The following is a 144,179-nucleotide window of genomic DNA, read 5'->3' as shown; positions in this document are numbered from 1 at the left end:
AGCAAAAATATATATAAACATCTCACGAGAAAAGAAGCTTACTTATCTATAATTTTATATTTATTTCAACGAATTAATTTGTATGTGTGACTTACTTGTGATTTAAAGAAATGTTAAAGAAATATAATATTTTAGTGAGCGATAACATAACCATAAGTTATGTTATTTATTTATTTTATTTAAACTTAAACTACTATATTGCAGAACATAGGACAAAAACACAGTAAACTTAAATATATTAAAGTGCAAAAGGCGGCCTTATCAATAAAAGGGATCTCTTAAAGGCTACCTAAACTAACGGAGTAAGGCAATGAGAGACGGAAAATCGGAATTCAATAAAATAATTACACAGATTACAGACTAACAAATGCATAAATAATTAATTCGCCCGTTCACATGTGCCGCCTTTATAATGATTTAGTATCAAGTAATCGTAATATTGACATTTTTAACAAAAAGATAAATATTTTTAAAAATCAAATTATTAAGCACTATACCACATAATCTTTTCCACATCAATAAATAAATAAATAAACAAATAGGATAACAAAATGTATTTATAGTATTAAAAATAAAAAATAGTAAGTAATTAAGGATACTTTTTACCATGGGATAAACTGAACCGATGTCAAACTATTTACTCATGTCATATCGTTCGTTGATTTTTTGCCCTGGGCGAGTTTATAAAGGCCAGTCGGTTTATAATACGCTATGGTAGAAACCGTCTTAGTTTAGGTACGTTACGTAAGTTGGGTTTAATTAATTGTCACAATATCAGTTTATTTACCGCACGTAGATTTGAGAAGGAGAAGAATAAGAAGAAAAACTTTATTGCACTATAACATACAGGAGAGTAACAGTAAGGAGTATACAGTACACAATGTAGACATACAAAGGCGGCCTTATTGCTGCAAGCAATCTCTTCCATTCTACCTTTGTAGACAGGACTTGTTGCTCTAAGCAAGAGAACGGGATAGTGACAAGAGTGTTGATAGAGACGTACATAAATACCAAAATGTATAGATACAAATACATAGATCATTTAAATAAATATACGTAATATATACATATAAAATATACATAATTTATATAAATATATAACATAAATGTAATGTATAAAATTCTCGTAGTATATGTAAGTAGATTTTAATACATAATTTAAAACAATAATAAAGAATCTACTTCAAATGCCATCGCACAAAGAGAGGTAAAGAGTAGGCCTTCGGACGACTTTTAAATATCGGAAGGGAAAACTTCCACGGATTCAAGTTATGTGCCTAAATAAATAGATTTTCCCGGAGCAACGGATTGACGTAATTATGTGTAATTTTAGTTTTTCTGTGGACTAGAGCCTATTTTTTTTTTGCATTATTAATTGACGGATCAATGGGAGGGCTTGGATAATGATAAATGGAAAACGAGGCCTGTAAACAGAGGAAGGGCACAGGGCATGTAAGGATCATGGCCTACAACATGCCGCCCCATGCCCATCAATTTAAAGTGTAGGTGTTAAGCCTCATGTGCCAGTAATTTCACCGACAACCATGCTCGTCAGACCGGAACACAGCGATGCTGCTTGGCGTCAGAAATAGGCAAGGTGGTTCTTCCCCGTACGAGCTCTGAATTGGCTATAAATATGAGGGTTAGCATATTAAATCAATGATTTCAAGCTTTTTTTTTAATCCAGTACAAGTTAGCACTGACTGCAATCTGCATCTGGTGGTAAGTTATGATGCAGTCTCAGATGGTAGTGGCCTAACCTGTTAGGAAGTATGGTAGTCGTACCCCTAATCGGTTCTATGGGCATCGCACTGAAACACTAAATTCCTAAGCGGCAGGTCTGCATCGGTAGGGTGGTAACTAGCCAAGGCCAAAGCCTCCCACCAGACCAGACCAGAGATTCAGAAATTTTAAATTCCCAAATTGCCCTGCCGAGAATCGAACCTGGGACATCCTACTTAAATTCACAGCGCTCACCGTTGCTCAAGGGAGGTCGTAAAATGTCATGTCATGTCATTGATAAGCATGGTGATAGTACTACAGCATCAGCTCTGAATGGCTTATTAATGTCAGGATTTAGTAACATATTAAATCAATATTTTCAGGAATATATCTTGATATTATCATTAGTTTAGATGACGACAATGATGACATTTGATCTATATAGTCCCTTTACATAAGATTATTTCAAATGGAAATTCACGGACTTTGTTTACAAAATATAATGCTTTGCGTCATACAGATAGTATTATAGATAATCATTGAGAAATTACTAGTTACATTATTGACATGTAGGCTATTTTCTTTGTTTGCGTCATCATTTTCTTTGTTGCAGCCAATTTGTAAAATGCGTCGTACACATTTTCTTATGCCCGTTCATCTTTGTGATTTCTCGCCAAGGTCATGCACCAAGTATAATAATAATAATAATTATTTATTCACAAGAATGTAGGTACAAACAGTTTTTAAAATGTAAAGTAATTATTATAATATTTATACAAACAAATGCGTGCCTCACAAATTATATTGGTGTGTCTGTAATAAATGTATGTAATGGTGCCATTTAAAATCTACTGTCCCTGATTTAGGTAAAAACCTGTATTACAGGCGACAGTACTCTCCTTAAATTGTTGTTTCGATGATTGAGTGTATGATTGTGTGTGTGTGAGTTTGCGTCGCGTAGGTAATTGTACTCGCGTATATGTTTGCTTATACAAGATAATTATTATATTAAATTATATATACATATATAAATTTGTTTTGCAGGTGTATGTATAAAAAAATTGCAGTGAAAAATGCCTTTATCATTAATGGCATCATTGATCATTATCATATCAAACTATTAACGGTCCACTATAGGGGACGGGTCTCCTCCCACAATGAGAAGGGGTTACGACTATGACTCCTTACACATTTAAGATTATTAACATACATGCCTGAGATTTCTCCATAAACTCTCAGGCATGCATGTTCGCCGTCACCGTTGAAGCAAGTGATATTTTTATTTCTTAAAACGAACATGACTTAGAAAAATTAGAGGTTCAAAATCAGCCCACAGAAAGCAGAAACGAAGTAAACTATAGGGTTCTCACCGCTATAATACGTGAAGAAAACATCTTTCATATAAATATTTTTGTCCTGTGATCATTTTTGATCGAACTTTTTTTTCAATTTTGGTTCCTTTACCCGAGTTGTTGTGTCAGGTATTCTTTTGGTTTGCCGTACCTAATACTTAATGATAAATAATTAATTAGGTTACCTTGGGGAATTAAATACTAAGATATGAGTTGCAAAAAGTTAACGTCTTTTATTAACATATAATTTTAATAATTAATTACATTCCTATCTTAGTATCCATTTACGGTGGCTACTAAAATAATTAAAATTTGTAGTTCAAATTTGGTTAAGGATGTCAATAATTATTAGGATATCTTGTATTCTGGAATAAAAAACAGCACGTATAATTACAACAGGATATGGTAAGTAAGTTATGTTATAATAATACTTACACCGTAATATTTGTGTTTTAATTATTCTTCGGAATGCTCGTTAAGAATATGATAGAATGAAATACCTATACCTACCTATCTATAACCTATATACCTATTGAATTTTGCTTGAAGTATGCAGTTTCCACTCTACGTTCTTGTACTGCTTTTCTTCCAGCGAGAGATCGCCTGTCCCAGACCCACCAATGGTTCTACCGACGGCATTGCGGTAAGGTGATTGATTAACATGTGTTAATTCGAGAATCATGGGGTTGCTAACAAATATGGATATTAATTATGGATACCCATCCCCGTGTGATCAGGAGGTGTAGAGGTTATGTCAAATTCTTACGGAGTAAAATCCCATGCTTTTCCTACTCAACGCTTGACCACGAAGCCAGAGGAAGGTTTTCGCACACCACCGCGACTCCGCCAGCGGTTGTTTGCCAAGACAGATCCGCCTCTGGCATTACCAGCCGAGTTTCACCAATAAGAGGCGTGTTGGAATAGCAGCATGCCAGCCCACTACAGAACCGTACTGTGGGTGATGGAGAGCCGCGCTTCCATCACCCGCAAGTCTCTCTCTATCTCAGAAGGCACTAGGGGCAAGAGAGGTGGAGGAGAAACACTCTCCAGCTATGGGAGTGCCCAATCCCATTGCCAATTTAGTTTCATTAACCCAATAAGCATCCCACAGCAGGGCGCATCATGTGACATAATTTAATAATTTGTGACTTGCGCCTTAACAAGCCTTAAAGACACACACAAGACATAAAATAGGAGTACAAAAATCAACCTTACCTGCCTGCCTCATCCGTCCATCCTCATGCCTGACATAGTAGAAAGAGTGGTATACCTACAGATTAAAATGCGGGTTGTTGGGTTTAGGTAATGTTGCAAGAAGCAAGGCGTTTTTAGGATTTTTCCAGCTAGAATTAAAAAAATGCCTTAGTTTGAGTTATACCAGGCCATCCTTTTAGACGGACATACGGTATAACTCAATTAAAGGCATTTTTTTGGCAGTTTGCCTTATTAGTTAGGCAAAGTGTGAAAAACCATTTCTCAATTCAGGAATCCGTTAGCAAAATATTTTTAATTTACTTTTACATATATATCATGTGGTTAGGACTTCGACTTCACTTTCAGTATGCCGAGTTCGAATCCCAGCACGCACCTCAAACTTTTCTTAGTTACGAGTATGTGCGTTATAAGCAATTAAAATATTAGTAGTGGGTTGATATGATTACTTTTACATACATTTTAATGCATAATGCTTACATTGAAATTCATTTTTAGGATTTTATTCTTTAGATCACAAATAAATAAAAATATGGTTACGGATAATATATAAATTTATATTAATTAGCTACATAAAAAATAAGTTACACTACACTACTTCAAATAATATACATGTATAAATTATCTACAAAAAAGAGGCAAGTAATAAAACATCAAAATTAATGAAATGAAATTTATAACGATAATTTTAAAGTTAATTCGTTTAACAAAAAATCCTACAAGTTTAACTTGAGTCGTATCCAATTGTTCTCGCTACTCGGTTCTGCTGCTACTAATGTCAAAGATTAGTATCATGACGCAGCGCGTACTAATTCCGTTACATTGGTTCCTATGACGCCGCCCTAAATACTTATTATCATGCATAAAGATATATTAGGAGATTTGAATACCATAAAAGCAATCGCCTCCTCAATACTTATTACCATGTATATTATATAAGGAGATTTGACTCCTGTAAAACCATTTTTACAAGCGTGTTTGTTTGTATGCTCAACTACTGAGCTGTTATAATTGTGAATTTTATGAGACAGCATATAGGTTTATTTATCTGTTGTCAATTTTAATACAAGAGAATGCGACAAAAATTGCGGTTTTCTATTTCAAACTAAATAGTACCTATATTTTTGGAGGAAATCATACTTTTCTTTAAGAAGATAAGTAGACTGTTTTGTATGAGGTTTTTAGTTTTGTTTTTTAATTACTAATAATCGTGTTTGATCTGCGACAAGAACTGATTGAGGATTTTAAAAATGACATATTTTAATTCCTTAGCATAAATTTGCCACCATTTCAAAAAATTCGCTATAAAGGGCTTTTCAAAGGACCGGAAGTAGTCCTTTGAAAACCCCTTTTTTAACGATTTCGTATTATCATTCGTGTGCATTCGTTTTGTGCGACCGGCCACCCGTTCTCTTGACTCTATTCTCAATTACATCAGGGGTAACAGATCTGAGATCGTAGGCCCAACCAATTTTGGCCATCACATCAATAAAAAGCGTTGTAAGATTGAATGTGTAATTTCCCAACTCTGCTGTCTTATAGTCCCATGGGAAAGTGTGATGATAGTTATGAAAACCTTCTCCCAGACATATTATACTGACTAATAGGTTCTCCGCGGGGTTAATGGTTTTGTCATATGGCCTCATACCCCATATATGAGCCGCAGAGTTTACCAGCCACGTTCCATGTAAAGAATAAACATATCTTAGGATTCCAACGACAAAAAAAGCGTTCTCAAGTTTCTCACCCCAGAGTGTGGGTATATATGACGGTATTGCTATGCCAAACAAAGCGCCCAGGAAGGCAAAGTACCTAAAACAGAAATTACAATATATGGTTGCGTGAAGTCTCCCCTTCTATTAACGAGCAGTCAAAAAATGGCACTGGAGTATATAAGTACGCTCGTGGGAATGTCGTACGCTCGTCGTAATTTAAAACCAGCCAAGATACCCAAGAAAATCATGTTTTCAAATCAAAAATGCATTCCTTCCAATAATCTGTAGATCTTCGATTAAGCAATATCAAAAGTGATATGTCAAAAAAAAATCCTCAATACCACTGTTGCTAAACGCAACAAAGCTAAACTCAGTAAAGGTGCAGTTTATAAACCGCGCGCTTCAGACATCATCTTTTAAGACAAGAAGGTTCTCAAGACGGCTAAAGCAGTGCTTTATTTTATAGCGGTGATTTTCGGGACACCGAGTTCGAATCCGAGCACGCCTGTAACTTTTTGTTTTAAGCAAATAAAGTATCACTTGCTCCAACGGTGAAGGAAAACATCGTGTGGAAACCTGCATGCCTGAGAGTTCTTCATAAAGTTCTGAATAGTGTGTGAAGTTCACCAATCCGCACTAGGCCTGCGTGGGGGACTACGACCTCAACCCTTCTCATAGTGGGAGGAGACCCGTGCCCTGTAGCGGTTCGGTAAATGGTTGATATAATGAAATAAAAAGGTTGAAAATCAGACTTACTTGTATTGGAATCGTAATAGCGGATCCGACCACAGGTCGTTCATATCAAGAGTGTGTCTTTTGGCTTTGATTTCAGGATGCTTCCTTACTGCCAGCCATCCCATATGAGAGAAGAAGAAACCTCGCTTTGAATTGTGTGGATCAGCATCGGTCTCACTGTATTTATGATGCATCCTGTGATCTCGTACCCAAACAATCGCAGAATTCTATGAAGAAAGATTTATTTTTATTTTTGAAGTTATACGTTAGGAATCAAATGATGAGTGTAAATTTTTACGATGCGCGCGCACACCGTCACAAAAAACCGAGCAAGCTATAGTCAACATTTTAGTTTTTCAAAAAAAGCTTTGACGGTGTACACTTTTAATTGTCAAAGTGTGCGGGCTCATTCCGGTGATTTAATTGATTCAACTGTACAAAAATCTCTAATTTTAATGATGATTAAAACTTTGAGGTCCGATAATAAAACAACTAGATAATGCGTTATAATATAAAGTAAAATAAAATTTTTATCTTGTAGTAGTTTCAAGTATAACTCCTAACGCGTTTACATAAGTATACACACGTTTCTTTTTAGAAACAAGAAACATAATGCTTACCTAGCTTTTTTGTTAATTTCATTATCTTGGCAGCATGCACGTTACCGCTAAAGAAGAGGCAATGCCTCTATATATAGGAATTGCCTCTTCAACGCGTAATCTAAGAAGATTTCTAGGCATACATCAACCGTTCATCACTAGTTTATCACTAAGAGTTGATAAAACGTTTATTTCCTGTAGATATCGCCTAAATTATTAGGCATTCAATTAAGGCGATGCCTACCCTAGGTTTAGTTACTCAGGTAAGGTAAATCCTGCCTATTCCAATTCTTCCTATTAACCTAAAAAGATTGGATGATAGCATTTATTATCTTCATCAACATCGTTAGCATATAAGTCTGCGCCAGAGAAGTCTGGTGCTATGCTGTCTAAATATTATTTAGCATAGGCGGACAAGAAATTCGTGATTGAATTGACAAAGCATATAGGTCAAGATTATAGAATAGGTATAAGGGCTTAAATACCGCCGGTACTAAAATTTTGATACGTACTGCAAAAATTATCATTTGATATATCCATAAAAAAACAAAGTTAATGCAAAACCAACCAAATAAAAGAAACTTGATAGCTCACACTATGGGGAAGCGAAGAGGTTATGACGGACTTCCGTCATAGCCTTTAAGTTGTTCAATCTCATTGCCTGGTGACTGAGTCACGAGCAAGCTAGCATTCATGCCCTGAGTGGCAAGTGTGAGATTTTTTACCTAAGTTTACTTAAACTACCTTGTGAAGGTTAAATACGATTTATATAGGTTTGCGACAGGCGTTATTGCGAAAATTGCTGTCAAATGTCACTTCTGCATACAAAAAGTGTCGTTTGACGGCAAGTATTGCAAGATTTACGTCTGTCGCAAGCCTATCATGACACACGTAATCGCCATGCGGTTTCTCAGTATTGTAACTAGATGGAGCTCCTAAACGTGTTAAGTGTAGGGATAAAAAATATTTAACGAACCTGCATCGCCGTGCTATTCATAATCACCAACAATAGCCTCAACGGAAACTTTGCTTTGTACGACTTATGAGCCCAGAGGCGATGCGCTCCTGCTGTTATGCCCAATCCAGCAAAAATAACGTTAAATAGACCTACAAACAATTTAGTCATCTATAGTTTATATGTTTAGTATAGTTACTTGACTTCAGATCTGTATCAAGAAAGAAATTCAAAATCGGATTCAAATTGTTTTATTTATATTACTTAATAAAAAAATCTCCCATTTTTGTAACTACTCAAAAGCACCTAAATTTTGGAACTTATCGCTTTGTTACAATTTACAAAACGTTTTATTTATCTGACTGAGTACTAAGTAATATACTAATAATAGACTATATGATGTTTTTACATTAATCTGACGTCAAAAGAATCAGCGATATCCCATCGATTAGAATACTCACGAAATACTACGGACTATAAATGTTCTACGTCGTGTTTTTGACACAAGAATTGGATTCCTGGTTGCTTTTGGGGATAAAAAGTATCATTTTTCTTCTTCAGGATGCACGCTATATTTTTGCTAAGTTTTTCAAGATCGATGACATAGTTGAGCCAAAAAACGTATAAAATATAAACAAATACTCTTTCGTATTTATAATAATAGAGCGACACCTCTAACCACATAGTATGGAATATCTATAGTTAGAGCTTCGGCCTCCCATTCGGACTAACCCTGTTCGCTACCCCCACGCACCTCTAACTTTTCGGAGTTGCGTTTAATTTAAGATATTTAAAATATCACTGGCTTTAGCGGTGAAGAAAACATCGTGAGGAAACCTGCATGCCTGAGAGCTCTCCAAAACGTTTTCAAAGGTGTGTGAGTTTACCAATCAATACTTGGCCAGCGTACGGCCTAAGCCCTCCTTATTCTGTAAGGGGACTTGTGCCCTGTACTGAGCCGATAATGGGCTGGTCATGATGATGATGGAATACTCACCAAAAAAAAAAGTAGTCCACATGACTTGTGCCACGCATAGATATAACCCATGCATTGCTCCTATATGAAGCACGGTAAGTAAGATTACATTTCTCCATACGATCTTCATTTCCGATTTTTTATTAGTATCTGCGTGGTCCGACAAGAGGTATTTATAAAAACCGGATTCATATGTATCTAATTGAATCTCGTGAGGTGCCATTTTATCTTTAAATAAATAAAACCTTGCTGAAAAAAATTAAATGTTAGGTTAAGATTTATAAACGGACGGTTTAATAAATGCGACACTATTAGTGAACATTAATTTTTCATTAATTCCATTTGTTCTATATTCTTAGAAACGCCCCTTGCACTTCTCAATTCACACCCGCGAAATGTTGCCAGCTCACGAACTTTTTCCACTTTCCACATTTTATGGTAAACGTTTAGAAAATTACAGGTAAAATAATTACTGTCAATTACTAAAAGCTTTTTTTTGATGCTTCAATATTAGTCTTGTACACGGTTTCTGTATTTTATCAATTCTGTGTACGTAGAGATTCCTACTTCAAATACGTGCTACAAAAATAAATATTGACAATAATTTCGGAGGAATCAGTTAGCAGTTAACCTGTTGAAGGGCTGTATTCACTGTTCACCACGGGATGGGGGTGTGCGCAAAAGCTCGCCAGGAGCTCCCTAGGAACCCTAGGGACTCGACGACATCGGAGGGAATGAGGGGCCTGGACTTAAGGGTGCCTCATGTGAGGGCTCGAGTGTGGCTTATTGCCCAAGAGTTTAGTCCATATACCCATAACGTGGATAGGACCCATTTTCGGATAACGTTAACGATAACGTCAGAAATCGTAGCCGTCGTCTTTGCTTAAGGCGCTGTACAGGTTTTGCATTTGTGTTACCTAATAAGCACACAGATCGTAATTCGATCATCTGTATCTTAAAGGACTTGTTTGGGGCGTCATAAAATGAGAGCGCCATTCGGGTCGGGTGTGTAAGTGAAAACCCACGGAATGCACGTGGCCATGCACTTGGACTTTTTGACGCGTTTTCTTGCGCAGTTGTGAGTACTATGGTCTTATATGTGTGAGGTCCCGGGATAAATCCCCGGCAGGAGCAATGTGAAATATATAATTTCAGAATTTTCTTTGATCTTCTCACAGCTTCAGCCGTGGCAAGTTACACAAAAAAATTGCAGTATAATGAACGGTTTGATCTAAAAGTTTATGTTTGCTTTCTAGTTTCAGATAATACAAATAAGATTTCAGATATTTGACCGCCGATTGGCGCAGTTGGCAGCGACCCGATTCCCACGACTGGCAAATGTTTGTGAAATGAACATGAATGTTTTTCAGTGTCTGAATATAAATATATTATAAATATTTATGTAGATATATTATTCATAAAAATATTCATCACTCATCTTAGTACCCATAACACAAGCTACGCTTACTTTGGGGCTAGATGGCGATGTATGTATTGTCGAATTGTAAAAAATTTATAAATATTAAAAATTAAATTGTTACTTATATTTTTCACGTATATAAATATTGCGCTTTTCTCTTTTTAAATTGACCTTAAATGATCGGCCTCTTCTCCACTACACATAAAATTAGTAATTCAAATAATCCTAATTTCACTGTTGAAACTAAATGTGATTTAGCGAGCTAAACTCAGTTTACGCGCTTAACTGTACAGTTTGAAAATTTTAACGTGATTTAATTAAGCTTGGTTTCCAAAGTGAACCGTGAAAACGGGGCTTAACCTAAGTTAACGTAACTAATATCGAGGAAGCATATCAAGTTCAAGAGCTTTAAACGTAAACATAAAAAAAAACTTATAAAGGTTTTTTAATCCTATTGAAACGAAAAAATGCGCTTCTTATTTATTTAATATCAACAAAAACAAAGGGCGTGTTAAAATCTTTATATCTCAAAGCTCTAATCAACTTATCACTTACCACACTTTTATATATACTCGTACTAAGAAATTGTGAGATATTGTGTTTGTATAATGTGGATAAAATAAAATATACAATACTAGTTATTGGCCGTCACCATGCCAGCTTTACTTATTGAAGCTCGTCAGGCGATACGATCTTGAGAATCTGAACGAGTTTTGGATGTTCTTTCGGGTACACTTACAAATTATTATTTATAGCATTATTAACATATTGGAATAAAGAGTTATGAGTTGAGTTAATAAGTTTTGAGTTGAGTTATTGTATTAATATTGATTGAAAACGATATAAAACAATAATGTTAGCTCGAGTTACAAAAAAAATGTTTATTTTATTTAAAGAGTTGTAACCTCCATCGTTGAAACCTATAAAACCTTCGTCATAGAATAATTAAACCCGATAAAAGTTTTAACCACGTGGTTGTTTCCAGGACAGCCGACAAACCTATATACAAATACAATGGAGGGACCTTTTGAAATCGGTTAAATATCTAATACTTCCAGAAACTCATGTTATTTTAAAGCTCTAGTACTTATTTTTAAGATGGTCCAATTATTTCCTACCTACTGTCTTATTTATCTTAGGTTACACTAAGTGTTAGTTTCCGATCACATCAAACCAAAACTGAAACCATCGCTTATATAAAACACACACACGTACCTATTAATATTTATTTTAAAATACAAACTTTGACTAAATTTCACTTAAAAATTCTATGACTAAGGTTATTTATTGCAATATTCTTGCGCAGTCTCTGTTTCATTGAATTTGGTCTTACTCGTTGTACATGTAAAATAAATATGCTCACCCTATAATTATATTCAGACTTATATTCAAGGAAATTAAACGTAGAACGGTTTTTATTTATGTGCTCTTATAGTATAGGTATAACAAACCAGAAGGTTCGATATTTAAAATATTTTTTCCCGGGATATCGCTGTAACTTACCTGTAAAGTATGAGTGATATTCCATAATCAGTATTTTTTAAAGCATTTGAGGCTCATCTCGTTTTTGGAACCTTCCACGTTTTAGTTCTTATATATAAGTGTATTATCTATAAAGTGTCGGGTTTTTTATATTTTGATATCTTTGATAATATATAGTTAATATATACTTCTATAATATCTATACGAATAATATAAAGAGGTGAAGTTTGTAGTTTGTGATATTGTCGAGGGTAATCTCTGGATCAACTGAACCGATTTTGAAAAGCCACATTATAACTTTTATATTTAAGTAACAATTGTTTTTTATATTAAATAATTATATTAAATCTTTAAGTCATGTTTATCAAAACTTGTGAATTCCAATCAACTACGAAGGATTGCTCCCGTTTTCTTTTTGTATCAGTTAACGTTGCTGATAATAATTCATTTGAATGTTACTTAATATTTCCGATTTCCAAAATTTACAAGTTTAATGCTATCTGAAACAAAAACTAAAAAGTCCTACTAAAACACCTAAAAGCTAAAAAAAAAATTATACAACTGAATAGGCTGTATGGTCAATGATCTTTACCTGTCCTGAAGCCGGGGAACAGGAAGAAGGGGGCAGGTCTAAAAACAACAAAGACTAATTGTATGAAATGGCGCGATGAAAAAAAAGTGAAATCTTTTCTGTATCTTCATCTCATTTATTTTGTCATCACCATTGATATGAAAAGAATTCTCACCCTCAAACTATGTACGCCCTCGCTACGAATAGCAGTTTGTGAGAATGGGGTGTTTTTCTTCTCGTTTAACAATCTGCTGTAAATGCAAGCTCGCAACAGAGGTATTATTTAAATAGAAAACAAAGTACCAATAAATCCAAAAAGATTAACCTTTTTCTAGCTAAATTATTATACGCCTGCAAGAGAACAATTTTATCAGAATTATAATGGAATAAAACCCGGCTTCGGCTTTGCCCGGGTGAATTACTGGACCCAGCGTAAGTTCTATACCAAACGTAAAGTTTTTTTAATCGTACTGGAAGTGTCAAATATGTACTTAATATCATAAGTATACCTATGATATTAAGTACTGATATTTAAAGAAACGCCTGTGGCGAATAATATATCTGCTCTTGCTCTTGGAGCTTTAACCTACTAATTTGAAACCTTCAATCCAAAAAAAAAGGTTAACAAGTCACAGTGTTTTTTTTTAGTTCAACGTTAAGGCTGACTGGCTTATAATGTAACTAGAAGTTACTAACAATGAAACCTTTAATAAATACTTGAGAAAAAACAAAACAGATAAATATCTAAGGTTCTGCGCCAATAGACGTGTTTTGATATCTTCTGTGCAAACTACCTAACTACCTTAAAATATTTGATCAATCATTAAGAAAGAACTGTGGAATGCACTCCCAATAATCATACGACAGTCAAGGTCACGAGACATATTCAAACATGCTGTTAAAGCCTTTATTATCTTGAGCAATAAAGACGACAGTGATTAACTATTACTCATATTTAAGTACCTTCGTATCGTTTATATATTATATTTATTATTATTAGTATTTTATCTGTGTAATCTGTTAGTATGTATCTGTGTAATCTGTAAGTACAATCGGTTTCCCTTAGTTTTCCTAATCCTAAGGTTGCCTGGAAAAGATCGCTACTAAGCGATACGGCCCCCTTTTATATATTAAGTGTATAAAAAAAAAAGACACGTCTGGTAACCAGCCACGACCGAAATCTCCCACCAGACCAGCTAATGAGGTGAGGCCTAGACACAAACAGGCACCGCCCCTGTAATCCTCCAGTGTCCAGAAGTTGCAATCGGTGACTGTATCCAGTTGCCGTTGCTGGCAAAGAAACAACAATGTTCTGTGATAATATGCCATGTCGGTGACTAGTGCATGTTTGCGGAGAGCCTAAAACAAAAAAGGTAAGCATTACTTTATAATTGAGGTGTCACGTATGTATTTAAACTTAATGATATCAACATGCATGTCGTGTATCGCAATATAATAGCTTATAAAAAATGAGTGCTTTAAATCAACGTCATCTAAATAAGGTCCAAAATATATATAATGGCTTATTTAAGAAACAGGCACCATTACGTTCTTACTTGCAGAAATATAAGTGCATCTTAAAATGTTGGTAAGTAACTTAGTTGGTGGTAGCTATACTAAGATGATATCCTAATTTAGCAGTTAGCACTAATAATCTCGGATAAGTGCTCGTAGTGCTCGTAAGGCAAGGAAGTCAATAAATGCAATCCAATGCAATTGACTGATAAGTTGATACCATTGGATCATTTTGTTAGAAGACTAACATGGAACTTTAATGGTTTGGTTTGAAAATTGTACTATTCTACCGTGTACTTCGAAGATCAGGTGCATTTGTTAAGCATTAATTAAATTTCCGAGCAGTGGTAAACTGTTTAATTATTTAAATAAAGTTTTTCTTCCTTAAAAATCTGCGTCACAGTTTTTAAGGCCAAATTACTTTGAACTTAAACTCTGTAGTTAGACAAAGTTAAGAGGTTTCAACCTCTTTAGTTTTTAAAGTTAGCGCAATCAACTACAGATTATGAGATCCGTGGTTCGATCGTAGGTCGGTCCATAAAATGGTTGGGCGTAGGATTCAGAAGGTAGATAATATTTAAGTATGTGGTTGTTTCGTAATATCTACCTATTTTAATAAATTTAATCATTTTAATGTCAGTTTTCTGAATTTCGGTATTCCAGATATTATTTATTTACATTATCTAATTTTTTAAACTGAACAACCTGAACAATTAAACTTCTAGTAGGCGCAGCAAAAAAATATATTTTTAATAGTTTAGTCTGTCTGTCAGTAACTCACACATTTGTTGCTATTTCTAAAATAATTATCATATAGTACAGAAATATTTATCAAGTTGTGAATATTAAAAAAAAATGTTCTTTCAATTTGAGATAAAAACTCATTTTGTGTTTATCTCAAATTGAAAGAACATTTTTTTTTCTGCCTGACCAGTGGTCTCTTTTACCTTCCTTCTCCGTTAAATGTTTTTATCTGTTCTGCTTCTTTGGGTTAACAGGTATTTGTCATGCTTGCACGGCACAATTTACTTTGCCAATGTCACGTAGGTTGCTTGAAGAAATCACAAAGGAGGTCGACGGGTTTTTCTTGGGGCATTTTTAGATTCGTAGCACAAAAGCAGGGTTATATTTTAGTAATTGACAAACAACACAAGTTTTTTTAGTTTTTTGCCGCCAAGGAAGTTGCTCTTCAAAAACCTCACCAAATATTTTTGTTTTCAGTTTAAACTTCTCCTTTTATTCCTTGCTGTTATTTCCGCCATGGGCTCAGAGTACAGCATCATCCAAAAACGTTCACCAGGTAACTTCTTGCTGTCAAACATTAAATTCTATAATAAATATTTTATACAACATTTTTAAGTATGTGTCAAATAAAATTTAAAAATTATTTAGTCATTATTTAGAATATCATTCGATTTTATATAAAGCAGCAAAGAAGGTACTACTACTACTACTACCTAGTAATTTTCTACATTTTACATGGCACCGACTTAAAAATGTTGAAGAATATATTTATTTCTTGCTTTTTATTGTACAATAAAGTTGTTTTTTCTTGGCAAAAACTTTTTTTACGCATTTTAGTGGCAAGGTTTGCAATTATCTAAGTTATAATAGCCCAATGTCAACTGCTCAGACATTTAAAAAAATATTTGTTTTCCCAAAACTTTAAATGATTCGGAACTTCTCTCCGCACTTCACCATCAGCTCTTTTATTGGGACGAGTATGAATTGCTTACAAACTATGCACCATAATCGATTCACAACCCTTGCAATACTTATCATCGTGTACGTAGGTGGCCATCTATTGTCTGCATCGCTTTTCGAAAGAAAATTCACAAGTTACTCATTACTCAAAAAATACTCGAATCACTATGGGTGTTGCTCTAACATTTTTTGAGTTCCCTGGATTTTTCTGGGACCCTCGAATAGATCTTAACCTGATGATAAAGTGAAGTACCTAGAAAAGTTTCCAAATTAGTTGATAAAAAATAACAAACATAAAAAGTTAAAAAAAAACGGAATTGAGAACCTCCTATTTTGAAGCCATTGATTGCATACTCGCACCTATTTCTTATTACTAACACTTTTATTTATTAATTTTATCGCATAAACTTAAGGATTTTGCAACAAATAGTATCCGCACAACGGGCCACTTTGTGTGGAGATCAAGGAAATTAAATAAAGACTGTACATTATTTAAAGACCCTGCTTTCGGGGTCTTAAGCCGTCGGTTCGATTCCCACAACTTGAAAATGTTTGTGTGATGAACATGAATTTTTTCAGTAGAGGTATTTATGAATATTATTCATAAAAATATTCATCAGTTATCTTAGTCCCATAACACAAACTAAGCTAACTTTAGGGCTAGATGGCGATGTATGTATTGTCGTAGTATATTTATTTTATTATTTATTTTATTACAATAAAGTTTTGTTATTTTTTCTGTGTACACTTTAGTGTCTCTGGTGTTACACTGGTGTTTTAGGTGGGAACGGGCCTAAGCCAAGTGCACACCCATTATCTTTAACAAGAAAATTAAGTCAATTATTTAATTAAATTAAGTGAAGCTTGCGGGTTTGTATGTGTATAGGGTTGTGTTTGTGTGGATTGTTCTGTCTGTGTAGAAGGTTTTGTACGGGCATTATGGCGATTGTGGGTGGGTTTACCAGTTGTTCGATGTGTATGCTCTTTACTGACCTGTAAGAATTAGCGGTCTATTCTGCAAGTATTCAGGATTACAGCTCTTTGAAGAGACATGGAGGTAAATTCCGTTAAATTGAGTAAGCCGAGTGACTGGTAGAGTTTGGAAATAACACTATGTTAACTTCATTAAACCGCAACATGCGTTTGTCGTCTTTAAGGTCTGTATCTATATTTAAAAAGTTTTTCGAATATTTCTTTTTGTAAACTACGTGTGGCTTATGAGAATTGCAGTGCGGTTATTTTTATCTTGAAGTGTAATGTGAGGTCTATTGTAATGGATTGTTCGACATCAGAAAGAATAGCACCTTCAAAACACAGTCTGTATTCTATGTTATCGAGAACAGATTCTGGGACATATTTATAATACGGTGTCAGACTTTGTGAAATTAAATTATAAGTATTTTTTTAATTATTATTGTAGTACCCAGCGGTTGGCAGGGCAGTGGTGGTTACGGGTCATCGTCGGTTGGATTAGCTCGATCTGGCGGAGGCTGGGGCAATGGTGGCTCTACGTTCGGCCGCTCAAGCGGCTGGGGAGGATCGGCCGGGTCCGGTGGAAATACTAGAAGTTACAGTGGGTACAACTCAAATGGATGTGCGAATAGCAACGGATGGGATGACGCAAGCATTGGCTTACGCTCAAACCCAGGATCGACCGTCTGGTAAACTAAAGGGATTACATTTTTTTACGTAGATATTTTTTTTTCGGAATAAAATATGCTCATGTTTATGGTTTTGTAAAATAAAGAATTGACAGCAAATTTAATACGTGTATTTTAATAAAAACAATCGTTAACCACCCTTATTTTCAAAAAGTCCACACAAGGAGTACAAAAAGGTTGGTTAGAAAAACCTACCTTTTTTATTCCTCTACAATCTCATGTGCTGGTGGGTAATAACGCTTTCCAAGATGGTAAGGTGCTGTTAGGGGTATGCATTAAACTAACACCCCTTATCAAAGAAGATTCCTAGGCATACTTTACTCCAATCGATTTTACCAGGCAACTCATACAGTGGCGTCCATAGAGGGTATGTATAGGGTATGCAGATGATATAAAATGAAGAAAATCTCCAGTACGTATGTATAAATATCCTTAAGTTTTTAATTATATTTTTTAGAGCTTTTCTTTGTTTTATATCATCTGCATACCTTGTGCATACCCTCTATGCACACCACTGAACTCATATAACCTAACTTGTCTATGGTTCTTGTCACTAAAGGCAGTATTTTTTGTTTTTATTATCATACTTGCTGTTGCCCACGACTTCGTCCGGGATTTCTTTTGTTATTAAATCATGTTTTTAAGTTGTGTATTCTTGTAAAAATCGGGTGTAGTTTTTAATAGAAAAAGTTTTTTAGGTGTCCTTAATTTTTTTATATCATCATAAAATATTTTTTCCAAAATAAACGTAGCCTTAGTTACCCCTTATTACATCAGCTATCTGCCAATAAAAGTCTCGTCAAAATCGGTTCAGCCATTTCTGAGATTAGCTGGAACGAACAGACAGACTCAAATTGTAGAAATTGTTATTACACATAGACACAAATTGTAAAAACGGTTATTTCAATATTACAAATAGACACTCCAATTTTATTATATGTATAGATTTTGCATTTTTCGTGCGGAATTAAAGTTATTAAAAAAGAAACAATTTATATTTCTTATTACGCCTTTGGTTGCCTGGAAGAGATCGCTATGAAGCGATAAGACCGACAAATTGTACCTTCCTTCTGTATTTGCATTTTTAATATAGTTTTAATTAATCATCTTTAATAGCATTTAAGTTTTAATTTTAATTTTAAATGTTTTAATTTAAATTATGCTTTTAGTGAACCTACTAGAATCACAGCAACCTCAGCATCATGTTTAGATAATATTTTTATCAACTGTGATATCTTAGGTAAATCGATAATAACCAACTTAAGATCAGATCATTGTGGCCAACAAATTACTGTTTTGAGTAATATAAACAAAGATGAACATATTGTCAAGTGTAGGCCGATAACTAAGAGCAAATTGACGCGATTCAAAGGTGAAATATCATCCAAAATTCCTGCCCTTGTCTTTAAGAACGGTCATCCTGACAGCATTTATGGTACGCTCTTTAATATTAAAGAAAATGAATTTAACAAAATATTCAATTTCAAACATATAGATTTCAATAAAAAAATAAAGTTTAGCGATTGGGCAACTATTGGCATATACAAAAGTAGAGATAATTTGTATGAGCTCTATAGTGAAAAACAATATAACCATACTCCAGCTTTCCTACAACACGTAAAAATGTACTCTAAAACGTTTAAGAACGTTTGCTTTCATGCTAAGTCGCTATACTTTAAGGGTCAAATAATAAAATCGGATAACAAAGTACAAACAACCTGGAAAATTGTTAATAATGAAACTGGGAAAGCTAAATCTCGCAACGTAAACTTTGAATTAATTATTAATGATAATAAAGTTACCGCTGACAGTGAGGTTGCAAGTACCTTTGAAAACTTTTTTCAGAGTTTTCCTATTTTGTTGACTGATTCACTTAATTCTTCACCTACTGCAGCTCAGAGTTTATTGAGGAACAACGTTAATGAGTGCAACGTTTTATTTAATTTTAAACATATATCTGTATATGATATAATAAAGAATTTTAAGTTGTTGAAACAGAAAAAAACCGGTGATTTATGGGGTATGTCTGTAATGGTAATATCTAACATTATAGACGTTATTGCCCCTTACTTAGCCATACTTTTTAATGAATGTGTTGATAGAGGTACTTTTCCAAATTTAATGAAACATAGTAAACTTATACCTCTATTTAAATCTGGCAATAAAAATGACATTAACAATTACAGACCCATTTCATATTACCAGCTCTTAGTAAGGTCTTTGAAAAAATTATATTAAATCCGCTTTTGAATCACTTCAATGTAAATAACTTACTACATCCGGAGCAGTACGGTTTTACTAAAGGTCGTAGCACTACGGATGCAGGCGCTAAACTTTTAAAACATGTGTACGATGCCTGGGAACGTTCGCAGAATGCCATTGGTGTTTTTTGTGATCTATCCAAAGCATTCGATTGTGTTGATCATAAAACCTTGCTTCTTAAACTAGCCCATTATGGTATCAAAAACGTTGCACTAAATTTGGTTGCCTCTTATCTCAGTGACAGAACCCAAAGGGTTTGCATAAAATACATTAAGTCGCAGGGGTCGGCTACGTCAATGGGTGTCCCACAGGGTTCAATCTTGGGTCCCTTTCTATTTTTGGTGTATATAAATGATCTACCACACCATGTCAGTGAAACCTGTGACATTGTACTGTTTGCAGATGATACATCTCTAATTTTTAAAACTGATAGAGGTAGAGACAACTCTGACGATGTAAGCCGTGCTATGTCGCATGTGTCGCACTGGTTTACTGTCAATAATTTACTTTTAAATGCAAAAAAAACTAAGTGTGTGGAATTTATTTTACCAAATGTAAAGAAAGTTAATAAAAATATAATAATAAATGGAGAATCACTAAAAATGGAAGATTCCACAGTTTTTCTGGGCATGACCTTGGATTGTAAGCTTCAGTGGGGTACCCATATAGATACACTAGCAGGTAAACTAAGCTCGGCTGCCTACGCCGTCAGGAAAATTAGACAGATTACTGACGTAGAAACAGCAAGACTTGTTTACTTCGCGTACTTTCATAGTCTGATTTCTTACGGGATCTTATTATGGGGCAAAGCTGCTGATATTGAAACTATATTCATATTGCAGAAAAGAGCTGTACGGTCAATATATAAACTTAAATCACGTGAATCCCTCCGTGAAAAATTTAAAGAAATTGGTATACTTACGGTAGCCTCACAATATATTTATTACAATATAGTATTTGTAAGACAACATATTAGTCTTTATAAACAAAAAGTGGATATAAACAGTCGACTTACAAGAAATGGTCATAAATTAGTGACATCTGCATATCGTCTGCGAAAGGTGCAGAAGTCATTTGTGGGATTGACTATATGCTTTTATAATATGATTCCTAAGGTAATTTTGGACCTACCAATGCATAAGTTTAAAGAATGTGTTAAAACACATTTATTACAGCGAGGTTATTATACAATTGATGAGTTTCTTAATGACAAGGTTGCTTGGAAGCATCCGCCTCCGCTTTTATCTCTCACAAGATAGAAAAATGAATGTTAAAATGTAAAATGTAAATTTTTGATGTTGGAAAAGAGCAACTGCTGAGTTTCTTGCCGGCTTCTTCTCCGTAGAATCTGCCTTCCGAACCGGTGGTAGAGTCACTACACACGGACAGACTTGACGTTTCAAAAGTGCTTGTATTAGGCCTACTTGAAATAAATGAATTTAGAATTTTTTGAATTTTGAATAATTTATTTTTGTTTCCCGTGTGGTCTGAAACAAAAATATATTCATTCATTCATATTTTTTTCATCTGTCAAGTGTCAGTTTACGAATTCCCTAATGGCGCCAAACTTCGTCATCATCTAGGAGTTGGTGTAACATTTTTTCTGTACGCATCACCCAAATCATTAGGCATTCGATTTAAGCGTGTTCTTGATTTGATTAATAATCAATGTTCATGACATTGAATTGGTGGGTATTTTGATATAAATACGACTGCATTATCGATATACTGCAGTCCTACAAGGATTCGAACGATGCAAAGATACCTCCCGGTGTCTTAGTCGTTTATCACTATTCATACCTAGTTCATAGTTAGTTGGTAGTGCTCAAATTGTGATAACAACGCTAAGAGGTGGATAGGTAAACTCAGAGGCGTCCTTACCTATAATGCTAGGTATGACGAGCCACTTTCGACAAGCTTTTGTTTTTAAATAAATATTTTCATTTTTTAACATTGACATAAACGTTTATAAGTTTTTATTTCCACAGTTCATAATTATTTTGCTAGTAGATAACAATTTACTTATTAAGCTATGCTAGTAAAGTTTGTGAGTTAGTTATAATTAGGACTTATTCTATGTTAGCCTTATTAGGTATCTACTACAGAGTCTAGGCCACCCGTCTTTGCGATATGCCCTTCTGCCGATGTGTGTGATGACCATTCCAGCTTTAGGGCTGTCCAGTTTGGCAGCCATTGTGCTGAGAATGGTGTTGGGACTACTCAATAGGATACCTATTATTGACGCTTCACGTTAGCGCATTATTGCGTTGTAAGTCATCCACACACTATTTATTTATTTATTTAAACATCTTTATTGCGTAGTAAATCAGAAATTACAATCATACTCAAAAAAAAATTAAAAGCAAAAGGCGACCTTAACACTAAAAGTGATCTCTGTCAGGTAACCTTAACGATAGTACACGATAATACATGAGAGACGGGAAATCGCAATTACAATAGACAATACATAAATTATTATCAAAATTAAGCTTAATTTGCTATACTCCGCAAAAAGCAGGAGAATCTGTGTGGTGTAATTTCTTATTTCTTTAGTCCTTATACTCCACACCAAACAGATCTTCAGCAATGTACCCTCTACGCACGTTTCGCTCCGAAACCTTAGCATCCTCAGGAGATGTTGACTTTACAATGAATTGAATTGTTAAAGCTTAAAAAAGCTAAAAGGACTAAAACTAAAACTAACTAAAGCTAAAAGGAAGAAGGAAATAAAGGACAGTACAGTTAAATGCACCACCTACCTCTCTTCTTGAGCTGTTTTTAACGCCTTTGGTTGCCTGGAAGAGATCGCTATGTAGCGATAAGGCCGCCAAATTGTAAATTTTTACTTTTAATTTGTTATGTTTATGTGGTGTACAATAAAAGTGTATTCATTCATTCATTCATTCAAGGACTTAACAATTCAATTCATTGTAAAGTCAACGTTAAGCTTGTCAACGTTAAGCTTAATTTTGATAATATATCATGGATTTCCGCAAAGTAACGCCTGCTTCTATCCAATAATACATAAATTTACACACTTAAGTACATACTACTAATAACTAATATAATAAATTATTAAAAGAGATAAATTAAATAAGATATATATTACACAATTTATATAGACATGTTAAAATTTACTAGAGGGCGCTAGGCTAATAATTGCACACGGGCTCTACATGGGCTAGAGAAGCCTCTGGGTGAACTCTAGCTCATTGCTTTTTAACCAGCAATATGTGTTTATATTACCTTGTGTTTTTCTTCAGGCGATTATAAGCTACTTAAAAAATACATACTTTTGTTACATATTATAATACCTATGAAGCGGAGATAGCCTAATAGGAAGGACTTCGACTTCACTTTCGGGGGGTCGAGTTCGAATCCCAGCACGCACCTCTAACTTTTCTAAGTTATGTGCGTTTTAAACAATTAAAATATCACTTGCTTCAAAGGTGAAGGAAAACATCTCGAGGAAACCAGCATACCTTGAAGTTCTTCATACTGTTTTCAAATGTGTGTGGAATCCACCAAGCCGCACTGGGCCAGCGTGGTGGATAACGTCCTTAAACCTTCCTGATTGTGGGAGGAGACCCGTGCCCTGTAGAGGGCCGGTAAAGGTTTGATATGATGATGATGATACCTATAGGAATAAAACTGATATAAGTATATTTCGTGCTGGATTTGGGTCCCAACTGTGCATTCTCCTGTCGCAAATAAGGACTGATACTGAGAATAAGAAAATGAATATTCCATAAATCGATTGCACATAGATAAATTACTTCTCCTTCCATAAACGTGTGGAATAAAATAAAATTTAAGTCGGTACTTACCCACCTATTTGATGTCAAATGAAATAGTCATTGAAACTAAATTGCTCCAACTATAAAACAATTTGCATAGTTTTGAACATGAAAAGGGTTGGGTCGGGAGCATAACACTTTGAAATTATTATGAAGGAACTGCACTCTGCGTTTCTGCGATAATAACTGGGGAACAGCTGTTGCAGCTAATATTGTGATACTGACAAAATCAGCTTATGTCCAATAGGTCCTTAGCCAATATATAACTTTAACCTTAGTTATTTAACTTTATGTAAGTAATTAAGTGTCCTAATTAAAGAACAAGTTTTTTTACAAACTTTCGATGAATTTTTATTGTTTGAGTTTGGGTTACTTAATTTAATGATTTTCGATGCTCCAAACAAGACATCCTTATAGGTGCCTACCCATGCTTCTAGTTCTATGCTCCTACTATTTTTTTTTCTAAAATAAGTATTATCTATCGGTGCGACTTTAAAATAACTGTTTTAAAATTGTGGAAAGCGCAAAACCTCACCAAATCTCATCTTAGTTAAGTAGTCTACTGTCCAGGTAACGGTATCAAGTGTTTATTAGTTATAGGTATAATATCTACAAAGCTGAGTACTCGAACCGCGGGAGAAGAAACATTCTGCGTGGTAATGAAGCGGCCCATCAACAGTTTAGAATAAACTGAGATACCTACTCATACTTCCTTAAGTTGTTATTCTTGGACTACTTTGCCCAAGAAAAGTTCAAGAAAGCTGAAAAGTTATCAGTATAACAAAAATATACCGGCAATTTGTCCAAATTCTAATACAAAAGTTTTACTGCAACATTGACAAGAATCGTTATGTTAATTAAGTATTCTAATTTGAAGAATTCTCATTATTTACTTTTTGAAAAGATCCTTTTCTAGTTTTATCCACTAACCAACGTTACGTCTAACGAGCTGGATTATATTTGGATCCATCAAACTATGACTTTGTTAACTAAAGTACATATTTCAGTTATTTAATATAATAAATTTATTTCCTTTTTTACTTTGCTCGGCTCCTAAGCATCCGAGCGTGATGTTAAATAGCAGATTTATAACTTCTATACTTACTACCTAGCTTTGCAATTATGAAGTCGTGCATCTCTGGATGTTGCTATCGGAGAAAAACTTGCACATCTTAGGGATTCCGTGTCTGGAGATGACCCTATTACTAAACCTTACTACAACCTTAACCTCTGCTATCCGTCGGTCTGTAAGAGGGCTGTATCTACTTAATAGTTAGAGAGTTGAAATTTTCAAGTGATGTGTATAATTGCCACTCTAAAAATTTTAAAATTAAAGGGCATACAAGCAACGTACTCTGTTGCTCAATCAAAATAATGTTAATACTATGCAGTATTTCCTATTGCATCTTGGTTCGGACCCCTTCGAGCGCAGGTTCATTTCGTATCTAAATGATTTTTAAGTAAGATCTGTGCAGTGCTGTGCATAAATGACGAGGAATTTAATCATTAAGAAATTATTAACTACACCGTATCTTCAGATTTATCTAGTTGTCACGGAGTAATTAAGCTTTATGTTCAATGTAAAATTTAATTTTGTTTTAGATCAAAAAAGTAATTTGTATCTGCGAAATGGATAAAGGATCATTTCGTAAGATGAATTTAAAATCCATTATTCGACAGCGCATGCGTAACGCTGGCATCTGGAATGACTCCAGCACTTATGGCATTCATTGGGCAGCCAAAATGTCAATTTTGGCCTTCTTTTTGACACTCATAACACAAGCATTAGCATTATTTATGACTAGAGGAGATTCAAAAGAACTGCTTTCTTGCTTCAGCGTACTTTCCTTCTGTTTCATGGGATTCTTGAAACTTATCTCTCTGGTTACTGGACACACACGTTGGCGACTTCTTATCAGCTTGGCGAGTTCTTTGGAACAAGAACAAATTAATGAACGCGATTATAAGTATGACTATGAGTCAGATGGTGAAGAGGATGACAGCTTTTCTGAACATATAAGGTCATATACAAAAAAGTTTTCTACGATTTCAATATATTTGTCGAGAGTCTATTGCTTTACTGCAGTAGTTTTCATGGCATCACCATTTATCGAGTACGGACTGCATTTGTATCAGGGCACGTATGTTGAGCGATACCCTCATATATTACCTAGTTGGAACCCACTGGATTTCAGTACAACTGGCTATGTGGTGACTATTTTGGCTGAAATTCTATCCGCTGTATACTGCGTAAGAGTACATACAGCTTTCGACTTGACCGCTATCGGTTTGATGATATTTATACGGGGACAATTCAATTTACTTCATCGATATAGCGAACGTATCGGAGGACATGGGAATAACTGCTATTTGTCAAATAGAAGAGATGCCCGAGCACATTTAAGGATCAAAAAATGCCATCACATTCATGTTACTTTATTAAAGTAAGTTTACAACATGTCAATGATAGGTAACTTTTGCTCGCGTTGATCGTCCGCTTTTATTACGGTTATTTACAAATCCTTTGGGAACCGTTAGGTTTCCTGAGATCAAAAGTAACCTATGTAACAGTCCGTCCCTTTAACTAACTCTGTGCCAAAAATCAAGATTGGCTACTTAAAACACAAATTTACTTACACAAATTTACAAAATTACTTAAAACAACTGGTATAATTTGAAAAATAATAAGTGAATTAACTAAAAGTTACTAGTAAAAAGAAAGATACCTTCACCGTTGAAGCAATTCATATTTTAATTACTTAAAACGCACATAACTTGGAAAAGTTAGACTTGTGTGCTGGGATCCGAACTCAGCCCCCTGAAAGGTAAGTCGAGCACCTACCTTCTGAGCTATGTGAGGAAACCTGCATGCCTGAAAGTTCTGCATAATGTTCTCAAAGGTGTGTGGAGTCCACCAATCCTCACTGGGCCAGCGTGTTGGACTACGGCCTTATACCCTTCTCATTTTGGGAAGAGACCCGTGCCCTGTAGTAGGCCGGTAATGGGTTGATATGATGTAGATTGTGTGACCTATAGTACGAGGATAAACAGTTTCGAGGATATGTTCTGCGGATAATTGGAAAAAAGAGATGTGTATGTTTGTTACCAAAATATGTGGGTTGGATTATGGATATTATGTATCATAAAACTGTTCTCAAGTAATTAATATCTACCTCTCATTATTTATGTTCGCTAATGCAATACAATCTTAGTTCCCATTAATTGCTCCTTTGCAATCATCCTTTTTTGTTAAAACTAAAATTTGATTTTTGCTATTATCCTCCGACAGTTTCTGTCTGTACGGTTTTTGCTTATTTATTTACTACTACCTATATTACCAAGATTATTAACTTCAAGGATCTCTTTGGCTATCTCTGGATATTCAACAATATTCAAACATAACTCTCAACTTTTTTACCGAGTTTTATTAAGTATATTATATTGTTCTTTTATTGTTGAATAATATTTCAATAATAAAATTTGGATTACATGTGAGGAAATGCCCTTGCAAAGAAGTGAGGCATGCATAGGCTGATGATGATGTACCTAGTTAAGAACTTAGTTGAATTATTTTGTTTTAGATCGGTAAATCAGCTCGTCAAGTTAATTAAAAATATTCTTGGAATATATTTTTTTTTGGCAACCTTGACACTATGCTCAGTCGCAGTACAATTAAAATCGGTGAGCTCAATAATTATTAAGCTAGTCTTAAGTAAGTATTTACTTTGTTATTATATATTATCTAAGCATCTACATTGGTAGGTACTACCTACCTGTACATTACACACGTAGGTGGTGGAATCCGGTAAAGAGCGAGCCAAACGTGCGTTGAGAGGCTTTCCGTGGGGATGCAGAGATAATTAAAAAAATAATAGGTAAATAAAATAAATTATAGAGATCAGCAAGACTATTGCAATAATCAAATATTTGCATTAAATAGCGCCAATATTGAAAATTATCTCTCTATTTTACAACGATTTTTAAAACGAGTTTTTTTTATCTACTTTATAAAGCAGTATACTGAACCCTCGATTTAAGTGTAGGTAGGTTTAGATACCTAACTTAGTTTATCTTATTTTAATAATTTTGAAGACACCATAATGTCTTATTATATTTTTATCATCATTAAGGTATTCTAAAGAATGATATGCTCTCCCCGCGATAAAGAAGCAAGCACCTAATACCTTCTACAAGTAGAAGTAAATTTCGCTATCGTTATCTTTACTTTATTTCTTGTATTCATAATCATTAGACTATTAGCGTTCCACTGTGGGACACTGACCTTCTCTCCGATAGAATGTGTTTTGAGAGCAAAGATTCACCATGCTACTCCAATGCGGGCTGGTGGGCTTAATCGATTATAAACGTTAGTGGTAATACTAGGGATAAATGCAGACGGCTTTACGAACCCGAGGGTAGACACCGTCGAATTCCTAACTCAGAGCTGGTAGTCGTACCTACAGTAAACTCACAGCAGAAAAAATCCAATACCTAACCACTTTTGGCCCCACCCAAAACCTCTTGATCCGGAGTTTTACATGCGAACCGCTACACAGACAAGTCAGTAATGTACATCGAAATATTCTGCGAAATCCATCTAATATTTAAAGAGACAGTAATGTACATCGAAATATTTTTTTTACAGGAACAATTGAGTGCTGCGCAAGTAATATCGCTACTGCAGTACATGGGGGCGACGTTAATGCAACTTTTCCTGTTCTGTCAGTATGGGGACGCAGTATTTGCAGAAGTAAGAATTAAATTGACCTTTTATGTGCAGCGTTTGGTATAACTGGGGTGTACCAGTCACTTGGACGTCTAGTTTTCGAATTTAATAAGTACTTACCTAATAAATCTAATCCAATACCTTCAGGTGGCGGTTTGAATTAGATTGAACTTTTCCAACTCTTCGTTGTAGGTTAGGATGGCATAACTAACAATCTGGCATCTAACTTTAAATTAGATTGATTATTTATTAGTGTGCTTTTATATTAAGTAAGCCTACTTAGTTGTTATCAATGAATATTGTATTAAATCAATCAAAGTACCTACCCACGTCTATAATAGTGGTACAAAATAGAATGAAAGGTAAATTAATTTCCAAATTCAAGATATAAGTAATTATTATTATACTACCTGTTACTGACGTCCGCGTTTTGTTGCGGTTTTCTACAAATCCCGTGGGAACCGCTTGTTTGACCGTTCGACGATTAACATACAGGATGCGTACGTCTTATAATACGTCAATATGTCTGTACGTATCTAATAACAAATAAATAAAACATTTTTTTGTAGAGTTCCGTCGGTTTAGGAGAAGGGCCACTCTGTTCCGCATGCTGGTGCTTGAGCTCGCGGATACGCCGTGAAATTGCGATTCTTTCGGTTGGTATGGCTCGACCATGTAGGATGCTTGCTGGACCATTCAATTCACTGGATTTGCCCTCGTTCATACAGGTATCAGCTTTAGTGTTTTACCTTCACTGAGCAGTGGCGTGCACTTCATACATGCACAAAAGCACTGCCTACCCTAAAATTTATTTGTAACTCTTATAAGAGGAAGATATTTGCCGTCTAATACGCATTTTTCCGGCTGTATGCATACCCTAGTAAGAAACCCAGTGCAAGCCACTGCTTATGAGGAGATGTAAATATTCTCCTAAAATATTGAATACCTACAATAGCTATTTATCAAAATATGTAGCGATTAGGCCACCAAAATGTATCCCAGGTAGGTAGGTAGTATGGAAATACCTACATGAGGTATGTCAAGTCATATCAGTACCTAGAGGACCACTGGCTTAAAAGTTAAACGTTATCGAATTAATAATTATTCATTGCTGTTAAATAGATATTACGAGAGAGACTGAGAGCCTAATGTACTTTTTAACCAAGTACTATACACTGTTACCTTACTTCTTTAAGTCCTCGATATCCAAGAAGTAAACGGACTATTCTTAACTATTTATTTTGGTTTTCCAGATCGTACGAGCGGCTTACAGTTACTACGCAGTGTTGAGACAGACACCGAAATAATTTTTGCTTCATGCTAGTACTTTGGGCAGGAAACCTTCATGTGTAGATTACGGGTAGACTACGCAGTGTTGAGACAGACACCGAAATAATTTTTGCTTCATGCTAGTACTTTGGGCAGGAAACCCTCATGTGTAGATTACGGGTAGACTACGCAGTGTTGAGACAGACACCGAAATAATTTTTGCTTCATGCTAGTACTTTGGGCAGGAAACCCTCATGTGTAGATTACGGGTAGACCCACGTCTAAATGTTTATTTCATAGGATTGTCATTACTTAGGTAAATAAATAAATACTTTGATAAAAGTTCTCATACTCATTGTTTTATGTTTGCTACTTTATATTACTTTTGACGATTGGCGCAGCAGTCAGTGACCCTGCTTTCTGACTTCAAGGCTGTGGGTTCGATTCGAAAAATTTATGTGTCATGAATATGAAACTTTTTTAGTGTCTAGATGCTTATATGTATCTATGTTATAAGTATTTATGTATATTATTCATAAAAATATGCATCAGTTATCTTAGTATCTTATCTTATATCTTTAAACGAGCAATTCTTGTATATATATATAATTGGAATCTCTGAATCGGCTCCAAATTGAGTATACAGGGCTGAAATTTAGTATACAGGGGGTTTCGGGGGCGATAAGTCGATCTAGTTAGGATTCATTTTTAGAAAATGTCATTTTATTTGTTTTCCGGTAACAACCGATTTGGTGTAACGAAGTTGCACGGGTCAGCTAGTATGCCATAACTTAAGCTACGCTTACTGTGGTACTAGCTAGCGATGTGTGTATTGTTGTAGTCAAGTCGTAGTATATTTTACTTAGTATTTCTCTAAATAGGTACCTATTTAATGAAGTTGCTGACGAACATAGGATTAATCCTTTCAACATTCAAAAAAATTCAAAATTCTTTTTTCAAGTATGCATAAGCACTTTTGAAATGTCAAGTATGACTGTTTGTAGTGTCTACCATCGGTTCGGTAGCCAGATTCAACTGAGAAGAAACTCAGCAATGCTCTTTTGAGTGAGATAAAAGCAGAGTATTTTGCTTCCAAGAATTTAGAATTTAATTCAAAATTCAAAAAAAATCTAAATAAATGAATTTTAATGACAGGGTTGCTTGGACTTCGCTGCATTAAATGTGTTTTTTATGCATTCTTTAAACTCTAAACTTAATAACTTTATGTAAAGTTAAATCTAATATAACCTTCTATATTCTAATGTATCATCAGCCCCTCAAAGGTTTTCTGCACTTTTCTAAGACGATAAGCGTTAATCCATATTAGGACAAATATTATTAATGCGAAAGAATGTAGTCAACTATCATCTTCGAAGTGAATCAGTATTTTAATGAAATATTTTCCAAATAATTAATAAATTACGTGACAGGAATACAATGACCGAAATTTCAATGGTTGACATTACGATGCAAAGGAAATAAACAATCCATTTGTTAAGACTGATCATATTTTTTACTTTATAAGTTAACAGTAACAAAACTGGACACAATATGAGGCATTTTTCAGTGCCATCTTGTAGAAGTTGAACATTATAAAACTACAGATGAGAACATCTTTCAATGCGTGGAAATGCTATAGGTATAATTTCAACCGAATTTATAAGTTACAACATTCGATAAATTAATTACAGTTAAAATAAAAAAAATCACCAAAAAGTTGGTAATTCAAAATAATTTCAATGAAATTTGGGTAATTACCGTCAAGTCGAGGAAGTTTGCTTTTCAATGCTATCATGAAATTATAATGAATGCTATCATGACATACTTTAAATACTTTATATTCAGTACTATGCTGAATCATATTGTTTGACGGTTTTTGGAAATGGAATTATTTATTTATATTAATAATTAGTTTTCTATGATAAATTAAAAAAAAAATGTTTCGTTGTCTTCCAAAGTTACGCAAAGATATGCAGACTAAGGAGATATTATGTAGATACATTGCACAAAGTTAGTTAAGAAAAAATAATACAAAAATATGTATTAAACTCTAGATGATAAAAGTTCTGGTAACTGGGTCTGCGAAACTAAACTCAAACTTGTATAAAAAGTTAGTCAATAACTTGTACCCCTATGTAGAATTTTAATTTTCCACAAACGCTATTCGATTTTGATTCCTACACCGATGTAACTGATCCGAATCATATTGACTTATAAATAGTTTTATCAAGGTTATACCCCACGTTCAACCTTGATCAAATTGTAACGTTATAACGGAGAGCGTGCAGCAGCGTCCTCCGTGTTACTATTACCATCTACTGCGATCACCTCTCCACTCCAGTCGAGAGAGGCCTTTAGTCCATCAGTGGACTTTATTAGGCTGTTGATGATGACGATGATGAACCCCGCGTTGTAAGGAGAATGTGTCCGGAACAAACAAAAAGGCGCCAACTTCTGATTAACTTTATGATTAAAATGTGTGGGTATCTGGCACAGTATCCTGACTTGTCTTGCTCTGAGGCAGAATGATATTTGTTATGTAGCACAAGAAATACAATGTTAACTGTTTTCGTATATGAAAAGATTGGACTAACTTTCGTTACATCAAGTAAAGTACAAAATACATATACCTAATGTTAAATGTTTTCGTATAGGAAAAGATTGCGCTAACTTTCATATATCAAGTAAAGTACCAAATACATTTATAATCCTACTAATATTATAAATGTGAAAGTGTGGATATTTTGATGTTTGTTACTCAATCACGCAAAAACGGCTGAACAGATTTGGATGAAATTTGGCATGCATGCAGCCATTGACATGGAAAAGAACATACCTACCTTTTATCCCAATTCCATAAGTAGTTCCCGAGGAAAAATTGAAAATTGTTTACGGGCTAAGCTGCGGGCAGACAGCTTTGACATTTGGTATTTATGCCACCTATGCTATTGAAAAGGACATACACTCTTTATACCGATCTCTCAAATAGTTTCCGTGGTATGATTAAATTTTTAACGAGCGAAGCTTTAGACCCAATTCTTAAGTCCACGCAGTCGCGGGCAAAAGCCGTTCTAAAATAAATTAAAGTCTAAAAGATTTTTAATTGCGTGGAATCCTGACGTTACTCGGTTATACCAGAAATAAAAAAGAAACCGCAAAAGATGAAATATGTGTTTAAATAAAATTTAAAAAAAAGTTTATGAGGTTTAAGGTTTATAAATGCGTAAGTTTGCATTATACATAGAAAAGTAGCAAATCGATTTATAATCAAAAATAAATATGTTCGATCAATAAAAATCAGCATAACAAAAAGGATATCAAGACGTTAAAACTCAAACTAGGTTTATCACAAAATGTGAAACACTCCTCCTTTTGCATTTAAAGCCTGGCGGACATATTTATTTAACGACTTAGCGTTTCTTGTATAATATTTTTTTGTATTAAAGTTTTTACTAAAGTGTTTTTATGTACACTTGGAGAATATATAAAAATATATAAACTTAAGATGCATATATAATTTCGGCATCACCAAAATTTGAGCATGTGGCTCTGGTTTTCCCAGCCTTTGAGAGATCAAAGTGAAACCAACTAAGCTATGTTTCTCATAAGTCATACCATTGATGCCGAAATATATATATATGTCTTTTATCAGTCCTATAGCCACTGTACCATCAAAATAAATCGTCGTGTAAATAATCCTTTCGTTACTTTTTAGTGTAAAGTATGATTTAAATATATAAAAAAGCAAGTGCGGTGAAATAGATAGAAACATAAGCAAATAATGAGATAATCTTTATGTGGGTATGTTTTTATTATTTTCTCAACAATCTGAAAATAGACGCAACGCTAAACAAGAAGTTTTTACATTACAAGACTAGTAAGAAAAAATAGACTTTATTAGGAAACATTTTTGTTCAAATCCTATCATGTTCATAATCGTAAAATTTTAAATTTTAAGTTTATATGCATTTTAAATTTATAAATCTTGACATATGTTTTTAGATTATGCCTTTTGAGGATTGACAGCTTCCTCTAACCATGCAGATACGACATCCTGGTGGGTGGCCGCCCATTTAATGTTGTTGCGAACGGTCTCAAGAGCGCGTAAACGGGATGACTCACCCGCTCCCGCCTCTGGGTATTGGGCGAACAACTGTTCCATCTGAAAGCATATTTCAATATAAATCGTCGAATTTCCATTAACACAAGCGTTTTTACATTACTTTAACTATATAGTAATAAATAGTTGTTGGGCGCGTTCTTATTCCGCGTTAACAGGCGTTTTTGCAGATCCCGTAGGAACAGTTTGTTAAGCTGGTAAAGACTAAAACTCTCCGTCCTTTCAACTAACTCTCTGCCAAAAATCAAGTGGATTGGTTGCTGTTCAGGGCGTAAAGGACGAACAAAAAAATCAGGTCGATTGGTGGCTTAGTTAGGGTGTAAAGTCAAGACAAACGAAAAAAACAACTGACTCTGTGGCATCAATTAGGTCGATGGGTTGCTAGTTAGGGTGTAAAGTAAAGACAAATAAAAAACACAACTAACTCTGTGGCAACAATTAGGTCGATGGGTTGCTAGTTAGGGCGTAAAGTAAAGACAAACAAAAAAAACAAGTAACTCTGTGGCAACAATTAGGTCGATGGGTTTTACACATATACATTTGTAACTTTGACAGAGTCATTGCGACACGTGCTACGAACTGCCGCCCTGTGTCCATCTCCCTCAGGTGTAGGTGCAACCAAACCTTTCTAACCAGAACACAGGTGGCAGTAGTAAACATGGCTGCAGTAATTCCCAGGACGAGCTGACACAAAAAAGCACTACTACTACTAAATAATCCAAATACTAACTAATACAATAAATGCGAAAATGTGTTTTTTGGTAGTCCTTCCTTTACATCCAACTGGACCCGATTTTTTTAGTTGAAAAAACGGAGAGTAACATAGGCTACATTTGATCCTGGAAAAAACATCGAATTCGCAATTTAGTCTGTACCACACGTATTTTTTTTTTTTATTTATAGCAGTTTCGTGTACAGATATATTTATCACGGGTTATACCGCAGGCCCAGCTAGTATTACTATACAACGTGTAACGGAATTACGAAATACTGTTGAAGGGTGCATAAGTATATTTCATAAGAAATCACCCTGTAAAAATATTAATTCAAAAGAAGCATATTTATTTTTCCATACAAACTAACTCAAAACATTCTAAGTGTTTACTTATGACAACCCTATTGAAGATAAAAGACCGACACGCGCGTAGTACCTACGCTACGCGATAATAATTTTGCATGTGATGTTAGGGCTGTATCTGATCTTTTTAAGTAAAAAGTATGGCAGTAAATCACTGCACTCTCAAAACCTATTAGCGTTTCGGTTTCACAGATAAGTCTCAGAGACAGTTAATAATGTTAGAAGTACATTATTTACGCCTACAGACGCATTACTTAAGCCTCTGAAGTATTATTTCGATTTTCATTTACGTCGTATACTACTACGATAGCTTATTTAGCCTGTTTCAATATAAAAGTATGCTATACAATTTAAAATGGATCTACCTCTTTCAACCTTTGATCCGTGTTGAAGGAATCAGTGATGCTCGGTATTAAGCTACCCAAGTATCTGCTGTTCAAAGTAAAGCGTTCAACTAGTTTGGGCCAATTCTCCCGTACGTTGTTCCACACTAGTTCGGTACCGTTTGGATTTGAACTAATGGATGACAGTACGTTTAGGTAATCCTGACTTCGGATGTTGTTCTCATCCCACGCTAGTTCCAAATACCTGTAACAAAGATCAAAACTAATGATTAGGTACATGTAATAGTTTTCGATATCAGTGACAGTATGAATGAATGAATGAATACACTTTTATTGTACACCACAAATACAACAGCACAATAAGGTATAACGTACAATTTGGTACAGTACAGTAACAGTATTTAAAAAAAATAACTAAGTCTGTGGCAAAAATCTACTCGAATGACGGCCGGTTGACGCAGTTTGCAGCTACTCTGCTTTCTGAAGGCCGTGGTTTCGATTCCCACTACTGGAAAATGTTAGTGTTATGAGCGTGAATATTTTTCAGTGTCTGGGTGTTTATATGTATATTCTAAGTATTTATGTATATTACTCGTAAAAATATTCATCAGTCATCTTAGTTCCCATAACACAAGCTAAGCTCACTTTGCGGTTAGATGGCGTTGTGTGTATTGTCGTAGTATATTTATTTATTTATTTATTTTTATTTATTATATAGGGGTTAAGCCTATCATGTGCTTAGGGCGTAAAGGAAAGGAAGAAACATTATGTAGTATGGATTGATAGATCAAGCATGTAGCCCACAAACAGTACCTAAGTGTAATACCATTTCCTTACAAGAGTACATTTTGCAGGGTATGCAAAATATGCTATAAAGAATATGTCATAGTTTTCGATATCGGTGCCAATGTTCAAAAGATTTGTTATACTGACGTATAGATTTCTGAAAATACCCACTTTTTTCTGAAAAATACAGTAAAGCAAAGGGGCTATTTTAATATTCTAATGTTAGTGCTGATAACAAAAAAAAAACCCTGCTAACTTTATTGTGGGCTCTTAGACCAGGGCGCGTTTGGAACCCTCGTAGCTTTAGGCTTAAGTTGGCGAACGAAGTTATCACAGTCCCTTTACAATTATGTAAACTATATGTATGAACGCTTCATAAGTGCCTGTAATAGGCCTACATGAATAAAGAATTTTTAAATTTGAATTTGAATAAAACTGTTCATGATGGCGGCGTTCGAATGTTACAATGTGTAAGAGGCGATGTTAATTATCATATGAAAGTCGAATTAAACGCTCCTTTTTACAATTCCTGTCATTTCAATTATTTGGGTAAACTAATGCTTGGGTAAGTCCGAAATTAACTTAGAATTTATACCATAATAGGATAAACATAAAAATAAAATTGTAAAGTTATATTTAAGCATAATTATTAATATAAAACACATACTGAAAAGTGGTCAGATTCCTTATTGTAACAATAGTAACGAGCGATCGCTACTCACACCCTGCACGGCTAGCATGGGCAGGAGACAATTATTTATTTATTTATTTATTAGTAATCTAACAGCGTTCCAAACAATTTTTGTTAAGGGTTTATCTTATTAGTAAAATAAGGCCAAATCTAGATTACATATATAAAGCAATAGGTACAAGTACAAAATATACAAAATAATCAGTTACGATATTCACAACAGCATGAATGAGTGTGAACTGTGAAGTGAAATTATATCCCCGGGGAAAGGATAAAAATGTATCTTCTTCCACAGCTTTATCAACTCTCAGAGCACTGGCGCACACTTGTGCGCCATTTCCACTTTCCATTTCCACTTGGAAATAATATTCAAATAATATATGTGTAATAATAAACGGCGATTAACTTCTCTTATTCCATGTTCCCGTGCTTTAGCAGGTGGTCACGTTCATTATATCCCTTGTCAGGGGATATAACCGGGGGATATCATTTTGTCCCCTGCCCGTGCTCGCCCTGCTGAGCCCACCAATCACTTCCAACTGGCACGGTTACGTTATTGCATTATATATCTCCAATCATCCTCTAAGTTATGTACGTTTAAAGTGATTCTTCTAAAAATATAACATGCTTCAACGGTGAAGGTAAACATCGTGAGGAAACCTGCATGCCTGAGAGTTCTACATAATGTTCTCAACGGTGTGTGGAGTCCACCAATCCGTACGGGGCCAGCGTGGTGGACTACGGCCTAAATCCCTTCTCATTATGGTAGGAGACCCGTGCCCTGTAGGGGGCCGGTAATGGTTTGATATGATGATGATGATGATGATGATGATGATGATGAATATTATATTATTCTAAATAGGTATAAAAAAAATACCAGTAATATTATTGTGGTTTTACAGCTAAGTATATTAAACAAAATTTACCTTCTTAAAATGTTCACATCACGGGGCGCACATAAGGCACTTCGTATTTTGGACTGTTCTTGGACATCTTCCTCTTTTAAATAATTTTGCCATAACTTATCCCATTCGTCTTGCGTCGCTGATTTCATACCTATATACATATAAATAAATAGAAAATAAACCGTGTCAATTAAATTTAATCTAATAAAGCTGAGTGCTTGTTTCATATGTATATTTAAATGTATTTTGTGTGGGTATACCAAAGAAAAAGGTTCTTAAGTTTATATATAAAGGTGTATTTCCTGAAAAAACGAGAATAACGCCCAGTGGCCTGCATATAGGGTATGCACAGGGTATGCAGATAATATAAAATGAAGAAAATCTCAAATACGAGTTATAAATACTTAAGGGTAGGCTTTTTATAACTCTTACAATGCCTATCCTTAAGTTTTTTATAACTCTTACTGGAGTTTTTCTTTATTTTATATCACCTGCATACCCTGTGCATACCCTCTATGCACACCACTGATTACGCCTAAAATAAGCTTTGAGATAGTAACTTGCATTTTTACGATTGAATGTAAATATTACAATGTTTCTTGCGAATAATTTCATTTCATTTTGCATTTAATTTCATTTTATTTCACAATTTTTTTGAGATGGCATTTAAACATCCAAATACAAAACTTAAAAAGGCTCAAAGGATTGGATTGGCTTTTCAAGTTTATCTAAATAAGTAAATCTCCCAAAATCTCGATAAATAAAAAATAAGAAACAAAGATCCTCTGATCGAAGCTCTCTCTACGCATTTGTCGCTCGGATATCGGAGAATCCACAGAAAAGGTTGACTTTACATCGAAAATTTTATTACCTGTAGCCATAACTATGTTGAGTGGCGACCATTTTGTTACTGTGGCAACTTTTAACTTTTCTCTTTTGTATTACTTGTACTGGAAGAAATCGCTATGTAGCGATAAGGCCACCAAATTGTACTCTCTTGATTGTATTTATATCTTTATAACTACTTTTTGTTTCTTTGGTGTACAATAAAAGTGTATTCATTCATTCATACTTGTGTTTAATGTTGCAAGGCAAATAAACGTGTTTTATTTCTTTTTCTCATCATAATTTTTTTTTCTTACCATAATAATATACAAAATCGCGCAAATCCGTCTCAATTACTGTTTGATTCGAGCGCTCGTTGAGCCATGCCAGGAAAAGACTGCGGACCTTTGTTTCTGCATCGGGTAGACCGTAACTTGTTGACAGTGACAGTACCCGTGCCCGAAGCAAACTGAATAAGCAAAACGTATCGTAACTAATAAGCAAAACAAAGTGTATAGTTGTATAATCTAAAAGTACTAGAGCTTTTTGACAGCTCGTCCGGAGCAGTATACCGCCACACTTATTTCTGCTGCCAAGCGGCATTACTGTATACCGTGCTGAGGGTAATTGGAAATGCCACTGGCAATGGCATTGAATGGCAATGAATATGGCACGTAGATTTGGTAAATGTAGCAAGGAAGTCAAAATAACTTTTATTAAACGCCTACTCTCAGTGCTTCTACACGTGCCAGCTCTGGACAACTCTTTTCAAAAAGTCATTTTATGCCATAACAGTGCAATACAACGATTTTCCGTATACTCATGGGCCTAACGAGGTATTGCAGTGGCTGACTTTTATTGTATTGTTAGAGTTCGTGTAGCATCCTTTTGGGAAAGGATTAGGAACTCTAACAATAGAATACTTAGGGTCGTCTGTGAGGGTATGCCGAGTCCTAATTCAGACTATTGGCTGTCTGTTCATCGAGACTGGACCAGAAAATAAACTAAGAACCTATGACATCTGAAATAAGTTTGATGTAAGTTTTAATGTATTCATTTAATTATAGATTTCTTTGTATATAAAAGCTAATATATGGATTTAATAAATTATAAAAATAAATAAATATACTACGACAATACACACATCGCCATCTAGCCCCAAAGTAAGCGCAGCTTGTTTTATGGGTACTAAGATAGCTGATGATATTTTTTTTTAAGAATATACTACACATAAATACTTGTTATATACAGATAAACACCCAGACACTTAAAAATATTCATGTTCATCACAAACATTTTTTTCCAGTTGTGGGAATCGAACCCACTGCCTTGGACGCAGAAAGCAGGGTCGCTGCCAACTATGCCAACCGGCTGTTCATATGTATGACTCAAACAACTAGTAGTTCAAGTGCAAACTACTAACTCAGTTATAACTATAAAACTAATCTTTGGAACAGCCTGTCGTATTTGAGAAAATCTTTTTATGCTTTAGATTGCCCAATTCTTGAGGAAGGTTATAAGAAATTGACCACGCTAATAACTACGACCCTTATTTCTTATTTCCAGTCTTTTATTTGCTTGATCTTATCCCACGTTTTGTGGGTTCGGCACAATATTTTTTTGACGAACTTGAAAACGTACACCACATAGAACAAGTATTTGGTTTCGCATATTTTTTACGGCTGTCCATTTTTTTTTTTTTTTTCACTACAAGTTCGCCCTTGACTGCAATCTCACCTGGTGGTAAGTGATGATGCAGTCTAAGATGGTAGCGGGCTAACCTGTTAGGGAGTATGGTAGTCATATACCTAATCGGTTTCTACGCGACATCGCAACGGAACACTAAAGCGCTTAGCGACATGTCTTTGTCGGTAGGGTGGTAATTAGCCACGGCCGAGAATAAAAAAAAATAATAAAAAAATAAAAAAAAATAATAATAATAATAAAATCCGAAAAGGCCGTTTTCAAAAATCGAACTACTACTACCCGTACCCGTAAATTTCGTAAAGAATCGGTTAAATTAAACAGGTTGCAATCAGAAATATAAAGCTAAAACTTCCTCTTACCCATTAATCACGCTCATACTGGTTTTCTCCCAAGATTGCTTTTTGTATAGAGGTTCCACTAGACTTTGAACGTATTTCTAAAACAAGCAAGATTCACCGTCAATAACATAGTTGATGATTTTCCAAGTAACAAGTTTAACAAGAATAAAAATTATAAAATAGTAGGAAACTAAAAAGAAACAAAAGGTTGTGTACATTATAAGACAAGTAAGAAAAAATAGATTTTACGTACCTCCAAATAACCATGCGCTGGTGTGTTGGTCAGTCTTTCGGAAAGCGTTGAGAATACAGACGTAGCGGCCTCCCAGGGCACAAAGTCGGATTCTACGTTAAGATACGTAGAAAGGTCCAAAGCAACCGCGTAAGGTACAATTTCAGACTCGGCCAGGGCAAATATATCGTTTAGCAGATGTGCTCTGTCCGATATTGTTAGCTGTGGGAAGAATTATGAATAGTTAATACCCCATCTCTTATTTTTTAGCGAAAATTAATAATAGTAATAAAAATACGTTTATTTTTAATAATCCATATCATATTTTGTTAGTATGTTTTACGACCTATGTGCTCGAACCAAAGACCTTAACGTTGCCCATATCTAACGTGAACACCGCTCCAGAAAGGGCTATCTAGCTTATTGGCCTTATGATTATTGAGAAATGTTGTACCTAGGCTTTTACGTCACAGCTTGGAAGAGGTCTCCTTTATAATAGGATTTAGAGCTTACAGAATGTTACTGGTTGGCTTTGTATGGGGAGATCAACGTCACCTCAGATTAAGATATTTCTCTAACTTGCTTCTGTGAATTTTTGGCATAAAAATCCAAAAAATAACCATTTTTTGCAGAATTAAACTCCGGATTCATGATCAAAAATATTGTCAAGCATTTGGTCGGGCCTTGCTTCGGAGTCGGCTGGCTTTGTTATTCAACAAATATTGACGAATCGAAGTGCCGACTTGGCTAAGTATTTAACACGCAAGTCACTAACCTGTTCGGAACGGCTTTTCAACTCCTGTATAAGGTTTTGCCACATATCAGCTGTGTAGTCAACTCTATAGTAACCAACTTGGTTATTGTTTATCTTCAACCATTTTTCTCCTTCGCCAAGTGTTAATGTAACTGTCAAGCAAGTGTGATAAGTTGATAGGCAAGAGTATAACACAAATAAACCTGAGTTTTATTTAAACTCTTTTGAATAAACAAATGGTTTACTTTGAACTTATTGAGAGACATCCCGAAAATGACATGCGGTTTATAAATTTTATTTTATGAAGCCTAGTATATAATACTTACCACTTTCTTGATTGTTTGGAAACCAGGTAACTCCATTCTTTGGTCCTTTATTAGTTTTGTATGTGATTGGAATATACCAACGATACCTGCGAGATGCGGATAGCAAATAAAGTTTATTTTGTATTTACTTTTACCTTTTGAAAGAAACATTAGTAATAAAACAAATTAAAATCGGTGTCAAAAGTCTAGGGACTATAAAACACAATTTTGCAAAACATATACATAAATATAATATACAAAATTTAACGGAATTACGATACTGTTGGACGGTGCATTAGTATATTTCATAAGGAATCACCCTGTAAAAATATTAAATTAAAAGAAGCATATTTATTTTTCCATACAAACTAACTTAAAATATTCTAAGTGTTTACTTATGACAACCTTATTTAACATAAAAGACCGACCTACGGTACGCGACGCGTGCCTGATAAAGTGACAGGAGTCTCATGATTTTAATATTGCATGTGGTGTTAGGGATGTATCTGATTTATTTCAGTAAGAAAGAAAGAATGAAAATATTTATTAGAAAAACTCAGTACAATAAATCTTTGGAATCGTGACCCCTAAACTAGGAAATCCCGTATCTTAGTGGCCAGTGCCTTCCCAATCATCAATTCAATCATTGAGACGATATCTAGTGCACTTTAACAAAGGTGTGTTTAGTAAAAAACTATGGCAGTGGTTTACTCAAAAACTATTAGGTTTTCGGTTCCTCAGATAAGTCTCAGAGACAGTACATAAATGCACCTCTAAAGCCTGTGAAGTATTACTTGATGGACAGTGTTTAATGTAATAATTCACTTACTTGAATTCTGAAGTTTGGTTGACCACTGCTTTTGGGTTGATTAGGAACCTGTTTTGAGTCACAATATACGTGTTAGCTTGATCTCCACGCTTTACACTCAGTAATGGATAGCCCATCTGCCTGGTCCACGTGTCCATTATATAGCTGCAAATAAACACTTCAAATTAAATTACGTGTGGGTTGGATACATGTGTGATTATTCTAAATAGAATTCCAAGTGACGACACACAAAAAATATAACTAAGTATAGCTTGTACCATTGAATTAAAAGAAGTGATGAAAGCATTCGATACAGATTCACTAACCTTAAACTTAGGTCAGGGTAATCCTTCTTAAAGTAGGGCTCCATTGACGATAACAGATCTTGCGTGATAGTGTTACCGAATTCATACTTTTTTAGGTAATCTGACACACCCCGACGGAAATTCTCTTCGCCAATGAAACCTTCTAGCATTCTCAAAACCGAGGCACCCTGAAAAATTATATAGATGAGCAAAACTGCAACTATAGTATAGCCTAACTCGATGTGGAATTTACGTAAACAAACCAAAAATCACGATGTAAAGGTTTGTCACACTTTTAATAAAAAAAAAATTGTAATTTTATCACCACTGTCAAAACCGTTTATGGTGACATCGTTTAGAACAACATACCGGTTAAATTGACCAATCAAATCAAAGGTCCTGGCTGAATGCTATATGACCGCCTTATCGGAAAACATTGGTTTTTACGACATTGTTTATTACGACATACCGCATTAAGCGACCACATTTGGTTAATGTTTTCATGGAATTATATCTGTAGAACGACCGTTTCAGCTGTATTGTAAACAATTTGTATCCACATCTGGCACAGTATAATGATCAATGGCTATTATCGTAGAAGTGAAAAAAGTTTAGGGTCTTTTATAATTTTTAGAAACAATGTGCATGTGCATGTGCTATGCATGCCGTAGCCTCAAGGCCCGCTTCGTCATATCTCTTAAGTCAGTTTGTTACTTATCTTTACACAAGACGCACCAAAACATATTGTCAATTGAGTTAACTGTGTAACATGTCGCAAAAAAGAAAACAAATCAATATCGAAGAAAAATCGCGTATTATTTCAAAGCTAGAGAAAGGAATTCCAAACAAAGACCTGGCAATGAATATGGTGTATCACACTCGACAATTTCACCCATTTGGAAAGAAAGGGAGAAAATTCAAATGCTTTACGACAAGAATTTTTTGAAAATGAAACGAGCCAGAACAATATCAAGATTGAGGAAGCTTTGTTAAAGTGGTTTAAATATCAAAGGACAAATAATGTGCCAATAAATGGACCAATTCTTCAACAAAAAGCCAACGATTTTGCTCAACGTTTTGGTGAAGATTTTGTTTGCTCGTCTAGTTGGATTCAACGTTTCCGGGCTCGACATGGCATTGTAGGCGGGAAAATGAGTGGTGAAGCTGCCAGTGTGGATAAAGTGCTGTAGACGAATGGATTACGCAAAAGTGGCCTACATTATGCGAAGGGTACAGTTCAGAAGACATTTATAATGCAGACGAAACCAGACTTTTTCACAATATGACACCAGACAGGACTTTAAAATTCAAAAGAATTATTCGGGAGGAAAAATGTCCAAGACGAGAATAACGATCATGGTTGCAGCAAATATGACAGGATCCTGTAAAAGGAAGCTTTTAGTTATTGGGAAATCTAAGAAACCAAGATGCTTTAAAAACATACGCTCACTGCCGGTAACGTATGAAAACAATGTGAAGTCATGGATGACATCGGAAATTTTTGAAAGATGGTTACGAAACTGGGACGCTGAATTAAAAGCAAACAATAAGAAAATTCTTCTTTTAGTTGATAATTGTCCTACTCATCCGGCTGTTACTTATCTGAAGTGTATTAAACTCGTGTTCTTACCACCAAATGTTACATCTGTACTGCAACATATGGCCAAGGTATAATAAGATGTTTAAAATCTCATTATAGAATACTGCAAGTGTTAAAGTTAATACAAAGCACAGACAGTAATAATCAGAACAGTTTTACGGTTCTTGATGCCATCCTGATGATATCAGAAGCATGGGAAAAAGTTTCACAAAAAACTATAGCTAACTGCTTTGGGCATGCAGGTTTTAAAGATCTTACAAGTCTTATAACGAGAACCTCAGATGATGTGATTGACGATGATGAAGAGGACAATATTTCTTTGGTTCAATTAGCCCAAAATTTACGACCGGCTTTTTCTACTACTGAAGCAGACGAGTTCATTGATGTAGATAAGTCTATTGCAATTTGTGCACCAGCTACGGAGCATGATATTGTACGTGAAGTTCAAGAGGAAAATGAAAATGAACAGGAAGACTCGGAAGAACAATTTACAGTGCCAACTTTGATTGACGGTCTCAATGCTGTTAGTGTATTACGAAAGATTGTTCTTTTTAATGAAGAGTTCCACATGCAGGGAAATTGTGACGATACGCTGATTAAAATCCAGCGTGAATTACAAAATGTGTATGCACGACAGAAGTATTGAACAAACTAAAATTACAGATTTTATGCATACCAAAATGATGGAAAAATTATATTGTTCTTTTATATTATACGTTAGTATTGAACTAAACAAAATGCGGTTTAATTTCCTACATGAATATACCGGTTGTTACAACTATCGGTTTTTACGACTAAATATGAGTAGGCCCTTCGATGTCGTTATAACAGATTTTGACTGCATTTCAAAGTTAAAATTAAAATCTTAGTTAACACTGTTTTCTGACTCAGGTAACTTAACCGCTCAGTGCGTAATACGTAAGAAAAATAGCGTAACACAAAACCTTATAACCCTTATAACCCCGCGAAATTATATGATGAGTTAGGTACGATAAGTACCTAACTCATCATATAATTTCGCGGATTAGTAACATTTGGTGATTTTTGATCAATTGATCGATCGTATGAAATGTTGATTATGTCTTTTCGTTTAACGCACTTGGTTACGCTGAGTAATCTTGATTTACCCAACTCGAGTTGAGTTGGACTCGGAAGCGTAGTGAATTTTTTTTGAATAAAGATTTTTGAGTTTAAATTTGATTTTATAGACGATGGTTTTTCACTTATCATCAGGTGGGATATCTAGGACTTCTATCTAGGACAGTCGTCACTATAAAAATTTAAAAGAAAAAACAATACCACATAATTAATATGCGCATAAAAAACCCATATAAAAAAAATATTTTTATTAATCACGCGTTGCGTGCGTCGTGTCGTGTTTTCAAAACGCTCATACAAAGTTTACATGTTTTAAATACATTTACCTACCTTATTGTAGGAGATGGAGTCAAAAATGGCGGTAATCTGATCCGGCGTCTCAACGGTTTGTACTATAGGGTGGCTTGACAGTTTGGCATCAGTCACTAAAACTGAATGTAAAGTCCGAGTCAAAAATTGATCCAGCTAAAAAATACGAATATTTTAACAATCAACTTTAATCAGATACTATTAAAAATTTAGTCAATCAAACTACAACACTAATAATACAAAATGTATTTGTAATAAGTGACACAGTTACATTAAGCCCATACCCTTAATTGGTAATCTGACACGCTACGGGACACCGTACCGGAACGCTCAATAGCTAAGCAGCGTCTCTTTATCGATAGGGTGATAGCTAGCCACAGTCGAAGCCTCTTACCAGACGAGACCAGAGAAATTCCAGAAATTATGAATACCCAAATAGCCCCTGCCGGGGAAACGAACCTGGGACCCCCGGGGTTAAAACCACATAAAGCTACTAGGATAAAAAAAAAATCTATTACCATTGTCCAAGAAGGTTCTATCGCATTAAGCGATTTCACTTGCATATATGAAGCAAATCCCTCATTGAGCCAAACTTCGTCCCACCATTTCATTGTCACTAATAAAACAAAAATAATAAAATTTTAAATATGGTTATGTCTTCGAACAAGCTAACCACTAGACCAATAAGTTTGCAGGGACCCTGCTTTCTCAGTCAAAGTCCGTGGGTTCGATTCCCAATACTGGAAAATGTTTGTGTCATGAGCATGAATGTTTTTCAGTGTCTGGGTGTTTATATGTATACTCTAAGTATTTATGTATATTATTAATATAAAATAAAAATTCAGTCACCTTGGTACCCATTACACAAGGTACGCTTACTTTGGGGCTAAGTGGCGATGAGTGTATTGTCTTAGTATATTACTTTATTTATTATATAAAAATTCAAATATGCCTAAAAAATAAAAAAGGTAAAACATACCTAAATTACCAAACCACATATGAGCCAGTTCATGTGCTACAGTGTTAGCAACACTGATCTTATTTCTAGAGGAAGCCGTTTCTTCATCAATTAAGAATGAAGTTTCTCTATAAGTTATCAAACCCCAATGCTCTGTTGCACCTGACACGTAATCGGGGATGGCAATCATGTCTGAAACAATTAAATATTGTTATTCTGGAACGAAAATAGTAAAGAAGATAGAAAATAGTAAATAAGTTCAATTTCAAACTTTGACAAAACCAAAATTTAAGAGTAACTATATTCCTACTCTGTATATAAGGATCATCATATTAACCCATTACTGGTTCACATGGGGCACGGGTCTCCTCCCACAATCAGAACGGTTCACACAAGGCAGTAGTCCACCATGCTTGCCCAATCCGCACTTGGGGATTGGTGAACTCTACACACCTTTATAAATAATAAATAATATAATAGAACCTTTGAGATCATTATATAGAACTCTCTGGCATGCTGGTCTCCTCACGATGTTTTACTTCACCGTTAAAGCGGGTGATATTTTAATCGCTTAAATTGCTTTAACTAGCTGCAAGAATCTCACCAATCAGAAATGTGATTTAATTAGGATTACTTACCTAATTTTGGCAATGGGAATGGAACTTCATAATACTTAATGTAAAACTCGGTGGCCCTCTTTCCAATGTCTTGAGCAAAATCAATCTTATGCAATTGGTCTTTTTGAGCAAAAGATCTTAATGTAAAATTGCTTCCAATGCCGTTTGCCATGATTTCATTTTCTTTTGCTTCAAAATTGCATATTACAAAGCAGGCTAAGTATGTTGACATTGGTACACTGGTGGCAAAGGTAACTGTTTCTGTATTGGATGATGGATCCAATGTTTTAGATATTTCCTAAAAAGCCAAATGACAGTGGTATAAGCTTATAAGTTTGATAAGTTAGTGTGTTAGTGTCAACATCTGATATGAAAAGCCAACAAGCACTGTAAATTATCATGACATTATCAAAATAAGGGACTTTAGAAGGAATTTAGTAATATTCAAATGATGCATTAAGAGCCCATGCTCCCACCAATTTGGTACCCATTCCTTCCTAATATTTATTGACAAAATTAAGAACTTTTGAGACTATAATATAATTGGAAATTGTTGGAACTTTGGCAATGTTTTAATGTTTTAGTTATAAACTAGTTTGCAATAAAAGCGATCACTCAAGCAGTTATGCTTTTGAACTCGCTGAACGCTTCACAAGTCCCTGTCATAAGTCTACATAAATAAACCTTTTTGAATTTGAAAAACTCTTGTAATACGTATTTCTTTTCTACTATGTTGAGAACATAGTTAGCTCAGTTAAAAAAAAGTCAGTTTAATAATATTTAAAAATGTGTAAAACCAAAAAAAAATTAACTGCTAACTATAAAAAGACGAAAATTTAAACTACAATGCTAACTATTTTGCTTTCTAGGATATTTGCTTATATGCCAGTTACATTTACCAAATCATAGTAACTTTAAAATTAGGAGTTTTTTAATCTTACTTTAAGGTGATAGGTTTTATTGCAAAATAGTTCATTTTGATTACCTTTAAAAACTTAGCTTACATTCATATTGGATAGAGCTACATAGTTGAGGGGTTTAACAAGTGTTATGTCATATGTTGCTTTAAAGTCTGGCTCATCAAAACAGGGGAATGCTTGCCGAGCATAAGTTGGTTGGAATTTGCTGGCAACCATTGTGCTGAAATTAAACATTGTTCATATAAGATTAAATGGTTGAATGTAATTTTGTATTTTGTTAACACAGATGTATGAAATACCTGTGGATATAACATTTGTCTGCAAGGAACCAAGCATTTGTATCACTGGACAGAATACTTTGCAGAATTCCATGAAATACTACAAACATTAAAATCAATTTGCTATATGTCGCAAAAAGTTGGAGAATCGTTATGGTGAAATTTATAATTTCTTTAAAGTCAACTTTTCCTGTGGAAGCTCCAGTGTTGGAGATAAACATGATTAAAGAGTACATTGTGGAACATCTGTTTGGTATGAGCACAAATATTTAAGAAATTATAAATTACACCATACAAATTCTCCTGCTTCTCTGAGGTAATATAATATATATATATATATAGCAAACTGTAAACTGAGCTTACATTTCATTGTGCTTACAGCATAAATCTGTTATTAAATTTACATTTAAACCAATACATTTTCTTTAAAAGTAAAGTACTTTTATAGAAAATGTAAATTAAAAGATAAATCAATCATAATATTTAAAATTACAGATACAATAAAAAAGCTTGGGTATGGATAATATTTATAACCATTGCACAGCCATGCAATGGTTATCTTTTTAGAACCCTCCTAGCTTTAATTTAAAGTTAACATCAACCCACAATAGTGGAATAAATGATGTATGAATGTTTCCATAAGTGTCTGATAGGCATACATGAATAATGAATTTTTGAATTCAACTGCTTTATAGATATTTTTCTTCTTTTCTCAAAAAAGAACAATATTGAGCATTGACCTGTTATGCTGATACAAAAATAACTTACTTACTGCATCTCTCATCTTTATAATTTTGGCAAGCAATAATTATTGTTAGTAATAAATATTAAGTAATTAATTATACATTTATCTCGGGGAAATTGTGTCTACAACAGATGCAATAAGTAAGAAAATAGAACGTCGAACCACAAATGCATGGAATAGATACTGGATGTTTAAAGAAGTGATGAAATTGAAAGACATGCCAATGAAATACAAACAAAAAGTGTTTGCTATGTGCATACTTCCTATATTAACCTACGGAAGCCAGACTTGGGCTTTAACGCAAAAGTTAGAACAAAAATTTGTCAGCGCTCGATGGAACGTAGTATGTTACATGTTAAACGGTTAGACAAACTAAGAAATGAATCACTAAGAAAAGAAACGAACATAACAGATGTTAAAGTAAAAATCCGAAAACTAAAATGGAAATGGGCGGGACATGTGTGCAGGCAAAAGCAAGACAGGTGGGCAAAAAGAGTTGCAGAATGGTATCCGAGAGAAGGGAAGCGATCTAGAGGACGGCAGAGAATTCGGTAGAGCGATGATTTTGTCAAAATGATGGGAGCAACATGGCAAAGACTAAAGGGCCAACAGTCCAAAGGGCGTACTGAACTGCGAAACTGTCAAATATAAATAATATGTTAAGAAAAATAGTTATAAGGAAGATTGTGTTTTTTGTTAACAATCATGCTTTATTCAGTAATAAAGGGCTTTTTTTATTATTATTATTATTATTATTATAATTAATTATAAGACACCAATAAATATTTATGTAGGTACAGTCCAGCTCAAACTTGAGGATGCAGTATAAGATAATAGGCTGAAATGTTATAGGAATGACAATTACATTCAACTCATACCCCTAATCAGTTCCTATGCAACATCATACAAGAACGCTGAATTGCTAAGCAGCACATCTTTGTAGGGAGGGTGGTAGCTAGCCATGGCCGAAACCTCCCACCAGACCAAACGCAACAAAATGAACTTTGAATTGGACTATACTTATTTACGTGTCATTTTAGTCTTTTACCTAACACACTCAAAGTACAGAAATATATGTTCACCTTTTATCTTTTAAGTGGGATAGATAAAAACCAACAATGTTGCGAGTCAAGTTGCCATTAAACTTTATATGCACGTGATATCTTCCAGGAGTCAGATTTGTATCAAAATGTATAATAAGTTGCTCTAATGATACTTCTTCCAGAAACTTTGCTACGGACACTTCAGTACTGCTTCTATAAACCTTTAAACTGTCTACGTTCAAAAATTTCGAATGTAGAGCCAGAGACCGTTTTTCTTGATTCACATTTACGTCAATGGTAACGTCGCCAACAAAAAGCCCTGTTTCTAAATCAGGACTTAGCAACAGCCTATAATGCGTTGGACGAACGGAACTACAAAGTCTTTCAGTTAGTTTCGTTTTAACGAAATTCTCCATTGTATTGAATGATATAGCAGATTTGCACCGGCAAATTCCAGTTGAAACTTTATAGGTTACACTTCCAAGACTCCATAATCTTTTGAAGATCATAAGCAATGTTAATTTAATAGTACTCTAGTTTACTTTTGTTCTAGTATAACGGTATACAAAAAACCGAGCCTGAGGGACTTAAAACTTAAATTTTACTAAAGTTTACAGTTTACACCAAAACAAGTCCATCAGATGATCATTGATCAGACGTCAGACGGTCTGCTGTCATCCGTCAATGTCACTTTCATTGCCATATCCAATCAATGTTGCCAATTGGCCCAATAGCGATGCCCGGTAACAATGTTTCTCTTTTCAACGATAACACCCAATGCAATTCAATACAGAAACTCGTGGGAGTATTATACGTTACGTAGTACGTAATGTGTATTGTCTTTAAGCGTTAAGCTTCATAAAGCACTAATAGAAAAAGTCACTCATTTTAAATAAAAGTGAACGGAATTGAACAATAGATGATATAATTACATATAACGAATCAACACTTTTAGGGCACAGCTTTTGTATTGTCGAATAAACACTAAATTTTTTATTTCACTAACAGGCGGAAGTATTAACTCCAAAAAATCTCATTTGTTGTTGGTACTGAGCGTATGTTAAACGTTATTGAAATACCTCTTTTGAGGTGATAACAAAAGATTTCTTATTCACCGACATTCTATGTTACTATTTTATCACTTAAAGTCCGTCAAAATATTATACAATACGTAAAATAAAGCCGAAGCTGTATACCGCTGCGTTGAAAAATGCTCTAAGCTGCTTCGGAATTGGAACGGAATAAACAATAATGGCTAGTACGTGCTCAACTTCCGTTTGCCGATGATGTGGTCGTAATGGCAGAAACTCTGCGAGACCTTTATATGATAATCAATGACCTCAGCAATCTGTAACAGGTGGGCTTACGAATAAACATGAGCAAGAAAAAAATTATGTCTAATGTTCATATTCCGCTCTGGAAGGCAAAGTGAATATGCAAAGTGCTCTTATCGTTGAGAGCAGTTCACTTGAAATTGTCGACGAATACGGGTACCTAGGGCACACAATCCAGTTAGGTAGGTCAAATTTGAGAAGAGGTGAACCGCTGATTTCGACTCGCATGGGCAGCGTTCGGAAAACTCCGTGATATCTTCTCGTCCAAAATACCTCAGTGCCTAAAGATCAAAGGCTTCGAGCAGTGGGTGTTGCCAGTGATGACTTAGGGCTCAGAAACTCGTGATACTCATAAAAAAACTCAGAGAAAGCGGGCGATGGAAAATTATTATAATTGGAGTATCTCTATAGTATGATCAAACTAGGAATGAGGAGATCCGTAGAAGAACCAGAGTTACCGACGTAGCTCTAATAGTCGCGAAGCTAAAGTGGTAGTGAGCTGGGCACATAGCTCGGAGAACATATGGCCATTGGGGTCCCAAGATGTTGCAATGGGGACCACACAACGGTCAAGGTAGCGTTGGTAGACTTCCCATGAGATGGACGGATGACATCAAGCGAATCGCAGGGAGCCGCTGGACCCAAGCGGCACAAGACCTTGGAACTCCAAAAAGACCTATGTTCAGCAGTGGACGTCCATTTCTTTGCATGATGATGACCATGATGATGACTGCGATTACTGTGATTTAATAAATAAGGATTTGGTTTTTTAGAGTATTGAAATATTACATCATCATCAATCGATTCAAAACAAAATTTGTTTTTTAAATCAATTTAAAACAAAAATTGTTTTTTAAATATCACTTACTCCCCATTACGCATGGTGCTCGCATAAAATCCAATAATTCCATCATCTAGTTTTCCAGTGAACGTTAAATGAAGTTCATAATTTGTATTGGCTTCAGTCTCTTCTTGTAAATTCACCTGAAATACTTCTGAAGCCAACAACAAGTTTGTAGATACCACAGCCATACTTTGATTGTGACTGCTTCTGACTTCAGCACCTTGTATTTTTAAATCTTTTGCGTGTAAAGATATTACCTTTACAGGTTTTAAAATTTTGAGTGCAATTTTTACATCACCTTCAAAAATTTTTTCAACAAGATTTGGATTCAATTTTAAAGCATAGTTTGTAGGTATAACGTTTTTTGAAAGTCTGTAACTCTGAAAAAAAATACCTTGCTTGAATAATTCTGTCAGTAAATGGCTGTAACAGACGAACAGACTTGTATTTACGATTTTAAAAGGTTATTTGTTTTACTAAACCTTAAAAATGTATAATTATACTTATACTTAATATTAATTTCATTTATGTACTTACTTGTACCGATCCAGCTTGGTTTGGCAAATCCCCTGAGTTTTGTTGACTAGTTTTTTGCTTAATAAACGTTATAGATCGTTTAAGCGCTATGTTCTGAGTGGACAGTGCTACAGTGGAAACTAAGAAGCAAAAAGTAGCTAAGCCAAAGAATACTAATAGTTTATTATTACAGACCCATCTTATTACATGAGATGTCATCTGAAAAATAAAACAAAAATTGATAATTTTATTGTAAACTTTATTAAAACAAAATAATAGTTATTACTTTATATGTAAATTATAGAGATGCGCCGAATAGTTTTCACCGACAGTGATATCCGGCCGAATTTTTCGTTGCCGCATAAACAGGTTCTACCATGTACAATGAGTCTACTAAGTACGTATAGCTGCTTGCAAGATGACGAACTATTATACTCTGTTACTTTGTTTTTGAACATCGCATGATTAAGTTACAAATAAAAAAACAAAGGTGATTATCATAACAAATCTGTATTAAAATATTGATAATGTTAACTGAACAGAAATGCTTTAACCGAATTTAATCGGCAGTAAAATCGAATAATTTGAAATAGTGCAAATTATGCCGAATACGCGGTACGCCGGATATCGAATATCAAGCGAATATAATCCAGGAATGTAAGCAACATTGACTCAAGTCAGTAAATGGATGGGTTAACAAGTTTGGAGATTGATTATACTTAAAAGCGAAAGTTTGTCGGTTGGTTTAATTGTTTGACTGTTTGAAAATTAAAACGATCTTGCCGACATTGGAAGGTAGTTAAGTACCTACACAGGTATAGAAAAGTGATAAGCGTTATTGCGCTTAAGAAAAGAACTAACTAAATGTAGGATTTCGATTAAAAATTACGTTGGTGGGTACTTTCCATTAACTCATCTTGGCGAAGAAATCTTACCTACATCCTGGAATTTCTGAAAATTTACTGATCATTGTTATCCCGTAAAAAATGGACGGCAACCGTGACCGCGGCATTTATAAAAAACTTAGGGTATATTATCTACAATAAATGCGCCGTTTTAAACAGGTAGGTAGGTACGTACCTATCTATAAACTCATGCATTCTCATAAATTTTCAAATTCAAACAACTTACCTAATTTTACCAAAACAATTGACTCGATGCCAAATATTTGGATTTTCAACCAATTATTGAGTTTAATGATATCAGGTAATTTAATACCTATGCATTATTAAGTGCGTACCTAAACATATTGAGAATATCATATTTTTAAGAATTTGCACTAACTTACCTTAGTTTATTTAATCACTTTCACTTTCAACAGTGGTCACAAAACACAAGTTTACAACCACGTAAACGTGATTACGGTGCTAAATCATTCAGATCTGCAGCGACCGTAAGGCCGTGATAAAAATAATAATGGAAAACGAAACTAAATAGGTAACAAAACATGCGCAATAGTTGCGTTTACAACATCTTGTAGTAGAATTTCACTCGCGAACTCGTCAACTTGTTGATTGTTTGACGTGTAGTGACCACACTGGTGGGAGTTATCTTGCCACAATATTTATATAAACAGTTTATCTGAAGCATTCTGTCTTTATGTTATGTAACAAGCACTAATACAGCCTAGGGCACTTCGTTCAAGCCTTAGTTGGCAGATAAATCTGCCGAAAAAAATTACGTACCTACTACATTAAAACGACTATCTATGGCTTTACGTAATTAAAACTAACTAACCTAAGTCTAGTCAAGTAAAGCGGTGATAGCCGTGTAAGGTGGGTAAGGCTTCGGCTTTCCTATCGTGGGGACCGAGTTCGAACCCCGGCACGTACCACTGACTTCGGAGTTATGTGTATTTTTTTTAATTTAAGCAATTTAAATATCACTTGCTTTACACGGTGAAGGAAAACCTCGCAAACCTGCTTGCCTGAGAGTTCTCTATAATGTTCTCAACGGTGTGTGAAGTCTACCATTCTTTCTCATTCTGAGAGGAGACTCAGTCTAATGGGTTGTTGTTGTTGTTGTTGATGACGATGATGATGATGATGATGATGATGATGATGATGATGATGATGATGATGATGATGATGATGATGATGATGATGATGAACCTAAGAATTATTTAGTATGCGACGTATAAGCAAATGTAAAATGCTTACTATTCTACAAATCTACCTGTTACCTATAAAACAAACTGAAAAATTAGGCAATTATCTACATTGTTAACCGAAGTAAGAGATTAGCGACTACGAACCGAATTTAGTGTGATTTAAGAAAATATACCATACACCTTCTAGGTACAGCCTATTCCATCGAGGAAAATAGTTTTTCTCACGGATAGCACCGGGTCATTGGGAGGCACCATGGTTATTACAACTCCCACATACATAAATCCCACGTTGTTCCGACCCTTTGACTGGTGGCTGGGCCTGGGGATGTTTTCCACAACTGGGATCCAACAGGCGAGCGGCGTATGTCAAGCAGATTGTTATAAATGCCTTTACAAATAGCCGAAGATTCACCAGAAAAATCATAACTTTCTGTCCGCGCCTTTGTACCCGAGGACTAATCTCCAATAGGCGAAGGATTCCCTGAATCCATCGCCCGAAGGTCTCCATATCATAGGGATAAGTGCCAATCCTGTGCCAATACTCCAAGAAGTTGAGAGTACACGCCGTCCTCTCTCTCTATGACCTAAGTAAACTGGCGCCCAGTTAATCTTACTCATTAAACACCCACGGTTTATATCAGAGACTAACGCATGGTTGTAAGTAAAACGATGACAAGGATTGCCTCCTCAATCAATTTTTGGATTGGATTGTTTGACGCAAAAAAAGCATTGTTCTTGTCAGAATTACACTTTCGACCCATCCTGCAGAAATCGTGCACAGTTACGTCAAATTGTAGCTCTGTTTTGTATTTTTAATTTAAAAAAAGACTATTGAAGAAATTGTGTCTTTATTTGTACATTAATTATATTCTATAGTTTTGCATTTAGGTTTACAATATGCGTGACGTCAATGAACGATGTTATGACAACCGAAACACATTCTTTCAGAGGCTGGAATCTAAGAACAATCATGTTTATTATTGATTACCTATTCTCAGGCTGGAATAAATACAAATGGTAAGCATCAAACATCACTTAGTGCTCAACGCAAAATATTATCTCTTTTAAATGTCACATCTCATTATATTATCTACTTCTATTTATCTGTGATAGAGGAAAGATTAGCTGTTATCATATATATGACATTCTTACTACATTCTAAGTATATTTTTATCCTATTCAAACCTTACATCATATAAGTGCGAAAAGAGTTTTACCCAAATTTGCTGGGGTTTCAGTCACGTTAACCGCTTAATATCATTAGTTTTTACGTTAGAGTTCGTGGAATATAGGTATTTCATTAAAAAATGATGAGTTTTAAGTTAACACATCAAAAATTATGAGCTTTGGCTTAAAACTCTGGAAGATGGATGACCTACTTGGAAGATGTAAAGGGCGGTTTGCTATTAATATGGGATATAGATGCCCCCTAAATAAAATAAAATATACAAATCAAACTGTATATTGTAGAGTAAAATAATACACAGCAGTTGTAACGAGTTGGCTACTTTTATTTCACATTTTTTTTTTACGTTTTTGTACTGCTATAATTCATTTGCACGTTATGGTGCCAATAATACATTCATTCTGAAATTTAATTTAACGGTATGGAAAAAAATTGTTTAAGAGACGATTGGATCACCTTCAATGTTTTTTTTTATTTACAGAATGTAGGTTGTAGTTAGTCCACCTCATGCTGTAGTGGTGAGCGCTATGTCCTTGTAAGTGGTCCCCAGGATGGAACCCGGAGGTATCCTGGGCGGGGCAATTCGGATGTTTATGATATCTTCACTTTCTCAGGTCTGGTTTAAAGGGAGACTTCAGACGTGGCTTGTTACCACTCTACCGAAATAAAGGCGTGCCGCGAAGCGATTCAGCGTTCCGATCTGACCTCACATTATGATAGTTACTACCTCTGAACGTTCGGAGCCGTTCAGAAACCATAGTGGTAGTAACTGCCATAATGTTAGCTCGCTACCATCTTAGACTTCATCTCTTGTATCAGGTGAGATTGCTGTGAAGGGCTACTTGTGGTGAAATAAAAAAGGTAGGTATATTATATACAGTGATTATCACCGTCATCATCGCTGCTACACGAGTCGCTGGGAGCCGCTGGAAACAAGCAGCCCAGGACCGTGGATTTTGGAACTCCTTGCAAAAGACCTGCAGCAATCGTCAATCGGTTGAAGTGATGTTGATGAAATAAACAAAAAAAAACTACACTTTATTTATAACAATAATTTCACATTATTGTGGTCAAACCTACTCAGCTCTTTGTTGCGGTTTTAGGAAATGTGATTTGAAAGCTAAATTAAAAATAAGAGATTGTTTTCTGTTAAAAAAAAGCTATTTCTCTCTAAACATCATACTTCTACATTATAATAAAACATCCCAAAATATTTGACGTTATCGCGAAAAATGTTTTTACATTTATCGACAGATTATATCTAGTACTCTTACATTTCCTTTCAAGGTATGGAACCCTCGAATCGGTCTTGCTCTTACCGGTTATTTTAAAACGGTTTGTTAAGTTTGTTTACTACCTTTAAGTTACTAACTTCGTCAATTCAAAAGTAATAGTTCGGGCTCTGAAAAATTGCATGTACAACACAGAATTTAGAACATAGAGAACCCTTACTAAGCTATTATTGCGTGCAGTGCATTGTGTCCAAAAACTTCGGCTAAGTTTGTTCTGGGCTTTTTCTTAGACCAGGACGCGTTTGGAACACTCGTAGCTTTAGTTTAAAGTATGGTTATTGCCATCATCTCACTACCGTGTAATTCTCATGTAATGTACGCATCAAAAGTGCCACCTATGGGCCTACTTGAATAACCTAGCGTAAACCCCCTGCGCACTTCTCACTTCACAGCTCACAAACATTTCTCATTTTTCCCATTTTATGGTAAACGTTTAGTAAATTAAGAGTTAAAATATTTACTGTCAGCTGCTAAATGGAATGAAGTAGCTAACGGCCTGTTCGAGAAACACTACTAAAGTGGAGTGGTTTTTGACGCTTCAACATTAGTCGTGTACACGGTGTCTGTATGTTATTAATTCTTTGATGGATAAGATGCAATTTCAACCAAGTAAACTCTTGAGATCTTTCTTAGCCATTATTTTCAAATCAGGCTAACGGTACCTTGATCAATTACCTACTTACTAATACTCTTATTTTGATAAATTGGCAGATACTGCGGCAAAGTAAATGGGTCAAACAACGCCGCTTGTGTCTTGATAAGTGTTATTACGACCTTTAGGCTATCCTCAAGTAATACTTACACTAAGATCAGTATCACGGCCATGGAGATAAGATCACAGGACTATCAATTGATATTTGTAAAGATTTTACCTCTAAGGAAAAATAGTAGGTATTATTTGTTCATCAATTTATAACTTCTTTTCTTCGTGGCCTCTCTTTTCAGTGCAACAAGTTTACACTTGACCGCAATATTAGGTACTATTTATAATCTATATTTAATCATTATTTAGTTACATACATTCTGTTCTATACAGGTTTCTTAATAGTTTATTAAATACAATATAATATTAAGGTAGTGGCATCAGTAAGTAAATTATATGGCACCTTAATAAGAATTTTAGCCCTGCCCTATAAATAGTACCTACGTAACCTACCTAATTTTTATTTTAGATATTTCCGTAAGGGTAAATTTTCTTAAAAAATGCACATGATCAATTTAAGTAACGAACGTATATATGTGTAACATAATATATGTTAAAGAAACCCCGTATTCATATCTTACAAAGTTTAATTGTTTAAGTATCTAATTACAACAAGGCACATAATAAAATAAAAAATAAATATAATATACTACTACACATCGCCATCTAGCCCCAAAGTAAGCGTTGCTTGTGTTATAGGTGCTAAGATGACTGAGGAATTTTTTTTTTATGTATACCCACGGCCTGGGACTCAGGAAGCAGGGTTGCTGTCCACTGCGTCAATCGGCCGTCAAACATAATAAACTAATAAACTCAAACATCACTCTATCTCAACTTATATCCCTCTGTTAATTAACTACAAAGGGTTAACTTCTTCAATCTTCCCTTGACACTCTTCTCTGTTCGTCTCCTGTGGACCTCAATTTTTTCCGCCATTTTATATGACCTTTCTTTTTGATCTGGGTTCCGGTCATTTTGAATTTCTACTCCAACTTATACCGACCAGAGATTAAGCATAATTTTGATAAGTCTGAACGAAGATGCCTTTTTATTTTTAACCAAATGTTTAACAAAGGCAGATTTGCCAAAATATATATTATAAATACCACATAAATAGGTTCGTATTTATCAGTAAAGATTGTATTTACTTGGTATAAAAATAGTAATTAACATGAAATTCACATCACACCTATTATTCCTAATTAATTATTATTTTACGCTTTTTATTTTTTTATTTTATGTATTTGTACCTATTTAACATTCTTAGTAAAATTCAACTCTGATTTTTTTCACATACGAGGGCTCCCTAAACGTCTTTAGTGATAATTTCTTAAGGCCTTTTTCATATTCGTTTTAATTGTTAGTACTAAATAAATAAAAAATTAAGCTTGGCGAAAAGTAGAAAGTAATTCTTTAATTCTAAAGCCTAACGCCATCTTGTTTAGAAGTGCAGAGGTTCTAGTAAAACTAATTTTTGCAGGAGAGATTTTTTAGAACTGCAACTAAATATAATGCCACATCAAAAAACAAAATCAAACGCAGACGAAGTCGCGGGCAGCAACTAGTATTTGATATTTCCTCCAGGTGGAGGGAAAACTATTTAAATGTATTATATAATCAAAGTCTACCTTTTTAAATTGGACCTTTATACTGTACAGTATATGCAAATTATGAAAAACGCACAATTTCTTAATACCTATTATTCTGAATTAGTAAGTATTACCATAAAGCTGGGGGGCGAAGATGGACTCTTATTGGCCTCAATAGTCAGGAGCTTCAATAGCTGAAATTTCCCAGTGTACCTATAAGTACTTACGTTTTATCAACAAATAATATTTCTAATCAAAATAAATTTTAGTCTCCACTTATTACTTTTTTGTGATTTCACTCACTGAGTACGAACAAACGGCTGGATGCAATGGACCGACGGACATATAAACCGACGGAGTGACAAACTGCAGAGGCCTGTTATAGAGTCGCGTTGGCATCTACCGGGTATGGAGCTCTAAAAAGTGCTACAGAATAATTAAAAAGGTTTTTAATTCATTAACCATTAACTTCCATGAAACCATTAATTTAGGAACACGAAATAAAACAAGATCGCACGTTATTTTTTGATATATTTTTAATTTAAATAGCAAGTATCTTTACTGTTAATAAAAGGCATATATGCTTTATTCAGTTTAAGTACATATTTGATGGATGGATGCACAACATTTATACATAGATACATAATCCATAAAAATAAAAGTTAGGGAATTATAAACTAATAATAAGTTAAGTATGTAGGTAACTGACAATAAATTAATTATAACTAGATATAGATTATTAATAAGTTAAGTACATGTTATAGTTACGAATCACTTTAAGTCTCTATATATATTTAACGATTTATGAATAAATAACTACGTAGCTAAGAATTAAGGTACCATGTGGAGGTTTGAATTTAAGATCTACATAGCTATGTACATTGTACAAGTAAATTAAGTACCTAAGTTTAAAAAAGTTCTTTACATAGGCAGAAAAAAAAATGCTCACCATAAAGTAGAAAAAAAGTGTACATGGTAAATATTTCGTTTTTAACAAACAAAGATATTGACGAAGACATTAATTTCCCGTCAACCAATTCCTTAAATGAATTAAAGAATTTGCGATCCGAAATTTTACGCGTTTCTGTGCTTGGAGCACAGAAATAATTTTTTCAGTTAAAAAGAATTCATTGTATCTGGTAACAAAGTAAAATTTCTTCAGACGTATTTTTATTAATTAAAGAATACGTCTTTAGATATTTTTACTATCTCTATTATTTTTTTCTATGTCAACGGAATATTGTGAAAATAAGAGTACAGTAATAAGCCTATTAGTTGGCATTATCTCCATTTGTGGTATAAATTCTGATAACCATGAATCCTTTTACTTTTTTGACTGTTTTTGAAAGAAGACGTTAGATTAACTTATGTGTCAAACATACATATTTATTTATGATTATAAGTAGGGTTCAGATATTATAATAACTTAGGTTAAGGATTGAATTATTACTTGGGACAGAATAAAATAAATGCCGAAAATATGTCAAGTGTAAACTTTTCATATAAATATATATATAATTTTTTGGGATTAAATAATAATGTTTACCGACATAATATTATCATGATTTTCCCTTTTAGTTTTTCGACATTGAAGTTAGCTAAAAAAAAAGCAAAAGCTACGTTTAATAAAATAAAATGATTATCATGATTATTATACCTATTGTCAATATTGTTAAATTGTAATAAATTTTGAATGTTTTCGAGAGTTTATAAGCTGTGAGAGTTTAGTAGTTTAGTTTTAGTAGTAGTAGTTTTAACTGATTCTGACCAAGACAGCTCAGATTTTTCACGATATATTCTTTATAGAAAGTTTACGAGTGACAAATTATTTACATTGTATTTATTGATCTCTAAAAGAGCAAAGGTTTCAAGTAAGACTTTTTCTGTATATCTTTCAAATTTCTCCATAATCCATAGTCAGGTATGCGACATAAGACAGACCGATTTTATCTGCCCCAGATTTCTACATACAGTTACAATTTAAAATCCTTAGTTACGCTTCCAAAGTATCGTATACGCGGGCATCTTGATAGTAAAAACGAAGAACGTTGGCATGAAGAGATTTTTCCACTTCATGGAGCAAATAGAAATCTGTATTCACTCAAGTGACTACTTTTCACTCATAATATCCTCTTCCGTTATTATCACACAGCAATATTTTTTACCTACTTTTTATTTATGTTTGCAAATAGGCTAGTTCCTTACTATAACTTGATTTATGCCTCTGTGTTAAAACTTAAACTTTTTTCACGTGTTTGTTATAACGATACTATGTAAGTGGAAACTAGAAAGTAATATAATACAATTATTTCCGTTTCAGTGCCAGTCCGTTTACTTCCGTTAATAAGTTTTATTGCCTAAAATATATTGCATAAACCTGCCTAACCTTCCTATATTTTATTATTGTTAAGGAAGACAAAACAAGCAAAAACGGATTTTAACATAAATTATAGGAAACGATACTTAAATTTACTATAATTTATTCTCGTCTTATGATGCCGGAAATATCGAAATTATCGTGAAATACATTCATTATCTGAAAGTTGCGGCCGCGTCCTCTAAAATTGAAAAGATATACTTAGATGATTGTAAATTTGGATCTTTATGAATTGAATAGCAAATCACAAACTGCAGGGTACCATATATAATGGTTATATCACTACGATTCAGTATTCACTCAGAAACATCTAATTGTCTAGGAATTCTTTACACAAATGTATTTTTTGCGTTCCATATTATATTAAAACGAGCATATTATCTTTGGTCAAATTAAAATTAAGGGAAACTAAAAAAAATTAAATGTATATTACGAATTAAAATAAGATCCATATTCTTCCATTCCGTTGCCATTAAAGCCATAATGTGAACTTGCTATGTCAGCATCTTGTCTACCTTTAGAGGTGTTGCTGTTTTTAAATGCATTGATTATGATTAGAACCAACGCTAACTTTCCGATCATCAAAGACTTGAACAGCATGAACTTCAGCAATCCAAGAAATAGTGGCACAATCGTAGACTGGAATACGAAAGGTAAGATGAACATGGGTAAAATTCTCCGCATCAACTTCTTTTGTTTACCCCGACCTGAAAAGAAAATTTGAAGGTATAAGCGTACATATTATTTAATACTGACGTTCTCTCACGACTATCACCATCACTAACATTAGTGTAACAATAGCGGACCCTCGCGACTTCGTCCGCGTATGAGTCAATCGAGAAGCTAGAATAGATCTGATGCTAACATCATATTCATCGTGGCCAACTATGTACCAACCTACTATTATTTTACGTCGTACACGTAAGTTGTCATTATTTAAGTCCATCCACACAAACTTTCGCATTTATAATATTATTAGGTGTTAAATGTATGAATGCTTCATAAGTGCCTGTGATAAGGTCTACATGAATAAAACATATTTGAATTTTTCCGCGTATAAGCCAACCTTAAATACAGAAATATGCTTTCCCGGACTTTTTTTAAAACTTTTAAAGGGGAACAGTTTTGTCATGCATTATTTTATGGAAACTTTACCCTTTTAGCTATGAAAAGGAAAAAAATAGCCCGATTTTGAAACGTTGTTCATTGGTACTATGCTCCTATTGATGATATTATTATAGCGTTCAAATCAAATATTAATATAATTTTTCAAATCGGACCATTCGTTCAAGTAAACAAACGAACAAACTCTTCAGCTTTATATATTAGTACTACGACTTCGTCCGCGAATGAGTCGACTTAAAAAAATTGTGGTATGTTGTCGCGGACTGTTTTTTAGAACTTTAAAGAAACAACAATTCCGGCAATTCTGATATAATTACTAAATACTGGCGTCGTATATGAGAAACTGTCTGTATTTTTATTTATTAACTCATAAAACTATGGCTAAGAGTGCAATACGTATATAATGTATAATATACTTCAGTAATGATCATTTAAATATTTTTTGTTTAATTAAGTGAAACTTATTTTTAAAACTCTGTGATTTGACTTGTGTGATAAACATGATTGCCTTATATTATATTTGCCGTATTGCCTTTAGAGTGTCTAAGTGATTATCTGTACATTATAAATATTTATTCATAAAAATATTGATGAAAGTAGCTCAATTTTGGGCTAGATGATGGCATTATGTTTATAATCGTAGTATATTTAGTCATTTAAATATTCTAAATGCAATTCTTCATGAAAGTCAGAATAGTCTGAAGGGCGTGGGTGCCGGTGTAATTACGGGAACATGGAGTTTAACAATGACAAGGTTTAATAATGACAAGGTTGCGTGGAAGCATCCGGCTACGCTTTCAGCTCTCACAAGATAGAAAAATGAATGTTGAAATGCAAAATGTAAATTGTTGATGTTGGAAAAGAGCAACTGCTGAGTTTCTTGCCGGCTTCTTCTCGGTAGAATCTGCCTTCCGAACCGGTGGTAGAATCACTACAAACAGACAGACTTGACGTTTCAAAAGTGCTTATACGGCCTACTTTAAATAAATTAATTTTGAATTTTGAATTTTGAAATGTTGAACACCTACACCTCAGGTTAATGGACACACTCCAGAACATTGCAGGACGTCTACCTGGTATGCCCTGGAAAGTGTTGCTCTGTTAGTAGACGATGGTTTTCCACAGGTTTGCACTTGTTTCCACATTCAATTATTACTATTTAAAAAAGGAACTAGTGAAATAATCGGTAGAAAATTGTTTTTTTGTAAAGGTTATTTCTATCTTTTTTTATACGACCGTCCTGGCGCAGCGGTGAGTGCTGTGGTTTTATTCCGACATTAACAGTATGTGTCCGTCCGCAGAATGCAAATTATGTCTGTGCCAATTCATTGAGATGCCATTCATTGAGATCGGTGCAGTGGCCGCCGTCAATAAGAAACAAACAACCAAACAGACCCACTTCCATAGTAATACCTTATATAAATGCGAATTTATTATATTACTCATACAGAGTTATGTCGATCTCTCTGCAGTGAATAAAAAAATACAAGATCTGATCTGAGAAGAAGATTGTTATCTTTTCCAATAGATTTTGACGTTATGCATGTTAATATGATTTTTTTAATCTACATACTCGTTTGCCGAACAAGTATATAGATTAAAAATAATCCATAACGTTAGGCCATTTATATAATATCGAGGTTAAAACGGGTTTCATAATCGAATATACAGTCTGCTTTTCACTTCGATAACGAGAAAATGTCGTTACATTTTCTCGCAAATTACTGTAAAATAACATTGTATTGTCTCTTTAATTAAAATTTAATCTGAAAAATAATATTGCAACTTTAATTAAAATTTAAGCTGCAATTCGAATATATGTAATTTTCTTGCATGTATTAATAATGTTTATTTTTATGTCGCTTTAGAATTGGATTATAAAATGGCCATGAAATAAGCGTCTTGTAACATACAAACTTATTGTCTAATTTGGTAGTTTTCCAGTTTGTCGTTTACCTATGGTTATTTTTCCACTCCGATGCGTGGTAACTCGTACCTAGATAATATCTTGATCTCATATTACATCAGATAAAATTTGAATCGAGCTGATATTTCTTGTGACAGTGTGTTCAAACATACCTAATAATAATAATCACAATCATAGCTTTTTTTATAGCTTTGGATAAGTTATTTTTTGTAAAGGTTATTTCTATCTTTTTTTATACGACCGTCCTGGCGCAGCGGTGAGTGCTGTGGTTTTATTCCGACATTAACAGTATGTGTCCGTCCGCAGAATGCAAATTATGTCTGTGCCAATTCATTGAGATGCCATTCATTGAGATCGGTGCAGTGGCCGCCGTCAATAAGAAACAAACAACCAAACAGACCCACTTCCATAGTAATACCTTATATAAATGCGAATTTATTATATTACTCATACAGAGTTATGTCGATCTCTCTGCAGTGAATAAAAAAATACAAGATCTGATCTGAGAAGAAGATTGTTATCTTTTCCAATAGATTTTGACGTTATGCATGTTAATATGATTTTTTTAATCTACATACTCGTTTGCCGAACAAGTATATAGATTAAAAATAATCCATAACGTTAGGCCATTTATATAATATCGAGGTTAAAACGGGTTTCATAATCGAATATACAGTCTGCTTTTCACTTCGATAACGAGAAAATGTCGTTACATTTTCTCGCAAATTACTGTAAAATAACATTGTATTGTCTCTTTAATTAAAATTTAATCTGAAAAATAATATTGCAACTTTAATTAAAATTTAAGCTGCAATTCGAATATATGTAATTTTCTTGCATGTATTAATAATGTTTATTTTTATGTCGCTTTAGAATTGGATTATAAAATGGCCATGAAATAAGCGTCTTGTAACATACAAACTTATTGTCTAATTTGGTAGTTTTCCAGTTTGTCGTTTACCTATGGTTATTTTTCCACTCCGATGCGTGGTAACTCGTACCTAGATAATATCTTGATCTCATATTACATCAGATAAAATTTGAATCGAGCTGATATTTCTTGTGACAGTGTGTTCAAACATACCTAATAATAATAATCACAATCATAGCTTTTTTTATAGCTTTGGATAAGCTTGTCCTGCGACATACATTTTTTTTTACTACAAGTTAACCCTTGAATGCAATCTCACCTACTGTTAGTGAGGATGCTGTCTAATTTGCAGCTTTAACGCGACATCGTACCGGAACGTTAAATCATTTCAATTTAATCATTCAAATTTATCAGTAGGGTGGTAACTAGTCACGGGCGAATCTCTTGACCAGACCGGACAAGAGTAAATTCAGAAATTATAAATTCCCAATTTAATTACTGAATGCACTATAATATTAGTGCAAGTAATAACCTTATGTCAATTGTAAAAGGCCATCCCTAAAAAAATGCTTATGCACATACCCCCTGCCGGGAATCGAACCCGGGGAATGGGAGTACACTTAAAATCACAAGCTTCACCGCTGCGCCACGGAGTTCGTCAAAACCTGTAAATTCTTAGCCTTTATAATTGAATTCCGTGCGTTAACTGACATAAATGTTTTTATTGTTTTAATGTATGCCGACTCTCTCCATTTAATTTATTACGTTGACTACGTAACATAACAAACGTGAATTTGGTCGCTTGTACGTCAACCTATAGTTTCTAGATGAAATAAAGCAAGAGGAATTGTCCACAATTGTGGGTATAGTCCTTTCTTACTCGACAGAGGGTTATGGATATAAATTCAAAAATTCAAATTCAAAATTGTTTTAAGTAGGCCTAGTTTTTTAATTTATAATTTATGTAAAGCTAATATTTTTCTGTAGTAACGTACTTCTTTTGTGTCCTTAATCAGTAGTAAAACTTTTTTTGACAGAGCTCGTCCAGAGTTATCCAATGGACACACAGCGGCACTCTGTCTATTTTCTAATTCGCCATTAATTACCTAATATTATTCGATTATGTAGCTCTCTTAGTTTAGAGGGTAAGATCTCAACTTTCCTATAGGGGTTACCGAGTTCGAACCGCGGCATACACCAGTCTGTTCGGAGCTGTGGCCGTTTTAAGCAATTAAAAATCACTTGTTGTAACGAATAAGGAAAATATCGTAAAATACCTGCAGGCGTCTGAATTAATCCAATCCGCACTTGATAATGAGGTTCAGAAAACAATTATTGCATGGCATGGAACGTAAATTAAAAAAAAACCTAACGCGAGTCATATAAATTATTATCTGCAATGAGGTTTTCGCACGAAACGGATCAGTATTCTACACTAAATATCCTTTAAGATCAGGAGCCATACTATTACAGCTATATATCTGAAAATGACAGTTTCTTTGATATACCTTGACGTCCCCAAATAAGGAAATAAAACGTCGATAATATTACAATAGTACAGCTTTAAGCGATGGTAGTAAGGGCCCTGTAAGTCATTCCATCAACGATAATACCAGTGATATTAATTATAACATTTGGGCTCTTTTTCATCGTTGCCCCTAAAATCAGGGACTAAGACGGCCGTGGCTAGACGACCCTACCACCAAGACGTGCCGCCAAACGTTTTAGGGTTCCGGTATGATGCGGTGTAGAAACCGATTAGGGGTATGGATCTAAAATAACTGTTAAGCCTCGTATGTTTAGCTCGCTATCTACTTAGACTGCATCGTCACTTACCACCAGGTGAGAGTTCAGTCAAGCACTAGCATGTCATCATCATCACCATCAACCCATTACCAGCCCACTACAGGGCACGGTACTTCTCTCATAATGAGTCAATTCAATTTTTGGGTAGGCAGTGCTTTTTTGCATGTATGAAGTGCACGCCACTGACTTAGAGCTACCACGCTGGCCAAGCTGGCTGGCTGGCTGCAGGCAGGCAGACAGGCAGGTTTCCTAACATTGTTTTTCTTTACCGTTTAAAGCAAGTGCTCTTTAAGTTTCTTGAATAAAAAACGCACATAACTACGAAGTTAGTGGTGCGTGGCGGGGCTTGAAGAAAGGAACGCCGAAGCACCCACTAGGCTATCACCGCTTCCACTATTTAAAAAAAAGAGCAAAGTGTTGGATTATGTTCTAGGCATAATCAATAATTATTGTCTGACATAAGTGACTCAGTTAAATATTATTTAAACATTATTACCTAATTCATATATCCCTACATTTCTATTCGCGTCAATTTCCAAGGACGTCAGTTTGTTTGACTCCTTATTCTCCAAAACTAGGTATAGTCATATCAATAGTACAGTATTATTCAAACATTAGTAACTCACCTGTCTCCACATTTCTATTCGCGTCAATTTCAAAGGACATCAGTTTGCTCGACTCGTTGCCATTTTCTGGAACTTTCACGTACACACCGTCGTAGAGCTCAAATTTACGCACACTTGACTCATCTTGGTAGTCACTGGAATAAGCGGAGCCTACGCAGAGGGATGCCAATACGAGGAACAACAAATACGCGTTCGGTGCTTTCATTGTGACGGCTACTATACCAATGGTCGGCGCGGGCGCCCCCTCCTTTGGCCTGAACGTATCACCATTGTTGAGATCAAAATGTTGCACATTATTTAGAGCATTTCTTTCTATACTACGACTGGTTACTACCTGAATATACGAGTAAATCCACTAGCTGTTGTCCGCGTTCATCGTTCGCGTTTATTGCGGTTTATACGAATGCTATGGGAACCTGGTTGTTTTTTGAGATAAAAATTAGCCTATGTTACTTTCCGTCCGTTCTACTAACTCTATGACAAAAATATTGTTGATTATTTGCTTAGTTATGGCGTGAAAGAAAGACAAACGAACTCACTTTCAGATTAGTAAATTAGGAACTGAGCAATACTTTGTATGGATTTCGATGTGTCGAAATTTGAATTCAAAACTTCTTTATTAAAAAAATCCTTTGGAACTTTGAAGGGCAATTTTTAGGCAATTCAAAGGGGCAATGCTGCCAGCATCTTAGACAATACTCGCCTCGCTGCGGTGGTTTCGAAATCGTTTTAGATTTTATTTTGGTACATAGGTTTTAGGTTGTTTTTGTTTATGAACAAATTTGAAAGTCCAGTTCCCATAAACAGGGTTGCAAAATTGGCTTTAATTTAATATTCGTAGTCCATAACCAGTGCCCTGCATAGAGGGTATGCACAGGGCACTGGTTATGGACTACGAACTTAAGGGTGGGCCTTTACAAAACCTTAAGTTCTTTATAACTCATAGTGGAGAAATCCGCATCCAAATCCGTTGAGAAGGACTGAGTGAATAAATAGACACTTCTTCACACTATGTAGAGAAGAAAAAAGATTATTTTCTGAGGTATAACAATTGTACTTAGCAAATAAAAAAAAAGAGTAACAACAAATAAGAGTCATGAATCATGCATTTTTGATTCTATTATATAATAAATTATGTTAAGTAGTGTGTCTGATTTTACTAAAATACCAAGTAACTTAATATTATTGAATTTAGAGACCTACTGTCTCAAGTACAAAAATAAATAGCTGGATTAAGTTACTATTTATTGAAACGTTTCTTTATTGTTTGTAAAAAACAAAAGATACGAGCCAGACTCATTCACTGAAGGTTTCATACCTTGAACGGTGAACCTTTATTAATTTTTCCGTTAAAGCTTTAAACTGCTTCAATACGGAAAAAAGTATATCATTTTTATTTGGGACAGCATATCAAAGTTATTTATTTTTAAGTTGTAAAGGGTTACCAAGAGATTTTACCACTGCGAATGTTGTAGTTAAGGGAGCAGAGTAGTTTTTTTTTTAAATTAGGTAGGTATTAATAACTATGCAACTTGTAAGTAGGTACTTAAAACTTATTTAATGAAGGCAACCCAATTTTTGGCGAATAAATTCATGATATCATACGGTAGGCTCAGAGGTAAAAATTGGTAATAAGTGTTCGGAAAGAACCTTGTAAATGAGGGATTCTTAACCTCTAAAACCCCTCGGTGGCAACCCTCCGCACGTATGGGGCTCCAGAATTTCCAAATTGTATACTCGACGTCTTCTTGCCCCTATCCCACGTTATGAGGAGTCTTCATACTCGAAGACAGGCGTTTTGTGTTGGATTAAGCATATGTTTACGGCAATCACCTGACTGACGACCAACCTCGACTGTTCTTGGAAATATTTTTGTTGGCGTAATAACCGCCACTTGTCAGTTGATATATTTTTGGACCACTTCGGATTAATTCCTTTTTATCTCAGACTCGTTGTACTAAAGGTTCGGATCCTATCTCTCATGGTAATTTTTGAATTCTGTAGACCTCTCTCGGGCTGTGGTTTTACAAGTGGGAGGTTCAAAATTTTCTCTGGCCTGATCTGGTGGGAATCTTTAGCTGTGGCTAGTTACCACTACGATAAAGACGTAGCGCTAAGCCATTGAGCGTTGCGGTACGATGTCAAAAAAAACCGTTCACAATGTCATGGCGTAAACCTTTCATAACCATAACATGTTAGACCCGATACCATCTTAGACTGCATAACTCTACTACCATTTCAAGGCAGAAAACCTCGATGACGCTGTTCGCTTTGTTAATGCAGACTTGGGCCGAATAGGGGCTTGGTCAGACCGTAACTCTCTTGTACTTAATCCATCAAAGTCGAAGTATATACTATTCGGTTCTGCAAAGCAACTATATAAGCTTCATTCCGGTGTTAGTATAGATATTGAGGGCCGCGCCATAGAGAGAGTCTGCAAAGCTCGTAATTTGGGATTGCTCATGGATGCAGATTTGAGGTTCGAGGAACACTTAGCAGAAGTAGTTCGCAATTTTTTCTACAGACTAAAGATCCTCTACAAGGTCCGTCAGTATCTTTCAGTAGAAGTGCGCTTTCAGCTAGTAGAGGCTTTGGTAAACTAAACTATGCGGATGTTGTGTTCGGTCCTCGATTGCTGTGCCGTACGAAGCGTCTCATCCAGAGAGTGCAGAATGCATGTGCGAGGTTTTGTTTCGACATACCTCCTAGAACCCATGTAACTCCTTTCTTAAACAATCATCACTTGTTAAAAATGGGTTCTAGAAGGAAGTTGCATCTTGCAGGTCTTCTCAATGGCGTAATAAAGCAAGGTAAGCCTTTGTATTTAATAAATAAACTGAATTGGGTTAGTGACGATGAAAGGAAGCTTCAAAGCAGTCGAAACCAGCTTCGCATCCCACTTCATCGTACTGCTGCGTTTAGGGGCTCGTTCACGTACTCCGCCACGAAGTGTTGGAATAATATTCCTCCGCCAATCAAGAACTTTAAAAGTAAGTTTGGATTTAAGAACCAAATTAAACAATATTTATTGGCCAAACAGGTGGAATTCCAAGAACATGTGGCGGAGTCATCTTTTCTCTAGAGACAGTCTTTTTCAGAATTTTTTTACTATTATATTACACTGTATATCTTAATAAGATAATGATATATGTACGTTTTTATTTTCAAGTTTATATAAATATATGTTACTTTAATTTATTATTATTATAGTTGTGGATTTATTTAGTTAGTTTTTTTTTTAAACTAAGCTTAAAATGTGGTCAGTGGATGGCTACGTATTTCCGTGGTGTTACCTGGTACAAGGTGCCAACTGAAAATCAGCGCTGTATGCTCCCACTGGCGCATGCAGCACAATGCTGAGCTGGCACCTTTTTTCTAGGTTGTGCCACACATAACATATGTGGTGTTGTGAATATTGTAATGTGTGGCGCAATGTAAAAAATAAATGTTTCTTTCTTTCTTTCTGTCATAATTACTTACCCGCAGAGATTGCAGTGCAGGGCAAACATACTATTGGTATAAAAAAAAGTTCCCTATCGCATCAGACTCAAGTGCAATGGCACTTAAAATGTATTAGCTTTATTCTTTTAATTATGAACTATAAGATTTCATTTTCAATTCTTGATGCTATTCCGGTTCCAAACATACTGTACAGAACCGGGCGCGAATCTAGAACCACGCTCAAAGCACCTGCCCTTTCTCTTTACATTACATTTTACTTTGATACTGTGTTATCACTCATCAGCGTCAAGTTAGATTTAGACATAATGCGCATAACTGCCTACTCGCAGTCAATAATTATCACTTAATTTTCATTCTCAGCCTAATATTATAGCAGAAAATATTTCTAGGGTAGCATAACCTAAAAATTATTAAAAGAAAAATTGAATAATCGCACAACGTTGCATTTCTATAAGAGACTGTTTTTAAATATTTTTAAATTCCTGAATTGCCAAGGGACGGGAACAATAAAGCGTTAAGTACTTTTCCAATGAAAAAAAATGCGAAACCAATCCAATACAATCCAAATTTCTGTTATGTTACTGATAGTAAAGTGCTCCTGGTACGGATACAATCTCCGAACTCATGACTGGTACTTGTACTTAGAATCTTTAACACACAACAACTTAACTAAATACCATTTAACTATACCCAGGTATCGAACCCAGGGCCTTCTGTAGTTGAACATAGAATGAACAAGACATAGGCTAAACACCAGACACTAGACAGTTTCTTAAAGAAAAGCTTATTTAAAAATAAAAAATATTGAATATTTTTCCGCAGACGGCTGATACTAGAAAATAAACTAGTTTTTAAGAATGCAAATGGCGTTTTCCATGGTAGTTGTTACTAACGTTACAAATTTTTAATTGCGCCGTTAACGTTTTTTTACCATACGAGATTCAAACCATGATGCCAATCATGTTGTACTCAAATCTCTAAATTAACTGGTATACGTGCCATTAAGAGATTTTAACTTAAAACAGCACTACTTCAATTGATGGTTTAACATAATTATTCTGTTGTACACGCATCTCTTAGGTAATCAAACTATAACACCCCCCTGGAAAAGAGGATTATTTTAAGATGTGTCCATTTAGTTTTGTTAATAGAACTATTTTCAACATGATTGGTACCACCTATTAAAGTAGTACTGTCTTTTTACATTGTATCCCCTGGAAAACGAGAACATTTCTTTAGACTACATGTCAATTTAGTTTCTAAATTACTAGCTGTTGCCCGCGTTTATTGCCGTTTATCACAAATCCCGTTTGTTTTCCTTGGATAAAAAGTAACCTCTGTTACTCCCTTAACTAAATTTTTGCTAAAAATCAAGTTGAAGGACAGACACTTTCGCATTTATAATATTAGTAAGGATTTATTTAGGTACATGGAATGGGTATTTATGGAAATCTGTTAAAAATAAATATTCTAAACTGACTAATGCCTAGAATAAACTGATGAATAGCCCAGAGGGAATTATTAAAGGGCAGAGCCGTATTATTATAGGGAATTTTGTTCTCTGGGAACTAGTTTTAAACTGGTTAGAAACCTGTGGCTAGTGAAGTTTGTATCTATTGACCGCTATCTGATATCGTGCAGGTTTTCTCCAGTGTTGTTACAAAATTGCCATGTTGTTTTTCTACTTTTAACGAGAAGGAGGTTATCGATTAGCGTTTTTGATTTATTTGGGGTATGTTACCTGCTTCTTATATCTGCCAAATGTGAACCAATTGTTATGATTATTCTTTTGAATTTTGTGAAACTGTTAGTGAAAACAGTTCTACTAGTATAACGTCATTCGATGTGGCAGTTTCAAAACAAACTTAGCAATGCCGAATTTAAGCCAACAAAACAGTATATTCGAATGAGTTGGCCCTATTTAAGTTATGCGAGAACACGAACGTCAGTTGGTGGACTGAAAATGGAACGCCAATTTCGTAACTCCGAGCTAGTTGACAGAAAAAGACAATACGTACTTAAATATTCTTGGTGGCACCCGGGAATCGACTACAGGGTCTCGTAGTCTGTAGATGAGCATGCTCACCACTAAACCAAAGAGGCAGGTAACAAATCAACAAATAATAAAGATGTACCGCTATAGCTGATTCAATTTAATCTTAAGGATAATTTTGTTATCTGCGTTAAGGAGATAGGAACTGTGAACGGTTGAATAGAAACGGAAAATCAGTTAATAAAATAATAAAATCAACTTAAACAGCTTTTTAGTTTGACGTTTCAAAAGTGCCTATAAAATAGGCCTATTTGAAATAAATGAATGTTGGATTTGCATTTGAATTGAATCGAGTTTACCCCTATTATTTGGACATTTCCACCCGTACGCTCTGATACATAACTGGACGTGAAAATAAATATTATGTGAAAATGCCATGCCGACGAGAACTGTCCTCTTTTCTCATAGAAGAAAGCTGTGCGATCCACAGACCCACCATACAGCTACAATGCGGGTTGGTGGACAACAGCACGGAACAATACACAATAGATAATATTAATACAATAGACAAGTAACCAGTATAATTTCATATTATTTTTATTTCTTTTTTCAATATTGCCGTGATTAGAAAACAGACGTCCAATTTAACTGATGTGAAAGTTATTTACTATGCGCGTCTGAATCAAAATTTAATGGAAAATTTTCCTTTGGTCTGTCATGAATAAAATATTATTCATTGATGTCTTTTTTGTGACGGTTGCCCAATATACGCCCGCGCTCTATTCGACTCTGAGAGAATTTTTTTTTTTTTATTAGTATTGGAAGTTATACTTTTACTATTTAAAAACACTTGCAATAAAAACTTCATCATATTAACTAGATTCACTTAGGTGATAGAGTTAGTACACACAAACATACTTTACGTTTCAAAATTTTCATAATATTTTCTTGAAACTTGAAGACAAACAACTTGTTGCTTAGTTTAAGCATATTTTTTAAGACCGATCCTGTCTTATGTCACCCTAAAGTTGGCATTATTAATCTTTCTTTGTGTTATGATGCAAGACAAGACATTATACATTAGACTAGCCAAAGTATCAATTATTATTGTATGAGTATAATCTCTACACCAGCTGTCAAACGATCTTGAATCTAATCTTGAGAACTCAAAAAGATATTCACATAAAAAACAACATGATAATCCTCATATGGCTGAACCGATATATATCAAACATAAAAACACTTTCGAATTCAACGTAAGAAAATATTTAGCCGAGATTTCTTTATTTCAATTTTTTTTTGACCCCTAGTCGTTTCCGTTGTTGTTTGTAAAAAAAACAGCGATACCGGAAACTTAACAGACCGTATAGTTCAATCATTAGTAACATTTGTCTTCCTTTTCCAGTTACCTACATAGGAATTTTCTCTTTTTAAATATAAATTTTTTTGCCGGCCGATTAGCGCAGTGGACAGCGACCCTGCTTTCAAGACTGTGGGTTCGATTCCCACAACTGGATAATATTTGTGTGATGAACTTGAATGTTTTTCCGTGAAATAAATACCCGGAGGTATTTATTTTTATTTTACAAGTATTTATGTATATTATTCATCAGTCATCTTAGTACTCATAACACAAGCTAGGCTTACTTTGGGGCTAGATGGCGATTTGTGTATTGTCGTAGTCAAATATTTATTTTATTTTATCTTCTCTTCATTCATATTAATATTTTTTTTAAATTGAGAACTTGTTACTAATCTGATTACTGTAAAGGTCATGCCCGTGTGGGAGTGGTGCCAAGAATGCTAGCTGCATTTCCGTGCTGAACATCCAGGCTGATTCTTTGCGCAAAAAATGAGCCCGCCCTTCTGTCACCAGATGAGGCAATAAACAGCGGTTTGCACTGAGACTACATGGCCCCACGGTAAACGGAACAAATATGTGACTCTCTAAGTATAAGAGAGTATACCGATATAAAGAGAGTTGTTGTCTTTTATTCTACTAAAAGTTAGCCCTTCACTGCAATCTCACCTGGTGATAAGCGATGATACAGTCTAAGTTGTTAACGAGCTAACTTCTTAAGGTGTATTGCAGATATATTAAACCCACACCCCTAATCGTACGCGTCACCGTACTGGAAGGCAGCATCGCTTCGCAGCACGTCTTTTTGTCGGTAAGTTACTAGCTACAGCCGAAGACCAGAGAAAATTCAGAAACTATAATTCCTACATTCCTCTGCTTACAATACCACAGCATACATCGCTGCGCCACGGAGGTCGTTAAAGAATAAGGAAATCTTATCGTCATTATCTCAAACTACGGACGTCCACTGCTGGGCACAGGTCTTTTGCAGAGATTTTTACACGGTACGGTCTTCTACTGTTTGTATCCAGTGACTCCTTATATTTAATCCGACCGTCTTGTGGGGGTTCCACTAACCCAGTTCCTTGTTCCTCCAATTTATGTACCTACGGGTTAGCTATCGTTTAGGAAATCTAATCTCTATAAAGGTGGTAAAAATAACCAAGAATGTTTCATTATTTTAATTTAATTTGTTCACAAAATAAATAACCTTATATACTACGGAGGTTTATCGTCGTCTATCTTCCACGAAATGTAGTTCGCGATAAACAGACGAAGATTCAAAGATTTTTAGCATTATGGCCGATTCAGTTTACTTTATAAATGACACTGGTTTCAGTTAGTTCATTTCAGCATAAGACGGGAATTAAAACAACAATCATTTTAGGACTGGACTGTACCTTTTAGTACGCTAATCGATTTTTCGCGTGAAATTCACTATCTTAATATCCCCTAATAAATGGATACTTATAATAAATACACAAATCGCGTACATCGGAAACTGTCTGAATTTCTGTTCACACTCTCATTTTTATTTTTGCATATAATATTGTGTTTTTCTAAAAAAACCTGGTCATGCACATCGGAATTCATTTTTAAAGCTTAACCAGGTCCTTTTAAACATTGCGTCTTATATTACTAACTTCTAGAAGCCTTTCATAACCTGAACTAGGTAAAAATTTAAACACAGAGTGCCACAGAGTGTAGGGTTGTCTAGGAAGATAATTTAGTAATTCGATGCAAACATCAAGATTCCGCAGGTGCTGTGCAATTATTTTACTTCTAAGTTAAGGTTATGTACGTATTCTTTTAGGTGGTGACCTGAATCTTTAACACTGGATAGTCCTTGATTTCTTCTAATAAATAATTTATCCTAAATCTGACTTCTATCTTATGAATGATTATTTGAAAAATCAGAGGACTTAGTCAGATATAGTCGCATCGTTATCGGATCTGGCCCATGGTGATAGGAGAGGGCCCGTTGGGGGCCATGGAGCAGGTACTGCAGGTGCGGGCAGGAGTTCAGCACGTGGGTGGAACACTAACGGTGCAGGTGCGGCAGCCGCAGAAAACAGCCTCGAAACAGCCTTGAAACATAATAAAATATGAAAGTTTTAGAATATGAGAACATAACATAATGAACATGACTTTAGGGCCCCACTATAAGGCACGGGTCTCCTCTCTGAGTGAGAAGTGTGACCTAAGTCCACCACGCTGGCCAAGTGCGAATTGGTACACTTAACACCCTTTTGAGAGCGTTATGGAGAACTATCAGGAATACAAGTGTCCACACAATGCTTTACTTCACCGTAAAAGCAAGTATCTATCGAAATAACTAAATAGTTCGTCGACAGGCAATTTAGGAATATATAAACGTGTGTATCTCATTAAATGTTCAAGAACAAAAATTTCTCAAAGAAAACTTTGCTCGATAAAAAGAAATCTGAATCTGTTCGAATTCTGTTTCTCTCAAAGTCTCTAAACATAGGAATGCCCTGTGTTATGTATATTAGTATTTTTCCAAGATACTTAAGTAGCAAGTTTGCAATCTCGAGCAATTAAAAGTAAAAGTGCGTGTTAGAAAGGCTACACCGTGAAAGCCAGAATATTTTGTATGAAGTATGAAACTAAATTTTGTCACGGTTTTATGCTTTGGAATAATTATAATTATTATATTATCCTTTGAATAAAATAAATTATTATATACTAAAAAATATATATATTATAAAATTAAATCGGTAGATATCTATATTTGTTGTGTACCTATTATTTTATTTTATTGACTAGCGGTCCCTCGCTACTTCGTCCGCATATGAGTTAACCATTGAAGACAGTCATATGCTGTCATGGAATGTTTTTAGAACTTTTAAAGGGGAACAATTCCTTCATACTTCCGTCGTTTTCCGTTTACGCATCATACGCATCGAAATCTCTTGAAAAGGCTTTTTCTGTCTGGTGGGAGTGCTGTGGCCGTAGCTAGTTACAACCCTACCGACAAAGACGTGCCGCTAAGCGATTTAGCGTTCCGGTACGATGTCGCGTAGAAACCGTTTAGGGGTATGGTAAATGAAACTGCCACACTCACTAATAGGTTAGCTCGCTACTATCTTAGACTGCATCAACACTTATCACCAGATTGCAGACAAACGCTAACTTGTAATGTAATGAAAAAAAAACCCAGAGCATCACAGCAAAGTTTTGAGCAAAAAACATCCAAAGTGCCGGGACAGTATCTATCAACCTGAGGTATAGGTGTTAAGCCTCATATGCTTGCAATTACACCGACAATCACTCGCTTCAGACCTGAACAATGCGATGCTACTTTGCGGCAGAAATAGGCATGGCGGTAGGACTTCAGTAGATATTTTTGGTGCTGATTAGTATATTATCATTAACAACCCATGGCCGGCCCACTAAAGAGCACGGCAGGGTGATTACGTATCTCGCGAAAGGTTTGCGACAGGCGTAAATCTTTCAATCACTGCTGTCAAACGTGACTTTTGTTTATTTATTGTATGGAAAAGTGTCGTTTGACAGCAGTGATTGTAAGATTTACGCCTGTCGCAAACCTGTCGCGAGATGCGTAAGCACCCTGCGGGTCTCCTCCCACAATAAGAAAGGGTTAAAGCCGTATTCCACAACGCTGGCCCAGTTCGGATTGGTGGACTCCACACACCTTTGAGCACATTATCGAGAACTCTCAGGTACGCATGCAGGTTTCCACACGATGTTTTCCTTCACCGTTGAAGCAAGTGACATTTTAATTGCCTAAAACGCACATAGATTTGAACTCGGCCCCCCGCCCATTGGGCTATCACCGCACTAGATTAGTATATAAATGAGTAATAATTACTTGGCTAACGGCTACAATCAGGAGAACAACGCCTATCGCGAGGTTTTTCACGGAGATCACAGCTAGTGACATCAAGAGAGTGGAGATGACGCCCAGTGTGAACATCACCGGAAGGAAGATGAATGAGAGACGTTTCAGAGCGTTGTGTCCAAACGTACGACCCATACTGCTATCTGCAAATTACAAATTATGTACGTTAACCATAGAATGTAATACATCATAAAGTATTGTGTGAAAACAAGGAAACAATATTGTGTATTCCTACCAAAATGTCAGACGCAGCGCAGGGTTTACATTGCATTAAGAACGTCTAATAACAATCCGCTGAGCCATAAATTTGTTTTAACAAATGTTGCCACAATAATTTAAAAGTTAAAAGGTGATTTTCAATTGTCTTTTTGAAGTTATATACTTCTTTTGGCGCGTTAGGGAAAAATGGTAAGAGTAAATTTTTACGATGCGCGCGCACACCCTCACAAAAAACCTACACTACGAGGTTAGCTAGCTAGCAACTAGTAGTTGACTTTCAATAAATCTAACAATACCTTTTTTCTATTGTAAGTGTCGCTTTTTCTACAAACGTAGAATAAGGCGAAAAATAAAATTTATGAAACGATTTTCATCTATTTACACCAAAAAAGTATAACTTCTGACGCGTGTACATAAGTACACACACGTTTTTTTTATTTAAGCATAGAATATTAATCCTTACAACATGGTATTCAAACGCATAGATAGATAGCATAGAGCGAAGAGTGTGCGATGGCGCCTTTATTCGCACGTCTTTCTGTTAATTAACTCGTTCTGATAATAATCGTTCTAAGCGTTCTAGAGAACTTAAGTCTATGAGAAACATCATATGCTAAAATATAACATTTGGTTACGACCCCTTGACTATAGGGTAAAATCTTGGGGAACAGCTAGTGATAAATATTTATAAATTAATAGCCTATTTATTAGTCCAAACAGGGAAATCCCATTTTATATTAAATTTTCTTTAATTGCAGTCTTAAACAAGACTTTACGTCAGGGGAAAGGGCGTACAACTGCAATGCAATTTTTTTCTTCTAGATTGTAATGGAAAATACCAATTACACTTTATCAAATTAAAAAGCTCTTTATTTTATCCACGATGCAGCTGCAGAAGGTCCGATTTCAGTTTAAATTTAAATTCCATCTAACTAACTAGATAGTTAACGCTTGCCTGGCAGTACATTTTAAATACGTACTCATAATATTAATATTCAACTCCGTTCGGTCAAACTTTAATTAAGTTCTTTCGAGAATTTTAATTTCTAAGGTTTTTAAACTCGAACGTAACTTGAGCCGTCTACGCAAAATAATTTATAAAAACTGAAAAGCATCACAATTTCAAGTTTCTAAATGAAACGACCGAAATAATAACATAATATTTAAGAACGTACATCGACGTAAGCCGTACATCGGTATTGTACGGTTTTGCCCGCTTAAAACCCCTACACAATAGGTACTCGAATTCACTAAGAACTCAAACGTATCCTATGTATCACGATAGAGTAGTTTCTGTGTGTCGGTGCATAGATAACTAATACAGAAATGGCATACATAATCAAATACATAGGTATTAACCTATTTATTCATTTCAATAAGCATGTTGGTGACTTTTAAGAAAAATGTTAAGTGTGCGTTTTTAGTAGTAGCTTCGCTCAATATTACTGGGACCGAATCCCACAATCATCGATATTTCGTGCTACACTTCTTCCCGGACTGTCATGCTGAGGACCAATCATGCTGAGGACAGTCCATAAACAAATGTATTATTGTTTCCTCGACTCATATCATATACTCTTGGGAGTAGTGAGCACCAAGGACTCTATGGTCACTGAGTGGCCGGGCGTATACGCTCTGAAATTGAAGAATCTAAAACTTGTTATAGTCAACTCGAGGCATCGTGCCTAAACGTTTACGAGTATGTTGGCACCAGCAAAACTAGCCGGCACTTTAGCACGACACAAAACAAGCAAAAGTTGTCCTTATTTTGACTGTCTTAAGATTTCTACCAGAAGTATTCGAATGTGCGACAAATCAACGGGTAAATGCAGAGTAGGTTCTTACAAAAAAAGCTGATACAAATAGAATACAGATATATATGCACAGACTTGGCGAAAAAAAAATGTTTTGAGTTGAAACTTTTGTAGTTATGAATGTGTGGGGAAGGGCAGCGCCTGCCATATTTTCAATTTGTGTAATGGCAGGCATCCATTACCCTACATATCTACTCAATTAGAAGCACTACATCTAACAACCCAATTAAGTTTCAACGTGAAAAGCCCTGCACCTACTGGAGATTACTTATCCAGTAGTGACGACTGACGTACTGAGGGAAACCAGTTATTACCTACATCTCACACTCATGTTAAGAAATTCTAAATCCAAATCTATTTTTGTAGTAGGTACTTTATATAAAGCCTGTTTGTAAATAAAGCGTAACATATCAACAAATATGTCAATTAACTTGTCTCTTTATAAAAGCGTACTGTACCGATATCGTTGACTGAACGGAGTAATTTAAATTTCTTGATTAGCACGCAACGAACCAAATATGCCTGTTATTACTGTCTGCATTAGAATAAACAAAAGAAAATCCAGCTATTTTCCAAGTAATAGGGTAATTAAGATTCCCGTGTGTTTTCTCGGAAAATTTAAAAGATAATTTTGTAGTAACCCTATTCAACATAATAACTGAATAAGCAATTTTACTTGGATGACATTCCGATTTTTGACCATTTAAGTACATGTGTGTCGTTTGTTTGTTTGTCCGTCATATCCTTAAAAAACTTACTTTAACTTTAGGGGTAACTTTTTCTTATCCTATATAGGATTGTGGGATATCAGGATTTTTAAGCAGATCATAAAGTAATAAATAATGTTTTGAGCGGTATTTTGTTCCAGGTATGTTACCCTATTACGGGTCAAAGCGTGATGTTATACACAGTATATAATAACCTCCCTTAATAAATAGGCTGTCTAACAAAAACAAATTTTGAAATAAATCAAATAGGTCGGGTATTGAGTCTTAAATTAGTGCAATTAATTACAAAATAAATTCTTTAGCTTTACGATATTGACACAGTATAAAATAGGTACTGCAAAGCCTTTGATCTTATGGTAAATGCTGACTCTAGGTCCCTTACTGCTGAGGCCAGTAAGGGTCATTTTCTCGCCTCGTACTTACAAATACACGATTGCAAAGATTAATTAGTTTTCCGTCTACCATACTCCCTCACAGGTTAACCCGCTAACATCTTAGACTGAATCATCACTTACCACCAGGCGAAATTGCAGTCAAGGGCTAACTTGTAGTGGAAAAATAAAAAATAAAAAAAGGTTCAGTAGCATTCAGTGTTCCCAAAAATAATGTCGGTAAGTACCAAATCTAATATCTTCCGTACCAAGTCTTACCTTTATTTAGAAAATCCACAAGTCCCGAGCTGGATACTTCCTTACAGTGTACCACCGTCAACATGAAGATAGCCACATAGGCCAAGGACAACACTCCAAACATTCTGCACATTTTGGCGACTAAAGGTAAAGCACCGAAAATTGATGATCGCAGGTTGCCTGCTCGAGATTGACTGGTGCCATTATGATCGATTGCCAGGATATAAAGTCTCCTATGGAAGACAATTGTCGGCAAAACCAAACATCGAAAAGAAAGTGCAGGACAACGTGATCGTGCGGTTGATATATCGACCCAGATATTGACCGCCAGTTAAGGACTAACGCCGAATCACTAACGGGCATACACTCCCCTTGGACATCGATTACTTCCTCCGATCCCTATCGACATAGGTACCGCGTAGGTGAAAGTGACGATTGTCTACGTACGCTAGCCGTTTAGAAGTATAATTAGTTAGAATTAATGAGCAGCCATAGTGGCCTAAAACTATTTTATTGATATGGACATAGAAGAATAACAATCTTATCATCAACTTGCTTTCCATATTAACATCATTTAAAAAAAGAACCTATGTAAAAAAAAAAACGACTGTGTTCTACACAGAAATTTCAAATTTGCAAATGGAGCCGTGTGGCTCCATTTGCAATTGTATTTCAAAAAAATAACACTGAGTGCCACTGAAGATGATGGAATGATTCCTCATTCATGAAAATCTGTTTAGGCATAATTAGAAGCTGTGGTAATATAAAGAAACATCAACTTATATGAAACTTAAAAACATTTATTCCTTTTTCAAACATTGGCATTGGCTCTGTAAAAAACATTATTTTGTTTTGAACAAAGCTCTAGAGCATTGGCTTTCGCTGAAAGCGCGTAATTAGGAGGTCAAGCTAATAGCTTTTATAGTCTATCCTTCGGAGAAGGCTTCGACTACGGCTAGTTACCATCTTATTGGTAGAACATGTCGCCAAACGGTTAAGACGCGACAACGCTACTTCGTCAACTTTGCAATTTCCTTTATTTTTCAAAAAAATTAATTGCCTCAATGAAATTAAACACAACAAAAGTAAGTACGTACATGTATTATAATTTTTACTTCACCCCAAAATATTATGAAATAAAAAAAAATATGGTCAAGAATATTTTTTTTTCTGTGTCGAACTTAATAATTGTAATAATAATCTCATTACCTATCTTAGGTTAGGTTAGTGTTGAATAAACTGGCTTGTAAAGTTCATGCACATTCATATTAAATAGAATTGTGCGATTCCACGAGATGATATCTCATTCAAGTGCTTACGAATTACAAAGGAAAGCAGCAGCATAATGTGTGTGAAAATGGAAAAAGTGAAATGTATAAAATACTGAACACCTTCGTCAAAGCGCTAAGCTTCGTGACGCTCCCTAAAAAGTCTTATGCCCGTTTTCACTAAACTCAGGCATCGCTTTAATCGAATGCCTAATGATTAAGGCGATGTTAATGTAACTAGTACCTACCTAAATAAAATAAGATAGGTATAAAACTATTAGTGATGCTTTAAAAATGGCGCGCTCCGATTATAAGCGTTCCCTCAGCGCTCCTTTAGAAAAGTAAGTAATGGAATCTTCTCAAGGTAAGTAGTATTAACTGCTTCAATGTACTGTATCGTAATGAAAAAATAATTAAATTATGAAATGGTATTGTCGAAGAAAAAGTGTTATAATGTGATTCTATTTTTAAATTTCGGTATTTTGTTTATTAAAGTATGTCAATATAAACTCGTTTTGAAGTTCATTATTCGAATTTTACGATACGATCGACCAAACAGCTTCAATTAACCAGCTACGGTCGAATTGGACTTGCACACGAAGGGTTCCTTACCAAGGTGCACTATTAATCACTATTTAATATAACCTTTATAATAATCGATAGAGAACACTCAAAAACAGGTGTTTTTTACCCCCCTCCCTTTAATTTTCAATCTTTTTTTTAATTATTCTTTGTAGTAATAGCGGCACTAGTAATTCGTGAAACTTTTACAAATTTTATCCCGCAACCTTGACGGTTCACGAGATACCGCTGACAAACAGGTGGACGGTAAAGACTCGTTTTGGTAATCTTTGAGAACAGAATCCTAAAATAGCGTTTTGCCTTTGCGCATGTTTAATATCCCACGTTATTTCATTTCCGTCCATTATTTTCTTAAATCATCATTTACCACAGCTTTATTTTCTCTTCGTAACAAATTATAATATCTTTAACTGCAGGTGTAGTAACGTAACACATATTCACATTCCATGTAATAGAAGCTTAACATAATTATATGCAATTAAATATTCTATGAGAACACAGAACGCAAACCAAGAGTTAGAGCGAGTGGATTGTTTTATCCACAACTATACGTGTTTTTTTCTAAATAAGAACCAGTATTTAGTTATTCGGTGGTTGAGCAGAAAATATTATGTAACGAACGGATAATATTTATATATTAGTAGTTATATATGTAAATATATTTATAAATAAATAAATATATTCATAACCTATCTCTCTCCTTGAGCTATGTTTTACAAAGTACTATGTTGAAGAGATCACTGAGCCGCCATATTGTGTAAACTATTCTTTTACTATTTTTAAATGATCCTGCATTTCTCTGTAGGATACAATAAAAGTGTGTATTCATTCATTCATTCATTTCTTGTAATAAGCAAACAGACTCACGTTATTATTTATTGATAATGTAAAAGAGATGTTCTCAATCTCGTTTACCATATCTTTAATAATACACACGTCTCGACTTTCATAATAATAGTATGTCGCCAAGTGGTAATTTAGTTTTTTTTTCATTTCTTGCATTGACTGACGTTCAGAAATGTTTAGGGAAATTACAATTACGCGTACGTGAGGTATAATTAAATGCGGTCGTATCAAGAATCACATCACGTATCGCTTGGTGAAACTATGGGGGCGACGACACGGGCGCGTTGGTCGGTTGTCCGTGACCGAACCTATGCAAATGCCATGCATTTGGCAATAATACAGGCCATTTCCTGCAGACATGGAATGCAGTCCAAACTTTCGCCCAATATTTTGAAATTGCCAGAATTGTTTGTTTCTTTTTGATGTAAGTTTATTTAAAGCTAGTGGTTCCGCAGTGGTCAAAATTCGACCATCATTACTTTAAATAATAAGTTTGAACTTTATTAAGATTCTATTGTCTATTTATTTCTAACTTATAATCGGTATAATTCAAAAAAGTTACTAATAAAAGTACAGGGTATATATGCGTGTTTGTGTCAAATAGATAGTAGTGTGTGCACCTCTAATCATTCGGAATTGTGGGGTTTTTAAGCATTCCAATATCACTTGATATAATGGTGAAGGAAAATATTGTGGGGAAACCTGCATGCCTGAGAGCTCTATATAATGTTCTCAAAGGGGTGTGAAGTCAACCAATCCGGACTGCGCCTGCGTGATGGACCACGGTCTAAATCCTTCTCATTCTGACTTTCTGAGAGACAAGTGCTAAGGCCAGTAATAGGTTGAGAATAATGTTTATGATAAATAGTAGATTCTTCTACTGAAAATCTTTCTTGTGCCATCAAAAAATCTAGGCAAAGTTATTGAAAAATCAGTTGCATTAAGGTTTTCAGTCTCAGTTTTTAAGAAATACGATTCGCGAGCACTAAAAACCGTGATTTTTTTAAATCTTTGTTACAGATTGGTCCGTTACTGCAATTACACCTGGTCTCAGGTGTCAGATGCAACCTAATATGGTAACGGGCTGATTTGTTATAGCATATGGCAATTATATTATACCATACCCATTATTGGTCTCTACTTGGCATCGTACCGGAACGCTAAATCATCTGGCAGCACGTCTTTGTCGGTAGGGTGGTAATTAACCACTGACGAAGCCTACCTATAGACTAGACCAGATATTATAAATTCCTACGTTTCTCCTGCGGGGAATCGAACCCAGAAGGCCACACATAAGAACAGAGCGCTTACAACTGCGCAAGGGAGGTCATGCATATCTGAGTAGATGTATTTGTAATCCAAGGACTCTTTTGCGAAAGGATTACCTACTGGTAAGTATTTAAGCTTTTACGGCGTAGCTCTCTAAATATAGTACTGTCAAAAGATCTCTTAACCTTGCTTGCTTAAATAGTATTTATTTATTGGTTTATTTTGACGACCTCCTTGGCGCAGTGGTAAGCGCTGTGCTTTAAGCTGAAGGTTCCGGGTTCGATTCCCGGCAGGGGACATTCAGGAATTTATAACTTCAGAATTTTCTCTGGTATGGTCTCGTGGGCGGCTTCGACATTCTCTAACAGGTTAGCCTAGCCTACTACCATCTTGGATTGAGAATGCAGTCAACTTGTAGTCAAAATAAAAATAATTTATTAATAATCTCTAGAACCCCTCCTTGCGCTTTATTAAGTTATGCTTTTTCCATAGTTGAAATCTAAGAGATAGTATTTTAACATAAGATGGTATTTTAAAGTATAGATAAATTAACAATACACAAAGAGGACAATTTCCTCCTATAATTTCTAATTATACCTTTTTATTTTTTTATTTTTTTACTTGATAGACTTGCGCTTGACAACTATCATACCTGATGTAAATCAATGATGCGGTCTAAGTTGGGGCGCGCTTGCTTAGAAATTGCCTATTCACTCTTGCCTTGAAAGCATTAAAGTTGAATCAGGAAACACCGAAGCTGGAAGAGCGTTCCAAACTCTAGTAGTCCGTACCAGAAACGTAGATGAAAAGCGCTTCGTCAAACACCTAAGGACGTCACCTTTCACGGCGTCTAGTCTCGCTGTTCTGTGGAAGAATGGTGCCAGAGTATTGTTTATTGTTTGATGTTTGTTGTTTGTTGTTTGTTGTTTATTGTTTATTGTTTATTGTTTATTGTTTATTAATTGCTTCATGTACATACATAAGAGACATGACACCCCGCCGGGGCATTGCAATAAAAGGTCATTGACAGGCCTAGGATTTGGCGGCGTGTCACATTTACATTTAATCCAAAAAAAAATGTCGGATTTATTTATGTTTATTTGTTTGTTATCAACATTTCTTTTACCCTACTATTAAAAACTCAATAAATTATTGATTTGTTGACTAAATTATTTTGCAAATCCGCCAATCAACAAAATAGAACCTAGATGTTGCCAGATATCGGAGCTGTATTTCAATTATATATTTATTAGTAATCGATTCAGAAATTACGATACTTTATGACTGATAAAAATTTTAACTTAAATTTTTTCAACCTTAAAATAATAATAAAGTATCTAACTAAATAATTACGTCCTAAACTAATCTTTTTCTAACCAAAGGAAGCTACCGTGCACAGGCAACTATGACTCTTAAGACTGGAACATAGCAATACTTCTTGCCAGTAGTACTTTCTGTTCGAGCCCTGTCACAAAACGCTCTAAGTACTAAACTATTGTTGAATCATATAATGATGTAGGAAAAAAGCAACTCTCTTGTTTATTGCCGGATCATTTTTGGGAGGATCTGCCTTCCGAACCGTTGGTATAGTCACTAAAACACAGACGTTTCAAAAGTGCATATAAGGAGGCCTACTTTAAATTTATTAACTTTGGTTTTTTTATTGATAATAATACAATAAAGCTTATAACTAAACTAATTACTGGTCATGTCCGCGTGGAGTGGTGCCCCGTGCCAAGAATACTGGCTGCATTTCCGCGCTGAACCGCCAGGCTGATTCTTTGCTCAAAAAATTAGCTAGCCTTCATGCCACTAGATAAGGCAATCAACCGCGGTGTAATGTCTCGCAAGATTTTTTCTTGCATTTAGACTATATGACTCCATGGTTTCTACAGCAAACGGAAACAGAGAGTTACATATTTGTTATACGTATTATTATGTATTATTTTTAATAATGTATATAGCCCGCCGATCCACATTGGAGCAGTTTGGTGGGTCAAAACTCTCAATTTGTATTATTAGAAAACTACCCCAAAGTCGGAATATTATGACTTAGTCTGCTATCTACTACAACTTATTACTACGAATAATTAACAGCGAGACACATATTATAAGTGGCTACAATTAATAATAGACTTTTAAGTTTTAATTAATTTTAACCATCAGCATGCATTTAAAAGTGATGCAGTTATAATAACTAACATTAAATAGGTACTTTCATACTGCAGCCGTCGCTTAGAGTTTGTTTCTTTTTCATATTTATAAAATCCTCTACATATTTATATACTTTCACTTCGCTGCTTCTCTTTTTAATTTAATAACATGATTAACGAACCAAATTTACTAAGTATTTACATATATTCCTTGACAATTTCGTTAAATACAAAGACAGTCGAGTCAGAATAGTAAGGAATGATGATGTACCTTTTATCACGTGTAAATTTAACTACAGCTCAGATAACATAACAATTTACAATAGCATGAAACCGGAAAAGCTTTTTGAATTGCGTGCGAGCAGTCATAGAAATATTTATAGCACTTTAACTCTATATATTGATCTAGCATTGATAATGTTTAATTACGATACGTCCCTACCACAGTGGGCTTAAAGTGAACGCCAACATCAACTCAGTCAACCTGCAGCTATGCGCGCAAGCGCTGCCATTCTATTTTTTGCGGCCTGGCCATGTTTTATTCACGCGCAAAATACGCGTTCGCGCGAAAACAGCCCAAATTTCGCGAATGGAATAAATGAAAATTTAAGCCGTCTTGTGCCGTGCGTCAAGAATCTAGGCCTTTCGAACTGTATGGGCGCATACGGAGCTTGGCGGGCCGAAAGATCTTTGGAAGCAGACGTGCATGAACCATTAAACAGTGAGCGGTTTCCATGGCAACGTTTCTACAATGTATCCGATGATACACTTTACGAAAAGCTTTGTGATGCAACAGAGAGGCTTCTTCAACGACGTGCACTTAAACTACATTTGAATCAAGAGTATAGTCTACAATTGGGAGTAACTGGAAACGGATCGTTAAACGTTGATGTCTTAAAAGGTTTGTGTAGTAAATCTTTGTGTATAAAATAAGTTAAATTTTCGTAGTGCTGGAAATTTTTCTGCAGTCCCTCGTCATTTCATTGATAATTAATTCGTTTCCGTAGATACTCTTTTCAAGTATTATTTACTTTTTATTTTTCCATTTGTTGACTTTTAAAGTAGTAGTAAGTTCTTAAATACAACGAATCTTATAATGTCTTATAATCCCTTTGATCATCAGAAATTGGTTACTTTATTCATATCTTAAGTGTTCAGCAATCGTAGTTCTAAATGTTTCGGTATGATAAGTAATAAATATAATAAGTGATAACTAGCCACAGTCGAAGATTTTCAAAAGAACAATCTCGAGAAAATTCAGAAATTTTAAAAGTATCAATGAGGACGTGCAGACCACTGCGAAAAGGTGGTCAGCGGTATAATTAACAGTGTAATTAACTAAAGTACCTTCCCTGCTCTCTAAAATGAGTATTTTGTAGGAATTAGGAAGTGACTTCCTTAACTTGCTTAATGTTGTCTAACCGCCCAGTGGGATCAACTTTTTTTTAGGAGCGAGTTGTGGCCACCAGCTCCTTGGAGGCAGGTCTATCGGTCTCCAAGCTATGTACATTGCCTTTCGCTATTCTAGCTTAGCAACTAGTTGCGAGTTTTGTCGGTAATTCTAGGACATCTAGGGTTTGATAACAAAACTTTATCCATTGCCCCCTAAAATGATAAAATGATTACCTGGGTCCTAATGATGTTTACTGACAATGTGCAGTACCCAAAGTATTCGGTGTCGTATGACAAGTTCGGTATCGCATTTTTTTACGCCATTCTTGTCGCCTAGATTCAATTGCAATGAAAACCTGCATTCTGTTTAACTCTAATTTAGTCCTTAGTAGTCGCATGTTTAAATAAACATAATTAATTACTATTCGTGTTTAAAAAAAAATTACAATGTCAAAGCAGTAATAATTAGTGTATTGGAATGCGATAAAAAACGAATCGCATGTTGTAACGAATATCTATTAAGTATTCTTTGTTAATCAATACTTTTTAAAAGTAGGTACACGCAAAATACTCATATAAACTTTCTCAGAAAATACGTTACGTAATTATTCCTAATGCGAAAATTAAACACGCTATTTGAAGTACTAAAAACTTACGTTAAATTGGACACTTACTTAATTTCAGGTGACATTGCGACGGGGAGAAGCAGTATGAAAAAGTTTGAAAAATATTTCTATGAATTGGTGCCATTTATATTATTGCCTGGTCTCTTAATGTCCGCGGTCTTGCCCTTCTTATTGCCAACGTTGAAAATGATGACTATCGGAGCTGGAATGCTTAACAACATGGCCCTAACAGGCGCTGTGTTCACTCTTCTCAGAAACAACGCTTTCAATGATAAATATGAGAAGAAAGTAATTTATCTAAATAACGGTTATCTTAATGACAAATATGAACCACTCGCCGATAGCCCATCTGAATTTGTAGTTGAAGGAGATTTTGACAAGTTTAGAGATAAATTTCCCGAAAAGTTCGCAGCTGTAGAAAGCAATGATTTTAATATTCATGGTCCAGAGTCGTTAGATGCAAACTACCAAATCAGTTCAGATTGGCTAAAACAGATCACGGGGAAGGATGATGTTAAGATTTTCCGAAATAATTTTGTCGGAAATGATTGGAGAAAACAGTACGATGTCGGAAAGGACTCGGAATGGGTCGGTAAAGATATGTGAATGTAACATATTATCACACAACACTTAAGAGGAAAAATCTGAGGAAAATCTTTATCAGTGTAGTATGCCAGCGATTATGTGACGATCTCAAAACATTTTAACCGACTGACACTATTCCATTATTGGCTAAAATATTCAATTGGAACGTGGTGGCAATTCTGTACAAAGCTAAACTAATCAACATTTCCAGGTCTATAAGAACTGCTATCCTTTTTACAAAATTTCCAGTGGAAGAGGATAGCATTATAAAACTTGACTTTACAATAATTGAGTTTAGCTAATAGGCAGTGGTGTGCATAGAGGGTATGCATAGGGTATTCAGATGATATAAAGTAAAGAAAATCTCCAGTACGAGCTATAAAATCAAAAGTTTAGGCTTTTTATAACTCTTACAATGCCTATCCTTCAGTTTTTAATAACTCGTACTGGTGAACTTTTTCATTTCATCATCATCTGCCCGCTTAGTGCATACCTTGTGCATACCCTGTACGCACGCCATTGCTAAGAGGTTTATATACAAAGGAATTGACACCATTATCTAACAAAATTTTTGTGAGATTGTGAAACTTGTGACGTAAATTTAATATGCATTTGGAGTCGTAATTTTTTACAATCATTGTGTAAACGGCGTAAAATTTTAAGCCACAAAATAAATTTTGTGCATATTTACGGCTTTTTAATGTCTTAATTTATAATTATTTATTAGTAGATTTGTGAATTGTGAAAGTTCGTATCAGACGCTCATAAATTGTGGTAGATTTTTAATTCTTAAACATACTAAGTATCTACCTACCTATCTACCTACCTACTATGTAGAGATAAACTTCTCATACCTGTGTTAATTATAAGTAATTTAAATTAAATAAACGCTGATGTCCTTTAAGTTAATATCCTGCGTAAGTAACAAAATAGCAAATGTTTCTTTTTTATTAAGATATTTACTTCTAGCCTGCTACTTACTTATTATTAATAAGAAAGTAGATATAGTAATTTAAAATACATTCTAGTACTATTAACTTTACATTTTGATGAAGATAAGTATTATTATATTTTTAACAAATCAATAAAATATCAGATGTCAGTACCACACCTTTGATCCATCTATAGGTGAAGAAAATCTAATTAAATAAACTACTTGGAGACCAACATTGTTTGTGGGTGTTTTTCTAAGAATTGATTGCTTGAATTTTACTTATTTGTTTTAGAATTAGAATTAATACCCAAATAAACCCATTTTCTTTCTTTCTACATAAGTAAACATAAATATTTATTTGTAAGTTGTCAGAAATAGTAAGTATTGTTCATTTTTATTTTCATTTACAAAATAAACAGAAGAAATATTATACTCTCTCTTTTCTTATCATCTCGATTCAATGCTTAGGAGTATGAAATAAGTTTACAAGTGATTCCGCTGAGCATTGATTTAATATGTTACTATAAAATAAATGAGTATAAATAAATACATATGAAAATATAATACATATGAAATACTTATTTAGTTTTATCAAGTTTTTACCGCTTCAAGGGTGATGTTTTAATAATATTTGATATAACTGATTATATTTGATGTCGCGCGTATGTATAACATGGTTACTCTGAAAAATAATATGATCAATTCACATCGTGTTTATGAACACAAACTTTTAGCGACAGCTCAATATATGCGAGTTGATTTATTGGTTGAAACTTAGACTGCAAACTTCTTTTTTCCAGCATTTTATAGGCTCTTTTTTAATCTTCACGATCTCTGTTCAATATTTCTTGCTCATGATCAAATAATCGGTTGAGAATTATGTGATTGATTATTATTTATTACAGCGAGGTTACTATACAATTGATGATTTTTTTAATGACAAGGTTGCTTGGAAGCATCCGGCTCCGCTTTCAGCTCTCACAAGATAGAAAAATGAATGTTAAAATGCAAAATGTAAATTGTTGATGTTGGAAAAGAGCAACTGCTGAGTTTCTTGCCGGCTTCTTCTCGATAGAATCTGCCTTCCGAACCGGTGGTAGAATCACTACAAACAGACAGACTTGACGTTTCAAAAGTGCTTATATTAGGCCTACTTAAAATAAATGAATTTTGAATTTTGAATATTCTAAGAAATCTATTAAACAATAAAACAATATAATTAAGTACCTTGTATTTATTTAAATACAGATTTTCTATACCATAATACAATTCTTATAAAATATTATTTAAATTATTTTTTTTAACTTAAATAAGTCTAAGTTCACCGACAATAAATTAAACTTAATTATTTGACTTTGTAAAAAATAAATTAATGTTAGTTAACTTAAACAGTCACCCCTTAATACGTAGGTACTACTATCACATAATAATAACAGTATAAAATTAAAAACTTTACAAGTAGGTACTGTAGTAATATGAACCATAAGACTTCTTTGACAATATTAATTAATATCGTTAAGCTTTTAGTAAGCGATTGGGGAATTTTAGTTACCACTCAAAACGTGAACCACACGCTTAAAATATAACTTAGTGATTAAACAGGGTTTAATCTTTGATAAATAAAAACAATGATTTATTCTTTAACTTAACAAATAAAAATTCTGGTCATTCGCTACGATTCGCTCTTGCAGTTTTTGTGATTTTGTGAGTTCATATCCGGCATTTTTTAAAGGTAATCAAGTAAAGTAGGTATTGATGTCACAGATTACATTTCCTACGCAATTACAATAGAAGCTATAAATTAATTTAAAATTAAAATTTGTTAAAAAATATTTTTGTTCATCACGAAGTAGTTTAGATGAAATACTGAGTCAAAAGGAAACTTGTACTAGAGAACCCCAAAAAAAAACTTTGGTTAGTCTTATTAACCGTCTAACTCTATATTATGAAATTATATTTTATTCACCAAAACAAATAATAGAATTAAATAATCATAAAATATTATTGTTATCAGTCTAGAGAAAGGTAGTAGAAATAGGTAAGTGTCAGATACGCTATAGGTTAGTAAATAGTAGAACGAAATAAAATTATTTCACATAGGGGAGAGTTAGGCATGGCTCGTTAAAAAAAAATAACGGCGCAGGATAAAATTTAACGCTTTGACTTAACTGAAGATTCTCTGCTCTCCCCCAGCAAGAAAAATAGACAATTTCGGTAAAACGGTTTCTAAACTGTGACGTTTGTTGATGACAATGCAATTGTGCAATTCTGTTGTACACGAATCTCGAAACTCAATTGCTACGTCTACCAAGTGCTATTTTTTCACAATATTATCCGTGGCAAAGATATCACTATTTTTGTATCTATAAATTAAGTTTAGAGATTTAGAAAGATACGTCTGCAGAATTGTCAGAAGCCATTAATAATAATGTTCTTTAATTAAATTATTCAACTAATACAGAATGATTGCACAAATTTACATTTTATCTCTACCTATGAGAAAATGCATTGTCACGGTATATTTAACAAAGGGGCTGAAAAGACAGATCGTCCATATTTTATAACAATATTATCGTCAAAAATAGCCATTTCGTACAAGTACATCAGTACTTTGTCTACAATTGTCAAAACAAGACAGCATTTCATATCCATACCAAAACTTGATGAAACGGTGCAAATTTATATAGCCCTAGTATGTAAGACAGGCATCATTCAACATTGGAATTAGTAAGTTTATTAAATTCTATTTTAGTTTATGCACAATTTCAGCCAGCTTTTTCTCTTCTTCTGTCATGTCTTCGTCATCCCAACCCCACACTGGGTTCTCGGGGTGATGGTGATCGTCGTCGCAATCGTCTATCTTCTTGTCGAAGGGGTGAGATCCATCCCCTGTCCTCGCCACCCTCTTGCGTATCATTTCAACGGACACTGTTTTGAGATCGTACGCTAAACCTGGAAAAGGAAAATAATAAAAAAATTACATAACAAGGTCGTAATAAGTAAAGATTTACAAGAAGTAGATAAAAAAGTAAAATAATTAAAAAAAAAAGGTTCATGAATGTCCTATTTCTAATTTTCTCTGGTCTGGTCTTGTGGGAGGCTCTTAGAGATTGGGAACATGGCTATTGACCATCCTACCAACAAAGACGTGCCGCCAAGTGATTTAGCGCTACGTTACGATATCGAGTACCCAACCAATTAGGGGTATGGCTTATAACTGTCATACTACATATAAGGCCGGACAAAGAGTAACGCTTAGCTGCAATCAAACAAGGTTGTTGCAAGGTTTCTCACTATTAGTCAGAAGATATTAATTATACTTTAGTTGAAAAGTAATTAGTAGCCTGTAAATTTTTCTCACCATATTTAGCGGCGAAGTCAATCAATGCTGTTGAAAAATTTGCACTATAGTTTCCAAGCTCAGCCGCCTTATAGTCCCACGGGAACACATGGTGATAGTTGTGCCAACCTTCGCCGAACGCGCATAACGCAACCGTTTTGTTGTCTGTGGCGCCTATGTTTCTGAAAGAGCAAAGACAATATTTCAAATTATTACTAAGTTATTTCGATAAGTGTAACGGTGGGCTAGTAATGAAATTCAAGCGTGAATACAAGCAGGCAAGAATCTGACAGAGACAGATTTTTGAAAGCGATATTCTCCTACGAAGACGTTATATTCATAAGGAGTTGATGGAGCGGGTAAGGTTTGCCGCAAGTAATGTCGGACGCAGGCGACTCGCTTTCGAACGGAAGAGATCCTCATTTTAGAACATCTTCGATCTATTGTTAAGGGGAATATGTCGTCCGATTGAGTAGTGTCCTCATAATGCGTGGCATATTTAGACGGCCGATTGGCGCAGTGGGCAGCGACCCTGCTTTCTGAGTCCAAGGCCGTGGGTTCGATTCCCTCAACTGGAAAATGTTTGTGTTATGAACATGAATGTTTTTCAGTGTCTGGGTGTTTAAATGTATATTATAAGTATTTATGTATGTTATTCATAAAAATATTCATCAGTCACCTTAGTACCCAAAACACAAGCTACGCTTACTTTGGGGCTAGATGGCGATGTGTGTATTGTCGTAGTATATTTATTTATTTATTTATATCCTGCGCTTCGGTACGCTTCTAATGGAGTTTAAGGACTTTGCGGCCCCACAAGAGCCTGGAAGGGCAGATGACACTGCTTCAACTGCCATGCGAAGGTAAAGAACACCGTGAGGTTTTATTTGGTAGAATGATGTTCACTGCAACTTCACGTAGTGAAGTGGTGTCAAAGGATAAATTAATGACTATTTTTGAGGCCAACTTTGACAAAAGGATTTCGCTTAGATTTTAGCCTGTACCTTAAGCCATTCGTTCCGGTAACCTACGGTCCCCGGATAATTGATAAATAACTCGGTCCGGGTACTAGGTTAAAGCCCGCATTTGAGTAGCGTTGTGTGGTAGCGTGTGTATCCCTCGCTCTTATAAGAGAGGATACTGGTGCCTTGCAGTAAAACATTAATCATACTGATGATTTTTATGAGCTTTTTAAAGTAAAGCATGCGTAGTAAATGTTACATGCTGCCGTGTTGCTTTGATTCAATGTATACGACATAAGAAACACATTAATTTTCTCATGTAAATTTGTTTAGTTGGGCCATAATAAACATGTCGCGAAACAAATTTTTGTTTGGTTTGTTAACCATATCTACCTACAGTGATTTTAGGTTTAGTATCGGTTATAGAGTGCTCTCCAATGAAAATTTAGTAAATAAATAAATAAATATACTACGACAATACACACATCGCCATCTAGCCCCAACGTAAGCGCAGCTTGTGTAACTAAGACGACAGATAAATATTTTTATGAATAACTAGCGTCCCAGCCCGCTTCGCCGGGCTAGATTTTGCTTTATTTTATTTAAACAATAAACTTACATCATTCAATTTTTAATTTAAGTCCCATAATATATTAAATCATTTATTTCTCTCCGTATTCATTCTCTTCTATTCTCTTCTCGAGCACATGGGTGTTGATAATGATCTTCACCCCCATGTACACCCAACAATAGAATATCATCATAGTAAATAAAAGCTGTATTTGACAGTTTAACAGTTCAAAAATAGGAGTGCTCCGATCGTCACCAAACTTTACAGGATTACTCGCCATGTCAATCCGGAGATTCCCTGAAAGTTTCATTGAAATCGGTCCAGCCGTTTCGGAACCTATACGGAACATACCCACACACTTTCTCTTTTATATACATAGATATACATTAAAACTTATCATACGCAAAAAAACACACAAATATTTTCCAGTTGTGGGAATCGAACCCACAGCCTTGACTCAGAAAGCAGGGTCGCTGCCCACTAAGCCAATCAGCCGTCAAATATCTTCAATGTACAGAATTTGCCCCGTTAGTTTTATTAAAAAATGACGAATCATGAAGTTAGTTGCTGTTCGTCAAGCCTAAAACGATTTCAGTAACTGTATTATTTTTATCATTGTAAGTCTGTACAATCACAGTGGTTAAATCTGGAATATATTTTATTTTATCTGGTAAAAAAGGCAATAGCAAACCTATCACTCGATATCTGTGCTATGGTTTCATAGTCAGGTAATTTTTTCTATAAATAGTACCTCACCTCCTTGTACAACTTCAATGCCTCGAAGTTGGTTTTTGTGATCATTATCATCAAATCGGCCCGGTAAAGGTCACCTCTCACAATGAGGAGTGCATAGTCTACCACGCTGTGGCTAAATGCGAATCAATTATTGTTTTGAAAGACATGTGAAGTCTTCACATGCCTTTCAAAACAATAATTGTATGCGTAGTTACACTTACTATTTTTCTATCCACCCATTATTTAAAAAAGCGGTAAAAAAAATTCTATTAAAATAATAAATTAAAATTATTTCAAGTAGGCCCAGTTTATAAGCACTTTTGAAACGTCAAGTCAATCTCTTTGTAGAAGTAACTCTATCACAGGGTTCGGAAGGCAGATTCCTTCGAGAAGAGCCGGCAAGAAACTCAGTAGATATTGCATATCTTTAGTAGTTATCATTTAGTATATTGTACCTTTAATTGACCTGGAAGAGATCTCTTATAGAGATAAGCTTTCCTTTGTTACACTTCATGTATCATGTGTTCACAATCACAATTTATTGTAAGTACATAAATTATAAATAAATAAATAGATTACTCTTTTTCAACATAATTTTACAGTTATATATAAGATTGTAATCTTTTATATTTTCTATCTTGTAAAAGATGAGCGCGGAACTTGCTTTCAAGCAGCCTTGTCGTTAAGAAATTCATCAATCGTATAGTAACCACGATTAATTAAATGTGTTTTAACACCTTTTTTAAACTTATGCATTGGCAGGTCGATAATTACCTTGGGAATCATATTATAAAAGCATATACTATATAAAAATGGCCAGTAGCTAGGATACAAAACGAACTTACTACTTTCCCTAAGAGCCACAGAGAGTACATTAAAGCTGACCACTTAGTTTGCTGCGAGACACGGTTTTTATCAATTACAGCTGATGGAGAACATTAACCCAGTTGAAAAATTATTCTAACCTGGTTCTGCTGATTCGATGCTAATTAAAGCAACGTTCACTCACATCAACCACTTTTTATACATGTCGTTAGAGTTTTGGTTTTAATGGCCGGTTTACATAGATCCATCAATCTGTGCCCAGAATTACAACCGGAACAATATAAATCGCGTTTATTCTAATACACTTTGCGAACACCAGTGATTACATCTGCTGAGATGATGTAACTAAAGGTGGAACGTGAAAAGAAGATGAAATACCTAAATTGGCTTTTAATTTTAACGTTGGTCGTATTGTATCAGAAGCGAAACTAGTGGATGCAGTTATGATAACAGTACAGTATATTGAGTCTATTGAGAAACCAAAACAATAACTCGTTAGAATTAAGAAGCTGATATTGAATTAAGACGGACTCATCCATATATTTATACGTGAAATAAAAACATTGTACCCCTTTTTAAGAAAATTGAGCGGACGGAGAAGTATGAAATTTCCCACGCTTATAGTTTATAGAGAAGGAGTACAGAATGCTAAAATTTTTTTATAATTTTGACGGAGAATGTTGTAGTTATAATAGTAATAACCTAAACCACAGAATTACTAATAATACCAATTAGGTACACGGGACTCATGAGTTTGGTACCAACAATTTAAATAAGTTTTTGTTTTTTTCGATCCAACTTTCATTCTTATTTCGGAGCTTTCTTTTTTGCGCTAAAGAACCTAAAGTAAGATATTTTACCCGCAGAAAAAAATCAGGTGTAACAGCTACTGTGTTTTTTTGAAAATAATATTATTAAATTGGTTCCTATTTGGTTTGTAATGTATCGTATTTACTATGGCTTGCCTGCCTATCTATTTAATTTAACTTTTTGGAAGCAATTTCGGTAGGAAATATATTTATGCTTTCCACCAAAATTTTGGGTAGTCAAACTAGAGCATTGGTGCATACTGTAAAGTTGAGAATCTGCTTTCTCGCATTGAATTCCTAATTAATTAACCAAGTCAATAAACTATAGTAAACTGGACTAAAAGCATCGAAATTGATATAAAGTTACGGATCGAAGTAAAGCTGAAGTTACATCGTCTATTAGATACTTTCCATGTTTATACTAGTAGGTACGTTTGTTTGTAATGAATAAACACTAATAGACAGTCTTTTTTTCTATTTATCGTGTATGAAAAGCTACAGCGAGTAACACACCTTTGAGAACATTGTACACGCTCTCAGGCATACAGGTATCCTCACGATGTTTTCTTTCACCTATGAAGCAAGACATATTTTGAATTTCTTAAAATGCACATAACTTAAAAAAGTTAACGGTGCGTGCTGAGATTTGAGCTCGGCCCCCCGAAAGTGAAGTCGAAGTCCTACCCACCGGGCTATAACCGCTTCTAAGTGATAAACAACAAATCCTCAAAACAAAAAAGCCCCTACAAGTATTACACCCGAGTGGTTATTTTATTAAGAAATATCTTATATATATTTATTTAGAGTGTATAGACCTATAAAATTAATACCAGCTAGATACCTAACTTGTGAGTGTTCAGCTTTATATTCGAATAGTTAAAATGCGGTCGCGTCGTTATACAGTAGTCTTAGTAAAAGTTTTGCCTTCTCGCAATCGATTTTTCGAGTATGGAAATACTTGAACATCGTAGTGATGAATTGATGATGAATTCAATTTGTATTCAATTCTTTAGCTTGGGCTTTTGTCAGAATTTTTGTAAAATAATAATCAGAAGCACAAGATTTGCGACTCTAAAATGAATGTTATTAAGTTCATTTTACTATGACGATACAGAGTTTGAAATGTGAAAACGACTCTTCGATTGCGAGCAAGCAAATCATGTACTACAGGCTACAGGGCAAGATAGCTTTCACCCAATAGATAAGTGCATGTTTTGAGACATTAGTAACATGACTCTATGAATAAAACCGTGTAATTTCGTACGGCCATTGTCATTTCTCTCAAGGCTTAGTGACTGAGAATCATTATTGTGTATTGGAATGAAGACAACAATCAATGAAATGACGCTGTTGCACGCAGCGAGACGTTCTTATCTACGCAATAAAACTAAAACGTCTTTCTATTCATTAAAGCTCATTATTATTGAAGTGTCTAACGTTACGGTATTAATTGGAGAAAGGAACAATGTAGGTTGGTATGTCAGTGCGTATCGATTCACTTCAACCTTGCCTATATGACCGAAAGTTCTGGACCGGAAGAGATCCCTAGTTTATTATAAGGGAAAGTGCCTCGTTGGTCTAGCGGTAAGCGCAGTCAACTTCAGATCCAGAAGTCCTGACTTCAATCCCCGGGGAATTACTACGTACTCTTTCCGGTCATAACGGAGCTGCCGTTCCATCGGAGTATGAGAGAGAGAATAGAGAGTGAACCTGTGTCTGCGCATACTTGTATACCTTAATATCTCCCGTGTACTTTTCTGGAGATTTATCACCGTGGCCGAAATTGATACTGTCGCACGCAATACTGCTTGGTGGCAAGAGTTTTTTTATTTAAACTATAAGTAGAAGAAGTGTTATTTGTGGTAATTGATCGATACAGCAAAGAATAAAAGTTACGGTACAGTTAAGAATATTAAACCTATACTCCTAATTATTTTTACGCGGCTAGTGTTAATACATTAGTATGGAGTAACTACAAAATAGCGAAACCTTAATAAAACGTTTAGCAAGAACCCAGAATCAAAAATCTTCTTTTTATTTCTTTATAAAACATATAGAGCCTTATTAATAAACGTGTCACAATGTTCAAATAGTTAGTAATTAATAATTTATCGAACAAGCTTACTTCTGTTGCCTATGCAGTCAAGAAGATACGCCACATGACGGACATAGAAACTGCTAGGCTAGACTATTTTAGTTACTTTCACAGCATTATGTGATATGGAATTTTACTATGGGATAATGCTGCTGATATAGGTACTATTTTTGTGGTGCAGATGAGGCCTGTTCGTGCGATCTATAAAATTGACCCGAGAGATCGATTAAAAGATAAATTTAAAGATGTTTAATGAAATCCAAAACAAATGTGAAAATATAATGTATGTTCACCAAAGTGTATCTAAATTTAAGAGAAAATGTGACTGCAATAACTTGAACAAAAATAAACTTTTAGTGCAATAAACTAGACTACATAAAATAAGTATTAAAGGAAATTGTATAAAAATTTTCAATAAAATACCAGTTGATATATAGAAGACGTACCTTAAAAAGTTCAAAGTAAAGTAAACGTAATCCTATAGAAAAGTCCTACTATAGTATGAAGGACTACGTCAATGATAAAATAATAAATTATTGCTCTAATGAGGTTACTTCTTAAATTAGTTTTAAATGTTAATGTTATCGCCATCAACTCCATGTCATATGATACATGTAATGCACGCAAAAAATACCATCTACGAGTATGTGCCTACTTGAATAAAGAAATATTTGACTTTGACTTTGATTTTGGACTAACAGGAGTCAGGACGACAAATTATTCAGACGTTATGCCTTTATTAGCAATAGCCTTTAAGTATTTATTACCAAAAAATAAATAAAAATTAAACAAACTCAGAAAAACAGTACTTTAATTGTTTTGTGACTATTTCTCACCCGTTTGGGGTGGCTTCTCGTTTCTCTGAGAAGCAATCAGTCAAGTCGATTCATTGGTCGCGGTTTGGTAATCTTACTGAGTAGGTGGTTAATCTTGAACAATTAGTCAATTAGATGCCAAAGGTCGTTGATATTAAATCTTTACATTTTTAAAAATCACCATGATTTTTAAAGTTCGTTTTGACACAATTATTTTATACTATTAGTGGAAAGTTTCAACATTGATCTGCTTTTTGGAGCAGGCGCTGCCATAGAAGACACCATTATTCATATTATTTAAGCTAGCTACAAAGCTATGCTTTCAAAGTTAACGAAATAAAATTGAGATCAGTTGGAAGGCTTCGTTCTTCTATCATTTAAAAAATAAACACGTTAATCTGTCAAGAAATCTCAGAAAAGTAAGCAGGAAAATATAAAAAATAGCATATCCACGCAACCGTTGGCATTGGACGATAATCACGCTGGCCAAGTTTTGATATACTTTACTCGTCTTAAAGATGATTAGTTATGGAGAATTCTCGGGTATTCAGGTATCCACCTGATTTTCACCAGTGATAAAAAAATTTCTTATAGTTGAGTTGAGTTGAGTGAGTAGAGAGCTGCGCCAAGGATAGAGCTCGGTCCACCCACTAGGCTATCATAACTTCGGTGTTGCACAGCTAAAATCCTCATTCTTAATTATTTAGTAGACTGTTTCAAACTAACTTGTCATAGGGTCTATTCCCCCAAACGTGCGCTGCGGAGTTTACGAGCCACGTGAAGTGAAGCGAGATGGTGTAGCGCAGGATTGATCCAACGTACCACGACGACCAAGGGTTTTCGCCCCACAGTACGACTGGCAGCCACGCAGGGAGGATAAAGCAGAGTAATGGCATCACCACCAGGTACGTTCTGTAAGCAGTTAAATAAAAATATGTGTAACGTGCATGTTAGTGTGATAATCATCATCAATTCAACCTATTATCAGCCCACTTCAGGGCACGGGTCTGCTCCCACAATGAGAAGGGGTTAAGGCCGTAGTCCACCACGCTGGCCCAGTGCAAATTGGTTGACTCCACACACCTTTGAATTTTATTCACCGTCTTGAGAACACTCCGGCATACAGGTTTCCTCACGATGTTTTCCTTCACCGTTGAAGCAATTTTCATTTAGTTACTTAAAACGCACATAACTTAAAAAAGTTAGAAAACTTTGTTAGGCCTCCCAAAGGAAAGTCGATCTCCTACCCACTGGGCAATCGTGATCTATAATCGTGATAATACAGTTCTGCAATCAGTCTGAAGAATGTGGCTCAAATGTAGAGCAAGTGATAGATAGGTAAGTGAATAAATGAATTTGTTTTTATTTTACACAACATCGAAACCAAATATAAACCAAACAATGCAAATACAAAATGACGATGAATGACAAAAAAAGACTGAAAAACATTCATGCTCATCACCGAACATTTTCCAGTATCTGGGTGTTTATATGTATATTATAAGTATTTATGTATATTATACAAAAAAAATATTCATCAGTCATCTTAGTACCCACAACACAAGCTACGCTTACTTTGGGGCTAGATGGCAATGTGTGTATTGTCGTAGTATATTAAAAAAAAAAAAACGAAGGATAAGGATAAGAAGGTACATTTTGGCGGCCTTATCGCTACACAGCGATCTCTTCCAGGCAACCGAGGAAAACATATAAATACCTACTAAAAATACACGAATAAATACAAAATAGGCTTAAATCTTCAAAACATAAAAGGTTTACAATAGAAAACAAAGAATAGTAGTAATAATCATGATAAACCCTATCGATGCTCGACCAAAATCGATAACTGGTGTGGAAGTAGAACAACATCGATGTTTACTTAATAGTGTACTACGAACCTGATAATTGCCTTGATCTGTAGTCTTACTACCATCGCTAAAAGCAAAGTTTTAATACCGTTGACGTTTTTGTTTCAGACACGTTATCCATATTTTAACGACGTCAAGGTACCTACCTAAAATAATTAGGGAAGCACGAAAATTGAGAATTTTAATTTTTATTCTTTTGATCAAATCAATTAGTTTTATTTATTTTTGCTATGGGTATATTTTTAAAATTAGTCGGGTGGGAGTGTTAGGCCATGGTAGTTACCATGCCATCTACAAAGACGTGCCGCCTAAAAACGGATTAGGGCTGTTAGTTAATATAACCGACATAGTTACTCCTAACAGGTTAGATCAGGTTAAATCATTCCAGGTCTAAGTTGTAGATGCTAATAAACCTCACTATCCTAACTGCAAACTGCGAGGTCATTATATTCTCGTTGTTCGAGGATCCTTTAATGCCTACGTGATGTACAACACATAGCCTGTGAAGGAACGGAACTTAACGAAGTTGGAAAATTGATTATAAGTATGCCAAAGTTATTATCATTGAGCGAATCGCTTTTGAAGCTTTCGAATAACGAGTATGAGCAATGATGTATTTTTGATCGAAGACGGGACCAAAAAGTTTTTTCATCATGTAAACTAGTGATTACTGGGAAGTGGGAAGTAAAACAAAAACCAGTAAATAAATATATAGAAATAAGAAAGTGATACCAAAAATTACCTGATCCTTTTCCTGCGAGATCTTTTGTTTGTTTGGGATAAAATGTATCCTGTATGTAACGTTATAAACTCACTTTTTTTGGAACATTACGATGGGGTCCTTTTCCAGATCCGACATATCTACTGATGCACCTTTCTCGAACACCTCCTTGTGTTTTCGCACCATAAGCCAGCCCATGTGAGAGAAGAAAAACCCTCGCTTTGCGTTATGTGGATCCGCGTCTGTCTCCGTAAATTTATGATGCACTCTGAAAAATAAAGTACGAATAATTCCTATTTTATGCCACTTAAATGGGAAGAGTGCCATGTAGTGACCGCAGATCAGAATACAGTTGTCAGCACCTCTTGTCTTTTCGAGGGAATCGCAATTCGCACGTGGTCTTCGAGAACTAAGGCAATATAACGAAGAACGGGCAGTAGCGTTTTCTTTGATACTAATTACATCAACTGCAAACACCAACCCGTCTACCCAGCATAATGAACCTGGGTACACCGAAAAGGAAGTTCGGCTTCCTTTTACCTTACCCTCTAGTTGTGAACAAACTTTAGTGTAGCAATAAAACAATTTGATATAAATTTACCTGTGGTCGCGTACCCATTCGTAGATATGGTTCTGGAAGGCCATGGTCTGCATGAGCGCGAGGAAGAGCCTCAGCGGCCAGCGGGCCTTATATGCGCGATGTGCCCACAGCCGATGCGCCCCCGCTGTCACGCCCATGGCCGACATCGCCGAAAATAGGAGCGCTATTAACAAACATGGTCATCGGTTAGTTTAGAACAGCCGGCTAGGGCACCTGCTTTCCGATTCAATAATTTTCCCAACAAGTTGCCAACTGGTGATCTTTTGTAGAACGCATAATTTGACAGCGAATGTTGATCGAGCTGTCAGTTCGCCACTCGTTAGTATAGATTTCGGAAAAGTTACTGAATAGGGTGCTGCCATTAAACGCAATAAAACAAAAGCTTTATTAGTTCACTAAAACTTACTAGTGTTTATATAAACTATAAGGGTGCATAAAGAGGACAAAATATGTACTAAGGGTTTCAGGGAATTAAATACATAAACCGGTTGACACGTAATTTCCTTCTGTAGTGGTCATTAGGTTGAATGACCGCTTATTTTCGTTCTAGAACTTATTAGAGAGGCAAAATTCTAAACTGGCCTGGTTAGCACGCCGATCGCAATCTAAACAATTCAACACATTAAATGTAAAATGTATATTTTGTGTGTCTAAATCGAAACGTGAATTTTAAACTGTCGGCAAAGGTTTTGATTATCGCCCTAAACATTATATACTTACTCTGCAGGTAAACATAATTTTAAACAAATTCAGACTTATAACAAATAATTTTAAACATGCGATCTACAAAAAAATAAATACAAATTAATGAAAAAACTTTTTGTTTGCTTTCTTAACTTTAAGTTATATTTGCATTCATGATAAGAAACTTTGAAAATTTGTATTCAGATTTAAACTCATCTCAAGATTGTTTACATCTTATAAAATACCCAAACCGACAGAGAAATTCAATTAGTTACAAGGAACAGCCACCTAAGGAAAAGGGCATTAAAGGCTGAATGGAAAAATATTAACACACAGCAAATATCTTAATCACACAGCCTGCGGTAATAGGAATTTTCAAAGTTTTTATTTCGATGACATAATGGCGTTTATACACGGGTCACCGCGTGGCAAGATATATATATAGATATATAGATATATATTTTTCCTCTACAAGTTAGCCCTTGACCGCTATCTCATTTGGTGGTAAGTGATGATGCTGTCTAACGTGGTAGTGGCCTTATCTGTTAGGGATAAGGCTGTTTTTTTTAAACCCATTACCTAAGCCGCAATCGATTTCTACAACTCGTACGGGATCGCTTGGCCGCACGTCTTAGTCGGACCGGTAAAAAACAGGTTCAATTATCTCATAGGAAATGAAGTTTTTTAGAGCATAAACCTACTACATAAAACGACTATGATCACAAGTAGATAATAACCGGGACCGACGGCTTAACTTGCTCTGTAAGGCACGGGGGACTATAAGGCAAGCGGGCCCGCAACTCCAATTTGCTAACTCCGGGCAGGTACCGAAAATTCTTTAACAGAAAAACCCGAGTCTTTGCCCGAAATGATGCACAGCATGACGTACATGTAGTAGACGACTTTTTGCCTATGTCATCGGTTTCACTTTTGAGTTATTTGCGGTGTTCTTATAGTGGCTGTATAAAAGAGTCATGATTTTGACGACCCGAAGCACGGCCACGGGTTCGATCTCCAGCAGTGGCCATGTGGCATTTTGTAATTCCTGAATTTTCTCTGGTCTGGCGTGGTGGGAGACTTCGGCCGCGGCTCATTACCACCCTAGCGTCAAAGACGTACCACTAAGTGATTTAGAGCGTAGAAACCGATTAGGGGGGTATGGTTTTAATATATTTGTCCCTAGCAGGCTAGCCCGCTTCCATTTAAGATGGCATAACAATAACCATCATGTCAGATTGCAGTCAAGGAATAACTTGTAGTGGAATAAAAAAAATCTTGCTGACAACGCACCACACGAAACACGAAACTATTCTATTTAAAATTGACACTCGTAGAAAAACGAACGAATGGCACGTCGTGTATCGCAAATCGTGCTGTACGGTCGTGAAAATAGCCCTAAGAGTAATGTTATAAACACAACAACCATTATATACAACGTGTAATGGAAAACCGAAATAATACTTCACATGCTTAAAAGGTAGCGTAAGTACTATGCGCGTGTCGGTCTTTTATCTTCAATAGCCTTGTCATGAGTAAACACTTGAAAGTTTTGAATTCGTTTGTATAGAAAAATAAATATGCATCTTTTGATTTAATATTTTTACAGGTTGATTTTTTAAGAAATGTACTTACGCATCCTTCAATAATATTTCGTAATTCTGTTACACTTTGTATATGAGACTTATAGAAATGCGTAATAGTTGTGAGGTATTTTTCTATTATGGTTACGGATATTGGAGGCCTATCCAATTTGAAACCATGCAAAATGAAAAAAAATTGATTAACTCCAAGAATATCACATTTGAATACCCTTTAAAAGGAAAATACGTCATATTTGGTTTCACTGAAATGTAATAAGAAAGGAAAAGTCCAGAATAGGTTGAAATAAAGTATGATAAACATGACACTAACTTACCAAAAATGATTGTTAATAATTTTGTTTTCCCTATAAATATAAGATAGAAGCCGTAGAAAGTAGCTGCGTGAAGATAAATAAAAGCCAAAACGTTCCTCCATACTATTTGCCATCTGAAATAATAAAAATAAAATTAGTGTCAATATTTTTCGTAATTAATTACCTACATAAATATTCTAACCTCACAATTCTCATATAAATATGTGGTCTATAAGTCGAACGCGGTTGTAAGTAAAAAACTACATTGTAGTTTTTATTACATTTTAATACAATTTACGAGTATGTCAAATTATAATACATTCAGTAGATCGTCTACCCAACTAACCCATTTTATATCGAGGACGAGTGAATCCAGAAGAGCCACTAAATCCTTTCGGTATTCTTATTAGAACGAGTATACCTCTGTTTTATTTTTACAAAGGTATCTAATATTTCTCAAGGTATATTCAGCAAAAAAAATATTCTAGCTTTCTTTGGTATAGACAAACCAGAAAAAAATGTGTGCTGGGTGTATTCAGCACTTATACAATAGTGGATAAGGCTTCGGCTTTTATTAGGGGCGGCCGAATTCGTTTCCCGACACACACCTGCCACTAACTTACACACACTAACAAGTTTTCTGCTTTTTAAGCAATTAAATGTAACTTGTTTGAATGGTGTAGAAATACATCGTGAGGGAACCTGCATGCCTTAGAGTTCTCCGTGATGTACTCAAGGATGTAGTCTACGTCTACACATGGCCAATCTACACATGGCCAGCGTGGTGGACTACGACCTAAACCTTCTTACTCTGAGAAGACCCCATGCGCTGTAATGATACGGATGTAGTCGAAGACAAAAACTAATGCTTTATTGCCGATTACTTACTCATAGTCTCTCCTTTTGCCATGTGAAACGTATATGGGTGTGTCTTCAATGTTTTTCTCGTGCGTTTTGTCCTCGCTTAGGAAAGCTGACGCCGTCATAGTTCACGCTGATGTTTCTTTTCCTGGTAAATTAAATTATACTTTATTAATAATAAATAATCTGATTAATAAAATCATTAATTACCTTCTAGTCTAGTGAATAATCTTATGAACTAAACTACAGCCGGTAGATAAATATTCTACTGTAAGTTGCCAAGAGGTCGACAATGAGTGAGGAGGCCTTCTAGCATCTAATTTCTGAATTTTATCCGGTCTCGTATAGAGGCTTTAGCCGCGGCTGTACGAGATATTATGTAAACATAAGTAAAAAACTTTATTAATAAGATATACGTCAGTGAGTTTTACAGATACTTTTCAACGACTGGGATTTAAACGATTAAATATCACTGCTTTAACTTCGAAGGAAAACATAGTGAGGAAACCTGCATGCCTGAGAGTTCTCGATAATGTTCTCAAGGGCAAGGGTTTGTTTATTTGTTACCTATGTGTGACTCAACCACTACACCGATCGATATGAAATTTGGCGTATATTTAGCTTGTACCCTGGTGAAGGACAAAGGATACTTTTCATTCCGGTAAAACTAACGGTTTTTACGGGAATTTCAACAAAATAGATACAAATCGGAAGTAGTCGCGGGCCACAGCTAGTATTTTTTATCTTAATATATATAAATCTCCTGTCACGATGTTTGTCCGCGATGGACTCCTAAACTACTTAACCGATTTTAAATTAAATTGGCACACCGTGAGCAGTCTGGTCCTACTTAAGAGATAGGATAGCTTAGGTCTTTAATTATAAAATTCAAAATTCATTTATTTCAAGTAGGCCTAATATAAGCACTTTATAGTCGCAATTTTATTTGATTGCAAAATATTTGTCTATGATTAATTGACAGTCACATCTCACATGTTATATATAAATACTACTATACTCATTTAAGGCTTAGCTATACTGAATACTTTGAAAACAAAATCAAACGCAGACGAAGTCGCGGGCAACAGCTAGTAAGCTTATATATTTTTTATAACCGTAGAAAAATACTACCGTACGGAGTGTACGCAAATATTTACAGTGTTACATCTTAGTCACAAGTTTATGCTATAATATATAGGCTTCAACAGAGGACCTACTTTTCGAAGTCAGCTAAAAAATTGTGTCGTTTGACACTCAAAAGTATGCTTGAGAATTAGATACATCGAGGTAAGTAGGTAAGTTTTAAAATAATGTTGGTTTTACACTCACTATAATTGATGGTAACGAAGTTTATTATTAGCCCCGAGTTTTCGTTGCAATGTAACCTTTAACTATTATGTTTTAAGAATATTTTTAGAGGTTTCCACCTGACTCATGATATGTAGAAAGTTATTATGTTTAGTATTTACTATTGTGTAGTTACCGTTAGAGAAATCTTGCATTAATGCCGAAAAATGCCCTCAATATACTATGCTTGTAGACAGACAGATAACAAAATAAAAATCTTATTTTGCACTTGACAACGCATACATTGTATACTCTTATCAATATTAAGCGAGTATTTAGTCATTAGTCCCATAGAAACTTTCAATCTACGACTCAATGTATAATCTCGAATTATGTATTCGTAGTCCGGCCACCGCCAGACTTCTAAGGGTCCTAAAGGACCATGGCTTAAAGCTTTCTAAATTAGTAAAATTTAACCTAAAAAAAATAATCCAACTAAGAGACATTCTACCAAATAAATAATTTTACTCCTTAAAGGTGGAATTTTTATAAAATCCTGAAACATGTATTATAATTTTCAATAGCATTTTTGCTCTATCCGTTCGAGTGCTGCTTTGACACAGACTGAAAGAAAATGCTTTAAAACTAATACCTACCCCCTTTTTGAATCAATGCCGGAAGACTCCCCGATAAAAACATGGGTTACTTTGCGGATGACAATATTTTGCCATAATTTATATCAGATAGAAAAATCTATGCGGGGTGGTTAATTTTTATTATTTAATTTATAAGCAGCATCATAGAAACCCCTCTAAAATGAGCCTATTGATTCGTATGGTATCGTATAAATGCAAATTTTAGAGGGTTGCTTATATTAAAAAAAAAATAGCCTGTAACTCCGCCTGATGCTTTCGGAGGTACGGAGGCATCATACAAGGAAGAATCATTGAATGATTACGAGTATGAAGGACGCATCTTCTTCTTCTTGGAAGTTGGTTAACATGGAGTGAAAGCTCATGTCGTATATTCATGCATAGATTCCTAAGCTTTCCAAAACAAGGTGACAGCTAGTTATGATCTAAGTAAAACCATAAAGGTATAAAATGCTGGCATAAAACTAAACCAAAGTTTCGAGAGGTGGTGGCAGTCAGTGACGAATCAGTCTAATGTGGTAGCGATCTCACTTTACTTTAGGGGTATGTCTGTTATATTGAACCCATACCCCGGTAATCGGTATCTTCTGACTATATCCATTTTTTTTCCCTTTCGTTTGGTATTATTCTTATAGCCTATGGTGACAATCGATACTTCTAAGTATTTAAATAAACTTAAATACTTAGAAGTATCGATTGTACAGTTACCGAAATTGGACATCCATGCAAACGATTATACAAACTCTTCCCTTGTCATCAGGTAAAAAAACGTGCGCATGATGCAGTTTTTTTACCAATAAACGTGAAATTACAATGACTCTGGTCTCTGAGGCGCAACCTCAGGCGCAACAGCAATTATTATGCCAAATCGATGTCAATGCAACGAGGTATTGCTTTCATGTGACACCATTGTTGAAATGTTCACATGACCTTTGCAAACGAAGGAGTATTGTCGAAAAGTTGAGACGCGTTACTTTTACTTCCTCTGAAAGAAAAGTAAAATATCGAAACCTGTTCCGCGCTTGACCTCGAGTGAGGAGCGTCAGTTTGCGTCGATCGAATAGCACTTTCTCCGCAGCGCACTGAGTTTACAGACTGCAAATCTCCGTCGGTAACAGCTAATGCCTCGGTCACACTCACGTCAATTTGTTTGAAAACTTGATCGCACATAATAACAGACGATTGCCCAGGCGCAGCGGTTTGCGCTGTGGAATTTTAGTCTTTTGAGTTACTGTCGCCCGTTCGTAAGTCCGAGTCGTCTAACATTTGTGGGCTTATTATCATAATCGCAATTGCCATAATCGCAATTGTTATTATTTGTGGTGTTGGGGTTCCAAGGTTTACACCGGTAAATGCACAAGGTGGACGGATGACATCAAGCGAGTCGCAGAGAGACGCCAGACCCAAGCGCCACAACGCTGTGGTATTTGGAACTCCCTACAATATACTTGTGTCCAGCAGTGGAATGCCGTTAGTTGACATGATGGTGGTAACCTAGCTTAAATTACATAAATGTTTAAAAGAATATCTATGTAACATATTCAAGATATATAGTTAGACGAGGTACTGGTACTGGACGATTAACATTCCTGATGGAAAGTAGGCAGGTAATGATATTTTCCAAGTTGCAAAAGTAAGTGCATCTTATGTAATAAGAAACACGATGCTTCAAAGGTGTTCCCATAGTGTTACCTGTAAGGGCACACGCGAACGGCGTATTTTTCTATAATTTAATTAACCTTGAGTAAAACACGCCGCCGCACCGCCGCGTCTAGCAGCCGTGGCGCTCAGATGTCCAATCGTACTCGTAGGTGTGGAATAACCTTAACGAAGATACGAAAAGAAAAATCCACCGTGACTGTTTACAGTTAATATCTCTTAGAATAACAACGCTTTCGACTTGCTAAGCTACAGTTCGTTAAAACTCACACAAGATCCGTTAACACTTAACACTTTAATGCAATAATGACTTGTTATTAAAAGGCAGGCCAAGTGCGTGCCGAGCGCGCGTATTTAAAGGGTTCCGTTTATTATAATTATCTACACTATCATTTAATTCGCCAATGAGTAGGTAAATAAATCTCAGAACTAATGGATTAAACTAAGTATCCGTCTGACTTAAGAAAAGTTAAAGTAGGTATATTTTAGTACCTTTTAATTAACTTTTAGATAAGTGCACAACCGAATTAGCACAATGGAGACGTTGATCATATTATTTGCATTTTGTGTTCAATATATATATTTTTTAATAATAATCAATAAAACAAAAATTTCAATAAAATCCGCACGAATAAATGATTACCAAATATTGAAAACTTTTTAATGAAAAGTGTTTATGAAGGTACAAGCCGATTAAAAAAAAGAATAGCGTTCGTCCGTGACTTTGCCTCTTTTCTTATTTCCACAAAATATCGTCCGCTTAGTTACCAAATGGGTTACTCAATGAAACTCTTTATAAAACAAAATCAATAATCTTTTCATTGGAAATCCTAGGTTTATTATAACGTTCTTGCGAACAGCTTACGTTTTTACGGCTTAAAGACTTTGGAAGGATTCCATAGACAAATATTTATAAAAATATTAAAGTTATTCAATCTTACTTGGTATGAAGACAGAATTCTTATGAAGACAGCAGTATCGTGGGAATATAACGAAGGTAGATAATAATTTTATGGTATTATTTGACATGTAAATACCAGAACTACTTGCGTATGTAAAGTAAACGTGTGATTCTGTTCCTACTAATAAAATCACTTAAGGGTGTATTGATTTTAGTACCAAATGTAACCTATCAATTTATTATTTTCCTTTAATAATTCCTTTATAATCAAATATCCGTATCTGTAAGTAATAGATAAAGTGAAATAATTGTATATGCTTATTAGTATCTGTTACCCGTATAATAATTTTCATTTTATATCCAAACCCATCTCCGAAATTTCTAATCCTTAACCCTTTCTAATCCTTCCCTACTCTGGAAGTACCCTGGCGCCGTAGGAGGATGATACTTGCAATGTAATGTAGTACAACGGATCCTGTCTCAATATGCGGAGACCTTTACAATACCTATTTTCATTTTATTACACAATATTAACACTTTGTCCCGTATACCGTACGGAATTTGATATCAGCCACTTTTTTTTACTGTCATCGTATGCGTGTGTAGCACACAATGTTATACCTATACTTCTTTAATTTATTTGAGAGAGAGACTCCTACTTATCTTTAAAAAGACAATAGGTATTGTTCATGTGAAATACGTAAAAGTTTTTTTTAGCGTGGATAGGTACATAATATTATTGTGTTTTATTGTCTTCAACCTTCAATTGTTATACTGGACATGTTGACCGCTTTCTATGTTAGATGCCTTTTTACTATGTTCTGATTACAAGATACTCCTAATCTTTAATAAAATATACTCGGTGAACTAAATTAAAGTTCTTATTTTTTTTTAAACAGGTACTTAAATACTGAGTGCCTACATAATATCATGTGTAATAAGGAAGGTAATATCGTTAAAGACGTTTATCTACTCCCATGCTTTAAATCCTCTACAAAAATTCTAAAACGGTTAACTTATTGCCAACATTAAAACACCCACTGTCATAAAAACCATTATATATTATCATCCAATATAATATTGTACTAAATTTCATTATAACACTCTTTTTTTATGCCTTCAGCGCAAAGGTTTTAACACAGACGGCCAAATTCTTCCTGCTCGATGCGTGGCATGTGTATGAATTTTAATAAAAGAACATTGACATTAAAACGCGTGCACGGCTTAACCCCGCGCGCCGTAAAATATAAGTAGGTTATCATTTCTAAGATATTTTTATTGTTTTGTTATAAATGATGGCGATTAAAGTTTTGACAGCACACCGTCAGGTATTTAAGTATATTTAAAACAATTATAATTATATTTTTCAAATTTCATAGACAATACCAATAATGAAGTTGTATATATAAATATTACGCCGAGTGCATCGATATCGGGACCTTCAAACATTAAAGAACATATTCCAGTGAGTTCCAGTGAAAAGTTAACAGCAAGTTAACCGTTTCAGAATTTTTTAGAGGTTTCATATTATAGATAGATAAGAGAATAGATAAAGTTTTGTATAAAACTGTTGATAGTTAGGTATTAAAAGTTAAAACACTCATTCAAGTTATACTATTATCACCCACACACGTGTTCTAATTACCCCTTATTATACATCAGTTGCATAAATAACTATTATTTACTCAAAATTAATTACAATTTCACTAAGAATATTTAAAACATATATCAATGGGGTTAATATTAAAAGTAAATAAAACAGCAAGTATCGACGCAATCTAAAATTAAACAAAATCTTGAAAGTAGTACTATACTACACATATGTTGTATATATACCAATTATTTCCTCTAGCCTCATCAAAATCTGTCCAACTGTGTAGGAGGAGCAAATTAAATAAATAAAAATGTACCACGACAGTACACACATCGCCTTCTAGCCCCAAAGTAAGCGTCGCTTGTGGTATGGGTTCTAAGATGACTGATGAATATTTTTAGTTATCGAGTTGACATATATAAATGTACAGAAGAAGAATTATAGTATTTATTTCTCGTTATCCAATTATTTGAAGTATCCCAACAATTGGAATAGATTGTCCCAGGGCAGAATATTTTTCGTGGTCCAATCTGTTGGAGTAAGTGTGAATGATCTTCCCCGTTGGGAACCTATTGGCCCTTATAAATAAAAGTGGCATAACGACAGAATACGTCACAGGGCCTAAGTTTGTCCAATTTTTTTTATATTTTATGATTCTGGGGTTCGAGTATTTCGGAATTCGAGACACTTAACTGACTTTGAATAGCTTACGTTAAATAAACATAAATTTCAGAATCGTCTTTCCTAATCATTGATTTGATAGCTGTGCAGTTTAAGATTAGACTTTGTTTTCGTTTTACAACTTGTTCGTCCCAAATACGCTGAGCCATAAAATGAATTTTACAATACAAATACGTTTGAACATTTGCATTTACCAACGCACATCGCCATAATACCTACTCGTTTGGGTAATGAGGGATAAGAGAGATGTCGAGAAGTTCGCTACATTAATCCCTGAAACGTCTTTTCCATTTGCTTACCCATTTTCACCAATGTGAGTTTGTATGATTAAACGCACTTTAGAACACCACTATTAGTTAACTCGAGTGAATCTGCGGGGCAGATCAAATATGACGTTCACGAAGTCGCTTCTCTCTCGATTCCTGCGGTAGTCTAGAACATTCCTCGCCCCCGCTTATTATGAGTGAGATCAGTGAGAAGTTATTGAAATCTTATAAAGTGAGATCCATAACAAAAATAACAAAATATAACTAGCGGACGGCTGATTTGTGAATCTCCATCCAGGGTACCACCCAAACGCATACAAAAAATGCAATCAAATCGGTCCAGCCGTTTAGGAGGAGTTCAGTGACATACACACGCACACAAGAAATATATATATAAAGATATTCTGAATTATGGGTGTCTTACGAGGCGTTCTACTTTCACCTCCATTAATTAGTCAATATAATAGTTTTTCGATATCAAATAGATTTTAATTTTTTTTATGTTTCGTTCACTACAAGTAAGTCATTGTCTGAAATCTCATTTGGTAAAACCATACCCTAATCGGTTTCTGCGAAATATCTTACAGGAAAGCTAAATCTCTTGGCAGGCCTGGCTTTAACTCGCCTCGCTCGAAAATAGTTTACTTACTCCTTTATTTAAATCGCTGCACAGTCTAGAGCTATCACAGTGCTAAACCTCAAGCCACGACCCTGTAACGGTTATAATTCTAAAAATGCTTTTGTGCCTTAAACACGACTCCGCAGCGAACGCGTCGCAAAAATAGTTTTGATATTTGCTTACTATTCATTACGAAAAATATTTAGTTTTTTTACATATTATATTACATCTGTAGGGAATATGTGCACATTAAATATTGTTTATAATCATAACATATCTCGGAAGGTAAATATATTCACGTTTATTGCTTTATTCACGTTCCTATTCATAAACATTTAGAAGTGGAAGACGTAACTTTCAGTAAAACAATTAAATTAAAAGTACCATAAAGTCATGTCATAAGTTTAACTATTTCCATAATTTATGATATTTTTATTACCTGCTGACCAAGTTACTCATAATGAGACGTCGATGTTCTGAAATAATTATATTTAATATCGTAAAAAAACATGGCAAGCAGAATTAAATATGAATGTTGTATTTCTAAGAAAGTGCCTTATCATATATTTCTTATCAAACTAAGAATTTAAAATGATGCTAAGAATTTATAGAGCATGACTTCGAAGTAGTACAACTACTTAATTTCAATGGGTAAAAGTAAAGAGATAGTGAATGATTAAAGATGGAAGGAAACCTATTTAACGGCATGCAGGACGTCAAGATGAAATATATGTGATATATAGCTTATACCACTCCACAGCTGGATTAAAGGCCGTTCCCAACACTTGCCCATAATCACCAGGGGACACTGCTACCTTGTCTGGGAAGTATATAATGGGTTCCCCAGACGTCTAATAAAGCGACGAGAGGGGCATGCTGTGGTGTATAGTTTGGGTAAACAAGTCCCACATAACCCTGGGCAGGTCCAAAAGGACAGAGGTAGACACGACATAGACATTTTCCACCACGACAAGAAAAAGGGGGCACTGCTACCTGTTCTCCGTTACGCGAAAAGATGAGGGTTGATGACAACTGTATTCAGATTGGCCGGCACCACGCGGTACAAATATGCGAAGTATATTTGTTTTGTTAGTTTGTCCTTCCTTCACGCCGTAACTTAGAAACCAATCAACGTGATTTTTGACAGGACGGAAAATGTTTATCCCGAGAAAACAGGATATGTAAAAAACTGTAATAAATGCGGTCGATTCTTAACTTAGAAGATAATGAACTATTCTCTTCTAAGTTATGCATTGTCTGCTTGTAAACTAATATATAATACATCAGAATAAAGAAAAAAAATACTTTTAAAATCATTACCCTTCCGTAGCTAGGTAAAAAATGAGAGATAGGAATGATACTTAAAGCAGTGTCCCATTTGTAACGAATTGTGAAAACAATATAATATTTGCACAGCGAGTCTCAAAGACTGTTTGTCGTAGTGTAGAAACTATTCGTGCAGTGCTTAATGTTGCTCGCAGTTCTGTGGTCACATCTTCATTGATAGTTTCTGGTTGCATCGACCTTCATTGCTTAGGTCGATATTGTGACATACCTAGCCCAGAAGATCTCCTATAACGATTCCTTACGTGCTATGAGAGATTTTTTTGGTTTTTATTATCTCACCTGGTGGTTAATCCAGTCAAAAATTGTAACAGTCTAACCTGTTAGGGTTATGGCAGCTATACTCGCGACATCTTACCGGAACGCTACACTTTACAGCACGTCATTCAGTAGGGTGAGTAGGGTGGTAACTTACTAGGGCCAAAGCCTGCCACCAGGCCAGACTCAGTAATTAAAAAAAAGTCCAAAAAGACAGAAAATTCAGTAGTTAAAAAAATTCAGTAGTCAATCAAATCAATCAACTTGCCAGGGATCGATTTTTCCTAGGGCCTCCTTTTCTAAACTGATGCCTACACTCTTAGAACTTTCTATACTTCAAGCCTTATACTTAAAAAAACAAGGAAGTTTATTAAATTTTTCCTAGAATTGGTCTATTGAATGAAAATGAAAAAACAATGATTATAAACACTCAACAATTTTATCATCTAGACAATTTCCGTCGGTACCCACATTATGAAAGACTTTCGTGGGTGCCTATTCAAGTTTCCATTTGTTAACTTTCCGCGCGGCTTCCCTAAGTTTTTTCGAAAATATCATACACTACCTACTGATTTTAGTATTTGTTGCACACAATATTTTTATAACACGCTATGTGATTAAGAAGATTTTCAGTCGATTTGTATGTTAAGAAGATAGTAGGTTCTTATAGGCTTGCTAGTCCATACAAATGTCTCTAGAGCAACCTATTTTTTTTCTTCATGAAATTAAAGTCTGGAGTAGTACTCGTAGTATGACTTTTGAAAAAATAAGAAAAAAAAGTTATACAATAAAGTAAGAGCAAACTAGACATAATCTTTCCTAAAATTTTCATGCTTAAAAAATGATTGAATACATTGGTAGCCTTGAATATATTGGAAAATATAAAATTTACTCACATTCAGGACATATCTTTGTTAAGTTGTATTGTCGTTTTTTACAACAGACTTAAATTAGCATTCACTGATAAATTATAGCAACATACTTTTTGAGTTGGTGGAAACTCCGTATACTACGGAACTAGTGACCGAAACATCTCGAAACTAGCTAGTTTTCGTACAAAAAATACAAATTCTGAAAATATTGAGCTGCCACGAAACGCTTGGTAGATTTTGGTAGAAAACTTGCATTGCAGGAAAAATAAATATAGCATAATTAAAAAGAAAAATTCACCTTTATTGAATTTAGGTAATTCTTTATTAAAAAAATAAGTATTGATTGCGCCAAAGGCTATTTGTTAGTCCCTTCGCAGATAAGTCATTTCACATCAAAAACTGACTATCCAAATGCAAAATTTACATAATCTCATGCCAATCCAATAGTTATTTAATTACTAATTGTAACAAAGTGTATGAGATTAAAATATCTCTAATGACTCACGTATCGTGTATACCTACGCAATATCGCGAACATTGGAAATCTATTGATATTGTACTCATGGCCTTGCATTTCAGTTGTTACAGCAATTATATAACGAACTCGCACCGGCGTTTCTTCATTTTTTTTTGCCTTATTATTTTAAATGAAGACATGCATATAATTATTTTATTATTATTAGGGTTTTACAATATCAGGACATTTGTAGCTGAATAATAACACGAGCTACGAGCAATGCATTGTTGGAGGTCACCTTATAAAGTATTTCTTAGATTTTATTTGATTTAAATAAAGATTAAGATCGTCTTAAGGCAAAATATTAGCCAAAATATGTTTCGTAGTATGACCTTGTACCTTATAAAAAATTCAGAAAAACTTTCACATGTAGGTATACCTAATTTTAAAAATTAAATGCACGACAAAATTTGAAAATTACGTGGTTAAGATTATCTTAACATTCGAAGCAAAAACAAATGAGAAGACTAGAAGACTGAAAATAATAATTTATACAATTTAAATTGTATATTTTTTACATTAAACTACCAAATAACATCTTACAGCGTCATGGTCAAGAATGACTTAGCTAGCGTACGTTCTGACTTCTCATATAACTAGCGTCACATCCAAATTGAGTAAATGTGTAATTTTATATGGAGGATCAAACTCCACATAAATTTGACATACTTACTTTACTACAAAGTTATTTATTTTTCCCATACAAACCTTTTTACGCTGTAATTATACTCGAGTAAAACACAAGATTATACTCGTTTCAACGCCCGACATTTCGCTTAGCTTTTTTCTGACTTTGCTCAGCTCCTAAGTTTTATATATCTTTATCTATAAAATATATATATTTATAAAAGGTAAAAAGTTGGTGATAAAAGCTCCACAGAACAGTTAGTATTCGCCCAAACTTCAGTCATTTATTTAAATAATATCTTTACCTTATATCATATATTATGTTTGCAAGTATTTTATTTTTTCATATACAAAAACTTTTATTCAAACCAGTTTTAGGGATTATTGCATTCTAACTAAAAAAAAATCATCCCTCTTTTGAGGATAGAATTCTTATAAATCCTGAAATAAGTAGATATATTTTACCGTTTTAATTGTGAATATGACTACCATATTTCCATCGATGTAACTAGGAACTAGGAAAATGAGATACTTTCATACAAACTTGACCCATAATTTAATTTTAAAAGTTAAATACCCTCTTCAGGAGTCCTTACATCAAACGTTTAATAATAAGAACAATACAAAAATATAAACTATTGAATATTATCACAGGTATATACATATATAGCTTTAAATAACAAAGTTTTTTTTTGGTACGCTTATCATATAATCTAGTAACTACTTAGCTTAGAATAAAGTTGATTTACATAAATATGTTTTTATTCTTATGCATACATATTTTTGGTAATTAAGGTTAATATTAATTAGTCACTTCAAATCTTACTAATATTATAAGCGTTTTTAAAAATCCCGTGGGTACGCTTTGTTTTCCTGGGATAAAGGTAACCTATAAAAGCCTATAGCAGCCTATTTCTCAGTCTTTAATACTGTTAACAACTATGTTGAATGGTTGCTTAAAGGACTAAAGAACAAATGGACTTTCGCATTCAAAATATTAATGTGTAGAATGTATTTGTTTGTTCGGCTCACTCGCTGTATTACTATGACAAAATTTAGCAAAGAGATAGTTAGTATCTCGGCGACTCTTTTATCCCGGAAACTTTAAACATTCGTTAGGCATTCGTTTATGATAACATTTAATATATTGCATTTTATCAGTAGTCAGTTAGTCAGTGTTAGAAAGTCTAGAGGTATTAGCTTTAATGTGTTGAGCTAGCTTTTGCCCGCGGCTTTGTTCGCGTTACTTTCGATTGTATACTAATTTCAAAACTGCTATCCACCTTACGCTCCTCCTCCAGGGTACATCATCATAATAGTCATCATATCAACCTATTACCGGCCCACTACAGGGCACGGGTCTCCTCCCACAATGAGAAGGGGTTAAGGACGTACTCCACCGTGCTGGCCCAGTGCGCATTGGTGGACTCCACAAATCTTTGAGAACATTACGGAGAACTCTCAAGCATGCAGGTTTCCGCACGATGTTTTCCTTCACCGTTGAAACAAGTTATATTAATTAATTACCTTAAACGCACGTAACTTTGAAAAGTTAGAGGTACGTGGTGCGATTTGAACTCGGCCCGAAATTAAATTCGAGCTCCTACCCATTGGGTTATCACCGCATTTTAGGAAATAATTTTATAGCGGACGATTATATCGTATAATACTTACTGTTTGAGCCAACAGCCCAATCCATCAAGTGGTTTGAACTGTGCGTTAATAGATAAGTAACTCACCTTTTCATCTATGTATCTACGAGTATCTATCATCTATCTATCTATCTGACGGCCGATTGGCGCAGTTTGCAGCGACCCTGCTTTCTTAGCTCAAGGCCGTGGGCTCGATTCCCACTACTGGAAAATGTTTGTGTGATGAGCATGAATGTTTTTCAGTGTCTGGGTGTTTATATTCGTATGTATAGTCTAAGTATTTATGTAGATATAAAAATATTCATCAGGCATGTCAGTACCTATAACACTCGTATGTATAGTCTAAGTATTTATGTAGATATAAAAATATTCATCAGGCATCTTAGTACCCAGCGATGTGTGTAATATCGTAGTATATTTATTTATTATTATTTATTATCTATTTTTACTATTATATAAAGAAAAGATTTTTTTGTTTTTTTGCTTGTATCCAATAGGCTCCGGAAGTACTGGACCGATTTTAACCATTTTTTCAAGAAAGAAAAAAAGAAATCTATACTATGACAAATCTCGTATGATACATGATATTCAACACGCAATAGCAGCGTTTGTATTTTAAAATGTTATTAGCTCGCCGGTAGAAACAAAAGTGGGTTACATTAGTATCGCAGTAATAATTCTTACTCAAATAAATAGTTTTATCAACTATTTATTTATTATATAGCAGTAAAATATTTTTTAATTCATTTAAATCAAATATTGAATGTAAAAATTGAACAAGTTCTTTTTGAAAACTACACCCAATTATTTTTTACGAGAACTTGAAATATGCATTAAAACCGACAGCTATTCAGGATCAGGTTGATAACACGATGTTCAGACGCAGGCAAAGCCGAAGGCATAACAACAATTATGGAAATACACGTTTGGATTCCGATCAAACAACGTTAGATCATTGTTATGGTTATGTTTTGTTCGACGGAGTTTTAATATTGTTAAACCCTTTTCTACGTTTAAGATTGCATTATTTTTTTTTTTTTGTGCTGTATTTTAACACATTTCACATTCAATTACTCTCCTTGAAATCAAAATACTTATATCTTTTTATTTGCTATTTAAATAATACAAGAAATAGATATCGTAAATCCGTTTTTGGCCTAATGTTTCAAAAATAGGAGGAGATTCTGAATTTGATTCGTATTCTTTACTATACCTACCTACCTACCTAATAAACAGAAGAGTGTAACTTCATTTCGAGAGATATTCAACTTAAAAAGGAAACTAGAGATAATTTTAAAATAAAACTTTCATTCATAAACAGAGAAAATGCGAAGTGAAATTGACTTCACTGCCGTAAATATAGAAATCCTATGCGGCTGGATATAGTAATATTTACAACGTCATTTTGTGCAATGTTAAATTAAATTACGAAAAATTGTGTTTCATAGCATTAAACATATTCCATTTAACAGTTTTTTTTAGCATGCGTCCTGTACGTTGAAAATCTATAAAATGAAATTAAAAATTACAATGTTCTTTTGTTTTCTTTATATAATTATATTCTTGTCTTTTTCGATTGCGTATTGTTACGTTATCAAAATTATATTGGATTCTAAATATAGTTAATTTTTAAATGTTATTCGACCGTTACGTTTCCAGTTGCTTTTAAAATAAATTTACTTATTTATTCGTAGTTTTGAATTTTTACAATTTCGATAGAAGACAATAATAATTAAATAAAGAAAGCAAAAATGCTGATAAAGCTAACCTTACCTTATTAAAACAACCACGTTGCACTTTTTAATAGAATACCGCACACACAAACATCACAGTTTTATGCAAATGCGTTATGCCGACATGCGGGTTACTTCATAAATGGTAGGTAAATCTCTTTAACACGCGCGCGAACGCATCAGACGAAGGTTTACGGCTCTGCCCAACACTGCCTCTTACTTATAGTTTCAGATGAATTCGTACCACTTTCCCCACCAGTCTCCGATTTATTTTCTCTTTTCGGTATTTTTGAAAAATTCGGTTTGTTAGGGAAAAGATGCATTGACCTACTTACTATTATGTATACCGTACATTTGGAATTGACATAACAACGGACATAAAAGTGACCCAAATAAAATAAAACGAATGGATGGTTAAGCCTATATTTGTGCTGCCAATGATTTTTGTGACAAAAACCAGTCAAGTTACGAGACGTGTCTCCAAACAAAGTCTGATCAGTTTTTATCAGCTCCTAAGTATCTAATTGATTTTGTACTGTATGGCTTCTACTATATGGATAATAAATCTACAAGATATATTTTGGGGAGTGGAGTTCCTCCTCTTTGGAATCAAACTAGGATCTTTACTGTTACGTTTTGATATATATATAGACCATAGACACGTTCTTATGTTTTGCTTTTTTGTTCTTGTCTAACACGCACCACAAATATCTCTCTCCCATTTTACCGGTCCTTTAAATGGGATAAAACATTAAATGGTCACGTACGAAAACATCCTTACTAATATTATAAATGAAAAGTGTGTTTATTTGTTTGTCCTTCCCCTACGCCTTAACTAATTAACCAATTAACTAGATTTTTGGCATAGAGTTAGTTGATAGGAAGGAGAGTTACATATACTTTTTAACTTAGGAAATCGAACGCTTTTCACGGTATTTGTAAAAAACCGTAATAAAGACCGTTAATGTTGAATCACTAATATAATTGAGGGAAAAATATAGATTTATAGGGGAAAAAGGCGAGTGAGACTGGGTTTTTTGGGACATTTAAAACGATAGGTTGGGGTAGGGACTAATAAAGAAATATAAGAGGGGGACATGGAAAGAGCTACCGGCGAAGAGTTGGAGAGAGCTACCGGCTATACCGACAAGAAGGTAAAGAAGGAGGCATCTTCTGGGCAAGCGCATTGCCTTGGGCTTCATCATCACTGAATACCAGGTTGTTTGTAGTCCATGCATTAGTAATAAATAAATAATAAATATACTACGACAATACACACATCGCCATCTAGCCCCAAAGTAAGCGTAGCTTGTGTTATGGGTACTGAGATAGCTGATGAATATTTTTCTATGAATATAATACACATAAATACTTATAATATACAGATAAACACCCAGACACTGAAAAACATTCATGTTCATCACACCAACATTTTCCAGTTGTGGGAATCGAACCCACGGCCTTGGACTCAGAAAGCCCACTGCGCCACTCGGCCGTCATTAGTGACATTGGAAGGCGTAGTTTCGTCATTTTTTTAACTTCACAAAAATCAAATAGCAAGCGAGGTTTCACGGGACACCTGACTGTGAAGTATTTTAGGTGTTCATTGTTTTTCCTCAACAGAATGAATTTCGCTTTAATAGATTATAAGAGAATCTTGAGTTAATTAAAGCAATTTAATGAATATATTATTTCAAAATCTTAACATTTTCTTTAATAAACAAAGTTTATTTTGGCCTAAGAAAAGCTTTAATTTATCTTAAATACTGACTATAGTAAAAGTTGTGGTTATAATAGTTAAAAAATTAACTCTCTTATATAAGTACATCGTTAACAATGTTTCAGACACATCAAAACAATTGACTTCTCTATTATGGTATGATTATAACAGTATTCTGTAAATGCAATGTTTGCTTGGTTGCAATGCAAACTTAAGCAGTTTTTATCCGACTGACAAGGAAAGAGATTGACAATTCGCACTTAATGTAGGTATGTAATATCAGTCGAATTTCAAAATATTCACTTATAATAATAAATCTTTAAAACAAATACACAAAGTTACTTAGAAATATAAGGGATGTTATATATTTGACATGTCCGTGTGTGTGTGTGTGTGTGTGCATGTTTATGTATCATCGTAGCGCCCGGACGGGTATAACCCGAGTTTTTTTTTTTAATGGAGAATAATTTAGTTACACTAGGTATAACATATTTTAAATCTAAGATGGCCGTCACTACAAAATGGCGAACTTCCTCAATATGGGTATCAATGAAAGGGCCTGACTAGTAGAACAATGTTAACGATATTGAAAATCGGGGGTTTTAAATTGAAAATTATAGAATTAAGAACATACTTAATTTTAACCAAAAATACTTGGCAAAGGTGTTAATTCGTTATAACGCGTAACTCACCAAACTGAATTGGCATGTCTATATAAGTAGTGCCTACTATATCCTTTTCTGTACAACTAAATAATTAGCATAGCTGATATAATAAAATTCATAGATTTTTTTGTAAGTAAATAACAACGTGTTTTAAAGGATATCGTGATTTCTATAATCGGAAACAGTTGACCTAACCATTTTACATCATTCATCAAATGTTTAAGAACATGGTGTGGCGTATCAACTCACTTCTTCGTTTATAATTTTGATGCCTTCAGAGGAGTTCACTGGTGTGAGTGCTGTGAATTTCATAAGGAGGTACCGAGTTCGATCAATTAGGGGGCAATTAGGGAAATTATAAATTTTCAATTTTGTCTGGTCTGGTCTGTTGGGAGACTTTTGACGGCCGTGTGGTGCAGTGGGCAGCGACCCTGCTTTCTGAGTCCAAGGCCGTGGGTTCGATTCCCACAACTGGAAAATGTTTGTGTGATGAGCATGAATGTTTTTCAGTGTCTGGGTGTTTATATGTATATTTTAAGTATTTATGAATAATATTCATAAAACTTTACAACAGCTGTCTTAGTATACCCATAACACAAGCTACGCTTACTTTGGAGCTAGATGGCGATGTGTGTATTGTCGTAGTATATTTATTTATTTATTTATTTATTTATTTATTACTTCGACCGTGGCTTATAACCACCCTAGCGACAAAGACGTGCCGCTAAGCAAGTTAGCGTTCCGATACGACGTTGCATAAAAACCGATAAGGCGTATCAATTGAGTTGAACTCGTAACAGATTATCCCGTTACCATCGCACTGTTTTTCTCGTCTCGCAGTTAAGGGATAACTTGTAGTGGAATAAAAAAAAATAAGATACTTTCAGTAACTAGATAGAAGTATATTATAATTTATGGATAACTATAAGAGAAATGTATGAAACACGACATAAACATAAAAGGCATGATATTAATATAGTGTACTATAGTGATACTCTGCGAATGTAGAAGTAAAGGTCATTCAATATTCTCAGAATACCTCAACTCAACAGTACACGGAACAATGCTGTACACTTGTCATGGAATAGACCAATTGAGCATTCCTGTCCAAGAACGCATTGAATGAGGACAATGAACGCGGTATACTGTGCAATGCTTCGTGCAACAGTCTTACAGGAAGAAACCACGAATAATTTGGATTTTCGTGGACGGAGGTTATTGTCTTTTTGGGAACTTATACAACACTGTTAGTTATGAAGAGTTTTTGTTTATCGGCACGGCTCGCATCACGTATTTTCTCTTCATCACTTTATCAAATTAGTATCGATTTCAATCAATTAATTATTCTTTAAAGGCTGGTACTTTCTAGTGTTTGTAAGGGAGCTCGACCCGTTTGTGATGCTCTTGACCGTACGAATAGGAACATCTTGCTCCGAGCGGGTGATTTATTTTCCATATACATTTGGTAGGACAGTGACAAGGAATAAGAAAAAATATGCTCGAATATTACGAAGCAGAATGTGAGGATCTCTCCTCACATTCTGCTTCGTAACAAGAAAGAGATGAGTCGAAAAAGAGAGAAAACGCTTGAAGTGGAACGCTTGTGTGGGATATTATAAATATGGCGGAAGATCTTCGGCGATAGAAGACTGCACTTCGCAACGCAATCGGCATAAATATCATGAAGATTAACGGAGAACTGAGTAGTTATAGTCAACGAAAAACATAAATTCATTGTCTATATATAGCTTCATAGTCAGTTTTTTTTCAAGTTATGAGCGTTATGAAAATCAGACGATAGTGAGTTTTTCCCCATTTTTCCGCATCAGAGGCCAAATTTCGGACAAATAAATAAATAAACGCAATTAGAATATACCTAGACGACGATTACGACGTAGATTTTCGCTTAGCTATTCAAAATGACTTAATTTTTTTTGAACCTACTCCAATTTTATAACTTACTTGCTTTATAATGTAAATAATTTTTTTCATTACTTATTAGAAGAAGAAGAAATACTTTGCACTTATAACATACAGGAAACGAAACAGGAAGGAGTATACAGTGAACAATGTAGACATGCAAAGGCGGCCTTATTGCTGCAAGCAATCTTTTACAGGCAACCTTTGTAGACAGGACTTACAGCAAGAGAACGGGATAGTGCCAAGAAATTTGTAATATATACGTAAATACCAAAATGTATTTTATAGTGTCAAGTAGTTTTTTTAATATAAATATGTGAGGCTTTCTTTATGATTTTTATTATTTTCTTAACAATTTGCATATAAAGTTTACACGAAACAAAAGATTGTTTGCATTATTAGAAAGGTAAGAAAAAATAGACTACACCACAGAATTAAGAGCATACAGAAACCGTGCACACGACTAATCTTCTTATTCTTCTTTCCGTGGGCATGTCTCCGAACTTGGCCGGAATCTTCCGTTGTACGTAGTGCCACTGGTTCGGCTCTTCGCTGGGACACTCCAGCCAGCCGAGCTCACTCCAGCGCTTAGCAGGCCGCCTAGGTTGCCAAGTGCTTCAGGGAGTGATGCTGGTGATATGCTATGCTGCGCGTTGCTCTTCTACTCCTCTACATCGAAGCAATAGTGTGTCGGTGTTTCATCTGCCTCCATGCATGCTCTGCACAGAGGACTGTCGGTTATACCTAAAATAAAAAGGTGTTTGTTTAATTGGCAACGCCCTGTTATCATGCTTACTACCGTCCTTAGTTTGTTCCGACTTAGTTTTAGTACTTTGGTTGTTAGTCGCACACGACTAATATTGAAGCATCAAAAACCAGACCACTTTAGTACTGTTTCCCGAACAGGCGGTGAGGCACTTCATTCCATTTGGCACTTGACAGTAATTATGTAACCTCTAATGTTCTAAACGTTTATCATAAAATGGGGAAAATGGAACATGTTTATGAGCTTAGTGAAGTGAGACGCGCGCGGGGTGTTTCACTCAAATCTTCTTTCAACTTTAATAATGCCTGAAATGGGGCCTTCTGTATGTTATGGATTCTGTTGACTATAGATAATTTATGTGCGATGCTGTAAATTTTATTGTTGACTTAGTATCAAAGTAGGTACACAATTTAAGGTAGGTAATTAATATTATCTTAGTAGCAACCTCTTCGTCAGTGGTTAGCATGTTTAACTACGGATCATGAAGTCCTTGGGTTTGATTCCGAGTTAAAAATTGTTAGAAAAGTATTCAGTATTTTTAATAAAAAAATCACATAATCGCCTAAAACGTTATTAATAAAAACACATAAATGCATCCTAGATCGATAGCTAGACCGTAAAAACTACATAATTTATTACTAATATAAAAGAAAAATTTCAGAATTTGAACAATAGGTAATTTATGATTCGCTAAACGCCTTCTTGCATAAATATGCAAAAATACTTACAACGGTGAGAAAGAATTTTGTTATCGCTGAACAATAGTAAATATAATATCTAGGTACACACGTGATTCATACATGAGGCGTAAGATCATAATGTAATAGGTACCCAACTAGTAAGTACCTAAATTACTAAAACTTCGTCTGTATAGAATATTTGATGGATATCCCGGATTTTTTTCTGGAGTTTCTATGCAAGAAAGCAAGCTACAGGCAAAGGTAAAAGCAAATAATAGATGTCAAATATCTAATTTATGGATATAAAAATACCGACTATCGGGGATTTGAGTTGAAAGTATCTTGAAAAGTTAAAGACATTCATATAAACTTTGGTTCCATATTTTACCATATCGGGTAGTAATTCAGTAGGTAGAATTACTTTTTTCAATAATTATGAAACACTTACCCATTTCTTATGTTTTGACCGAATGCCTAAATATCATGTTTCATTGCCAATCCGTGTCCTATAGCGGGCGTAAATGGGTTAACAAACTTTCTTCGCATATCTTCTTCGTCCATTCTTTCTTAGTAGGTAGATCTCTAGTGTACTCAGAGAATATTCTTCCAAATTTCGAATTTGTACGTTCAGCCCAATAGGCTGCAGGTAGTCTGCCAATCAGTCAGCAAAAAGTCTGATATAGTTATAGAAGACAGATACTCGTAGATTAGGTAACTTTATTTTTTGTCATCATGAAAATAAGACACAGTAAGAAACAGCATAAATCATGGGAAATATTATAACAAATTATAAAAAATATATAAAAAATTAAAAACAGTTACAGTTTATTTTAAGGCTTAATACCTATTGTCAGTAAAATAATGTTCCTTTGGTAAGTAAACCTTGGCTTGGTCTTTGCTAGGAACAAATAAGGTATTTGAGAGGAAACCTAATGTATGCACGACTCCTTTTTATGGGATAATTTTCTTGAATATACCTAATGTAGCTATGAAGGTACCCTCCGAGTTATGAGGAAACTATACCATTATTATAAATGTGAAAGTGCGTTTGTTTGTTCGCATCAACCGGTACACCGATCTTAATGAAATTTGGCACAGAGATAAAGCTTGCATCAACCAGATAAGAACGAGTACTATACCACCATTATAACATTTGTGTAACATTTGTGTTGCAGTAAATGTAACCTACAAAAAAAAACTTCTAACAGATACATTCCTTTAATTTTATTGTAATTTCTTAGTTATATTAAGTATATTAATGATACGGGTTCATACTACTACGATAACAGGTGAGTGCAGGTGCGGGCAAAACTTGTAAGCGGTATTGTATATCTAATAGTATTTTTAAAATAAAATATGAATAAAAAACGGGCTTGAATATATTAGAATAAAACCTGACTAAATAAACTAAATTCTGCGCGCGTGGCCATGCAGAAAACTTGAAATAATCAATAGGTAAAATAAATATAAATAAGTAAGAATTATATATATGACAAAAATCGCGTAAAGAAATTTCGGAGATATTAGCTATCAAGTTCTACTGCAGCTTTCTAATTAAACTAAATAATAACCTTCAACCTAACTTAGACAAAGATTCAAATACTGTGCGGTAATGAGTCCAGATCAACAAGAAGTCATATTAAATAAATGTTTGACTTTAATTTTATTTCATATATTTTAAGTTTTGATTATTGTGAAAGCGCCTGCGCTATACATCAGAGCAATGTCAACCATGGTAACTATGACTATTAATCTAAAGAACGAACACATTGAATTAAGAATATACAGAATCCTCATTTAGCCATTATTGTATGCAGTGTATTGTGGCCAAAAACAGTGAAAACGCCTCGCGCACGTCTCACTTCGCACCCGCAGAATGTTGCTGTACAGTCATTGACTTGGGGCTTTGGTCAAACCAATCGATTGATTAACACCCCGATACATATGTAGGTCAAGGTCTAGCCACCCTTGTTAAATAAACTTCTATTATATCGCACCACCACCCTAGGTGAGCTACCAATAAAAATTAATTGTGCCACGTTCTTTTTGTTATTTATCAGTGTTATACTATTAGGTATATTACGTATCTAACGATCCCTCGCGAATTCGTCCGCGTATGAGTCAAATTTAAAAGATAGTCAAAATCTGAAATTTAGGATACAGGTTTCTTTTAAATCATAGGCATGAGTTGAGAAAAGATTTCGTCTGATTCTACCCCTAAGGGGGAAAAACAGGGGTTGGTAATTTGTATGAAAGATTTGTTGGTTTTTAAGGTGGAGACACCGAAATTCGCATCTTCGTTAGTTATTTTAAATAAAAATACTTATATCAACATTGGATAGAAGCAGGTGTTACTTTACGAGATTCCATGATATTAAGCGACTTAACAATAATTAATTGTAAAGTGAACATCTCCTGAGGATGCTCCGCTTTCGGAGCGAAACGTGCGTAGAGGGTACATTGCCGAACATCTGTTTAGTGTGGAGTATAGAGATTAAAGAAATTATAAATTTAACAACACAGTAACCTGCTTTTCGCCGAGTATAGCCAATTCAGCTTAATTTTCATAACTTGCGTATTTTTTTTTGTATTTCACGTTTTCAGTGTGTAAATCAGGGAGTGTAAGTTTCTATTGTATTTTTTCTCAGTAAGTCCACAAACCTGAAATCAAGAAAATAGGTTTGTAATAATGCATATACTTTAGTAAAGAAGTTTTATCCAAATCTACCCCTAAAGGAGTTGGACAGGGGTTGGAAGTTTGTTTCAAAGTCCTATGTTTTTGTACTTAAGAGACACCAAAATTGGCATTTAGTTTAATAATTATAAACATATGGGCTTATAAGTCAGGGCTGCACGTACAACATACGTTCAGCCCTTTGAAGTTTTAAAAGCGGAAACCGGTCCAGTAAAGGAAGAAAAAGAGGGGGATTACATAAGGTGGTCAAAATATGTGACAAGCAACATATGTATGGTATGAGATTCGGAGAAACGGATTCCTTGAAACTTCGCTATACTATAATCATAATTCTTTTATTTTCTTATTTTTATTAATACACTACAGGTTAGCCTTTGACTGCACTCATCTAATGTGCTGATGCATGATAAATTCCCAAATTTCCTCTACCGGGAATCAAACCTGGGACCTCCTACTTAAATTCAGAGCTCTCACCGTTACGCCAGAGAGGTCGTCAAAATCGGCAATAAATTAATAAAACTATAAACCAAAGTGCGTCTTTCAGTTTGTTTGTAGCCATCTACCGTTTTAAATATTGAACTGCCCTTCGGAAAATTTGAAATTTGTTATTTAGGGATGAAGTCACGGGCAACAGTTAGTATAAAATATATTTGTGCAACAAAATTACCTAGCGTCAAAAGTTTATTTATATTTTTAATTCGCCGATATTCATTATTGCTATTCTAGAAATACCAGGCGAAAAATTTGGAACTCTGTTTTGTATACAAAAATCAATCAAAGTGTCTAGTTTTTAATGTAAAAATAGCAGCTCCTAAATGCATTTATACAGAACTTATAAGTTTATACGTAAAATAATTCAGCAAATCTCCAAAACGGCTGAACCGATTTTACAGCACTTTCACAGGCAGTTAAAGTAACTCTACTTTTAATTTGAGTTTAAGTTTGAGAGTTTGAGTTTAGAAGATCTCCGCTAAGAAAGAGTTTTTTCTTAATCTACCAAATATTATCTATAGGTATAGACGCGAAACATGGGTTGGTAGGTTTTATGAAATTTAAGTTAAAATAATTAAATTATTAGTTATATTCAATATTTTCAAAAACTTAGCATGATTTTATCTACAAGTAGGTATAAAAGAGGTTGTATTCATTTTATCTTTGATTTTGTATGGGACTGCACAGAGCACTATATTTACCTACTAGGTAAAAATATAACTATCTATATGGTATTTACTAGGTGTATGTATTTACTAAGTAAAATTCAATTAAAATTCAAATATGTTTTATTCTGTTAGATCACAGGCACTTATGAAGCGTTCATACATAATTATATGTTGAGGTTATGCTGATAACTACATTCGTTAATTTAAAACTAAAGCTAAAAGGGTTCCAAACTCTCTCTGTAGGAAAAGCATGATTTAATGAAAACTTTACAGGATTTCTAACTTAATTTTATATCCATCAAGCTATAGAATAGGCATATTCTATGCTATTATATAGCATATAATATGGCATGGCATGGCTGGCTGGCATTAGCCAAAACCCTACTAAACTATTTTACTGCCTCAACGCAAATTATCTTGCATTATGAAGTATTTGTCATCATGAGAGTGTTTAAATGTACAACACATGTTCTCATTATACACTTTGCACCTTCTTTAATAGAGATAAGATAATTTCATTTAAGATGGTTTATCAAATCTGTATAAGTAGGTATATGATTTCCTTAACTATGAACCTTGGGCCCGAATCCACGTTCTGTGCCATGCGACAAGAGACGATGAGCGTGGACCCAAAGTTGTTTACGGCGCACGTCTGGAAATAGTATACGTATAATAATAAACGGGTATAAACTTCTCCTATTCCCTGTACTTTAATAGGTGGACATGTTTATTTTATCCCTCGTCGGGGATATAATCGGGGTGTATAATTTTTCTTTCTCGCCGTGCAGGAGCCTTCAACGACCTACGAGGGGTCTTTGTCAGAGAAAAGCAAATTGGTATTCCATTAGATGTAAATAGGGGTCAACGACAATGGATCTCGTTTTGGCAGGTCAGGATTTTTCGGCTTTCGATCTAGTTCTACTTCAGAAGTAGTGGAGCTTTTTATGATAGAACTCGTCTGAGAAAGTTCTACCACAGCCTACTTTTATTTCAGCCGCTCAGGAGCATTGTTGCCATACTGTGTTTGCACTTGGTTGCCGGTGTTCTTACAAGCACATTAGGTTTAACAACTAGGCCCAAGGTTGATGGACACAGGGCGGCACGTCGCAGGACATGTTCTTTGCATTGCCACCTTTGCTTGGTCCTTCAATTAGCAATAATCTACATACCAAGTAGATTACCTGCTGATGGATAAAAAAGTATTATTCTTTGATTGAATTAATGACGGCCGAGTGGCGCAGTGGGCAGCGAACCTGCTATCTGAGTCCAAGGTCGTTCTGAGGTTCGATTCCCACAACTGGAAAATGTTTGTGTGATGAACATGAATGTTTTTCAGTGTCTGGGTGTTTATCTGTATATTATAAGTATTAATGTATATTATATTCATAAAAAAATATTCATCAGCTATCTCAGTACCCATAACACAAGCTACGCTTACTTTGGGGCTAGATGACGATGTGTGTATTGTCGTAGTATATATATTTATTTATTTGATTAATAAAGTATTAGATTCGTTTTAAAAAAATATAGGAGGAGAAGCTTACGTCTTTACGTACTTATCTGTTATGTATATACAATATTGACTTTAACATATAGAATTTCTTGGATTCATTATCATTCTGTGTCGATACATTAAGCCACTACAGGGCTCAAGTCTCCTCTCAAATGAAAAGGCAGGCTAGCCAAGTGCGGCAAACTTCACACGTCTTTGAGAAAATTATAGTGAAATTTTAGGTATGCAGGTTTCCTCACGATGTTTTCCTTCATTGTCAAATCATGTTATATGTTCTTAATTGCTTAAAAGGGGTGTGTCTCGCTTTGAAACGAAACTATTTAGAAACTTTTATTATATTTTCATATGTACAGAACAATGAGATTGGTTTTCTGACTGGAAACTAAAGAAAGTAGTTTTCCGAACCGTGGGTGAGATCTTTTCTTTTCGGATACTTTTGACAACTGGCAGCAAACTAAAATTTATTATTAATCAAATGTATTTGGATTTCAAACCATATTTTCATATTTAGTGGTGATGGCTTTAGCAGCACTATTAAAGCCGTCAAAAGAAATAAATTATTGATTTTGAAAAAAATCATCACCGATAGTCGTGACAAGTGGATGAGGCAAAAAGTTTGGGGATCTTTGGTGTGGGGTTACGGACTAATGCCTCGCTTCGCCTCGTCTGCGTTGCGCATGACTTGGTGTTCGTTTTGCGGCCAGAGTCAAAGGTGGCGGCACAGAATACTAACAGAAGGCCAGGTCCAGCCGACCTTGATTTTAATCACGTAATGTTTTCTGCGTGCAAGTACAAGACTCATTCTCGAACTTTAGCAGTATTAGAGCTCGTCCTGGGAAGTATTACCGCCATTTTTATTTCTGCTGAAAGGCCTCATTGCCGGTGTAATTACATACACTAGACTTTGCACTACTCCTCACGTTGATGGAGATAGGTTGGCACGCTGTAGGACGCGTTCCATGCATGCTCTCCAATGTGTTGCACTTTTTATAAGCGATGATATTCCACTCATACCATAAGTTGGGCCAGCTGCTTGTTCCGCCAATTATTACTTATTATAAAACGAAAGGATAAAAACGTGGGCTCGTTGTGATTGGCCGCACTCTGGGGGCATATCTGAACGGCACTAAGAATGCAAGTTGGACACGCGGTTTGGCCTTACCTTTATGGTTGACACCATCACAACATTCCGAGATCGGTGTTTTATAGAGATTCGCGAAGATGCCCGTATGTACGCTAAGCGCCAGTTTTCACGAGTTGTATGGTTGGAACTGCCCTTCTGTTACTATTCTGTGTTGTTCTGGAAGTAAACGGATATTGTAGACAGTTAACGTTCGAGTGACCTTTATTCGCTGAGACTCGACGATAGCATCAACAAGGCGTGACTTGGTGTTGATTTTGTAGCCAGATTCAAAAGAAGCAGTATAGAATACTTCAAGGCTAGCTACGGTTGACCGTGAGATCTGGATAGATCTGGGCATCTGGTAGTGTTCTGTTGTACGGAGAAGTAAAAGGATATTGTCGATGATAAACGCTACAGAACCTTTGCTCTCTGAGAGTTGATCGTAGCATCCACGGGGAGTGACTTGATGTTGGTTTTGTGGCCAGAATTGTGGCTGTAGCTGTGTTTGTGGCTGTCTTTGATTTCAATTAGCTGCGTTCTAACCTAACCTGATTTGGCACCGTATCACAATATTCGGTAATCGGCTATTATCGAGCTTCATCAAGATCATCGTATGCACCAGTAGTAAACAATAGCGTCAGTTTTCACTCGTTTCTGCTGACCATCTGTTAGTGTTCTGTAGTGTCTGATTAGATGATTAACCTCCGTCCGCTGTTTGGCTACTAGTTTGGTAAGTGCCGAGAAAAACATGCCGTCAATCGATGTAGTGCTCCGGTACAATGACACGTAGAAACCGATTAGGGCTTGTGGGTTGAATATATTTGTTTGCAACATAAGAAAAATAGGCCACAGGCGAATGCCAAAGCTAGAAACAAATTCTAGTGTTTATAATGCTTTATTAAGTACTTAGGCGAAGAAAGGGATTCTTTGAAACTTCGCCTAAATCACTTAAAGCTTTATAAAAGAAGCATACCTATATAATTTTTTATTTCATTGGTTTTATTTCCTACACTTCCTAATCATAGAATATTTATACAACCTTTGAACAATCATTTGCCCGCTTAAACGGTGGGTAGGTGTCCATAAAAATTCTGGCTTTTAATAATATTTCTTTCACCCAAACCGAAATTTGCTTTACAGGTATGTTATGTAGCACCTCGTCAGAAAGTTTCATCATCATTATCTTTAGTACGAATTTGAGCGACACACAATGTGATAACTTCGTGGAAGTTTGACAATGGTGAAGACCACTAACAATTCGTTCCGCGTAGGGGCCGGCAAAGATTTGTTACCAACGAACTGCCAATCTCCTAACAATTTGTATCTTTTTTTCAACCGTCAAGTTCCAAAAAACACAGCGCCCTCTGCCTGATTTTTTTTAGTAATATACCCCATTATCACGTTACAGGTACACTAGACGTACACCAGGCCCAAAACTAAGGCAGGTTATGTTAGCTATAATAATATATTTAGCAAAAACTTCTTCTCTACCAACAAGGTCAGCCAATGCGGAGAAACCATCACGCAAGTAGTTACGGACATGACGTCTATTAAACCCACTGATTTGCGTTGTCGTAACTAGAACACCCCTCGAAGAAAGCTATATAGGGCGAGAGTTCTAACGACCTACAGTGTACGTATATTAGTATGTAGGTACTTATGAATTTGTTTTCTGTAGTACGGGTATCTGCGTAGGCTGTCGCCGCGCCTTGGTGCCGCCGTGGTGACGCATCGACACCCTCCCTGCGTAGACTCGATCTGAAGACGTGTCCTGACATAAATCTTAAGAGATTTCCAATAAATATAAATTATTTTCTATTTCTAGTACTTTCGTTAATGAATAGAGCAGTTTGAATAGAGAACTTTTTGTTTAACAATGTTGTCCGTTCAACAATGCGTCCGTGTTTTTCCACCCTTTTGCTCTGAGAAGCCTTGAGGTATAAAGTTGAAACGTTTACCGAATTACTAATTCAATAGTATCTAAACGCGGTGAAATTTCCATATAACGATTTTCTCGCAATAACCAGATATATAGCCTTTCAAAGTGTATGTTCGTGCTAAACTTCCTATAGTGTACTTCACGGTGACCTATAATAAATCTTCAAAGTAAAATGCTCACAGCCCATAGTATAAAATCTAGATAGAAAAAAAGATATTTGTCTTTTTGCTAGCTATATTAATGCCCCCTTTCACAAAAATTTTCGATTTCGTCTAACGTTTTCATTCTAATAAATTAGGCGATGTCTATAGAAAAAAAACGTTTCACCAACTATTCGGTGATAACTATTGGTGAAAACTTGATATATGCCTAAGAATCTTCTTAGATTACTTGTTAAGGCATTGCCTAGTTCATCGTTAGTGAAAGCGGGCATTAGTGTTACAAAAATATGTAATTTTAACATCAGTGTCTAGGTACCGACTAACATGTAATTGTATTTTTTTGTCTATTTATCCAGACAAGTATTAAAAAACTATTTTATCGACTTTTGTGTGTTGTGATTAGGCCCCGATGATGGTGCTGAAAGAGAAATAATGGAACTCTTATTTGGACTATACGTATACGTTGAATTCTTTTTAAAACTTCGCCTGAAGAACCAGGCAAAAGATTTATTTGTCAGCCACATATATCTACCAAATATAAAAATTAAATAATTTTGTTGTATTTAATATAGCAAAAAACGTGTCGGTCTGGTATGCGCAGGACATTAGTATTATTATACAATTTAGTTTACAAAAAAACTTAGTTATGCTGTCATGAACAAAACACTTTTTTAACATAATAAACAATCTAATACTCGTTTTTTCGAAGTACGGAACCCTTCGTCCGTCACTCTGACTCGCACTTGGCTCAAGGCTAGCCACAGTGTGGATGGATTGGAACCATTTTGTGAAAACGCAGCGAGCAAATCAATATTTTGTTAAGAGTTCCTTGAACATAGGTCCTCGAATATATTAATTAAATAACATTAATTTAATTATATCTACAATTACCTGTGTTTCACTTCAGTGACTGTCTATAAAAAGCAATTAATTATCCATTATTTACATTACCTACTTATTGCGAAACCTAATCTTAAAATTCACAGAGCTCCATATTTATCCGTGACACAGTATTCAAAGTGTAATTACACAATATTCAAATCGTAAAACAGTAACTGACACTTCGTGAATCAAAACATTTTTTTTTATTCACCTAGAAATGTCCTAATTGTGTTAATATACCTAAATAAATTATTTAATTTATGTTTTTAGTTATATTGTAATTATTAATAAGAAAATCGAAATAATAAGATATGCCCTGCCATGTTTATGTTAAGTTACCAGTGCTAAATAGCAAAGTACGAGTAAGTAACATAATTATGTAGATACTTATTACCGTACAATAACAAAGAATATATGAATAAATGAAATAATTTCCATTTAGATTTTTTATTAATTAGCCATTTTTACTCTCCGTCCTTACAAGTGACTCAATGCCAACAATCAAGTTAGGGCGTTAATGAGGACAAGCAAACAAATAACACACTCACATTTATAATATTGGTATGAACGAAAGAAACAAAGTCAAGAAAGTACTTGTACATTCCCAATAACCCTGTGCATTATGCAAATCGCTAAATGACTACTAAAACTATAACTTCACAATTACAATAATAATGGCAACATTATTTTACGAAGCGTTATTAACATCCATTGATTTAATTCGCACCTGTCACTGAACTTTAGTGGATTCTTTTTTGCACTTTATTCGACATACGGAATTAGGAAAGTATAATCCCATTGACTCTGTGTATTGTGCAAGTCGCTGAATAACTAACTAAACTATAGCATCACAATTACAATAATAATGGCAACATTATTTTACGTAGTAATATTAGCATCCACTGATTTAATTAGCATCTTGACAGATGCTGACGTGTACCTACTCTAGTGGATTCTTAATTTCTTAATAACACTTTATTCGACATACGGAACCACTTAACGGCATCTCCGGTAAAATGAGTCATACACTTAAGAAAACTACGTCAATTTAGGGCCTCCGCAACCAGGGTTATGTGACTGTTTCATAATTCTAACATCAGAATACAGTTCTCACCATCCCTCCTCTTGTCGCGGGTGTCGTACGAGGCGAGTAAGGAAATATAACGGAGAACGGGCAGCATCGGCCTCTGTGCTTTTACCAACTACTGAAACACCCAGCCCATCTATCCAGTGTGGTGATTTAAGGGCAAATCCTTAGGAGAGGCCCTTAATCCAGCTGTGAACTGTTATAGGCTATAGAAGTCATTGGGTTTGAGTATACGCTTTAATAATTCGACGGCCGAGTGGCGCAGTGGGCAGCGACCCTGCTTTCTGAGTCCAAGGCCGTGGGTTCGTTTCCCACAACTGGAAAATGTTTGTGTCATGTATATTATATGTATTTATGTATATTATTCATAAAAATATTCAACAGTCATCTTAGTACCCATAACACAAGCTTTGCTTACTTTGGGGCTAGATGGCGGGGTGCATTGTCGTATTATATTTATTTATTATTTATATTTAATGTTATGATTCCTAAGGTAATGTTAAACCTGCCAAACAATGCATAAGTCAAACAGGACTTTAAAACACATTTATTTCAGCGAGGTTATTATACAACAGTATGAATTTCTTAATGACAAGGTTGCTTATCACAAAATAGAAAAAAGGTAAAATTTGAAGAAGACCAACAGCCGAGTTTCTTGCTGCCTTCTTTCCTGTAGAAGCTGCCTTCTTCTAAGAGTTAGAAGGCAGATTGAAGGCTATTGATGACACTATAACAAAGGCATAACTGGCAGATAGATGAGACGGAAACTATACGTATTCCATTTTTACTGAACTCTAAAAAGATAAAATATGTACTTATCTTAAATGCGATTGCTACTATGTGAAATTATATTATATTTAGTGACGCTCACAAGGTTAAACCTATTTCTGCGGGAATCATTAAAAATGGTCGACGCGTTTCTTCTCTAGAGCTCCACAAATAAACAAACTTACAAACTTAAATAGACGAATGAACACGTCTCTCGTTCGTCGCGCAGTCGTTTACGTTTACAAATAAAACATTTTGTAAAAATTTACGGACAAAACCACGGCGTCTGATCTGCACCTAATAGATACCAACTCGCAGGGCTATAACCTTAAAACATTCTCAAGAATCTGTTTTGAGATGACACCTGCGTTAACGCAAGAAAGTGAAAGTAATACATCTAATGAAACTTTTCTGTGGCAACCTACGACTACGGCATGCCTGATTCAGATTTTTATGAGTGGTATAAAAGTAGGTTTTTTGTAGGGTTTTCCACACTCTAACTCTACGGTATTTGTGTATCAATTAGTAATTACTGACAGTGTAGTTGTACAGAAATCTCTTAACTTATAAGTGCTCTTAAAGTAGGGATATTCATAATATCCCCTGTAGGGATGGATTTCCCTACTTTAATACCTGCCAATTTCGTTTAAATTAGAGATTTGTGTACTACAACAGGATTAGCAATGACACTAAGATCCCTACACCATAGCTTAACGCATAGATACTATCAAATTTCGTTTGGTAAAAGATTTATATACAACAGAATTACCACGTATATAACTGAGATCTCTACAAAAGCTGATTATATCGAATAGGCTGAAAATATTCTATTAAATTCTAGCTAAGACTCACAGTTATTACACAGAGCTTTGATAACATGATAACTATTCATGAAAACAACTAAAAAAACTCATTAAATTTTTAGTCCATCGAGATAATGCTGAGAAACATAAAAAATATCGCGACAATAAAAAGTATCGCGACAAATAAATATCTCCGGAACGATAATCCGCTGTGTAGCTTTACCAAGACGTGTTAACTATCGTAGCTAGGTACACAATGTTTGGACAGCCCCGACCCCATCCCATCAGTGCCGCACGAGTCCAGGCCACCACAACAATACCAGTCCACCATAGAACGTCGCGCGCGCCGCTGGTATCGTTCCACCCACTGCACATTAAACCCGCGATCTGTACGTACCACCATGACTAATCGGTTCCGCGGTTTTCCATGAACGTTTTCGTACTCCAACAGTTGTGTAAACACTTCAATGACATATTTTTTTAAACATTTTATACAGCTATTTCGTCAAGTGTATCTTAGATAGTGTGTGTCAAGGTTCGTTAGGTCGCCGAAAGTTTGAGGTACCTACCTGCCTATTGTTGTTTTGCTAGAGTGCGCCGGAATTTAACGTTTGTTGCGAGGGAAAAAAGCGTGCATTGATAATAACTGAATAGGTACGAGAGAAGTTTTTAATGAATTCGCTTGATAAAAATATGAGGTCATCAATTATTTAATGTGTTTGTTATAATCGTACCGCATCAAAATCGTAATAGGTATATATATGATCCCATATGGTGCGGCTTTGTTTTTCAGAACGTGATATTTCAGAATCTACAAATGCGATCGACTTGAAATTTTGTACAGTTATAAATAAAGCTTGTTTATTGCCAATAGTAAAAAAAAATTATGAGATTATTTATTGTCTTCATAAAATATAAACCAATTTCGATTGACTTTTTTTTATTTGAAATTTATTGCAGTAGGTACTCCTAACTCTATATAGTAATCCTATGTTTATTATAATTTTGTGAATATCTGTCGTATAGAAATTTTGTTGGGAATTGAATGTTCATAAAGTTCTCTTTAAGTATTTTTTAAATGTTTATTCGACGTTTGCTGCGTTAATTGTGGACCGATTTTGAAATATGTTTATAATTTCAAAGTGTGTACTCTCAAAATTGTTTCCGACTCGACTGCATTCGATTTCCGTCCTCACCATCTGATTTGGTGAGCCCATGAAAATCGAGAAATCTTATAGTCATGAGAGTTTGTCGAACATTCTCAAATCAAATGAAATCAATTAATGGCTTACGTGTCTCTCAATATGGGTTCATTGGTGCTGGGTGTTTTTTATGACTTTGTTTTTGTAACGAAGAAGGTAGGTATCTCTCGAGCTACAAAATAATAAATAATGTACTCACATAGAGAACAAACGCTTTTTAATGTGCCTAAGAGTATTTGTTTATACAGTTGATTATTACGATGAAGGTACAAAAGTATTTGGGTATATTTCCACTGTTTAATGTGACTTCTGATAATATGGATAAATAATTATGTATTATGAAATAGATTTATTCCTTTGAGAATGAGTGGATAAATCACTGGATATTATCAAATGTGTAAGAACCGAAGAGATAAAAATTTAATTTTATTTAAAGGATTTGTAGGTACATAGTAAAATTAAGGGGCTTTCTATTGTCTACTCTTCCCGGCTTTGATTAAAATAATAATGTTTCTAACTGCTAGAGTTGCAGTCGCATACAAAATCTACCATACATAAGCATGTACCTCTTATTATTCTTATGGGTTAATCAGTGGTTCAAACTATCATAAATCAGTCAGTTAGTCAGTTAAACAGCCTTTCAAACAATTAGTCAGTCAGTCGTTTATTAGTTTTATTTACTTAAAATTTATGAATTATAAATAAATTTACATTATTACTTATTTATAAATTTTTATATTTAAATTTTAAGATCTTAAGAAAATTTATGTTTTCAATTTTGGGTGAGGTTGTATCTCTCGAGTTTCTGTTGATTGCTTGAATCCGTGAATCTCTGTAACTACCAGTCGGAAAAATTTGCATTTGAAAGCCAAATTAGTCAATGAAGCTATATTATAGGCCATAAAACTTTAATTTACCGCTAAGGGGGGTAAAATAGGGATAGAAGTTTGTACGAGAGCCCTTTATTTTCCAAGTTATATCAATAAAAATTGGAACCCATGAAAAAAAGTTTATAGGCTTTTTAATATTACACTATGACTCAGGAGTCGCACAGGCGGGCGATACAACGCGGTTGGTAGTAGGCTGAAAGTTTTTGTGTGACTTTACTTATCAGATGTTGTACCGGACGCACTCCCGGGGAGCCACTTGAATATAATATGTCT

General features: G+C 34.9%; 10 protein-coding genes across 13 annotated transcripts in view; 5 read left to right on the top strand and 5 right to left on the bottom strand.

Annotated features, from left to right (window-relative positions):
- LOC120627473 (pyrokinin-1 receptor-like) overlaps window positions 1–23 on the top strand; it is a 3,780-nt gene extending 3,757 nt beyond the window's left edge. Inside the window, exon 4 of the mRNA XM_039895475.1 lies at window positions 1–23. This exon is cut by the window's left edge and continues 171 nt beyond it. The gene's annotated coding sequence lies outside the window, so the exon portion shown is untranslated.
- A 5,601-nt stretch (window positions 24–5,624) lies between these two features.
- On the bottom strand, window positions 5,625–9,489 carry LOC120627400 (acyl-CoA Delta(11) desaturase-like). The gene is made up of 4 exons (XM_039895402.1): window positions 9,288–9,489; window positions 8,312–8,442; window positions 6,758–6,963; window positions 5,625–6,098 (listed from the first exon to the last, which is right to left on the bottom strand). Exons 1-4 carry the CDS (start codon window positions 9,487–9,489, stop codon window positions 5,657–5,659), a joined length of 981 nt encoding a protein of 326 aa, XP_039751336.1. The 3' UTR covers window positions 5,625–5,656.
- A 4,589-nt stretch (window positions 9,490–14,078) lies between these two features.
- On the top strand, window positions 14,079–17,660 carry LOC120627734 (glycine-rich cell wall structural protein 2-like). The gene is made up of 3 exons (XM_039895757.1): window positions 14,079–14,112; window positions 15,476–15,554; window positions 17,379–17,660. The coding sequence occupies exons 2-3, from the start codon at window positions 15,515–15,517 to the stop codon at window positions 17,621–17,623; spliced, it is 285 nt and encodes a 94-aa protein (XP_039751691.1). The 5' UTR covers window positions 14,079–14,112; window positions 15,476–15,514; the 3' UTR covers window positions 17,624–17,660.
- Window positions 17,661–25,307: 7,647 nt separating this feature from the next.
- On the top strand, window positions 25,308–29,711 carry LOC120627398. The gene is made up of 5 exons (XM_039895400.1): window positions 25,308–26,122; window positions 27,260–27,359; window positions 28,324–28,428; window positions 28,974–29,132; window positions 29,658–29,711. The coding sequence occupies exons 1-5, from the start codon at window positions 25,308–25,310 to the stop codon at window positions 29,709–29,711; spliced, it is 1,233 nt and encodes a 410-aa protein (XP_039751334.1).
- A 3,754-nt stretch (window positions 29,712–33,465) lies between these two features.
- On the bottom strand, window positions 33,466–54,646 carry LOC120627415 (glutamyl aminopeptidase). 2 transcript variants are annotated; one of them, XM_039895416.1, is made up of 18 exons: window positions 54,422–54,646; window positions 53,155–53,352; window positions 52,642–52,997; window positions 48,458–48,593; window positions 47,475–47,751; window positions 46,858–47,028; window positions 46,397–46,494; window positions 45,900–46,034; window positions 42,893–43,059; window positions 42,588–42,731; window positions 41,780–41,865; window positions 41,475–41,605; window positions 40,721–40,921; window positions 40,489–40,565; window positions 38,740–38,891; window positions 37,619–37,748; window positions 35,237–35,459; window positions 33,466–33,835 (listed from the first exon to the last, which is right to left on the bottom strand). In XM_039895416.1, the coding sequence occupies exons 2-18, from the start codon at window positions 53,350–53,352 to the stop codon at window positions 33,677–33,679; spliced, it is 2,841 nt and encodes a 946-aa protein (XP_039751350.1). In that variant the 5' UTR covers window positions 54,422–54,646; the 3' UTR covers window positions 33,466–33,676. The 2 variants fall into 2 exon arrangements, with proteins under 2 accessions (XP_039751350.1, XP_039751351.1); XM_039895417.1 differs by lacking the exons at window positions 52,642–52,997; window positions 53,155–53,352; window positions 54,422–54,646 and adding an exon at window positions 50,479–51,126.
- Window positions 54,647–62,819: 8,173 nt separating this feature from the next.
- LOC120627641 lies at window positions 62,820–68,950 on the bottom strand. The gene is made up of 2 exons (XM_039895656.1): window positions 68,746–68,950; window positions 62,820–63,097 (listed from the first exon to the last, which is right to left on the bottom strand). The coding sequence occupies exons 1-2, from the start codon at window positions 68,948–68,950 to the stop codon at window positions 62,820–62,822; spliced, it is 483 nt and encodes a 160-aa protein (XP_039751590.1).
- An 8,532-nt stretch (window positions 68,951–77,482) lies between these two features.
- On the bottom strand, window positions 77,483–82,966 carry LOC120627686. The gene is made up of 3 exons (XM_039895710.1): window positions 82,855–82,966; window positions 79,414–79,586; window positions 77,483–77,647 (listed from the first exon to the last, which is right to left on the bottom strand). The coding sequence occupies exons 1-3, from the start codon at window positions 82,964–82,966 to the stop codon at window positions 77,483–77,485; spliced, it is 450 nt and encodes a 149-aa protein (XP_039751644.1).
- A 6,477-nt stretch (window positions 82,967–89,443) lies between these two features.
- On the top strand, window positions 89,444–91,810 carry LOC120627578. Its single transcript, XM_039895585.1, has 2 exons — window positions 89,444–89,852; window positions 91,028–91,810. Exons 1-2 carry the CDS (start codon window positions 89,444–89,446, stop codon window positions 91,573–91,575), a joined length of 957 nt encoding a protein of 318 aa, XP_039751519.1. The 3' UTR covers window positions 91,576–91,810.
- A 2,287-nt stretch (window positions 91,811–94,097) lies between these two features.
- On the bottom strand, window positions 94,098–124,300 carry LOC120627241 (stearoyl-CoA desaturase 5-like). Its single transcript, XM_039895147.1, has 8 exons — window positions 123,973–124,300; window positions 109,297–109,417; window positions 108,430–108,542; window positions 105,831–105,993; window positions 105,324–105,497; window positions 103,367–103,552; window positions 95,850–96,010; window positions 94,098–95,440 (listed from the first exon to the last, which is right to left on the bottom strand). Exons 2-8 carry the CDS (start codon window positions 109,392–109,394, stop codon window positions 95,232–95,234), a joined length of 1,104 nt encoding a protein of 367 aa, XP_039751081.1. The 5' UTR covers window positions 109,395–109,417; window positions 123,973–124,300; the 3' UTR covers window positions 94,098–95,231.
- Window positions 124,301–142,149: 17,849 nt separating this feature from the next.
- The window catches only part of LOC120627626 ((11Z)-hexadec-11-enoyl-CoA conjugase), a 23,290-nt gene continuing 21,260 nt past the window's right edge, over window positions 142,150–144,179 (top strand). The window contains exon 1 of one of the 3 annotated variants that reach the window (XM_039895637.1): window positions 142,150–142,203. The gene's annotated coding sequence lies outside the window, so the exon portion shown is untranslated. The other 2 variants (XM_039895636.1, XM_039895638.1) reach the window with 2 other exon arrangements.

This window comes from Pararge aegeria, chromosome 11 (genome assembly GCF_905163445.1).
Source record: "Pararge aegeria chromosome 11, ilParAegt1.1, whole genome shotgun sequence".
In the NCBI taxonomy this organism is placed as follows: Eukaryota; Metazoa; Arthropoda; class Insecta; order Lepidoptera; family Nymphalidae; genus Pararge; species Pararge aegeria.
Note: the sequence above shows the minus strand (reverse complement) of the source record. Positions and strands in the feature narration are given on the sequence as shown.

What these genes read in the sequence shown, in the direction of transcription:
- LOC120627400 (XM_039895402.1), bottom strand. Translation starts at nt 9,489, where the DNA reads ATGGCACCTCACGAGATTCAATTAGATACATATGAATCCGGTTTTTAT. An exon ending in GTGGACTACTTTTTTTTTTG is followed by an intron (nt 8,443 to 9,287) that starts GTGAGTATTCCA and finishes AATTGTTTGTAG; the next exon opens with GTCTATTTAACGTTATTTTT. An exon ending in CTATTACGATTCCAATACAA is followed by an intron (nt 6,099 to 6,757) that starts GTAAGTCTGATT and finishes TTTCTGTTTTAG; the next exon opens with GTACTTTGCCTTCCTGGGCG.
- LOC120627641 (XM_039895656.1), bottom strand. Translation starts at nt 68,950, where the DNA reads ATGAAAGCACCGAACGCGTATTTGTTGTTCCTCGTATTGGCATCCCTC. An exon ending in GAATAGAAATGTGGAGACAG is followed by an intron (nt 63,098 to 68,745) that starts GTGAGTTACTAA and finishes TTTTCTTTTCAG; the next exon opens with GTCGGGGTAAACAAAAGAAG.
- LOC120627241 (XM_039895147.1), bottom strand. Translation starts at nt 109,394, where the DNA reads ATGACGGCGTCAGCTTTCCTAAGCGAGGACAAAACGCACGAGAAAAAC. An exon ending in ATCGTAATGTTCCAAAAAAA is followed by an intron (nt 103,553 to 105,323) that starts GTGAGTTTATAA and finishes AACTGCTTACAG; the next exon opens with AACGTACCTGGTGGTGATGC. An exon ending in TGACTTCGCCGCTAAATATG is followed by an intron (nt 95,441 to 95,849) that starts GTGAGAAAAATT and finishes TTCCTTTTCCAG; the next exon opens with GTTTAGCGTACGATCTCAAA.
- LOC120627686 (XM_039895710.1), bottom strand. Translation starts at nt 82,966, where the DNA reads ATGTGCAGAATGTTTGGAGTGTTGTCCTTGGCCTATGTGGCTATCTTC. An exon ending in TGTGGATTTTCTAAATAAAG is followed by an intron (nt 79,587 to 82,854) that starts GTAAGACTTGGT and finishes TGTAATTTGCAG; the next exon opens with ATAGCAGTATGGGTCGTACG. An exon ending in TGATTGTAGCCGTTAGCCAA is followed by an intron (nt 77,648 to 79,413) that starts GTAATTATTACT and finishes TTATGTTTCAAG; the next exon opens with GCTGTTTCGAGGCTGTTTTC.
- LOC120627578 (XM_039895585.1), top strand. Translation starts at nt 89,444, where the DNA reads ATGCGCGCAAGCGCTGCCATTCTATTTTTTGCGGCCTGGCCATGTTTT. An exon ending in AAACGTTGATGTCTTAAAAG is followed by an intron (nt 89,853 to 91,027) that starts GTTTGTGTAGTA and finishes ACTTAATTTCAG; the next exon opens with GTGACATTGCGACGGGGAGA.
- LOC120627734 (XM_039895757.1), top strand. Translation starts at nt 15,515, where the DNA reads ATGGGCTCAGAGTACAGCATCATCCAAAAACGTTCACCAG. An exon ending in CATCCAAAAACGTTCACCAG is followed by an intron (nt 15,555 to 17,378) that starts GTAACTTCTTGC and finishes TTATTATTGTAG; the next exon opens with TACCCAGCGGTTGGCAGGGC.
- LOC120627415 (XM_039895416.1), bottom strand. Translation starts at nt 53,352, where the DNA reads ATGACATCTCATGTAATAAGATGGGTCTGTAATAATAAACTATTAGTA. An exon ending in CAGCGCATGGTTATTTGGAG is followed by an intron (nt 40,566 to 40,720) that starts GTACGTAAAATC and finishes TGCTTGTTTTAG; the next exon opens with AAATACGTTCAAAGTCTAGT. An exon ending in CGGATCAAAGGTTGAAAGAG is followed by an intron (nt 33,836 to 35,236) that starts GTAGATCCATTT and finishes ATATGCTTTCAG; the next exon opens with ATGGAACAGTTGTTCGCCCA.
- LOC120627398 (XM_039895400.1), top strand. Translation starts at nt 25,308, where the DNA reads ATGGATAAAGGATCATTTCGTAAGATGAATTTAAAATCCATTATTCGA. An exon ending in GGGACGCAGTATTTGCAGAA is followed by an intron (nt 28,429 to 28,973) that starts GTAAGAATTAAA and finishes ATTTTTTTGTAG; the next exon opens with AGTTCCGTCGGTTTAGGAGA. An exon ending in ATTTGCCCTCGTTCATACAG is followed by an intron (nt 29,133 to 29,657) that starts GTATCAGCTTTA and finishes TTGGTTTTCCAG; the next exon opens with ATCGTACGAGCGGCTTACAG.